Source organism: Neltuma alba, unplaced genomic scaffold (genome assembly GCF_004799145.2).
Source record: "Neltuma alba isolate B1F8T4 unplaced genomic scaffold, ASM479914v2 tig00012629_pilon, whole genome shotgun sequence".
Classification (NCBI taxonomy): Eukaryota; Viridiplantae; Streptophyta; class Magnoliopsida; order Fabales; family Fabaceae; genus Neltuma; species Neltuma alba.
Genome location: NW_021637069.1, coordinates 213,666 through 326,314, shown reverse-complemented (window position 1 = coordinate 326,314; position 112,649 = coordinate 213,666). Strand labels below are relative to the sequence as shown.

Here is a 112,649-nt window from a genome sequence, read left to right as displayed (position 1 = left end):
ATTAATAATTGTTTAGCCCAATTAAAAAAATCTCTTTTAAGAAAGATTAGCTCCGCTCCGCTCCTACGTATCATTATCTCATTTGCTGGGCATGGCAACCAATGAAAATATGTTGTTATAAAAAATTAATTTATTTTTTTGGAAAAAATGTATTAATTTAAACAAATTTATGTAAGAAATTGAAAAATTAATACTACGCAAAACATTAAATAAAAATAATAGCTATAAATAGCAATAACTAAAAGCACAAAGTTTAACACAGATTTTATGATGACTTCAAAGAGAAGTAGTAATGTTTATAGTTTTGAAGAATAATTCTTTTTTGGAATTTTATATATAGATTCACGTTAATTATTAACTGTAATAACTAATAACTACCCCCCTTACCTAATACTCGCTGCATTGAAATATTTAAAGCTATGAAAAACAAATATACACAGTAAGAGAAAAAATATCAAAGTTATTGCTTGGTTTATTTTTTAGTACAATCATAAAAACAATAATTTATCTGGTTTTTTTTTTTTGGAAAAAAGAGGTCAGAAGCATTTTCATTTGACAATATTTAACAAAAATAAACATGCGAATTAGTTGCGAAAGTTAATGATTGAATTGAAGTAACAGAATAAATATTGCGAAAAAAAATTAAAAAAAAATATACATAACATTGAAAAAAAAATTTAGGGGAAAAAATTAACTTGATGTAAAGTTAAAAAGTAAAATCGAAAGGAAGTAATAAAGAGAGCAATGTGAGCTCTTGTCCGTTAAATAAGCATATTGAAGATTCAATTCATAACTCGTGTGAAGCAAACCTAATTAAGATGAATTTACTTTTTGCCTTCGGTACTTGGCAATGGCAAAGGATATTCATATTTCCCGGACGGAATTTAAGAACGTATTTCACACAGGCCAAGAAAAATCTTAAACTTTATTAACTTTCATTTAAAATTTAATAACTTTCCAACTTTATCCCTATTTAATATATATTATATCTCGTGTAAATAAAATCAATACAATAATAAATTATGGGTAAAATTATATATATATACAAAAAAAAATTTCTTAATACCCTATAAATATAACTAAAAATTATCTTCTCTCCCTACCCTGTAAATAGGAGCAGAGGAGTAGTTGCTAAAAGTATAAATTCAAAAACATTGAAGAATTTAAAAAGAAACGAAGTTTTTATTTCTTCTAAGGGGAAGAAAAAGTGCGTCATGTGGATCCTGCCCGACAACCATCCTCATTAATTATTGTCATCGGCATAATCTGTTGCCCTTAGCCACACAAAGGAAAATAACGTTAGAACAAGTGGAGTTGATCTGAGACTTCATTGGTGCGTTCATAAATACCCCTCTGACTCCTAAGTCGGACCATAAATGCATGTAAGGTTGTTCCTGTCTAAGATAAATTAATAAGGGTTAATACAAATTTTGTTTCTTTAATTTTATTTTTATTTTGGTTTTGGTCTCTCAAGTTTCAAACTATATATTTTGGTCTGTCAAATTTCTTTTTATTTAAAATATTAATCCTTATAATTCAATAAATACTTGGATCATTTTGCCCCTTTAAGAATCAAAACCTATTGTTTGAAATTTGAAAGAATAAAACCAAAAAGAGAACAAACTTGAGAGACCAAAAATTATATTAATCCAATTAATAATTACTCCTCTAATCTTATTTATAAGCGAGATAAAGAAGATTTTTTCAGACTTTTTGTCATAAGTTGTATTACTAAAATTTTTTTTTACGTGGCTTTTCATTTATTATTATATAAACTATTATTTTCTTAAAGAGTACACATTAAATTGGTGTAAGTTGAAAAATTATTACTCATCTAATCCTGTTGATAAGCTACTTCAAGCATATTTTTATCAAAATCAAGAAAAACATTAAATCTCATTAATTATATCTTAAAATTTAGTAACCTTTTAATTTTACTTGTAATTAATATATACACTTATGGGGGAAAAAGTAATCTCTACAATAATAAAATAAGGATAAAATATTCATGCTAAAAATTTAGCCAAGTGACTTGTAAATACAATAACAAAAATATTCTATTTTTCCCTTATAAATAAGCCCAAATGAGTCAATTTTAGCTGCTTTTAATCATTAACTTAACTTTTAAATTTTGAATAATATTACTAATAAATCACTTGATTCGTTTCTTGTTCAATCATTTGCCTTGTGTCGCGCATTGGAAGATGAATAAAGCAGGGTGAAAGCTTGAAGCGTGCACTGCTCTTGCTCGTCTAAGAAAAAAATTAGTTGGCGAGGGTCATTGGTTCCTTCGTAGAATTTTATTTTATTTTAACGATTGAGTAATAATCCTATGCATTAACAAAATACGTTTGTCTTTTCGCTTTTTAATTGCCACAAAACAGGCTTGTTAACTACTCCTCCGGTCCTAAATATAAAACCCTTATACTAGTGTGTATAAGGGTCTTACATTTAAGACCGGAGGAGTATTTTACAATTATTTCTTAATAAAAGACAATATATGCTCTATTTTGACCGCCGGGATTTATATTATGATGACAATTGCTGATTGCGCTAACGCAAGTCAGTTTTTAACGGTAATTTGCAATCAAATAAGAAATTATTTTAAAAAAGTTGAAATTCCACAAAAGTCCCAGAATTTCAAATCAATTATATATAACACCTCAATGTTTAATTAAAGTTAAACTTCTCAAGCCCACAAGTCGTTCCTTTCGCCATTAAGTAGTTAACAAAAATAGTTATGTCAGGGTAATAAGGATTAAATGGCATCGGTCCCCCCCCCCAAAAAAAAAGCATCTATATGAATTAAAAAATTTAGAGTATAATATACAAAGCCTCTTAAACTTTAAGCCACTTGCGTTGACATTTTAAAATTTAAATATAAATCCTTAAATTTTCATTTTTTGACATAAACTTGTCGTTAATTACTTTCTCTAGTCCTATTTATAAGCTTGTAATAATAATCAAAGGGTATTATTTTCTGATCTAATGTCTATCGAAATCAACTCATTACTTTTATATGATTGAATGATCCCCTCATCTTCTTCATATATTAAAATAGCTATATCAACAAAATATTAGTTGACATAGTAAGCGGTCTCACATTCGTAAAACGGAGAACGTAAGTTTGAATACCGGAAAGCATATTCGTTGAGAGAGTTTTAACTTTAACGCTCTCAACCCGATAAAGATTAATTTCAAACTTAAACTGGCTTAAGGATACTATGAATTATTATTATTATTTTTTAAAAAAAAGGCTATCATTGGTGTTTGGAAAGTCAATGTCTTCCCCTGTAATTTCAAGCATCGCATGGATGATTTATCATTAATTAATGTTTATATATGCGGGAATATTGGCTAATATACCTGCATGATTTATTGCGTGTAAGTGTATATGCACGACGTGCGTATAATGAACCAAGCATGCTTGCAGAGACATTTATTGACATTATTTTATTTTATTTAATTTGTTTACTGTCGCAGACACGAATGATTATTAGGTCAAAGCAATTATTTCTCGAGTTATACTAGGAAAATGTTTAATTATCTACAGTTAATTGTATATATGATATAAAAGTAATCATACACGGCTTAATTATAAAGTACAGATTGCCTAATTAACTTGCTCTACATTTAGGCAACACGAGAATACATAATAACGATGTCTTGTGTATTTTTTAATTAAAAGGGCCAAAGATTGATGGCGAAATATGAAACCACGAATCCAACCCGTAAACAGACACAGATTTTGGTCGGTATTTTTATAAATTTAAAATCTTTCTAAAGCACTGCTAACGAATGAGAAATTCAGAAATTGACTTTATTAATTATATTTATGCTAAAAAATAATATAATATTTAACATTACCTGATGGCCCAAATTTAAATACCATCATGTCCAGGTAGGCAACAGCGCTCATAACATTAAACTTTTCATTTACAAAGTTTACATCCTTAACTTTATGTAAAGATATTGAATATTTTTGTTGTTGAATAATATATGTTTTAAAAAATTACAAAAAATTTAAAATACACACAAATACACAGCACTGAATAGCAACAATGATTTAAAAATAAAAACAAGGACAAATTTTTAGGCACAAAGTGCAATTTCTTTAAGTTTAAGTTTTCGATGGATAAGATCATAAGAAGCAATTATATAGTTAAAAGTATATGCATTTATTAGGAAGCATATTGAAAGATTCGTTAAGTTATTACCAGTATTACGGAAAACCAATTAAATATACTTGCCTAATCACAGGTGGGAGAAAAATAAACAGATAACGGAATTTAAATATAAAATTAAATCCAAAGTTAGGTGAAACGGAATTGCAAGGGCAAAAATATTATTTACATGACTGAAAACAAGCATTTCATTGGCCCGCAGAAAGTATAATATTTAATTATTATTGTTTAAGTTCCAACAATCTGATTCGATGGATATATGCTCCTTTATGTGATGAATATAGAAACGAAATAATTAATTTCTAAATATTTAAAAAAAGATTAAATTGGTTCTTTATAATAAATGTATAATGACCTTTTTAAAAATACCTCTTTATCATTATCCCGTTATTGGAAATTCTTAGTAGTAGATTGGGATAAAATTAAAAATTTAAAAAAAAATAAATTGAGATATTATATTTAAGATTAAAATAAACATCTTAGTCAGTTCTTATAATTAGGATTTAAGAGAATTTTTTTTATTATTCATCCAACCAAAAAAACTCATGTACTCATTATATTCACCAAAAATCAAACTAGCAATCTCTTATTTAAACTAGTAAGATTTAAGAAAATGTTTAAGAGGATAATATAATTCAAAGTAAAATAAAGTGAGGCACAAAGAAATTGAGGTAGTGGAAGCAAAAGCCCAGCGTGTGTCAGCAGGCAATTTGCCTTAATAAAACTGTCAAGTAGAACTTTGAAAACGACCATCAATCTTGTCGTATTAAATAAATAAATCTATTTTTTTTGAGTAGGATGGTATCGCTGCCTCAGGGTATCCCAGCACAACCGGCCAGACTAATCCCAGGTGCACTCGTAGGTATCGAGCCCATGACATGATAGGGAAGGCGCCTTGCGTTCTCGTTTGCAACCAGTCGGACCCGACCCTTGCAGGCATAAATAAATCTATTATTATGGGCAGACAGTGCGTGCGGATAAGGCTACGCACTACTCAACGGAGAGGATTTTGCACAATCTCCCATCACTGTCAGTACAGAAAGAAGAGGGATCATTGGAATATTCATGATTTAATCAAAAATAAAATAGCAATCAGATGTCTCCCGGAAATAATTTTAGCTTGAAATATTAGCTAATATTCTTCCGGTCCTTAATATAAAACCTAATTATTGAGTTGATTTTAATCTTAAATATAGAACTTATTTATCATATTTATCAATTTTCTTTAAATTATTCTTATAGACACTCCCTCAACCACAATAAAAGAGGGAGATGAGGTGTTAAGAAAGATGACTATGGTGTTTTAGGAAAAATGTGTCACATTTCTTATAATTAACTAACTTGCCTAACTTTCTTAATCTAATCAAATTAGTTAAATGAGTCTTATATTAAGGACCGGAGGAGTAATTTATAACTTATTATTAATATTTTGACCTTTATTTATTTATGCTAATAATAATTAATATGAATTTCAGTTATATTGATGATTCCATGGCTAAATGCAGACTGGATAACTCGATATTGAGTCTGGCAAAAAGAAAAACTTGATATTGAAAAATATCGCTTTGGTAACTTTATATACGTAGATGGTACAGGAGCTGTACAGAGACTTAACAGTTATAAATTGATGCTACAAGTAGTGGCAATGAATGGAAAAGAGAGAGAGGCTAAATAAGCACATTAAAAATATCAAGATGATGATATATCGGTACATATATACTATTCTTATGAGTTAGTGTAAGGCTTACTAGAGTGCTGGTAAAAAAAAAAAAAAGGCTTACTTGAGTAAATGAACTAAATAAATTATTTAATTCTTATGAATATGACATAATCTCTTTAAAATAGTCACAAGTAATATTAGATGATAGCAGTATCTCACTTTATAAATTAGATAAATTAAATAAATTATTTAATTTTTATAAGCATGGCATAATCTCTTTAAAGTAATAATATTAGATTATAGTAGTATCTCACTTTATAAATTAGATAAATTAATTTAAAAAATAATAAGAACTAGCTTTTTAATTAGTTTCTATAGTTAAAAGCGAAATTGGCCAGAAAAAAAGATTAATACTCTTATTGTCCTTGATGTATCATCTAATAAGGGAGTTAATATTAATCCTATATTTAAGGCATTTTTTATATGTTTATTAATTTTTTAAATTAATTTTATTGATATTCTTCTAATAAAAATAAAGTAGAAAAAGGAGGGAGAAAATTAAGAAAAATGCTTAGGGGTATTTAAAAGAATATATCATATTAATTAATTTAACTAACACCTTTAATTTACTTATATTAGTTAATTAAGTTATACATTAAGCACGAGAGGAATATAAGTAGTAGGAGTTTTTACTCATTTATTAAAAAAGTGATTTAAGCTCAATTATTAATTCTCATTCAAAAAGAAATTTTAATTTAAAAAAATTTCTTCTGTTACAAATGCCATGAAAGAAATGAGCACCAAAAAGAAAACCTTTGGCCAAAAAAAAAAATCAATCATTCTCCTTCATGATTAAAATAATGCAGGGAGATAGAAAAAGAGGGAATAGGTTTTGGTACCAGTGGATGTCTCCAAAAAATCTGTCTCATTGTAATAGTAGTAAAAGGGTAAATTTACATTCAAGCCCATAAATAAATAAAGAAATTGAACATCCTTATACTACATTACTATTTACCACATAAAAGTTGAGGTGAGAATTCAAAAAAATAATTGAATAATAATTATGAATATATGTTTTTTTTGCCGAGAGAATCAAATGGGAGTCCTCCTAATAATTGAAATGATGGTGGGCTCTGTACCACTCCACGTGGTCACGTTTTTAATCTCGAGTTTTAACTTTCCAACCCCTTGATTCAAGGGACCAAATTGAAATGTTGTTTTCTGCCTCACCTCTCCTTTTTTTGGTCTGCCGCCACATCGACACATCTCTCCGGTTTACTTTTTAAATTCAAACTTGTGTTTGGCTTGTCAGAAAGAATTATAAGACCTATATTTTGTTTTTAAAAAAAAACTAAAGTATTGCTGTGGAAGTTAAATCATTTAATTTCATTCACATACATATTGCCAATAAATACCCTGTTTAAATTTAAAAAAAATCCTGTTTAAATGAATAGTGGAGTCCCGTCTTCCTCTTCAGCTCCTTCTCCTTCTATTGAAAAATTGATTGAGAATATTTCCTTAGAAATTTTATTGATCAGAGAGATTTAAATTTAAGGGGGTGTAATTTTTTTTAATGGAATGGAACTCTTCTTTAGTATATGTGATATATCTTCAAGTAATGGCAAATAAATTCTATTTGCATGCTATAAAGCTTAAGAAAAGTGGCACCAGATATTTTAAGCAAGTGTTCGTTTTTGGAAAGAAAAAATAGAAAGCAAAGGAAAGGAGGAAGCAATGATGCCGAGATTAGCGAGGGATATGGGAACAGGAGGAAGGGCGGGGGCTGTGATTGGGGAAGAGATGGAAGCTAGCTCTCGGTAGTTAGGGTAGTGTGTGTGTGTGTGATTCTGATTAATTGAACGAAATCATAAAAATGCCAGAGAGGGACCACACAGAGAGGGAGAGAGGGGGTGACGTCAGCAATCGCTATCATGAACCAAAGGGATTAAAAGTTGCGTTACGTGACAAAAAGAGTGTCTTCTGTTAGTCAAAGCCCTGATTTTGGACCCAACACCTTGCAGATTCCTACCTCTCATCTCACCAACACGCGGCTTCCAAACGCAATCACCATGCTGGTAATCTGTCTGCCTCCAACCCTATTATATATGTAGTGTCCATCTAGTCTTATTTCTCTGATCAAAAAAAAAAAAATCTAGTCTTATTTCTAAAACATTTTTAATATATTTTATACAGGTTTAAAAAAATCTTAAATCATATTAATTTTTATTAAAATATAATAATTTTTTAATTTTATCTTTATTTAATATATATATGTTTTTAAAAAATAATTATTTATATTATAATAAAATGAAGGATAAAATAATATATTCATGCTAGAACTTTAATGAAATGATTTGTAAATAAGATAAAAAAAAAAACATTCACTCACTACTTTATTTATAAGATCAGAGGAGTAGTGATCTGATATGTGGGAGGGAAATTAGCTAACAGAAATTAGTTAGTAATCACGTGAACAGAATCAGTTAGTAATCACGTGCCGCGTAGGCTCACGCTTAGCTGTCAGTTAACAGATGTGAGGAGGGTTGTTTATTAATACCCACTCGTGTACACTTGCAGAAGTGAATAAGACAGTACTTGAATTCTCTCTCTCTTTTCTTCTCTCGCTCCTTTCCTCTGTACCAATTCTGGTATCAGAGCCTCTCTCTCTCCAGCCATGGCACCGCCGGAGACACGATCGTCCGAACGGATTGGGGAACTAGAGCAACGTTTGGAGGTCACAACGGCCCTGTTGGGAGCCCATTCATCTGATATCGGCGAACTGAAACAAGTGGTGGGTCGAATTGATGCGAACCTCCAAGAGTTAACCAATGCAATCTCTAGCTTATTACATCACGGTCAGAGCGAACAGGCTGGTGGATCAACCAGTAACTTCCAGCGGAACCGTAATGTTCAGTTCGGCACATTCAACAACACGACACACTCTTACTCGGCACCTACAAGGCATACGCGAGTCGAATTTCCTCGTTTCGATGGTGAAGATTTTCGAGGTTGGGCCTACCGCTGCCACCAATTTTTCTCTGTCGATGAAACACCAGTGGAACAGCGAATTCGCCTCTTGAGTATCAACCTTGAGGGCAAGGCATTGAAATGGCACCTTAATTTCATGAGGAAGCGCAGCGAGGAGGAGATCTCATGGGATCAATATTTTAAAGAGATGCAAGCTCGTTTTTCTGAGATCAAGCACATCAATCCGATGGTGCAAATCAAGCAACTGCAACAGCTATCGTCCACTGTTGACGAATACATTGAAACCTTCGATGATTTATTGACTGAAACTGATATTCCCGAAGAAGTCGCGATGGATTGCTTCCTCGGTGGGTTACGACCGGACATTCAATCGTCCGTAGATGCCTTTAAGCCAACGAGCCTAGCAAGAATGATGAAGATGGCGCGCATACAGGAGCGTTCCTTACGAGCTCTCTATGAGAATGTACCTCAACCGTATTATCGTTCTTCGCCTTCATCGACTTATTCATCCACTGCTTCTCAGGGCCGAAACTCTGCGTCTCACGGTTCGAAGGCCGCAGGATCTACTGCCCAGAGTATAGTGGGCTCTTCATCAGTGCAAAACAACAAGCGTCCTACTCTGTCCCTCTCAAAAAAAGAGATGGAAGACAAACGTCGAAAGGGACTCTGCTACTGGTGCAACGATAAATACAGCAGTTCTCATAAATGCAAGGAGTCTCGGGTAATGATGCTTATTGTTCAGAATACTGATGATGATGATTTTGTTGATGCAGTAGAGACGCTGGATTCGCTCGACCTTTCACCCACACCTCAGGCCACGATTAATGCACTGGAAGGGGTGACGGGTTACTCGACGTTAAAAATTAGGGGAGGCATTAAGAAGCAGAGACTGTTGATCTTGATTGATACGGGAAGCACTCACAATGTGGTGCATTCATCACTGGCGAAGCGACTACGATTACCCGTTCAGCATGGTGACGGCCTCAGGGTGGGAGTTGCTGGCGGCGGGACCATGGTTATTGACCGATACTGCAAAAACCTTCAATGGATTATGGCGGGATCAACATTCTCTGATGACTTCTTGGTGATGGATATAGGGGCATTCGATGTAATTCTTGGAGCACAGTGGCTTCGTAAGCTGGGCCGCATAATACTGGACATGGACCAACAGTTTATGGCCTTCTCTCTTCAGGGTCAATATCACGAATTACACGGAATTGGGTCATCTCAAGTGGGGTTGTCTGAGGTAACTATTGCCGATAATGATATTCGCAAGGCCCAACATGTATTTCTTCTCTGGGTTTCCCTGTCTGAACCTTGTGCCTTCAGTTTGAACGCCGGGCCTCTTCCTGCTGATCAGCAGCAGTGTTTATCACAGTTGCTAGACTCCTTTGCAGATGTGTTCGCTGAACCCCAAGCCTTACCACCATCACGCCCCTTTGACCACCAGATACATCTCAAACAGTCGCGTCCTATTAGTTGTCGTCCTTATCGATACGGCCCTGTACAAAAGGATGAGATTGAGCGACAAGTACAGCAAATGTTGCGCACTGGAGTTATTCGCCAGAGCCATAGCCCGTTTGCTGCTCCGGTAGTACTGGTTCACAAAAAGGACGGCACGTGGCGTTTTTGCGTTGATTACCGGCGCTTGAATGAAGAGACTGTCAAGGACAAATTTCCAATCCCTCTCATTGAAGATTTGTTGAATGAACTGCAAGGGGCCTCTTATTTTTCAAAGCTGGATTTACGCGCAGGATACCATCAAATTCGAATGCACCCAAACGATGTTCATAAGACAGCCTTCCGTACCCACGAAGGTTTATACGAGTTCTTAGTTATGCCCTTCGGCCTCAGTAACGCCCCGGCAACGTTCCAAGGCCTAATGAATTCGGTCTTTAAGGACTATCTACGTAGGTTCATCCTCGTTTTTTTCGACGATATATTGGTATACAGCAAATCATGGGATGACCATATGCAACATCTGACTCAAACTCTCTCTGTTTTGCGTCACCATCAACTGTATGCAAACGCCAGTAAGTGTGTCTTTGGAACTAATCAAGTGCATTATCTGGGCCATATTATTTCAGCAAGGGGGGTTGAAGCTGACCCCAAGAAAATTGACGCCATTTCCTCTTGGCCGGTTCCGACAACGCTAAAGGCCTTACGAGCATTCCTCGGGTTGGCAGGGTATTATCGACGGTTTGTACGGCATTTTGGCACCATTTGCCAGCCCCTGACAGCATTATTACACAAGGACACCAGACTTGAATGGACTTCCGAGGCTGACCATGCCTTCTCAGTACTTAAACAAGCTCTTACCTCGGCCCCGGTTTTGGCATTGCCTAATTTCAATGACAAATTTATCGTGGAGGCTGACGCATCCGGTTTTGGTATGGGCGCCGTCTTAGTTCAAAATGGACATCCCCTAGCCTTTGTGAGCAAGACCCTCAGCAGTAGGAAGCGCACACTGTCGGCATACGAACGTGAACTAATGGCTATTATCTTCGCCGTCAAGCAGTGGAGATCCTACCTAGTTGGCCGTACATTTACCATACGTACCGATCATCTTCCCTTGAAGCACCTCTTGGAGCAGAAAACAGTTTCCCCTGATCAACTCAAATGGCTTAATAAGCTGTGGGGGCTTTCATATGAAATCGAATATCGAAAGGGTAAGGAAAACGTTGCAGCCGATGCTCTTTCCCGACAATATGAGGCATCTGTGTCGGCCATTACTGCCCCCCTCACGGATCTCTATGGTAGAGTTTACCAATCGTGGACCACGGACTCTGCCCTCCAAACCATTATTCTCGAATTGGAGCGTGACCCTACTCTACATCGCTACTATTCGTGGTCCAACAACGTGCTCAAACATAAGGGCCGTCTCGTGGTAGGAGCCGATCGCCGTCTCAGGGACGAGCTCCTGTCTTATTTTCATGGTGATTCTGTGGGAGGTCACTCAGGAGTTACCCCTACGTATCGACGGCTTGCCTCTGTTTTCTATTGGCGTGGCTTAGAGAAGGACGTCCGCGAGTTCGTACGAAATTGTGACACCTGCCAGCGTTTTAAGTATGAAACCATTGCTACTCCGGGTCTTCTTCAACCGTTGCCTATTCCGGAGCATATCTGGACAGAGCTATCGATGGACTTTATAGGTGGGTTACCTAAGTCATACGGCAAAACTACCATTCTTGTTGTGGTAGATCGTTTGAGCAAGGCTGCCCATTTTATCGCCTTGAAGCACCCATTTACTGCCGTTGATGTTGCTCAACTCTTCATGGACAATGTCGTCAAGCTTCACGGATTCCCGAAATCCATCGTGAGTGATCGGGACCCTATTTTTTGTGGCAAGTTTTGGCAGGAGCTGTTTAGGCTCTATGGCGTCAAATTGCAGTACTCTTCTGCTTACCATCCACAATCCGATGGACAAACCGAAGTCCTGAACAGATGCCTTGAATGCTACCTTCGGTGTATGACAGGGGATTTTCCCAAGCAGTGGGCCCGTTGGTTGTCTCTAGCAGAGCTCTGGTATAACACCAACTATCACTCGGCCATTGGTATGACCCCATTTCAAGCTGTTTACGGTGTTGAACCTCCACTTCATTTGCCTTATTTGCCTGGGGACTCCAACAACGACATGGTTGACCGGGTTTGCTTATCCCGTGAACTTACGATTCAACTGCTCAAAGCGAATTTGATGAAGGCCCAGCATCGTATGGTTCACCAGGCTAATAAGCACAGGACCGAACGCACCTTCGAAGTCGGGGACATGGTCTTACTCAAGCTTCACCCTTTTCGGAAAAATCTAATCAATAATTCTTCCTTGCACAAGCTCGCCGCACGATACTTTGGTCCCTTCGAGGTGCTGAAACGTGTAGGGCAGGTTGCTTATGAGTTGAAGTTACCAGAGGGCTCTCGGATACACCCTGTTTTCCATGTCTCACTGCTCAAACGCTCACCTCGCGCTGGTGCCCCTGTTTCCTCGACTCTGCCATTAGTCGATGATGATGGTCAGTTTCGTGTCGAACCCACTGCGATTTTGAACAGGCGGATCGTTAAGCGAGGAAACCTCCCCATTACACAAGTTCTGATTCAATGGCGTCACTCCCGACCCGAGGACGCAACCTAGGAGGACCTTTCCTTTATTCAGTCTCAATTTCCTTCTTTTCCGACAACAGTACCACCTTCTCGCACTATCCTTGCGGACAAGGATGTTTTTTAATGGGGGGGCATATTGATATGTGGGAGGGAAATTAGCTAACAGAAATTAGTTAGTAATCACGTGAACAGAATCAGTTAGTAATCACGTGCCGCGTAGGCTCACGCTTAGCTGTCAGTTAACAGATGTGAGGAGGGTTGTTTATTAATACCCACTCGTGTACACTTGCAGAAGTGAATAAGACAGTACTTGAAGGATATATATGTTTTTAAAAAATAATTATTTATATTATAATAAAAGAGAGAGAGAATTTATATTATATGTTTTTCTTAATTTTATCTTTATTTAATATATATATATGTTTTTAAAAAATAATTATTTATATTATAATAAAATGAAGGATAAAATAATATATTCATGCTAGAACTTTAATGAAATGATTTGTAAATAAGATAAAAAAAAAAACATTCACTCACTACTTTATTTATAAGATCAGAGGAGTAGTGATCAGTTAAAAAAATTACTTAATTATCACAACTCACAAAACAAAAGCGCACGGGTTGCCGATGCTGCGCAAACAGTGAATTTTTCATTGAAAAAGTTGTCAATACAATCAATTGAGAAAAAGACAAGGTGAATCACGTTTAAGCGCCTGGATTGACGATCATAAGCATTTTTACGCAAGTAAAAACAAATTTTTTGTGTGTATATATATATTTGCCATATATTTTATAAATTATAATTAAAAAGTTATTTATAAACTATTCTAAACTGATCCTAAATCACTTACAAAAACATTTCATGTAGGTTTAAACAAAGCTCTTTTTATATATTTATGTCGTATTTTATAAATTATAATTAAAAAACTATATATATATATATATATATATAAAACTCATTCCAAACGGTTTTCTGTCACTTCATTGTTGCTCTGATAATAAAAATAAGATGAAATATAGAGGCACGAGCCAAGATATTCGTAACATACCCATAAATAGAGGATGACCTGAAAAATGTGTATTTTATCTTCTTTTTTCTTTTTCATGCCAAGAGTGTATAGTATTTTATCTCGTTGGTAAAAAAATATTAAAACTCAGATAGTAAAGCGAAGTTTGGCCAAAAGAAATGGAAAAAAGGAAGCAAATCTTCTCACGCAATTTGCATCATCCGCTTCACTTTTTGCGTTGCGAATTAGATATTTCTTTCCCCGCATATGGTGCTGAGAAGATAATAATTACTATTACTTCAAATCTTAAAAAAAAATAAAATGAACTGGTCCATGCTTTACCAGAGTTCATCCTCATCCACACGAATTATGGGCATCTTCGTGGAGATCATTTTTCCGAAGCCTCATATGATATAATATGGTGAAAGATTAAACAAATAAAAGAAAATTACAAGGGAAAAAAAAATCATGTACACTAACTTGTCGAGCTTGAAAGTTATGTGATTCTTTCATCACATATTTATTTATGTGATTTTTTTTCAGCTCTGTTGCACTCACCGTGATGATTTGGAAGGTTGCAAAGACTTTGTAGTTGTCTGGGATATCAGTAAAAATCCTTTATAAGCACGTTTCACGTAAATCGATATAAAACTCTTTTTACATATTTATTTTATCTTCCGTAAATCATTATTAAAAAACTATTTATAAACTATTTCAAACAGACTTTTTAAAATGTTACTTCTTTTTGTTCGGGCTTTTACACAAAGAAAGGCTCATAGAAATATTGGTGAGAAGAGGTGAACATAGTGTTAATGATTGTCAAGAAAGGCAGAGGTCGAGGAAACTGTAGAAAATACATTCAATAAAATTATTCTTTATTAAACAATACTCATCTTATTCAATTTATACAATACTTTTAATATATTTTATTAAAATTAAGAAAAATCTCAAATGTTATTACCTCTGTCTTAAAATTTTAATAATTTTCTGGCTTTACCCTGTTATGTGTCTTCCAAGAAATAATAAATTAGAGGTAAAATTGTACATTTATATTTCATAATATAAGTCACTTTAATGAATTCATCAAGATAAAAAAAAATGATAGTTAACTTATTCAATCTTTTAAATTGAAATTTTTTCCATTTTACCTATATTAAATGAGGTTAAGAAGGAGATAGAAAAATACAATAGGTTATATTTAATCATTAAATACAAGGATAAAATTAACGAATAAGTATTAATTACTCTTCAAATCATTTATATTTTAAACAACTCGTTTTTCTAGAAGCAACTTATATTGTAAATAGGAAGAACTATAGTAAATTTAATGATACAGCTTACTCGTCTGATCTTTTGTATAAGTCATTTTTAATATATTTCACACATAAAATTTTTGAAAACATTATTAATTCTATCTTAAAATTTAATAACTTTTTAACTTTATCCCTATTCAATATATATTATATTATACTAAGAGCAACGTTAACAAAATAATAAAATAAAATAAAATTGTATAATCATAAAAATAATATTTTGTGATGTATGTAACCTATAAGCTGGGGAAAAAAAATATTTCTTCTCCCTGAATAGTGCCAGAGGAGCATACTAAGGACAACAAAAAACTCTTTCTGGCTTTCTGCCTCATATATTAGAGGAGTGTCTTCAAAAAATAATTTTTAATAGGGAACAGTATCTTATGTAGTCATTGGATCTAACCGTATTTAATGAGATCACATTTGTATTTATTAGTGTTCAGGACTTTGGGTTTTGGAAAAATAACAGTAAAAGAAGCTTGAATATGTATATTTCCAATTCAAGAACCTAAGAGTTGCATACAACAAAGAAGAAAACAAACTTAGATTGGAATTTTGAAATTTAAGTGAAATAACAAAAATATTTTTTTATTTTTTTATTTTAAAAACTCCAACCCCTTGTTGGAGGCCATTGCCAGTGTGAGGGCTGCTAATGATAGGTTTTTATCTTTTGGTCTGGCAGCAACTTTTTGTTTCCATAAGAAATTATTTTATAAAAGTGGCAAATCCCACCACCCCATACTCATTTGGACCAACCAAGAAATAGGTGACCATTTTTTTAGGAAGGTCGCTGTGGAGTGCGATGCCATGCAATTAGTGGAAGCTATAAACGATTGGAAGACGGTCGACGGGGACTTCTTGCTATTTGCTCAAATCCGCGGTATGCCGTTGAAGGAGTGGCAAGTGAAGATCACCCATATCTACCGAGAAGGGAACAAATGTGCAGATCGTTTAGCCTCATTGAGTCTGGAATTACCTGAATGGTGGAGAAACTGGCCCTCCCCACCCAGTATTTTGGAGAATATTCTTAGAGAGGAAGCCAATGTAGATAGGACTTCCGGATGCTGATTTGTCCTTTTGTTTTCGTTTGTTTTTTTTTTCTTGTAGTCTTGTCTGTTTAGTTTCAGGCTAAGCCCCTTTTTTCACCCAAAAAAAAAAGGGTGACCATTGGGACACCAATGACATCTCAACATTACAAGGCAAAAAAAATATAAGTTATATTTTTTACTCTTACTCCAACTCGTGACAACCATTTATATGGAAATAACAAGTTTTGATTGAAAAATAGCAAGTTTTAATTTATTATTTCCAGGTAAATTGTTGTTATTTTTAATGAATTCAAATATTATTTCATATTATGTATCAAGAAAAAACGCTTTGTCAATCTCGAGTTAAGACTTGTAATTAGTTAATCAAGACTTATCATTTTCAGATAAATTATTATCACAAGCTGGAGCCAAAGTAAAGATGTTAACTTATATATATATTTATATATGTTTTCCCTTCTAATGTTAAGATGTCATTGGTGGCCTAATGGTCACTTCTCTTTTGGTTGGTCAAATGATCATAGGGTAGTGGATCCCCCCACCACTTTCTTAAGATAATTTCCGATGGCAAAAAAAAAAAAGTTGCTATCAGGAAAAAAAAAAACCTGCTAGCAGCCAGTATGTCGGCAGCCGGTGTGGCGTCGAAAGATGGCCGACGTAGGTGTTCGGAAAGGGGTTTAAGTTTTTAAAATAAAAAAAAAATAAAAAGACATTTTTGTCATTTCATTTAAATTTTAAAATTCTAATTTAGGTTTATTTCTCTTTCTGTCGTTTGTAACTTTTAAATTTCTGAATTGGGAATATACTGATATTCAGGCTTTTTAGCTTTTGTCGCCCAACATGGAAATGTATCTTTAAAAAGAGTTGGGCTTGCTGGATTAAATCCTAGCCAGCTAGGACTACCACCACTGTAACCATCATGGAGGACAGCAAACTAGACACTATGAGTCTATAACTCCAATCAACATGACAATGTCTTGTGCTGTAGTTCTGTTGAGTCTTTATGTGTTTTATGCTTTTGCTTAGTCATCAAATGTGTATACTATATTTGTCTAAATGATTCACTTCTGAATTTATGTGAACTCGTAGTACGAAAATAATAATCATTATCTTAGACCCTAAATATAAAATTTACTTTATAATATAAATTACGCTGCAAACTAAATTTTATATGTAGGATAAAAATAATGCCGTGAGAAGTGTTAAGTTTATCACAAACTTTGTCATTAAAGTGTACGTTTCTCCATTAGTTTGCCTTCATAGTCAATAAGATTCTTTTTTTTTTCTCCCCAATTTTGCAGAAAAATTTAAATATATCTAATTCATCCATTTTTTAGTAGTAAATTATCTTATTACTTGGCACTTTTAGTTAACGCAATAAAATGACTAAAATGACTCTTTATTATTTGACGCTCTTGCTTGTTTAGGCATCAATTAATTGTAATCCTATTACATTATAAAAATAAATCTTATATTTAGAATAAAAAATTATACTATAAAATAGGTATTATATTTAAGATCGGAGGAGTAATATATTTGATGGTATAATAAAATCATCAAGTAAGTCTCAATAGAGTAACATCTCAGGCTAACATTATAACCTTATTATTGGTTTTTTTAAGTGTTTGATTTAACCATTGGATAAATGATCCCTTATTTAAAGGCTACAAATCACATACACTTTTTGTAATAGTAAAATATGCAAATAATTATTCAAACGATCCCTTATTTAACGGTTGTTAATCGTCAAATAAAAACAAAAATAATTGTCAAATATACTCTGCCTTTTTTATAATAGGAAAATATGCATTAAAATAATAATAGCAAGAGATTCTTGAGACTTAAAAGACGACAAATAATCATTCTTTCCCATTCACATACAAGGGTTGCAAAAAAAAAAAAAGAAGAAGAAGATTAAAAAGCTCCTTCGGTAAATGGAGGTTAATAACAATGTGCTTCGCCCCGTTCTCATTAAGGCACCTCTAATCACATAAGGAGAGGTGTTTATTAAATTATTAAATTTAATGAAATAAATTTTTAAATCTAATCCATTTTTGAACCTATGAGTTGCATTCCAAATTCCAATGAATTATAATAGAAAATTGCATCAAATTTTAAAAATATAATGAACACACTACTTGTGACTTATAATTCATTCTTTTTTAAAAAGTTAGCTTATAATAAAGAAGGAGGAACTTGTTGAGCCCCATGAGACGCAGCCGCAAGGGCAGGGGATGACAGAGGAGGGACACAAGATATAGATGACTCTTTTGGTTCATATGAACTATGAAGTGCTTCACTTGGTGTAATCACATTCATCCCGCATATTATTAGACTTTAATATAGTCAAAGTGACTTCATCACAAGACAAAATTATTATAATTTATTTAAAATCACAAGACAAAATTATTACTACCTCCTGTTCTAATTATAAGGTTTCATTTATAGTTTAAAAACAAGATCTTATAATTAAAATCAAAGGTAGTAAAATTTATTTAAGACTTTGCCTTAAAACTATTTTTGCTCTTTGCTAGACCACTCCCGGCTCTATAAAATCAAGCCAAATCCACTTCCACCCACATGTCAAAGCACTTTGTTAGGCTAAATGATGGGTATGTCAAAGCACTTTGTTAGGCAAAATGATGGGTCGGGCCTTTTATATACACTTCTAATTAATGTCTTCTTCTTTTTTTCGGGTGATATTTTATTTAATGTCTCCTGATAGTTTTGAGAATGTCTCGAGTCAAAAAGTCAATTCGTAAGTTTAATAACATTAGTCTCAACTTGTCAAATAGATTTTTGTATATCTTTTTTATAACTAGATTTTAGATAAGATGAATGATATTTTGATAATATCGAATTCTTATAATTTTTTAACAAAGAAATAAAAAATGCATAATTTTAGAGTGTCTTTCTTTAAAAAATTGTTAAAAAAAAATTCAAAATCACAATCACAATGTTATTCATTTTATATCGAAATTATTGACAGGAAAAACATGTGAAAAGTTGGAGCATCACAGAGAATATTAAAATTAAACGGGCAAAACAGATCTCGCAAAAATTCAGACAAGAACGTCGGTTAGGCTGGCCATTGTGTACACACTTAAAACAGAATATCCATCGAAATTTGAATTATTCTGGCATTTGATTGGAAGCCGACAAGAAACGATTTTTTTAGGCTTACGAACTGAAACTTTATTCATAATAATATTTAAAAAAAAGGAAAAAGGAAAAGCTAGAGATAAGAGTTGAAAGGAAACAATGATGGCGGCGAAGGGCGAGTAATTATGGAAGGCTTCCCCATCCGGGGGGGGGGGACGCAAGGAAGGAGGCATCATGAGAGAGAGGGGACCCCACACAAGGTTGACCGTTTCTCTTTCTTTTGCTTTAACTCGAAACAAAGCGGTCCCCATTCGCCTGTCCTTTCCACTTCCTCCCTGTCAAATATCAACGTTTCATTTAGGGGGTGTTTGTTTCTGGTCCCAAAATAAAAAAAATTAAGAAGTGTTTGGAAATCCTCCTCTCATGCTATTTATAAGATAAAGAAAGAAAAATTTTTTAGTCCTATTTACAAGTTATTTTATTAAATTTTTTGAATGAATGTATTTAAAAGATATATATATTAAATATGAGTAAAATTAGAAATTTATTATATTTTAATTGAGAGTTGATGTAGTTTAAGATTTTTTTTATTGTGTGAAACACGTTAAAATTGCTTTTTAAATAGGACCAAATGAATATTAAGAAACATTTTTTAGAAGTATTTTCATGTAAATCGAGACAAAATTCTTCTTATATACTTATTATAAATATCGTTAAATTATTTTTAAAATTATGATTTGATTTTCATCCAACTATTTCTTTAATAGCATTAGGTTAATATTAGGCGTCTTTGGAATACATAGGAGCACTTAAAAAATAATAGTTTCACATAAATCGAAATAAAACCTCACTCATGCACCCATTTTAAATATCGTAAAATTATTTCTAAAAGGCTAAACTAGATAGTCCTATTATCTTTAACTCCTAAAATTTATTCTCATTCTAGTTTTGACTCTAGGAATTTAAAATTAGTGATTCTGATCTCATTTTAGATTTACTTCCTGAAATTTAAGATCAATAATTTTGGTATCCAAAAGTTGACTTGATTTTGGTTTTGGTTCTTGTTTTAGGGAAAAAACATTGTTCTAAGGACAAAAATTTTTTAGACCAATCAAAATAAAGTCAAATTTTAGGGACCAAAATCAAAATGAGGTTAAATTTTAAGACTAAAAATAATATTAACCCTTTTAATATTAATAAAATGTAATCTGGCTGGTCTTTAATGTAAAAATAAACAATACTTTATAAAAAATAGTTAAATTAATTATTTATTAAACTGTGTGTTATATTTTTTTAATAATTTGCATTGGAACTATATGAAAAACTGGAGATCCTCTTAACACGTGCAATCAACACAGATAATTTATAAAAATTGTAAATTTGGAAAGCGAGATAAACTAACGTCGTATTAAGATTAACATAAATCCACTAGTTATATTTTAAACTCTTTACGATAAATGAGGCTTACATCTGGCTTGGCCCAAAAACATCCATTAACGTGACCGAATGTAATTTTCGGCATGCCAAAAGTGTTCTTTTGCAGACTACATAAAATAATACTACCTCCGGTCCTAATTATAATAGTTAGTTAATTAATTTAAAAAAATTAAAAAAAGAAGTTAAGTTAGTTATTTATAATAAATAGGTGTTGTTTTTCCTAAAATATCCTTACTAATCAAGTATGTTGGCTAAAACTATAATTATTAGAAGGATTATCTTGGAAAAAATTAAGTAACTATGAGAGACAAAATAGACTGAGGTCTTATATCTAGGACTAACATAAAATTCAAACGGGATTTTATATTAAGGATCGAAGGTAGTAGTTCACTTGTAATATATATAATGCAAAATATCCCACGTTATTTGAATTCATTTTAAATTTCATACAATGTATAGAAAAATATGGCTGGGGAATTTGACATGATTGTGAAAATTATAATTTAATAATATGGTAACTTGATTTATCCTTTATCCTTCTTACTTAGTTCGAAAAATATTAATTTTTAAAGGAGTGGCTTGGCTAATAAAAAGGAGAAAATGAGAAAATATGACAAGAATTGACTACAGTTTTGGTTGCTTTCTGTGACAAACTTGAGATACTGGCCACAAGCAAACAAGAAATTTGAATAAGCCTCAAATTTGGAACGACTTCCAAATTTTGTAAATAACTAATTTTTTTATAAAAATTATTCGGGAAAAAACTTTAAAAGAAAAAGAGTTTCCCACAAAACTCACCCCTGACCCTGAGTATGAAAATATAATCATAATAATAATTTATAATTCAATCATTAATAATTAATATAAGTATTAGTAATAAATAAAAACCACAATACTACAAATAAGGACACCTATGACCTGCCAATAGGAACCATTAAATGTGGAGTCATGAACGGCATGTGATTGTCTCATGTAGTGGCCACGTTCGTTGCATGAAAGCTACCACACCGCCCACGGCCATTGGGCAAAATGCCTCTTATTTTTATGTTCAAAGGGTTAGACGTAACTCCCTATAACTCTTCTTTCCTCTGCTTTTTTTTTTTTCAAAAAAAAATTGTCATTAAAATCTTAATAAAAGTATTATCATGATTGGAATATACATTTAGTTATTAAAAACTTGATTGCTTTATGTGTGCTTATAATATTTTTATTCTTTTTGAAAAATACATATTTAATTTCAACCAATTGTTCTCTGTAAGTTATCCTCGTTCTTTTTTCACCCTAATCCTTATGAGTTAATTTGAATTATGTGGGTAGAAGTCTCATAGAGTATGGTAAAGTAAAATATATAAATGAAAATAACTTATAAACTTGTTATCTTTAAAGTATTAAGTTAAGATGTGATGTCAAATCCACTTATTTACTTTCTCTTGTTATCATTGAAGCTAACTAGATTTCCTCTTTTTTCAAGATATTTCCTAAGGCCAACAAGTAATTTTTATTTTACTAAGTATAAGTATTTTCCTATAAAAGACAAGTTTGCATGAGATATTGTTGAGTATTAAATGTGAGTATTTCTTATGATACAATAAGGACTCGAACCCTAGTTTCTTGTGACTTGCGTGAAAATGATGGGAGGGGGGGAATTGAAAGCTTATAGGCGTGCGCCCACTTGGAATGTAAAAAGGGACCTACTTGGGAAGTGGGCTATTAGGGTGGCCTATTTTGGAGGAATTTGTTGAGATTTTTAATTTGGATGAAAAATAACATTTCGTTTAATAGAATTGAGGGGAACAAAAAGCTATATCAATGTAAATAACATACTATGCAAACAATTGACGTCAATATAATTAATTTTCTATGAGATCAATTAATAGACGGGATTTACTAAAAAAATAAACAAGTTTGTTTTTGGATTGCTTTCTCTAATTAAATATTGATATATGCAGGGCTGAGTAAACGGCTAATCGGTTCGGTTAGTGTCAATAACTGAAATAACTGAATAACCAAAATGATCACAATGCAAACCGAACCGAACCGAAATAACTGAAATATATTCAGTTCGGTTATTGGGCCTTTTTTTTAGGTACTATTCTAGCCCTGTACGCACAATAAGTCTAAATAATGGGAAATAATGATTTTTTGGACCTTTTTTATACAAAGAATTTGGATATTTGAAAGGTGTAATAAAAGTTTTAAATTCTAAAATCAAATATATCTTATTTTACAACTTGAATACCATATTTTACTTGGCTGCACGTGGAGAAGGTCGAAGGAAGAGGGATCAGAGGAAGAAGAAGGCCGAAGGGAGAGGGATCCGAGGTCGCGATTGTAATGCTCCTACTATATGAAGACTAGTGGCAATCTGTGATGATCAATCAATGAAGGGAGTTTGAAGTCTTAAGTTCAGACTCTAAACCTTGCGACGGTGACGACAATAGCTAAGCTAAGGGGTGTAGATCAGAACTTTCAAGGGATCAAGGATGAAGGGAGTTGTTGAGAACTTCATATTTAAGCTGCGTAGTCGCCCTACGCTGACCTGTGACTGTGAGACTTAGAGTGTGGAGACTGGAGAGGAGATGGGAGTCTATGAGAGTATGGGAGAGAGGGAGCGAGTGAGTATTGACTGAGTGTGAAGGTCAACCCGTGAAGGTGTGAACTGAGGTGGAGTCGAACTCTGGGCTGGTGGACTGGATCACTGGACAGATGGAGTCAAAAGAAAATAAAAAGAGTAGGTGGGCCATGGGGACTGGGGCTACTGGGAGAGAAATATTTTTTTTTTTAAAGTTTATTCAAATTTGGTTATTTCGGTATTAATCGAATTACTCCTCTGGTCCTTAATATAAGACCCATTTAACTAATTTGATTAGATTACGGAAGTTAGGTAAATTAGTTAATTATAAGAAAAGTGACACATTTTTCTCAAATTACCATAATCATCTTTCTTAATACCCCATCTCCCTCTTCTACTTGATTATGGGCGAGAGAGTATCTATAGGGGTAATTTAGAGAAAATTGATAAATATGAGAATTGGGTCTTATATTTAGGACCAAAATCAACTCAAGAATTGGATCCTATATTAAGGACCGGAGGAGTATTTTTTAGGACACCGTACCAAACACTGATAACCGAAATAACCAAATTGAGTTCGGTTTGGTTTGGTTTTCGGTTCCGGTTCGGTTTTGCTCACTCCTAGATATATGTAGGGAGTTAATTGGTAGTGTGTGATAGTTTTATACTTGTCTTTTATTTATTTGCCTCTATGTATTTTTGGAGAGCCATATACAGTTTATGGCTTTAAGCGATGGACCTTATATTCAATGCTGGCCCAAAAAAAAATTCAATCTGAGGCAAACCATAATGATGGTCCATGATCCACTCGCCAGTTTTGGGCCTCTCTCATCTGTGAACCCAAAATGAGGGCTTGGATGTTGGGCTTGAAAATTAATTACATAATTAATTACATAATATTATTTAGTTCAAAATTTTTTATGATTTTTCTAAAGTTTTAAAATTTAATTCACTCGTTAAATTTGACTTCTTCATATTAAATTATTTTAATTTTTTTAATGTGAATTCATTTTTTTAATCATATTTCATTATTTATTAAAAATCATACTTATTTTAGTCATTTTACAACCAAACTTACTTTTACTCAATCATAATCCAAACAATCTTTTATCAATCTCACTTTTATAAACTAACTTCTCTAAACTTTAATCTAGACACATTCAACTTATGCAACTTAATTTTTATCCAACTTCACTTGTTTAAAAATAAAATTGACAATAAGCTACTTATCCAATCGCTAATCCAAACAGACTCAGTACTAATAATTCTGTTTTTTTTTCAAATAGGGATTAGAAAGCTATTAATTCTTATGCAAAGTAACCAAATTTCATTCTTCATAAATATTAATATTATATAAAATAACATTTTTAAATATTTATTAAATTAATGAAATATTAAAATTTATTAATATTGCGTCTCTTTCAATATATTAAAAAAAAAGAGAATATGTTCAAACTAGTGAAAGAATATTTTGAGGGCAAACAGACTAAAATATTATTTCAAAAATGAAAATATATTATGACCATATTTTATTATTTTGTAAATTTCATTTTATGATCATTAATTCATTATGAAAGAAAATAATATTTCCCAAACAAAAATGGCTATAGTTAATGAAATGCCTGCTTGGTAAGGCGTTTTAGCATGCAAAAAGTAACTTATAAGTGTTATAAGTTAGGTTACAAATTTGGGGGTTATTTATAGTAGTTTTTGGTTAATCCGACTTAAAGATCAAAAGTTACTTTTTAAACTATGATTGGAAAAGTACTTAAAACTTATTTATGACTTAGGCAAAACCGTTTTTAAAATTAACATACATTTTTACCTTTATGTTTATGCTATTCTTATGCTTCCCTCTATATATTTAATTATTTATTTTGAATATTCTCTTAAGCAAAAATAATTTTTAATAGTTTTTATAATATTTTTAATTTTTAATATTATTTTTCATGTTGTATTTACATAAATTATGCAGAATATATTATCCAGTTAATTATGTAATATTATTTGGTTCAAAAAATTTCACATCACTATAATTTCTAATTTAAATATATTTTATTCATTAAATATAACTTCTTCCTATTATAATAATTTCAAATTATTATATTTTATAAATTCATATTTTTAATCATTTTTATTACTTAATAAAATTCATACTTATTTTAGTCATTCTACAAATTAAACTTACTTATTCAATCATAATTTAAATAATTTTTCTACTTTATAAATTAATTTTTATAAAAGTCAATCCAAACATAAATCACATTATCTAATATAATTTTTATTTAATCTCACTTTTCTAAATATCAGGTTGAAAATAAGTTTTTTTTTTTAACTGTGAATCCAAAAAACCCTAACTGCAGCCAAATACATGCCCTGATCAAATCATTTGGTAAAGGAGTCCTAACAAATGGGGGGATTTCATCCAAAGTATACATGAATTCAGACGCCATTTAGCACTCTACTCGGCTGAAAAAGTAAAGTACCCCGACTATCATTTAGATTCGCGCGTGCGCGCGTCTATATAACGAAAGATCAATTCCCCATATATTTTTTTATTGAAGAGAAGGGGTGAACACCAAAAAGAGTGGGATAAAGGGGAGAAAGATGGCAATAGGAGGGTGAAAAAATTGGTTAAAAGTACTTCTTTAAAAACTGTACCCTTATGTCCTAAATGTAAAGCTAATTTTTACACTATAAAATAAATCTTATGTCTAAAATGAAAGAAGTATTAGCTAAAAAGACCTAAATTCTAACAAATACAACTTATATTGAAGAGGCAAAACTCTTTAATTATGTGTAATATATCTTCAATTGTAAAAAGTTTTACAAAATAATTAAAGATAAGTTGAACAAAGTTAAATAAATATTACACCTTCAATTGTAAAAACTTCTCAAGTAGGAAAAGCAGGAAAATAAATTAAAATATTACCCTTGAATTTCTTCAAAACAGAGGGTCTTTCTAATAATGTGTAAAATAATCTTTTTAATGAACCTCTTTCCATTGCATCCATTCTCTGCTATCAACTTTTGTTCTTCTTCTTCAGCATCTTCCCTCCAATGTAGTGGGTAGCTTCTTAAGAACACTCTTCTATTCTTGTAGTCCTCCTCCCTGAAACTCCTTGCTCTCACAGCTTCTTCTTCCTCCATGACTTTTGGGCCTCTTCCAATTTCCCCACACACCTGATTATGATGACATTTATACTGGTGTTAGCTATCATTTTCATTTTATTCGATTCATTTCTCTGTCTTATCAACGTAACTTCTCTTCGTAGAATATGCCAGTCTTCTCAATCCACAACATCGGTGGAAACAAAAAAGCCCTTCTTTTCAAACACAAAACAAAGGGAACCGTACAAAATATGTTGGTGGGGATTTTGGCCCACCAGATCCTTTCATGGTGAAATAGTGCTCATTCTACATGACGCGACTGTAATTGTAGGTTTCTTGCATGTAGTTTCTTCCTTGGCCCTTGGCCCTTGCCCCAAAGCACAGCGTTTTGATGATCTTGCACACGGCTGAGTCACCACCTAACCCCTTTTAAGGATAAGCCTTTTTCCCCCTCCTAATTCAAATTCCACTGAATCTTGCACACAGATTCATGGAGATTTTTCGCGATTGGTCTTTCCAAATTCAACTCTTGAAAGGTTTTACGATTTCTACTTGAGCTTTTAGTACATTAGATTTATTAGAATTCTACTATTTTAAAAATACAAATACAAATAGACTTGCGAACTGTTGAAAAAAAAATCATCTTCAATCAGATATACCATTGTCACTGCTATTCTATAGAAAATCTCAATCGTTCAGCCTCAGCAATAGAAATGCGTCTTCCTTAAACCTTCGGACTTAAAAAGCCAGAGGCCAGCTTCATTCTGCGGCCGGAAATCCCATACTTGAAAGCCCTGCAATTTGGTTAAAGCTTCAAATTCAATTGAGCATACTCTCACTTGTAAAAAGTAAAAACTACAGAGTCCACCTTCAGCTAAGACACTCAAAAAGAAGATGAAGGAGGAGCAACGTCTGCAAAATTGGCATGATGAACGCTGACGAGTATTAGGCTTTTCAGCGAGGCAAATGCGTCACACCCATCAAAGATCAATTACCAAAATAGATCACAGATTAAAAATGGCATCAAAATCTTCATTATAAAAAATTGAGTTCACACGGGTCGTATTAATGGTATCTTCCCTGCCAAGGGTTGTCCCTAACTTGGATGCGAATGTATACAGTCAACAAAGCCGGCTCCAAAGATCATCTCCGCTTCCACCAATCTGGTATCTTTAACCTCCGGCTTCTATGAACAGAGAGTTGGACTTTGGGAAGTTTGTGCTTCACCTGTCTCCACAACATATTCACAGCATCTTCCCTTTTGGGCGGATACTGGAATTCATAATGATGGGATACGTTTTTCAACTTCCTCCACATTTCTACCCATTTTTCCTTTGGAAATTTACGAAGCTTATCAATCATGTAGCCTGGCTCTAATGCCTCTTCGAAAGAGAAAAACAACGAGAATTGAGTGTAGTCAATCTCATCCTCAAATGGGAGCTCAATTTGATCACTCACAATGACAGGAACACAGTGGCTCACAATGGCATCAAATAGACGACAAGATGAAGGTGTATCTCCAGCTGGGTTCAGACAGAACTTTGAAGAACGCATCCCCTTAGATGACTGTTGTAATAGAGGCAGAGCATAAAGGAGCACTATGGTCAATGATCTTCATATGATAAAGAACAATTAGAAAGAGAACAAGATGCAAAAGGGGAAAAAATAGATATTGTAATCTATCTGGTCAGATTACCAAGAAAGTTTTGAGATCTACATCCTCAAAATGGAGTTTTTTTTTTGGCTGAAAAATGAAAATGTAGCATGCACTACTGGGATAACATGACTGTTTTTAGCGCTAGTGGAAAAATGTAAATCTATATGTCTAGACTTGCTACTCTTTCATCAATCGGAGATTTGCTCAGGACTGTTTTTAGCGCTAGAGGAAAAATTTAAATCTATATGTCTAGACTTGCTACTCTTTCATTAATCGGAGATTTGCTCAGTAGTAAGTTTTGTGTTCTGCATGATTACCTTTGGAAACATTACATGTTTGTCAAAAGAAAATTATATCTCAACAATGAAGTAGTCTCAGTGAGCATTTTGGAGATATTATGCAGAGAGAAACAATGTGATTGATAGGAGCCTATTGAGTAATCCAGAATATCTGGTTTTTTTCCACTGTTCCTCTTCCTTGAGTGACAAAGATGAGAAGGTAGCATCTTGGTAAATTTTTAACTATATGAAATGGTTGGCTTACCCACACCATTCCCCACTGAAGATGAGGAAAAAAGATAAAAAAACAATGACAAAAGAATCGTTTCAGAGATATACCAATTACAAAGAGTAATGCACCTCATGCATCCAAATTTCTCAACCCCCCCCCCCCAAAAAAAAAAAAGAAAAAAAAGAAACTCTCCACAGACAATCGGATCAGTTGCCCAAAACATTGATTTCACAATACTTAAGAGATCTAATGTCTAAAGAGTTCTTTAACTTTTTCTTCTATATACTTTTACTTTTTGGGGGGAGGGGAGTTGTTGTTGAGACAAGCGAGTGTGAAGAGTGTTGTTCAGTAACAATGCTGCATAACTAAACTGCTTACCGCTTTAATGTTTTCACCAGTAGCAACACTTCTCTCGTAATGAACATCATCATAGCCAGATAATATCTTTGCTAGCTTAACGCGCACAATGCCTTCCTGCAGTATCAGAGAGCCCACAAAATCAGTTTTTCAAGGAATTTCAAGAGAGATTGTTATTCTATCAATGAGGTTTTAGGCCAGACATACATCCTTCCTGAATAACCTCCCACGGAAGAAAAGCAGTGTTGTACGAGACTCATATGGATCTGGAGATTCATCGTCCTCAAATGAATCCACCACATGCACGTATGGGGAAACCACATCTTTCCTCAAATTAGACACATTTTTGGGGTAGCGGCCAAAATCTACAACAACCTGAATAGATTCATTCACATGATCACGCAGGAACCTGAATGCATTGGGGTGTGTCATTGGAATAACATGGTCTCGACCTCCAGACCTTTTCCAGTACTTGGATTGCCACAAATAGTCAATTAAATCAATCTGACACCAGAAACAAGCCCTTATTAACTTCAACCGCAGAATTATTCATAAAGAAAAATGCACATTGGGCTCAGGAGGTCGGGAGAGAGGGGACCGAGAAGTCATATATAATCTGGATCATTATTCCTAATAATGTGGATTCCCATCGATAGAACATTCAAGGATCTATAGATCAGAATCACATACTCAGATCACTTGACAAATAGAAGATGAAGTATTTATCAAACGAATTGCCAGTACCCTGTGTTTCAAAGTATAAACTCAGGCATAATCACTTGAGAGTTAATAGCCGAAAATCTCTTAGCATTTGACTAGCTGAGAAATAATTAACAACTTGATAAAAGTGATTAGCTAGCCTATCAGAACAATTGGAAGAATCTCGATCACCCACATACAATTACAAAACAAAAATTATCCACGGCACTGAATGCACACTTCGCGGACACAACATATTCAATGAGTTAGTAAGCAAGCATTATATACCAAAAACATATTATTGTGAACTAACTGAAAGAAATAACAAGACTTCCAGAAACAAGGAAAGCAACATGTCGCCGAAGTTGGAACGAAGTAGTACCTGTAATTGGTGATCAATCTCAGTAGCCGGATCCGTCATATTATGGCCATGCGTATTGAAACTCAATGAGGAGAAAAAAGGCACGAAGAACACATCTGCCATTTCCGGATCCGAAACCCTTACCGCCTCTCTATAGTCTCCTCCTCCTTCATAAAGAAGCGAGCCCATCATCCAGTACTCAACGCTGTGTTGCCTTTTCAACCCAGAATTCCTGGGCCATGGCGGCCAATCCCGGGCGGTAACCGGAGCTTCCTCCGTGCTCCGGCGATTGAGCATGCCAACATTGAATCGACGGGGAAGATCATACATGTAAACCCGGAGAGGCGGTTCAGGTGCACATGGACCGGGTGAAACAACCGGCAACTTCGACAGAGGGTTGAAGTAAGATCGAATGTCCAAAGTCCCTATGAAAATTGAGTAAGAGAATAGGAGTAGAAACACAAAAACGAAAGAAAGAACCGCTCGTGCATACATCTTGATGGTTCCTCCTCGATGATCCTTGTGCTATCTACTCCACCTCATGCTTTAACAACCAATCACTTCCTTCGCTTCGCAATTGAGGCTTCCAGTGCCGATCACCGAATAGCTCTGCACATTTCTCGGTGACTTCTTCGAGTACCAAACAAGAAACGAAGAAGAAAGATGCTTATCTTTCTTTGAAAGTCTAGTTCGCTCTGTCATTTTCGGTATTCAATCAAAGAACATGAGAGAGATCGACCACCTCATGTCCTCTATTTTACTATTTTTTGTAACAAAAATAAATAATTACCTCTCTTGGTGTTTTAGGTTTAACAAGAGATAAAATAAATTAGTACTCGTATCATTTTCAAACCCTTCTACGTAATAAAATAAATTATTCAACTTCGTTGTCTATAAAATATTATGGAGTATGCATGAACCAACAATTTAAAATCTATTGCTTAACACTACTTTAACGTAAATTCTAAGAAGAGTCATGAAAATAATTTAACTACATATTTATATATTGATTAATTTTGTTGAATTGTAAATAATTAATTTATATACTTGTATTATAAAAAAGAAAATTTGTTATTTTAAAAACAAATATATATTTTAAATTTTTACAATTATATAAATAACTAATTAATATGATATTTTGATTACATTGGTGAAAAATTAGCTTAATTAGAATATATACAGTCCGTTGGTTGATAGGGGGGAAAACAAGCAGTTCTAACAATAAAATTATCTGCTATACCTTAACCCTATAATTATATGAATATGATAAATACTGTACAAACATGCATTGGTTGTAATAAAAGGAGTTATCATCCTTTAAAAATGAGGTCCTGGGTCATGGTAAAAATGATAAATATCGTTTCTTTTTCCATTCTCTGTTGTAACTTTTTTAATTATTTTATTAGATGCAAAAATATAAAAGAGTATAGTATCAATCAATACTCAATATAATATATGAGTCAAATATCACATAACACAGGAGTATATCCTTTTTTTTTAATGTTTCTACGTATTTTCAAAAAAAATTAAATGAATTTCAAAACATATTTAAATTACACGTTTTGAGTCATCACATTTCTCCGCAATTCACTTGATTATCCAATCTAAAATCTTTACATCCCTAAGCAAGCAGTTCTTATGTCACAAATATTCTCATTTATAAACAAGATGGCTAGGATGACAGCCCCCATTTTTCAATTAAAGAGATAGGCACTTGCAATTTGATACTCCTCCGATCCTTAGTATAAGACCCATTTAACTAATTTGATTAGATTAAGAAAGTTAGGTAAGTTAGTTAATTATAAAAAATGTGACACATTTTTCCTAAAATACCATAATCATCTTTCTTAATACCCCCTATTCCTCTTCTGCTTAATTATGGTTGAGGGAGTATCCATAGAGGTAATTTAGAGAAAATTGACAAACATGAGAAATGGGTCTTATATTTAGAACCAAAACTAACTCAACAATTAAGTCCTATATTAAGGATCGAAAGAGTATTACAAACGAAATTAAGCCTGTGATTTCTCACTCACAGAAAAGCACAAATGTCACCAAGTTACAAAAACTTTGGCAAGATGTCAGCCTTGACTACATTAATGATATGAACACCCTAATAACAAACTAATAACAATCTAACTCCCTCATGTGGTTGCATTTTATATCGTATCAACTACTCCCCCAGACACATAATTGTCCCCTAGTATTTGAGTACTTCAAAATTTTACTGTTACAAAATGAAAAAATTTCAAATAATAATAAGGTCGTCCTCATTGTGGTTGTTGTTGTCATTATTACCATCTCTTGTTTTTAACATTAGAATTAGTTGGGTTAGATTTATCCTTAAATATAAGATTTTAATACCCTTTGTCTCCCAAATTTATAATTTTTTAAAAATATTTACATTGATTGTGTGTTAAGGGTAATTTCGGCAAGCAACACATTTAATTTTTTTCCATATTCATTTCTCAAACTGCTGAACTTTAGTTTGGGCCTTCCTCAATATTTCGGCCTACATGGACGGAATATACTGGAGCCAGGAAACGGGACCATTTTATATCTCATGGGCCCATGATTGCCGTTGGGTTGAAGGGGGCAAAGACATTTTAGTTTAGTTGTGTCCAAAACTCAAGTTATTTTCAATTCGTGCGAAAATTTTTTGTTACAAGAACGAAAAAGATGTTTGCTCTTGAAAAAATGAAATAAACGAGTTGCGTAAGAATTAAGCATCGTTTTAAAAAATAATACTCCTCTAATTTTTAATATAAGACCTATTTAACTAATTTGATTAAATTAAAAAAATTAGGTAAATTAACTGATTATAAAAAATATGACATGTTTTTCTTAAAACACCATAATCATCTTTCTTAATATCCTCCCCTCCTCACTTACTTGATTATAGTTGAAGGAGTATCCATAGGGGTAATTTAGGAAAAATTGATAAATATAAGAAATAAGACTTACATTTAGAAACAAAATTAACTTAAAAATTAAATTCTATATTAAGGACCGGATGAGTAATTATTTTTTAATGAAATTAAAAACTGTTTTATGATTAAGGTTTTCTTGAACAGTTTCTCAGAAAGCACAGTTTATAAAATTATTAAAATAACATTTTCATGCGTGAGTTATACAAATTTTTATTTTACGCTTAATCAAATCATTAATTAAATTTAAGATTAATTATAAAAGGGAAGGGCCGGTCCTTGAAGATAATTGACGGACTTGTAAATAATAATTTTGATGGAGAATATACTCCTTCATATGGGAGAAGTTTCTAGTTCCTTTTTTTAAGGCAAGAGCCCCATGTCACTCCTCAGGGCTCTCACGCAAACAAGAGCACCAGAAGGCTGATTCGAATGTTAGTTCAGCTAATTGAACGATAGCAGGATCCACACCTACCTCACGCGCTTCACTATCCGCTGACGTAATCTTTCTATGATATTTATGCATAATATTAAATTATATCTCAATTTATATATCAGCAAAATTAAGTTGGGACAAAATAATAAATATGAGATATAAAGTATTTCTCTAATGCTTAATATATGATCTAATTGTTGAGTTGATATTTGTTCTAAATGTAAGACCTATTTCTTATCTTTATCAAATTTTTTAAATTATTCCTATTGATACTTACACGACTACCATGATTAAATGGGAGAGAAAAAGCGATGTTAATAGAGATGATTATAATATTTTACAAAAAATCATATTTATTGTAATTAACTAACTTATTTAACTTTTTTAATCTGATTAAATTAATTAAATGAGTCTTATATTAAGGAATAAATTGAGATTTTATATTAATCACTGAATTCAACATCTTAGTCTCTTATATTACATTAGAGAGAATAGTAATTTTTATGAAAGTATTTATAAACTATTTAGTCATGAGATCTTCGCATTCACTATTTGATTAGAATCCCAAGACATGAATTATGTTATTATCACTAAACAGATTTTATAGGCAACGGCGCCAATAAACTTACTCCACAGTCACCAAGCAACTACTTTTTTTTTTTTTGGTCAAAGACCAAGCAACTAGTTTAATTGGTAGGAGATTACACAAGTTTAATTAAATGCCTCGATTTTGATACATGAATAAAAAAGCAACCTTGTCAAATACATAAAGTTTTATCACTATTTACCGTCCTATCAGACTTGGTCTAAATTAATCACAATCTTGTTTAAGTCCTCCAATTACAGTCATGGAGCATGCTAAGGATAAGTCTAGTCCAAAAAACAAAAACAAAACATAAATAAATGTATTACTTTTATAATCCTTAATACTATTTCCGGTTATAATTATAAGAACTAGTTGACTAATTCGAGGAGATTAAAGAAATAAGTTAAGTTAGTTATTTGTAATAAATAAGTATTGTCTTTCTTAAAATATCGTTGCTAATCATGTTTATTGGCTAAAACTATCATTATTAGAGGGACTACTTTGAAAAAAAATATAAATATAAGAGACAAAGTGGATTAAAATCTTATAATTAGGACCAAAATAAAAATCAAATGAGGTCTTATATGAAGAACCAAAGGTAGCATAAAAATTAATAGAGAGTAGATACTTAAAGAGGTGTTTAGATGAAAACCAAACTATGATTTTAAAAATGTTTTTACGGTATACAAAATAAATATGTAAAAAAAAATATTTTGATTTACAAAAAAATGTTTTTAAAAAATATTTTTTTATGTTACCAAACACCCCCTAAATTTTACAAGGGTTTTATGGGTGTTTAATGCACGTGTTTTTTAATGGGCTGTATTTTTCCTTTCCTATCTTGGTGGCTTGCTTTGCCAAGTTGTCCCAGGTCAAATTGGCCCACAGAGGTTCAATAAAAATTGAACTCTTTTAAGTTTGGGGTCAATCGATGAACTCGACCAGTCACATTGTATTTGTGAAAAGCCTGACTTTTGCATTTTCAAGAAGCCGAGTTTCGTGTAAGATTTGAAGAATGAAAGCTGCGAGTATAACCCACCGGTCGGCGTTCACTGTTGAGCACGTGCCTTGATATTTCGATGGAAATTCAACCATATATATATATAAAACCATGTGGCTTCTAGCGTGTTCAATTTCTCTTGTATCGGTGGGACGGGATAAAAAAATTGAGGACAGGTCAAGAACAAGACCAGGGAAAAAAGTGAGGAGTTCTTAAAAATATTACTTATTATTAGAAGATTATTTACTATTTTTTGCCCTAAATCTCAACTCCTATGCCTTTCATGGTGCCTCCTAATTTTTTCACCATGTTTTTCTTTTTGCATCTTGATTCTTTTACAGTGTTTTTACGATGTTTCTCAATTGGACTTTATACATAATCATTTTTAGATTTTTTTTTTCCAACTGAATTGGGCTATTTAGTACCATCTATGTGGACTTCCATTTATAGCCCAACAAAAAAAAAAAAATAGTACCGGTACAGCGGTACTTAATATAAAAATTAGTTTAACTTTCAATTTAGTTTTAAATATAAAATCCTAATCCATTTTGTCTCTCATACTTATCTATTTTTTTTTAAAATAGTTTTTATAGTAGTTACACATATTAAATATTTCATCAAATAATAGTTTTAGCTAGTACACTTAATTAGCAAGAGTATTTTAAAAAAGATAACACATGTTTATTACACATAAATGATTTAACTAATGTTTTTAAATTAATTAATTGATTATTATATCAAATAGTGAAAATAATATACTCTTTTAATTTTAAATATAAGACTCTTATACATGTTACTATAATGTTCGTATATTTAGAACAGGAGAAATAACGTATAAAAGGACTCAAAATGCATTGACCCAAATCTCTAGTAGTTTTTTCTTTTTTAAAAAGGACAGAATGTCCCATCTCAAGACGCTCTCAGAACTGGACTGGACAGGGGATGAAAATCTCGTCCCATCTCTGCCAATTCTCACCAAACCTCACTGGCCTCTCTTGAAATCGAAACCATGCCGCATGTAACGGATCCATTGCGTATTCGCCGCGCAAATAGCTAGGCATCCCATTTATGTTTGTTGTTCATTCATCAACAACCGTTCAAAGCACACCAACCAAATGCCCCTCACCTCACATTTCCTTTCTCCGGGAAAAAAGAAAAGCTAAAATATTTTATTAAACCCAATATTTTTTTAAATAAAAAACAACAATATTATAAAGTAAAAGATAAGATGTTGAAAATATAAATTTAACAGGAGAGTCCTTCCAAGAGAACCCCTGAAAAAAATGAGAAATGTCATAAGAAAAAAAAATAGAAAAGAAACATCGCCAGAATTTTTCAAATAGAAGTAATGTCATTTCGGCTGTTAATATAAAAGCTAGACTAATTTGAATAGATTAAAACAATTAGTTAAGTTAGTTATTTGTAATAAATATATGTTTTCTTCTCTAAAATATCACTGCTAATCAAGTGTCATTAACAAAATATTTAATATGTGTAACTATTACAAGAACTTTTTAAAAAAAAGATAAATATGAGAGACAAAGTAGATTGATGTCTTACATTTAGAATCAAATTAAAATTCAAATAAACTCTTATATTAAAAACGGAAAGTAGTATTTGAGTGTATTGTTGGATTAAAATACTTGGACTCCTTCACTTAAGAGTTAAGATACTCCTTCAGTAGCTGGTTTATTTTTCTCACAGACTAATAAATAAAAATTTAGCCATTAAATGTTTTCTAAAATGATAAAGACGTCCTGTTTTGCTCCTGAAAATAATAGAGTTGCCTTTAATATAATATTAGAATTTTATTATCTCACATCTTTACCCTCTGTATTTAATATTTAATATGGGTGAAAGTAAAAAAAAATTATAATAATTATCCTAACAGTGACTTATATTTTGAATCATTTTTTTTTTTTCTATAACCAACTTCTTATATTATGTACGGAGGTAAAAGTAAAAGATGTCATGAGGTAAAGATTGAGACTTCTTTGACCTGATTGACTCTAGCAATCATAGTATCGCCTTGCTGACACAGATTCTAGCGGATTCCCCTATTTGGTTTAAACTTGTTTAGCCTGGTTACATCTCAACTGCGCAGGAACGAGATTGATCATAATTGAATGACCATTCATGCGAGGCCTGTGCTGTATCCTTGTTTGCCAATCCACCAAACTAAGGAAAAAATCATTAATTAAGCCATCTTTTTTTTTTTTTTCTTTGGCCAAAATAAAGCCATCTGATATCCACACAATTACATAGACAATGCTGACCAATTAAAAATCAACCAATAATTTAATCAGACCTATCAAACACTTGTCAAAATCAAACTAGGTGGTCAAAAGGGCCGGAGATACGAATATAATTATTTGAATATCTCTAATTAGTTTTAATTTCCGCACTAATCAAGCATGCGTGCAAGCAACCAGAATCAAATTGGTGGGCGTCAAATCTTCTAGTAGCTTGTTTAACTTTTATTTTAATTCTAAATATAAGACATCAATTCACTTTATCTCTCATATTTATCTATTTTTTAAGATAGTCATTGTAATAATAATAGTTCTAACCAATACATTTGATTAACAAAAATATTATAGAAAAACAACATGTATTTATTACAAATAACTAATTTAACTAACTTTTTTAATCTACTTAAATTAGTTTGACTTTTATATTAACCACGAGAGGTGGTAGTATTAAAATAGATAACAATTAACACAAACGCACGTTACAATGATCTGAATATTACTCCTTTCGTTCCTTATTATAAGAGACAAATAACCAAATTACGTTGATAAAAAAACAGTTAAAATTAGTTGAAGACAATTAATATGTAAAAAGTATAATGTTTTTTCCAACAATGCCCCCATTAATAAGGAGAGAGAATATGAGAAAGAACAATTAAATTATTAAAAGAAAGAGAAGTGGGGGAAAGAGAGAATATGAGTTGGAGACAAAATAAATAGGGATAAAATAGGAAATCAATACAAAAAACAGAGACAACTTTTAAGTGTCTCTTATATATGGAAACATGTCATAAGCATCAAATATCTCTTATAGTAAAGAACGGAGGGAGTATTATATATATAATTTGTTTATAAAAAAATATATTTGTGGGGGAAAAAAGCTCACAGAAACTAATGTCTCTCTCTCTGTCTATTGGGGTAAATAGAGTGGAGAAGTGAGATGTCCTGAAAAGAAGTGCATCTTAGACCTTGCTTGGTTTACTAAAAGACCTGACTTCCTTATCAATTAAGCAACTTAAATAGAATTTATATAAATTCTGCTTCATTAGCGTCTCCGTCATTCCAATCAATATATATATTGAAAAACAACTATAGTTTCTCATAAAATACAAAGTCAATCCAATGACTTAGTTCAACCAAGCGAGTTTTAAGATACTATTGTATTGTTTCTGCGAATAAAAAAAATGGGAATATGTAAAGTTAAGAATCAATCTTAAATCTAATAAAATATTTGTCAAGTGGTCTCTTCTTTTCATATTTGATTGGATAAAAAATGATAGAAGCATAAATCAAAGAAGCATAAAGAACAATTAAAAACTCTTTTAGAATAACTTATATGTAACTTTTATAAAAAATATATATATTTATGAGTAATTATATTTTGACCTATATAAAATGCGTTAAATATTTTTTATCGCGATTCTTAGGGAGTGTTTGGATTATTATTATAAAAGTACTTCTCAAAAAGCATTTTTTTTCCTAATCGAGATAAATTTTTTCACATATTTATTTTATATATTGTAAAATTATTTTTAAAACTATAATTTGATTTTCATCTAAATACTTCTAAATAACACATAAAACATGAAGTTATATCAATTATTAAAAAAACTAAAGAAAAAGGAGAAATCAGTGGGGTGTGGGGTCCACTTCTTGATTCCTCTTGTAGCGTGAGCGCAAATCCATGCAAACTGCAAAGACTTTCGAAGTCATCCCATTGATGTGACATTAAAATGCGACGATCCTTATTTATCGCCAATAAAACCCACAAAGCATGAGGGATGCATGTTCAAGGGTTTCACGGTTTGGAAACACTAACCCTCCTTTATTTGAGAGAAATGCAGGGAAGATGACTAAAATTTTAATCAGTCTAATCTGAAAAAAATAGACAGACATGATTGTAAAATTTGTGATTTTCTGTATTGTTTCATGATTATTTAGCTTTAACCTTAAAATTGTTAGCAAAAATAATAATGCTGAGATCTTAAATATTAATAGAACATTATCATAAGACAATCATAATTATTATAAAAAGTCATTATTTAAGATTAATAATCTTTGGGGTTAAAAAACCAAATCTGAAGTATTGTATAAAATTAAACTATCAAATATATACTTTTGCCGATTTTTTTATTTTAAATTACTCACATATTAAAATACTCCTCCGATCCTAATTATAAGACCCAATTGACTTATTTGAGGAGATTAAGGAAGTAAGTTAAGTTGGTTATTTATAATAAATAAGTGTTGTCATTCCTAAAATATCCTTGCTAATTAAGTATATTGGCTAAAACTATCATTATTAGAAGGATTATCTTGGAAAAAATGCATAAATATAAGAGATAAAATGAATTGGGGTCTTATAATTAGGACCAAATAAAAAGTCAAATGGGATCTTATAATAAGGACCGGAGGAGTAATTTAAATCATGCGTCTAGAAAATTTGCTGGAATCAGATTCCCTTGGATTCCAAATACACGTCATGCCAAACAAGCATGAGTACGGAATCAAAATTTCCAATTCCATTTTTTCACCTGACAATTCTTTGAATACCAAACGAGGCCCTAGTAGGTGAGCAATCACCGTTAAAATGACGGATCCCGTCACAGTCGAGATGGCTCATTCCAGAGCGTTCAGCGGAAGAATTTTCCTTTTTTTTTTTTTTTTTTTTCCAGACTCTTGTTGTATGTTAAACTATTAGTTAGTTTATGACTGTTTTATTTGGTTGTCAGGTTGTGTGTTAGGTTTTGAGTCTTTTTCTCGTCTAATGACTTCGGCTATTGACACGTGTACCTCTCATTTTTTTAGGTATTAATAAAATGGACTTGTTTTTTGCCCAAAAAAAGAACTTCATTGTAAGAGATTTGATTTTTTTTAATTACTAAATTGTCTTTTTTTTAGTATATGCTGTTAATTGAAAGAGTAGTCGTTAATCACTTAAAGTGTAATGATTAATAACTATCAAGACAGGTATTAACAATAAATTTTCTTAGCGCATCACAAAAATATAATGTATAAGATGTCAATATCTGTCGTGATAATTGTTAATTATTACACGTTAAGTTGTCATCGACTGTATTTTTAGTTGTTAATGCATATTTTTTTTCAAAAAATAAAAATAATTTGATAATTAAATAAATAAAATATCTTATAATGAGGTTTTTTGAGACTTAAAAATAACTTGATAATTTTAAGAGATTTTTTTATATTTAATTATCTCATGCGGATCTTATTGTAATTTTTCCGGATTTCAAACTTAGAGATTTGTCTTTATCCATCTGTTTCCAGATCCAGGGAAGTCTCCACATCGACCCTTGCACTGACATGGCTATTTTGTTGCATTTACCATGCGAAGCGCCTCACCCATGCCCTTAGCAGCACGTGCTGGTCGGCCAGCCAATGGCCTGCGATGGTGGAATCTGGAAGTGTACACGTAGCTGCCCCCACGGGGGTCCTTTTTTTTTTTTTAAAAAAAAGAGGTGTACAAACTTCTTTTTTTTTTAAATATAAAAACTATATATAACTAATCTAAAAATACTTAAAAAATTAATTTAGTTAGTTATTTATCATAAATATATATTAATTTAATTAAATTGTTTCATTTAATCATGTATATTAGAATATCTTTTATCGAAATTTCTTATAATTAATATGAATATTTTGAGAAAAATAAGAGATAAAGTGAGAATCAAATGCAATTCATAAACTAACTTTTATATTAAGAACTAGATATAATATTATTTATGATGCATTGAACAAATTTTCTTGATATACCTATCACTCTTGTGTTATTCTTCAATCACATTTAAGAGGTATTTGGCAACTTTCAAAAGTATTTTTTTTACAAACGAGACAAACTCCTCTATATATTTATCTCGTAAACCGTAAAAACACTTTTGAAACCATGAATTAGTTTTTATCCAAACACCATAGTCTTCTTTTGCACGTAACTAGGTGGTGGAGAATTCAAATTTCTTTTTTTCTAAGAACGACAACGCCATAAAAATATATTAAAAAATGATATTATTCGTAAATTATAAAATGATATGTTATTTATTTCGGATTCCACATAAATGTACATTTTTATAGTATATTGAGAATAGCGATGGGGTCTTGACCAAAAAAATGGAAAGGAACGGAATAAAATAAGGGTGGTGAAGAACAAAATATTCTGAGTAAACTAGTCTAGTGATGAAGAACAAAATATTGAATAAACTAAAATGAGAATGATCATGCGTAGATTTTTGTAAGAGGAGAGCAATGATTCTCAAATTTTCATTACAGGATAGACCTATCATTTCGGCATTTATAGATTATGGTCAACCAAACAAGATTAAATTGGAAAACAATGTTAAAAAATATACTTTTATTTAAATTATGGTTACGGAAGTTTTGAGAAATTATCAGGTGAAAAAAAAAAGTTACGAGGAATTGAAGCAAACAAGACCCGAACCTTGTCACGGGAATTAATATTTGTCTAGAATATTTGGATAAAAATTAAACTATAATTTTAAAAATAATTTTATAATATACAAAATAAATATATAAACAGATTTATTTTAATTTGTAAAAAAATACTTTTTGCTCACTTCTCATGATGTCCAAGCGCCCTTGATACGGAGTTGTGCGGACGGTGACAGCGAAAATGTGTGACAGAACAAGATCAGCAATAGCCGTAACAAGTGACGGGGAAGAAAAACGACACCAGTAACATGTAAATATGCAACCACACCTTGTTTTTGCTCTGCCAACGTAAAAATCCATTATTAGTTATACATAAATATATGTATATTTGTATATATTACTCCTCTGGTCTTATTTACAGGACAGAGAGAAAAATTTTTTAGTATATTTATAGAGTACCGAGAAAAAATTTATATGAACATATAATTTTACTTTTCGTTTATTATTGTGTTGACTTTGTTTAGATAAGATATAACATATATTAAATAGGGGTAAAGTTAAAAAGTTGTTAGGTTTCAAGTGAGAGTTAATGAAGTTTAATGTTTTTCTTGATCTGTGTAAAACATGTTAGAAATAACTTATAAATATGACCAAATGAATACATAAGGGCTAAATAACTAATTTGAAGAGATTAATAAAATTAGTAAGTTAGTTAATTATAATAAATATGTCTTTTAGTTAATTATAATAAATACTCATCTGATTCTTAATATAAGACCCATTTAACTAGTTTGATTAAATTAAAAAAAGTTAAGTAAGTTAGTTAATTATAAGAAATATGACACATTTTTTTTTAAAACACCATGATCATCTTTTTTAATGCCTTCCTCTCCCTCTTCTACTTGATTATAGGTGAAGGAGTATTCATAAGGATAATTTAGAGAAAATTGATAAATATGATAAATGAGTCTTATATTTATGACCAAAATTAACTTAACAACTGGGTCATATATTAAGGACCGAATTATGATAATAACTCCTAAAATCGATAAGAATATTTTAGAGAAAATATTATAAGTTTGAAAAACAAAGTGAATTGGAATCTTATATTTATGATGAAATTCAATCTCCAGCTAGTTCTTATATTAAGAATTAGAGTAGTACTAAATTGGTTTAAGACTGTGAACCTCCATAATTATTAATAAGTTGATCATACTTTAATAAAATTACGCTTGATTAAAAACTCATAAGTTAATACATGCATTCATTTATTGGTTTTTCTGAATCAATAAGTCATTTGATTGGAGAGATGTGGGAAGGGTAAAGTAAAATTTCCAAGTGGGAATTTCATAGGTGGCGCGATTTTAACTGCGGTCTTCCATCTAGTTAAAATATAAACCAAATTAAAACCTAGTTTATTACTGTATTTGTATTCATTATGAGATTGTTAATCAGGGGATAAGAAAGGAATATTTTCTCAGATTTGAAATTTGCTAGTTTGCCAGAATATGGAATAAGCAAAGTTTTTTAAAATATGAGAAACTCCCCCTTTATGATGTATCATCCACTCAACCTCATAATTATGGATGCCTTCATCAGTTATTGGGAGAATTACCAAGAAGTTTTAAGAAAAAAAATTTAATTACAAAATAGTCTTAATAATAAGTGATTAGCCTAAATCAATTATTATTTTCTATTTTAAAACTTGTCATTACCTACTTTTTACTTGTCAATAAACTGTAGAGTGATTAAATATCTTCCTTAAAACCTGATTATAATTGTCTCAGTTAATTTTTAAAACAACCATTGTTACAAAAATTATCATTTAAGATTGATAATTTCAGAAATCAAATGACTAGAAGTATAGTTTTTAAAATTAAAAGACAAAATTAAACTTTATAAAATTAAAGGATCAAATATATACTTTTACTATTTCCAATATTTGCTGTGTTTTTTCAAACTTACCCTTACAAACTACAAAATAAGTTTTAATTAAAAGAACAAATTTGTCTTTAACAGTGAGAAATATGGTAAATATTTTCAAAAATCATAAAAATTGAAATAAATAATCCATTATTAATTTTGTAGAGAAGTAAACCCTTTTAAAAGTTGAATAAAAATTAAGCCAAGGTTTCAAACTACTGGACTATCATCCAATAATGAATTTTTAACTTCTTTTGGTCGTAGTTTGGGCGAAGCTGCCTTGGCATTTGGCGCCCAAAATGTAATAGGATAAAAAGGTAGATTCCAATATTGAAGGCAGGGTAAATGCATTTGAAAATTTGCTTTTTGAGGGAGGCCAGGGACCATAGCAAAATGCGAAATTAATAGCCAAGTCTCACTGTGACGTGGAGAGATCAACTTAACATGAACTTGAAAAATTAGCCCAAATTCTACAAGAAGTTAGACATCCTAACAAAAGTAAAAATTCTTTATTACTTTTTACTTACCAATTTTTATAATTATTTATCAATTCTTGAATCAGCATAAATTTTTAGATATTATGTTAGATTATATTGATATTCGAAAAGTATATTTGCAGTGCATAGATTTTTTTTAATAAAAGCTGAAAAGATAAATATCAAACTCATAAAGTCATACAGTACATACACTGAAGTCGTAATTACGGATTTTTTTTTTTCCATTTGATAAACTTTTTTTTTGCCATCTTCTCCATTTGTAATAATTAAGCATAAAAATTGACAAAAATTAAGATATTTAAAAAAAATGCTAAACATGTATGGTGCAACATCAATAACATTAACATTAATAAGTTACAAAAAAAATCTAAAATGTTACATTTTCTTTGCCCATTCTAGATTTTAAAATGCTAGCAATTCATTGAAATATTTCTTTTTTAATTCAACGTGCAACGAAACGTAAGATCAAGACGTACATTAATATAACATTCCAAATGGGGAAAGGAGAATATAAATTAAATTCACCATCTGGGAAATATTCTAAATGTGGAAAAGAGAATTAATGAGGAGATAAATTAAATTCACCATAGGGGACACACATTAAGGGCCTGTTTGGGTATCCCCAAACCGTGGTTTCAGAAGCACTTTTCCGCAAAACGAGATAATCTCCTCCACATATTTACTTCGTAATCCGTAAAAGCACTTCTGAAACCATGGTTTGGATTCTATCCAAACACACCCTAAGGTGACTTTTACAAAATGAATGATTTAGGCATGTGTGTCACAAAGAAAGCCCTAATTTAACATTGTCTTATATCGATTAAAATTCATTTTTCGGACTCCAAAATCCAAATGGAAATTGCTTCGTTCCCTCCTTGCTAATAAGCTGCTTTGTCTGTATTCGGAGTTCATGAAGTTGCCTGTCTTGTTGTAGCTCCTTTTGAGTAGTACAATTTCAGCTTCTTCACAGGATTCCTTCACGAAACCGGCGATTTCTGTTTTATTTTATTATTTGGCGAACTTCAATCTGTGTGCGGTGGTATATGGACAGACATAGAAGACGCGCTTCCCATCTCTTTTGTATCATTCTGCATATTGGGTTCACCCACTGAGAATTCGAGTTTGGAATGGCTTTCGGGTTGGACTCCCATGATGTCTCCGCCTTCAAATTCTTGTTGGTCATGGCGGTATTGTACGGTCTCTTGTCGATGCTTGCTTATTCTGTCACTCATATGAAGTTTATTAAGCCACTTGAATTGGACGCGCCTGTCGATCGCTTTTCGGAAGCCAGAGCCATCGAACATGTACGAGTCTTGTCGAAAGAGATCGATGGTCGTCAAGTAAGCCAACAGTTCTATATCTCCTTTCTTTTGTGCTGAATGCTGAGAGTGTGGGCGAAGAAGTCTTCTTTTCTTGGGCACATGGGAATCAAGATACAGGGGATTTGAACGACTTTATTTCTTTGAATTTCTGCTGTTTACTTCGTTAAGATAAGTAGGGTATAAAGGAAAACTTAGCGCTGGTCTTGATCGTTTGTCATGAATCATTTTCGAGGAGGTCAAACTTGAAACGAAGTAGCATGTGGGATATAGAATATTTTTTTACATCTCTGTTGGCATCAATATAAAGTCACAGTGACCGACTTCTCGGGCAGATTAAATCTGGCTTGTTCCTAATGTCCGTGCTATTTGAGTGTTGACTGTTTGATGCATTAATTGTAGGAAGGACGTCCTGGATTGAGGAAAGCTGCTGAATATATCAAGGGTCAGTTGGAAGTAATAAAGGAGCGAGCTAGTTCCAGTGTCAGGTTGTGAACTGGTGACGCTACGCTACTTTGATGTTGAAGTTTTCTTTTAAACTTTATCTTGCCATCTGTTTCTCTTTCTCTTTTGCCTTTTCCCATGTGTTGCTCGGCAGACTTCAATCTTCAATTTGAAGACAATATATGTTCTTTTCCCCCCATCTTTCACAATTGAATGTTCACTGTTGTTTCCATAATCTTTCACTTGCAGAATTGAGATTGAGGAAACCACTGTAAATGGCTCCTTTACTATGATTTTTTTGCGGCACGGCATAGCTCTGGGTTACAGGAACCATACAAATATTATTATGAGGTATCCTGGCATTTGATTTGTTATTTATATAGGACCTTGAATTCTATGCATTTGGTAAGCAGGACTTTACCTCTATTACACGTGCTATAACCAATGTTGTTTTGTTCCAATTATTTCCTCAATCCTTTTGGAATATTTATTTGTGAATGATAACTTTCCTCACATAAAGAACTTTGTTATTTAATCCTTGAAGTAGATCGCGGTGTGTATGTGGGAAAGTCGTGTATGTGGGAAAGTCAAAACCTTTTCTTACCCCAAGAGACTATATATATGGTATGAAGAAGAATGTAGATAGGTGTTGGAAGAAGAAGAAAAAAGATAGAAAGATTTAGATAGGCAGGTAGATAGGTAGAGGACAGAAAGGTGGGGAGAGAGAGAGAGGCCATAGAAGGAAGAATGAAACTTCAATATAGCATTAACATTAACAATCCTCATTAAGCCAACAATCCCTCCTCCCTTTTATAGCAACAGGCTAATAGCTACTTCATAACTAACCAACAATAATTAACTTTCATTCCGTACAACAATGATCACATCAATATATTTGACAAATTGTTTGTTACCTTTTACGTTGTGCTATTTGGTTTTTCTGTATTGTATATGGACCTAATAATACAGTATTTGTGTTACATGGGTTTCTGTTTCAATTTGCAACAGGATATCATCTAAAGATTCGAAAGACACTGATCCATCAGTTTTAGTGAATGGGCATTTTGATAGTCCGCTTGGTTCCCCAGGCGCTGGAGATTGTGGTTCATGTGTTGGTAGGTATTGACTACATTAGAATCTTAATTGAATAGAAGGGCTGTATCCGCACATCCTTACTCAACCACACTAAGTGTTTTGTATTTATTTATTCTCATTCAGCATCAATGCTGGAATTGGCAAGACTAATTGTGGACTCTGGTTGGGCTCCAACCCGCCCTGTTATTTTCCTCTTTAATGGTGCTGAGGAACTCTTCATGTTGGTAAGACATTATACAAATATAAGTTCCATATTGAAATTACAATTCATTGTCATTATTTTTATCATTTCGAGTTTCTTCTTGCTTCTTAGTTCTCAATTATATTGTTATCTTGTGTTCAATGGATGCAGAAGCATGACATTTAAAAGTTAAATGCTTATAACTTCATCAAATGACTAAGCACGGCCATAAAATAGTGATGATATTATGGCTAGTTGAAAAGTGATATTTATAATTTGCTTGGTCTTGTATTGATTGAAAAGTATGACATGTTGAGGAGGGGATAGAATCTTTTGCTGTTTATAACATAAGACTTGGTTTGGAACACTGCATAAGCTTAGCTAGAAGTTGTCGATCTCTTACAACATCACAAAGCTTTATTTTCATCATATGCGCATCAAAATTTTCATATTTAGATTGTCTAGTAATCAGTATCGTCTCATATGGATAACTTTTACATATCCCTTTTCTTCATCTCCCTTTCTCTGCTCTTCAAAACACACAAAGGCTCTCATGAGTCCTGACATGGGAAGACATGTCTCTGAGGGTAAATTTTACTGGTCTCTACCATATTGGAGCTAATCAAGTATCATTTTAATGTTGATTTTAAAGGGTGCACATGGGTTCATGAAGACACATAAGTGGCACGATACAATTGGAGCTGTTATAAATGTGGAGGCATCTGGGACTGGAGGACCTGGTAAGATGTATTCCAAATTTCCATTCCAGTATTATGCAATTTTTTTAAATCAGATTTGTAAAAACCATTCCTCAACAATTTCCCAAGTCTTTAAGTTTATCAGCTCTTTACATGTTACCGTTCGTGGCGTTTGAATTATTGATCTGTAAACCTTTTTTGGGTCCTTCACTGACGCCTGACACTCGGCATTACAAACATGAGAGGGTATATTTGGACTAATTCTCTTTTTTAGAGGGAAATATTTGTCTACGTATTTTCTATACATTCACAGTGTGGTATTTAAGAATCTTAAGTGAATAATGTTAAAATTTGAATGGGGATTTTCTATATCAACATGCAGATTTAGTTTGCCAATCTGGACCTAGTTCTTGGCCGTCTAATGTCTATGCTGAAGCAGCAATATACCCTATGGCTAATAGTGCAGCGCAGGTTTTCCCTAGCTCCCTCTACCTCACTCTATATGTTTCTGATTCCAACATTTGTGCTGTCAAGTCATGCATTTGTGTGTTAGTTCCCCCCCCCCCCAATTTATGTTTCCTTTTAAACAATTCAAACATGAATTATTTTTATCAATATGCAGGATGTTTTTCCTGTTATTCCTGGAGATACAGATTACCGGATATTTTCCCAAGACTATGGGAATATTCCTGGGCTTGACATCATCTTTCTTCTTGGTGGTTATTATTACCATACCTCATACGATACAATAGAGAGATTACTGTACGCATCTTATCCACTCTTTTGATTTAGATATTCGAATGACATTTTGTATTAAGTTGCTTCCACCTCATACTTGGTGGTTTCCTATGTCTCCAGACCTGGAAGCATCCAAGCGCGTGGTGACAATTTGTTCAGCATTATCAAAGCTTTTGTTAAGTCCTCTAAGCTAAGAAATATCTATCAACCAAATTCTAGTGAAGTTACTGCAAGCACATATGAAGATGAGCGGGCAGTTTTCTTTGACTATCTTTCGTGGTTCATGGTACACATTATTTGCTCATCAAATAATATACCTGGCAATATAATCGTCAGTGATGTCTCATTTTGCTCTTCTGTTCCTTTGTGTTTTAATCGTGGACCTTCAGATATTCTATTCCAGAAAAGTAGCTTTGATTCTTCACAGTGTTCCTGTCTTCATCTTCCTTATCTTGCCTTTCTTCCTGACACGTAGTCGGTCACGCCCATGGTCAGCAACGTCTTGTGATTTTATTAAAGGTAAATGTTCACTGCTGATTCATATATAGTGTTGGGTACTTCTTGTTTCTGTTTATATGTAAGTGTTCTTATGTGTCTCCTTATATCTACTGGTGCTTTTGAATCTGTACTCTAGGATTATTGAGGCAATTACGTGTTGATCATTTTGCATAACATTTTCAATTTGATGATTTTGCAGGATTTCTAATTCATACTGTAGGGATTATATTGGGGATTGTTGTTCCCATCATATTTTCTTTAATTAAAGTTCAGTTCTCTTCTCAGACAATGAATTGGTAGGTTCGTTTCTGGTTAGTGGGTCCTCATTCAATGCAATTCAATTTGGAAGATTCAGATTTAGAGTTATTAATCTGTAGTTTTTTTAAAATGATAAATTTATTTTTTTAAAAGTGATAGTTGCTTTAAATTTTACATCTATAAAAATACAAGTTATTTTAAATATAAATAATAAAATAAGATTAAATCTGGATAGTCTAAATACAATTTGAAGCATGGAATGTGATTCCCTTGTTGAACACCTTCATGTTTCCGAACTTCTTTTGTTTTGGACTTTTGGTTGATAAGTAACAGTTTTCATAAACATTTCCCCCTTTTGGTGATAAACTACCTCCCAACCTCGCTTTCAAAATTTTGTGCTACGTTTTTGTGATAGTGGAGGCTGCAATGTTAACCTTTGACTTCACTATTTAAATTTTGCTGAAGGATCAAAATAATATGATGAAGTAACTGGAAACTCCACCATATTAATGATTGATCTACTCTTAGTTTTTGGCAATAACTTTTTAGAATCTGTCGTTGTAGAGTACTTTATGATGATGAATAGCTTTCAAGGACATTGTGACTCAAATAGGATTAAACACTGGTTTTCATCCATGCTTTTTTAACAAACTGGTAAAATGCAGGTTTGCACGTCCGTACTTGGCTTTCATGATGTATATACCCGGCTCACTTATTGGTCTTTTAATTCCCAAAATAGTTTGGAGACACTTTCCCCTAACTCAAGGAAATTTAGTTGCCAAGGCGGCAAAAGAGGTAAATGGTGTATTGAATTTTTTCAACCAAATTTTGAAGGATGACGTGTCTATTGTGTTAAGAATTGTTTTTTTTTTAAATTTTTATTTGTAAATAAACCTGTTGAGTGTAGACTATGTTTTACTCATACCTTTTTATCGGTGATTTTTTTTTTTTTGGGTGGGTGTGCATGTGTGCTACAGGCACTTTGTCTTATGACAGTGACATTCATTTCCCCCCAATATTGATGCATATCAATGCTTCAGGCAAATTAATGCAGTTTGAATATGTGGGCAGATGCCCCTTAGGCTAAGCAATTTTACCTTGTCTGTATCTTTTTGTGTGGGTTCTTCTACAAACTTTTTTCTGAGTTGTTGAGCTCAATTCAGTTATTTCCTTAGTGTCAGGGGGAAAAAAATCAAGTTCAACTATCTACCTTATTCCTTGGTGTGCAAACTTGTCTATTTGAGCTTGAAATTTCTTCTGAACATTTTTGCTAATGAAATATATTGTTGGAAAAATAGGCATACAACTTGTGAATTAATTGAGAGCTGTATTTGTTCTATTGTTTTTGGTTGATGATTTCAGTTTGTCTTGGTGATGTGAGTTGCAGGCATTATCTGACGAAGGATGGTTCTGGGGAGCATTTGGATTTTATGCTATATTAACTGTGGTACGTAAAATTGGCATCAATTCAAACATTTTGGTCTTATAACTGGATAACATTTTCTCTTCATTTTCTTTTGTATGGCTTAACAAGTTTCTTAAAAACAGGCTTACCTTGGAGCTGGATTGAGTGGAGGTTTCTTAACTTTTGTGACATCAACTTTCATGCTTCCTGCATGGATATCGTTCTGCTTATCAGTGAAATCTTATGGACGCCAATCTCTCAGGTTACTTGTGAATTTTTCTGCTATTTGTAACTAGTCTCTTTTGCAACTTTTGTACAACTAAATTCTCATATCTTGCTTCACCTTTTGTCATGGAGGTTTGCTTTAATTCCATTCCAGTAACAAAAGTTTGACTGGCTTCTTCCCACCCTGGATTTCTTTGTTGTTTATCTAATCATTTTTTATATGTTTATCTCTTCTTACAGCAGCTACTTGTACTTTCTGATCAATTTTCATTTTCCATTTTTTCCAGGTCAACAATGTTTTACATGATACCTCTGGTTCCATGCCTTGCATATTCTGTTTATTTTGGCGGCTTTTTCTCTGAGTTTGTAATTGAAAAGATGGGAATGATGGGTGCTCTTCCTCTGCCCTGGGGTAATTCCTGAAATTATATGTCATCCTGAGATACTAACATGCAACATGAGCATGTTCACATGTCAAATTTTAGATATACACACAAAACAAAACAAAACAAAACAAAAAGGCTTTTATCTAGTGATGCTAAAAACTTAACCAAATTTATCTATATTATGGGTATTGAGAACAAGACATTAAATAATATTATTCATGTTCCACCAAAGACAATGAGGCATGAATTGTTATCATCTCCTCATCCTATGCATGTTTGACAAGTCAGCAGCATGTCATGGCAGTCTGGTATCTGACAACATATTCTTTACTTTATAGTATCCAAGTCTTCTGTCCAATATTCCCAAGGTGTTATGTAAGTTGGGCTTCGGGCTATTTTTAAAAATATTTCTTAATCATAGGAATCCAGTTGTTTGTATTTCTTAATGTTGACATATAATACATATTGTATGTGCTTATATATTCTCCTACGGGTGCATGCATAAAGATGTGTCAGTATTTATGTATTGAACCAAATGAATGTATGTTGGTGTGTTGTCTTACTTGAGGTGGTTTTTCTTTGAACCCGTGAGCAAGACATTATCCAGATCTTTTAGAGAACTAAAATTTCTGCTTTCATAAGAAAAAATGCTTGCTCTTGATCTTTTCTATACTTTTTATTGCAGGGAAATACGTGCCTGACCTTGTTGTAGCTGCACTAATTGGAATCGTAACTGGTTCGTGCTTGGGCCCTCTAATGCCTATTTGTGGCCATTGGCTGGCCAGAAAATCAATCTTGCAATTTTTGCTGCATCTTAGCGTGGTTGCCTTGGCATTGTCATCTCAATTCTTTCCTTACAGCGTTTCTGCACCTAAGAGGGTTGTTTTCCAACATACTTTTCATACTGCAGGTATATGCAGCTGGCAAATCTCTCATTTTTTTCCTTCTGTCTTTTAAAATATTCCAATTGTGTAGAGCACAATAACGCTGTGTGATTTATGTAGCAAAACCTACCTTGTTAGACAAGGCTTGTTGTTGTTTAAAGCATTCTAACCTTCTTTTTTTTTTTTTCCCCTTTTGTGGTGTGGCAGGCTCAAGTGAGATTGCGGAAGCCACTTATGATTTTTCTGTGGTGGATTCCAATTCTTTACTTTTCCTTTTCAGACATGCGCCTGAAGTAGCGAGGGAGTTGGAAGTTCCTTCTGAGTTTTCATTTCAATCTGCCATGATGTCTAAACGCCAAAATTGGATGGCAAGTTTCTTCGTCATTGTTTTTTTTTTTTTAAATTTTTAATTATGCATATTTGATTACTGGGTTTTTTAAATTCCCTTGAGAACATAGGGAGAGTGAAAGAAGACTATTAACCTGGTGTAATTAGTTCCGACCGCCTATATAAAATGTTGTTCTAGGGCAAGCCAGAAATTTCCTCTTTTTTTTTTGGGGGGGGGGGGGATAAAATCTGGAGGCAGTTCAACTTTCTGGAATTGCATGTCATTTTACTGAAGAGCGTATTAAGATTCTTAAAGGAAGATTTTCTTTTACTCATTCAATCCTTAATGTAAGACCTAATTAACTAATTTGATTAGATTAATGATGTCAGTTAAATTAGTTAATATGATATATATATATTTTTAAAACACTTTAAACATTCCTCAATTCCCTCCCTTCCTTCCTCCCTCTCTCCTCGACTTGATTATTGTTGGAGAAACATTAATAGGGTTAATTTGGGAAAAAACTGCTAAACATGTGAAATAAATCCTATATATAGGAATATCATCAACTTCCTAATTAGATCTTACATTAAGGACTGGAGGAGTATCATTATTTTAACAAATACTTGATTGTTTACGTTAGTAACAGAACTCTGAAGGGGCTCCCTTCAGCGGACTGTTGATTAGTCAGTATTTGTCATCATTCCTTCACCTGACTTTTAGAATTATGTTTTTATCATATATTAAAACCACCGTTATTTTATTCTTTTCTTTTTGATAGTGATATTTTCCTCGGGCTAGTGTGTTAATGGTGTGGCAATTTTGTTGCAGGTGATCTTTCCTGTTTCTTTTCTCTTTTCAAATAGCCTGAAGTTCCCTGCTAAAGGGGATGATATATTGGAGAAGTATGAATTTTTCCCCAAGTTGTCTGTTCAGAAGTCTTATTCTAACTCTACAAAGGGACTGAAGAGAGTTTACTTGGAGCTTTCTTTAGGGTGAGTGGAGTATGTTAATTACTTCTGTGAAGTTAAAACCGCAGACGCACAATTTTTTTAGTGTTCTGTGTGCTTTCCTGTTGTTTTCTTTCTTAGTGCGTTTACTTAAAAATCATTCTGGTAAAAAAAAGTAATGAAAATCATTATGATGATTTCTCAATCGCATGAGAACATACATGTTGTGGTTGTTAATATAGAATAAAATCAATAGCTTAGAAGTACTAATTATATCAAGGGTATACTGTTGGTTGGATTATTGGTCTCCTTTTTATTTCTTTGTTGGGTGATCCTCCTGAGCTAGTGCTTGTTACCTGGGATATACTTTCTTGTTCTTATTGGGAAATAAGCTGTGATCGTCTTCTGGGTTTGGAATCCATTTCTGGATTGGTTTCGGGAACAAAAAGAAGAAAAAAAATTGAAGTTGAAAGATTAATGCATGATCATCTTCTTCAGCAATCACAGGATAAGGGTACGTGTTTGGATGAGACAAAATGGAGGGGAACGAAAAGAAAGGGAAAGCTTTATTGAAATCTTCCTCTTGTCTGGGAGGTAATTAGGGAGGGGAGGATAATAGACGATTTTCAGATTATACCTCCAAACCTAAATACATCCAAAGCTGCCTTCTTTTATGTGTTATAAAGTCCTCTGATACAGATTTTGGTCGAGAAAGTTCTCTCAGACAAGGGAAAGGAAATTTATTTTTTAACTGTTCCTTCACTGCACTCCCCTTTTTCTTGGTGGAGATGGTTTTTTTCTGAAACCAGTGAATGTCTTGCTAGCCATGTTCTCGCTGCACTTCTATTATCCTAATCTAACAGCTGGCTGTTCATTGTACCTTTTGAATCGAAATGGTTCCAAGGAAAAAGTTTCATGGATAGACCCCTGAGGTCTTTCCATACCTACCATACCTACATTAGCCTAGGATTTATGCATCTGACTGGATCTATCTTCCTTCCAGCTCCTTAGAAGAGGTCTGGGTTGCTGTTCTCAATATAACTGGTCCTTTATCCAGTTGGTCATTTGCTGACAATGTTCTTCCAGGTATGAAAAATTGTTACTTCCTCCACTTTGGTTTTGATTTGATATTGTCTTTTCATTGTATAACATATAGTCTACAAAAATTCACAGTAACCGAAACAGCTGATAGCGGTCCACCTTCATATATATTGCGACTTAGCGGAGCCAGCGACGAGGATTGGAACTTCTGGTTAGAGGTAGGATTTGATGCTGCTTCTTAATTTTAAGTAGTAGAGTTTGATGCTTCAATAAGTCCCTTGGATGGCATTTGATACTTGATCATGCTGATTTCCATTTGACAAGCCTCAGGATAAAACTCACATTGCTTAACTTGTATCTTGGTAATATCAGGCTAATAACTCTCAAGCATTAAGAGTGGACCTTGCCGTATTAGACCAAAAACTGGCTGAACCAGCAAAGAAATTGAAGGGTCTTTTCCCAGAGTGGGTTGATGTTCTTGCCTATTCCAGTTTTTTGTCAAGTTATATATTTTAATTCTTTAATATTTAGGCAAGCCCTATATCATTATGTGTACTATTGGCATCAGAGCTGTTTGGAGATCAGATTTGTATACGGTGATGAATCATAATCTTGTAAAGGGTACGAATTGTGAAATTCACCCGTTTGCCCTTACTCTGTTCCAACTTACGTTCCCCCCCCCCCCCCGCCATTTTGTGGAAAGGTGTCGCTCTTAAGGGTTAGATGCATTTAATTATGTGAGATTTAACATGTAAACAATATAGGTTTACATAAGCTACGTTTCTAGACATGTTTTATTGAATTTCAATGAGAAGTTACTTTATTTTCGTAACTATTTATTTCATAAATCTAAAAATATTCAAATGGAAAGGGAATGTTGGATTTAAATTTGAATAAAATGTTTAAAATAAAATTTATCTGTTTTCTTCCTTCTTTTTTCCCTCCTTGCATTCTCTTCAATCTAAATGTACGTCTTAAGGCATCTTGATTGATTATTGAGGTCATTGAAAAAACTAGGGAAAAACAGTTTTAGCTGGATGCAAATACTTTGTGCAGAGCAGAAGCTGCGCGAGCGCACGCATACAGACCCCAACACTGCAAGAGTTGGCGAAAGGGAGTGGTTTTGATGGGCCAAATAATGGAAGCATGTTTCAGCAAATTTTGCTTCTGATCTGCGTGGATGGAAAGAAAAGTTGGGAGAGAAGAAAATGGGAGGAGAGAAAATAGAGAAGGAAAAACTAGAGGAAAAACGTTATCATTCCTCTTGCTTAGATATATGAGAAAAAATACAGAGAGAAGAAAATTAATAAATATCTAAATGATTAAAATATTCTTATCAAATATATCATATTTAAAATTAAATTAAATTAAATATTGTGATAGAAAGATTATACTAACATTGGCATCATCAAATAATTAAAATCAAGTTATTTGGTTGATATACATTTTCAGATTATTATATTTTAAGGCCAAATTATTTAATAAAAATATTGTTTTAAGATAAAAAAAATAAAAAATGAATAAATTTTTAAATATAATAAAAGAAAATAAATATGAAAAGTAAGAGATAGTAGGTGTAGTTATGAAAATCTTGTTTTCCTTTCCAAATCTCTCTATATATGGAGAGAAAATTTGAAAAGAAAATGAGGCATAGGACTCATCTTATTTTCTCCCCCACTTCCTTCCTCCCACATTTTCTCTCCTACCCAAGCAAGAAAAAAGTTGTTTCCCCTCGTGTTTTCTTCTCTTGTTTTCTTTCCTCCCTAATTTTCCCTCAATCCAAGCAGGGGGTTCATTTCTTTATACTCCGGCAATTGTCTTTTTGAAAATGTGTAAACTGTAAAGGAGGATGCAAAGCTCTTTTAAAATATGCTTACAGGTTTACCTCGTTGGAAAAAATAGAAAAATTACTATAAGATCTCAAGCAAAGGAGATAATTACCAAAAAGTCACTTAAACTTATCATTATAAAATTGTTCTATTGTCACTAGGATCTTTTAATAATGTTTTTTCTTTGGGACTTCATAGCTATTCTCCCTTTAAAAATTTTGAGAAAAGTAATTTTTTTTAAAAGAATCTGATCGATTCAATCAAAAACTTTTCCCTTTTTCCGGTTTTAACCAGATTCTGTTGTAAAACTACAAGAAATAAGGAGAATGAAGAGTAGAAAAGAAAGCAAGAGGTAGAGAAGACAATGGCCTTTTCTCATTCACTTTGGTTCAAGGTACAAATGCCTCATGTATGCCCTCTATTTATAGGCCTCCAAGCATTGAAGTCCTATACTAAGGTTACAAAGGAATAAAGAACATCATAATAGCATTAACAATAAGAAACTCCTCCCAAAAACATTCATTAGGGAGGTTATGTAGTTTATGACACTTGAAGGTGAGGAATCCTATGAGAATTCTAAGGGTTAGGGGTTATGGACATCCACTCATGCAATATTCATAACACTCCCCCTTGGATGTCCATAATGAGTATTGTGCCTCATTAAAACCTTACTAGGAAAAACCCATTGGGACAAAAACCCAGTGAAGGAAAAAGAGTACACAATATTTACTCCCCCTAATGATAACATCATTTTAAGTCTTTAAGCCTGCGCATTCCAATACCATACACTAACTTCTCTAATGTTCTAGTCGGCAGTGTCTTGGTAAACAAATCAGCAAGGTTGTCACATGAGCGAATTTGTTGAACATCTATATCACCACTTTTCAAAAGATCATGAGTGAAAAAGAACTTTGGAGAAATATGTTTTGTTCTGTCTCCTTTGATATATCCTCCATTTAATTGAGCTATGCATGCTGTATTGTCTTCATATAATACTGTTGGAATCTTCTGTTCAAGGGAAAAACCACACATTTTTTGAATATGTTGAGTCACTGACCTCAGCCAAACGCATTCTCGACTTGCCTCATGAATTGCAATTATTTCCGCATGATTTGATGAGGTAGCTGATAAAGTTTGTTTTGTTGAACGCCATGAGATCGCTGTACCTCCACAAATAAATAAATATCCTGTTTGAGACTTGCCTTTATGTGGATCTGATAGAAATCCTGCATCTGCATAGCCAATTAATTGTGATTCTGATTCATTAGAGTAAAATAATCCCATATCAATTGTCCCTCGAAGATATCGAAATATATGCTTAATTCCATTCCAATGCCTTCTTGTTGGGAAAGAACTAAATCTTGCCAATAAACTAACAGCAAATGCAATATCAGGTCGTGTTGAATTAGCAAGATACATTAATGCACCTATGGCACTGAGATATGGTACTTCAGGACCAAGAAGTTCTTCCTCATCTTCTTGAGGACGAAAAGGATCTTTATCCTTATCCAGTGATCTTACAACCATAGGAGTAGATAACGGATGTGCCTTATCCATGTAAAATCGCTTTAATACTTTTTCAATATAAGTTGATTGATGGAGGAAAATTCCATTTGCCAAGTGCTCAATTTGCAAGCCAAGGCAAAACTTTGTTCTTCCAAGATCTTTCATTTCAAATTCTTTCTTTAAACAATCAACTGCTTTTTGAAGCTCTTCAGGAGTTCCAATTATATTTAAATCATCCACATAGACAGCAATTATAACAAACTCTGATCCATTTCTTTTTATAAAAACACATGGGCAAATTGGATCATTTTTATAACCTTCTCTCAACAAATATTCACTAAGTCGGTTATACCACATTCTTCCAGATTGTTTTAATCCATATAAGGATTTATGCAAACGAATTGCATAATTTTCTCGAGAATTCTTACATGCCTCTGGCAATTTAAATCCTTCAGGGATTTTCATATAAATCTCAGTATCTAAAGAACCATATAAATATGCCGTAACAACATCCATTAAACGCATTTCAAGTTTTCTATGGACTGCCAAACTAATTATATATCTTAAAGTGATTGCATCCACCACAGGAGAATATGTCTCTTCATAATCAATACCAGGTCTTTGTGAAAATCCTTGTGCTACAAGCCGTGCTTTATATCTAACAATCTCATTTTTCTCATTTCGTTTGCGCACGAAGACCCATCTGTATCCAACTGGTTTCACACCATTTGGTATATGGACTACAGGTCCAAAAACTTCACGCTTTGAAAGTGAATTTAACTCTGCTTGAATTGCATCTTTCCATTTTGGCCAATCATCTCTATGTCTACATTCTTCAACTGATGTAGGTTCAAGATCCTCATGTTGATTAATTATTTCAACAGCAACATTATATGAAAAAATATTGTCAACAACTGTGTTCTCTCGGTTCCATCTTTTTCCTGTAGTAACATAACTTATTGAGATCTCTTCATTATTTTCAGGTACCTGAGCCTCCTCTGAGGTCTTTTGATTAGTTATGTTTCGGTCCTCTCCTATAGGACTTGCCTCCTTAATTTGACTATCATGACCATCATGATTATTTGCTCCTTTTTTCTTTCTAGGAGTTTTATCTTTGGAACCGATTGGTCTACCCCGCTTCAGGCGTGGTTTGGTTTCACTTGCGCTTTCTAGTTGTCCTGCTGGGACATCAATTCTAATTGGAGCATTTTCAGCTGGAATGTGAGATTTAGTAATTCTCTTAGGATCAGTGAATGCATTTGGCAGTTGATTTGCAATATTTTGCAAATGAATTATTCTTTGAACTTCAAGTTCACATTGTTGTGTACGAGGATCTAGATGAGATAATGATAATGCTTTCCATATGATTTCTTTATCCAGCTGCTTATTATCTCCCCCTAATATTGGAAAAATTGTCTCATCAAAATGACAATCGTCAAAACGTGCTGTAAACAAATCTCCTGTTAATGGTTCTAAATACTTAATTATAGAAGGAGATTCATAGCCAACATATATCCCTAACCTTCTTTGAGGTCCCATCTTTGTGCGTTGTGGTGGAGCAATAGGGACAAATACCGCACATCCAAAAATTCTAAGATGGGAAATATTTGGCTCTCGACCAAAAGTCAATTGTAACGGGGAGAATTCATGATAACTTGTTGGCCTGATGCGTATAATTGCTGCTGCATGCAGAATTGCATGTCCCCAAGCTGAAATAGGAAGTTTTGTTCTCAAAAGCATTGGTCTAGCAATCAATTGGAGGCGTTTAATAAATGACTCTGCTAGGCCATTTTGAGTGTGGACATAAGCAACAGATTTTTCTACTGTTATTCCAGTTGCCATGCAATAATCATTAAAAACTTGAGATGAAAACTCACTAGCGTTATCAAGACGAATTGTCTTAATTGCATGGTCTGGAAATTGTGCTCTTAATCGAATTATTTGAGCAAGTAATCTAGCAAATGCTAAATTACGTGTTGATAACAAACACACATGGGACCATCTTGTAGATGCATCTATTAAAACCATAAAATATTTGAATGGTCCACATGGTGGATGGATAGGTCCACATATATCTCCTTGGATACGCTCTAGAAATGCAGGAGATTCAACTCCTATTTTTGTCAATGAAGGCCTTACAATTAATTTGCCTTGAGAACAAGCAGCACATGAAAATTCTTTAAATTGAAGAATCTTCTGGCTCTTCAATGGGTGTCCATGTGAATTTTCAATAATTCTTCGCATCATAGTTGATCCGGGATGGCCTAACCGATCATGCCAAACAATAAACGTATCTTTATCAGTAAACTTCTGGTTTACCGTAGCATTTGTTTCAATTGTACTAATATTTGTATAGTACAAACCAGAAGATAATGTCGGTAATTCTTCCATGACATATTTTTCTCCATTTCTTACCATTGTAACATGCAAATATTCAATGTTCTTCTCATTTATAGTCTCAATATGATATCCATTTTGGCGAATATCTTTAAAACTTAATAAATTTCTTTGAGACTTCGAGGAATATAAAGCATCATTAATAACAAATTTTGTTCCTCTGGGTAATATTATAATTGCTCTTCCGGAGCCTTCAATTAGTTTTGTATTACCCGCTATAGTATTGACGCTTGCACTATTTATCGTAAGATGAGAAAAATATTTTCTATCTTTGAGTATGGTGTGTGTTGTAGCACTATCTATCAGGCATATATCTTCATTCTTGTGCCCAACAAAAGGAAGAGAAACATCCATATTCTTCACCAAAAAAAAAACATTCATTAATATAAATTCGAAGTACATCATGATTAATAATACTCTTAAAAAAAAGAGAAATAAATAAACATAAACTAAATTAAAAAGCATAAATAAAGCAAACTAAAATTATCCAAATTCTTCTAATCATGATTCTCAAAGAAATCAGCCACATCCAAATGTGCCATAGCATCAAGGCCATTAACATCATCTAGCTCATTGATATTATCATTTTTGTATGCAAAATTTGCCTCCACATCATCACTTTGAAAAGTCAAATTTGCTTCCACATTATTTGAACTTCTTTTTATAGAAGCCTGATAAAGTTTTGCTAGATGCTCAGGCGTACGACAGGTACGTGACCAATGTCCTTTCATGCCACACCGGTAACATTGATTTTCAACAACTCTTGAAGGGCCATTCTTATCTTTTTTCTGCCCATCCCCAAGTTTCTTCTTTTGGTGGGTATTTGGGTTATAATTGTTGCTTCCCCCACCATAATGACGGTAATTTGTGCGTCCCCTACCACGACCACGGTCTCGGCCACGACCACGACCGCGTCCACGTGTATGATGATTATTGCGTACAGTCACATTCGCTTCAGGGAATGGAGCTGATCCAGTGGGACGGATCTCATGATTTTTCATTAATAGCTCGTTATTTTGTTCAGCCACAAGAAGACATGAGATCAATTCAGAATATTTCTTAAAACCCTTTTCACGATATTGCTGCTGCAGGAGCACATTTGAAGCATGAAAAGTTGAAAATGTTTTTTCTAATAAGTCCTCATCTGTTATTTTCTCACCACATAATTTCAATTGAGAACTTATCTTGAAAACTGCTGAATTATATTCAGTCACAGATTTAAAATCTTGGAGCCTCAAATGCATCCATTCATAACGAGCTTTAGGCAAAATTACCGTTTTTTGATGATCATACCTTTCTTTTAAATTATTCCACAATTCTAACGGGTCTTTTACCGTCAGGTATTCAGCTTTCAACCCTTCATGCAAATGGTGGCGTAGGAAAATCATAGCCTTAGCCTTGTCTTGGCTAGTTGCTTCATTTCCAGGTAAAATAGTACTTCCTAGACCTTTGGCATCTAGGTGGATTTCAGCATCTAAGACCCAAGACAAATAGTTTTTTCCAGTGATATCAAGAGCCGTAAACTCGAGTTTGGTAAGATTGGCCATGGATCAAACTAAAATGATAATAACAAAAATTAGAATTATAATAAAATTGATGCACACTGAAACACAATAAATAAAATATTAGGATTCAAAAGTCACCCATAAATAAATTATTCTTTAAAATTATAAACAAAATAAATGAATAAATAAACAATGACAAATAAACATATATGAGGAAAAAAAAAAAAACAACACAAATAATTAGTTACAATAATAATATAGAGACAATGTATATATAAATATATAGGGGGAAGGGGGTAATGTAAATGCGGTAATATAAATAAATATATAAATATTACAATAGACTAACTAATATATAATAAAAATTAAACTAAAAATAAAAATAAAAATAATGCTACAGTGAGATAAACGAAATAAATATAAATTGATAAATAATGAATAAACAACATATAAATTATTAGGCCTTATTATAAATAAATTATATAAACAACATAAATAAATACGAACAAATAGAATGATAGGAAAAATATATATATATAAACAGTGTAAATTATATATATATATGAGAGTTAGTGCAATATAGATAAAACAACAGTAAATTATATATATATATATATATGTATATAAGGGTTAGTACAATATAGATAAAACAACATGGGACACTGTAAATTATATGTATATGAGAGTTAGTACAACACAGATAAAATAATAAAATACCATAGATACCAAATGGAGATGATACATAAATTACATCAATTATTTGAAACAAACATAATATTTTACAATGTGACAACAAAAATAAAATGACTTAAAATAAAACAGAATGTTAACATAAAATAAATATATATATATAACATAATGAAAAAAAAAATTAAAATGTAAAGAAAAGAACAATAGAGTAACATTATATAATATAAAACATGATAATTAAGAAAGGAGATAATATAAAGTTAATATGTAGTCAATACATAGATATATATTGTGATGATTGAGTAAGGAGATAATTAGACGATGAGAAGAGTGCATCATCTTACGAAGGGTTTATACCTCAAATTTTCAGAGCAAGGTCGTGCTGATAACGTGTTGTAAAACTACAAGAAATAAGGAGAATGAAGAGTAGAAAAGAAAGCAAGAGGTAGAGAAGACAATGGCCTTTTCTCATTCACTTTGGTTCAAGGTACAAATGCCTCATGTATGCCCTCTATTTATAGGCCTCCAAGCATTGAAGTCCTATACTAAGGTTACAAAGGAATAAAGAACATCATAATAGCATTAACAATAAGAAACTCCTCCCAAAAACATTCATTAGGGAGGTTATGTAGTTTATGACACTTGAAGGTGAGGAATCCTATGAGAATTCTAAGGGTTAGGGGTTATGGACATCCACTCATGCAATATTCATAACAGATTCACTGATTTTTAATTGGCTAACCTCATTCTCTGAATTGGTCCAATGATCAGTTAAAAGGTGTAACCAACCATTAAAGCAGCAAAATCAAAACTAAAAGAAACAAAAATGTTGGATTAACTTATTTTAAGTGATTTTATATTTTACAAATACACACACACACACGAGTGGATTTGTCTCATAAAACACCAAAAAGCTTTACTTACTGATGCCCTCCTAGATCACCGGGGATAACCTCCATGTTCACCAGCGAATCGGCATATCCCCTCCTGGCCATGGCTTTCGTATGAGAAAAATAGAATGAAAGGAAGGCGAGAAAATTTTTTAATGAACTCTATTTAAAAATTTAAAAAAATAGGGTTAAAAGCTTTTAATTAATTTTTATTACTCTTTTATCGTACAACTTTTTTTATTAAAATTTTGAAACTTTACTTCTCCAATTTTTTAAATTAAGCTTATTAAAAAATTTTCTCCTTTCCATTTCCCCCATATATTGAGCAAATAATTCCTTATACTTATTAATTTCGTGAATACTTGCAAAAAAATTTTGGGATAAGTTATGCAAATTAAAAATATCATCCAAAGAAAATTTAATATCTCTGCGTGTTTGTTGCCGCCCGTAGGCTCATGAGAAAAGATTTAAAAATGCCATCCGAAACATTTTATATGTTTGGGCTTCATATTATGGGCCCGGTGGACTAGAGGGCCTTCGTGTGGTATTGTTCATGTTGTGGCTCGAAGCGAACTAGGGTTTCCCATAGTCCTTTCATATAAGAATAACAAATCGCGGTGCAGCTTCGTTCTACACACCGAAGGCCATCGGCGAGGCTAGAGAGAAGCTCCCATAACAGACGCCATGGTGAAGATGCTTTTCTTCTATCTCGTTCATTATCTGTTCGTTCTTCATTCCCTCGTTGTGGTTTATTGATATTTCTTTTCTGTTTGTTTTTAATGTATTTTTTAGGTGAAGTACTCAAGGGAGCCGGACAATCCTACCAAGTGTAAGTGCCCTTTTGCTTTCTTAAGCTCATAATATCTGATAATCTTCTATCTTTTAGTTTTAAGCTGTTCGGGCGGGCTTTAATGGAGCTATATGACGATGTATTGTCTGCTTAAGTTCCGCTGTTAGCGATCATTTTCCTATACCATTAGAGCTGCATTCTTTTGGTGGGGATTTGGAATATTATGATTTTGAGATGTAGGTTTTTGATTGAATCATTTAATCTGATATGCAATTTTGCTCCTTTTTGCAGCCTGCAAGGCTAGAGGCTCCGACCTCAGAGTCCATTTCAAGGTACTAATCTCTAATTGGTCATTGTCTTATTAACGTTATTTTGAACGAATGTGTATAATTACTGTGCCATTTGTATGCAGGGTTAGTTCTTTTTTGTCATCATTGATCCATTCCAGCTTTCTATTTCCAAATATTGTATTTTTATGAATTACAAGGAGAATGTCTGTCTATTTCTTAACCTTGCACCTTTCCAGTTACAGCATTTTTTTAACATAAATTTTCTGTGAATGAATGTTGCAATGTGTATTATGTTATATTAATTACTGGGCTTTTTCAGATATAGTGCTTGAATTATAATACAACGAAATAATGGAGCTTTTGGAAACAGAATTTCCATTCCTAAGTAAATAGGAAAACCTGATAAAAAAGCAGGGGTCTGGTTTCCGTCATGAGCAGGTCTCTCGTAGATTTCAGGAACATCATCACCATTGTTATTGGGTGAACCTATGTCTTGTTTGTGGCTGAAGGTTCAGTAAATGATGGAACATCTGCTTTACTTGCACACATCTATGAATCATACTTAACTTTGGTGTGCATACACATAGTTAATAAAGGTGCTGGAACAGACCTTTTTCAACCTTACTTTCATCACGCATGCAGCAGTTTTTTGTTCTTCCCAAAAAACTTATTTGAATGAATGTGGCAGCGCGCATTATTGTCTGAATTGAGTGATTTTCCACCAAACAGTTATACTTTTAAGTTCAACTCAATGTGATAAATGAGCTTTAGTCCATTTGCTAGAAGCCTATTGCTAGGGAATTAGGTAAACCTGATAAAAAAAAGCAGGGGTCTGGTCTCCTTTATGAGCAGGTCTCTCGTAGATTTCAGGAACATCACCGTTGTTATTGGGTGAACCAATGTCTTGTTTGTGGCTTAAGGTTCAGTAAATGATGGAACATCTGCTTTACGCCCACCCTTCTATGAATCGTATTTAACTTTGGTATCCATACACGTAGTTAGGCCTTTTTCAACTTGCATTCTTCATGCATCCAGCAATTTTTTATCCAGAACTTTTCTCTAAATGATTGTTACAGTGTGTATTACGTTGTCTGAATTACTGAGTGAGTTTTTACCAAACAGTTATGGTTAAGTGCAATTCAATGAAATAATGGAGCTTAATGCATTTGCTGGAAGCCTATTATTAAGGAGATAGGTAAACCTGATTAAAAAAGCAGGGGTCTGATTTCCTTTATGAGCAGGTCCCTCGTAGATTTCAGGGACATCATCACCATTGTTATTGGGTGAACCTGTGTCTTGTTCGTGGCTGAAGGTTCAGTAAATGATGGAACATTGCTTTACTTGCATACACCCGCAAGTCATATCTAAATTTAGTAACTATAAAGATCCCAAAATACCTTTTTTTTTTTTTTTTTAACCAGGAGAAATGTCTTTTGTGAATGAATGGCATGATGCGTATAATTTCATATTAATAAATTATTAGGATTATTTTGTTAGCACGAGACAGTACCAGCCTTGATAAAGGTGTACTGTTTGGAAGCTAGGGAATAGGGAAACCTGATGAAAAAAGCAGGGATTTGTCATATTTTATGAGCAGGTCTCTCGTAAACTTCAGGACATCATTTCCATTGTTATTGGGTGAACCTCTGTATCTTGTTTATGACTGAAGGTTCAGTAAATGATGGAACATGTATGATAGTTGCATATATTTATTTATGAAAATATGCTTGTAAACTTGTGGTCCTTTTATATTTGCTTACTGTGACTTTTGAATTTTCTAATGGTTTATTGGCTTTTTGATGTCTACAGAATACTCGAGAGACTGCCTTTGCCATCAGGAAGTTACCCTTGGCAAAGGCTAAGAGGTACTTGGAGGATGTTCTAGCACACAAACAAGCCATTCCATTCCGAAGGTTTTGTGGTGGAGTTGGTAGGACAGCTCAGGCTAAGAATAGACATTCTAATGGGCAAGGGCGTTGGCCTGTTAAATCAGCTAAATTCATTCTGGACTTGCTTAAGAATGCTGAGAGTAATGCTGAAGTACGTCATATGATTATCTGGTTGCTTCCTATTGGTGTTAAATGTTTACCACATTTTTAACTTCTTACTGCTTTCTTCCAGGTGAAAGGTTTGGATGTCGATGCCCTCTATATTTCACATATCCAGGTTAATCAAGCACAGAAGCAGAGACGCCGCACCTACCGAGCTCATGGAAGGATCAACCGTATGTCAGAAATCTTGAGATCTTAGTGTCAACATTACTGTGTGCTTTTATTGATTTTGAATATCTTTTTGGCAGCTTATATGTCATCTCCCTGCCATATTGAGCTTATTTTATCTGAGAAGGAAGAACCTGTGAGGAAGGAGGTATTGATTGTTAATATGGTTATTGTCTTGTTTTCCCCTTCACATCACCTGTCTAACATGGATGCATTGTTGGTCTTGCAGCCCGAGACCCAGTTGGCCACAAGCAAGAAAGCCTAAGCCCTTCGAAGCGGCTCTTCATCTTAAATTGCCTGTGTAACATCTGATCGAAGACCCAATATTTTTAGAGTTTATTGAGAATTTTGTTGCTCTTTAGTTATCACATTGGTATGAGTTCTTCCTAGCTTTGATCAAGTATGTTTTCTTTTATACGATGTTTAATCAAATTTGGTTTTCTTTCTCGGATAACTTTATCGTCCATGTGTTTGGCTGGTTTCAACTTTCACCTCAAATTCGAGTTCTTGTTAGCCACATCTAGCAAGTATAAAAGATTTAGCTCGCTGCGATATGTCCAAATCAACGTGTCTTGAAAAGTTAACCAAATCTAATATTTCAATCACTATCATGGACTGAGCATCACCCAAGTTCAAAACACAGCCTGGGCAAATCTCTTTGGCATGCGGCTGCTCTATCTTGTTGGGATCAGGCTCCGCCTGTACCGTATTCGAATTGGCCTGACAGAAATGAAAATTCCAAATGCTCCAACAATCCTCCTCCTCCTCCTTCCACATTCTACCACACCATCGAGGATCCGTTTGCAACTAGCATACTAAAATTTTATAAATGTATCAGGTAGGAGTAGATGTTGCTATATTTGTTGGTTTGTGAAATAAGGTGCGTTCACTTTCATCTGCTTCTCACACTCCTCCACTGCCTGCCATTCTATCACACCATGGAATTAGAGCACACAAGGGAACACGCATAATTAGGATTTGCCAAATGCTGATACGAACAATTGCTGCGACATATACATCCATATATATATATATATATATTTAAATAAATAAATCACAAGTTGAGTTAGGTTTTCATAGTTTAGAAGATCTTGTATAATGTCGGAGATAGAAATTCTAGAGGCCCAGAACCTGCCATTGTCAATGTTGAAATTCCTCTGTTCTTGAGTTGACACTGCCTTTTTTCGTCCCTTGTATCAGGTGCGACGCCTCGTTTCTTTCGTGCTAACATGAAGGCAGCCAATTTTGGATAGCATTTTTCCGCCCGAAGCGTCCGGATAGCATTTTTCCAACACTCTGCCTTTACGAGAGCTATAGCGTTCGCTTGAGAAGTCCCACATCGAGGAAATCCAGCTTTGAGGAAGGCGAGGCTGTGGTATATAAAGAAACCGAAGAGACACGTTTATAGCATCTTTGCGCTTGGGGCAATGACGCAGCTAGTGAGGTTCTAACCGAGGCGCGTCTATTGCTGGTTGAAAACTATTTCCAAACCCCTCTTAGGCCTGGGTTTGGCCCAGGCCTTTGAGAATTTCTGGAAGGGCTCCCTCCGGGTAAAGCCCTGCAATGCTAGTTTTTTGATCTTTTTGCTTCTGTATTTTGTTGGGTTCGAGTTCCTGTTCAATACCCCTGTGTTGTGTGTATTGGTACGAGATCGAGTGCTCCGTCTCCATTTTGACTGATTGGTATTCAGGGAAGTAAATATTACTTGAATTGTTTGGGGATTCTCGTGCGTCATTGAGATGCATGCCTTTGTTCAGCTTGGCAATTCATAAATGGAGTAGATACTTCGTGAGACATAAATTTTCTGTTTGTGCTGGGAGATATGTTAACCCTTTGAAAAGTATTCGGCTTACATTTTGATACTGGAAAGGGTAGAACCTAGCAGAGAGCTGATGCAGATAATGCTGTCGGCATTTTCAGTGATTACATTGGCAAGTACTTATCGCCATCTTCTTATTAAATGGTTGGATCCAAGTGAGGTTGAAAAGCATCCGAAGTCCCAGCAAGGTTTGAAGGTAAATTCAAAGAGGTAATTCCACCAAGACTCTTGTTGGCGCTGTGTGGTGATGTTCCATTGAGCTTAATCCAGTGCTTTGACGCTGTCTGGGATTTCTGTATTATTTTCCTCCCCTGCCACCCCTAATCTATATCCAAAGAATCCCGATTTTTCTTTGCTTTAGATATCTGATATTTCTAGTAGCCTGTTTTTATATGTTCTTTTGCGGTTCCAACTTTACCTTTTATTGCTATCCTTTGTATATTGCACACTACTCTCGAATTTGATCATTTCCATCATCCGGAAGTGGATCCTCTCCTCCGCTAAACCCTCATGGAACAGAGAAAGAAATATGTACCTTAGTATTGTATATAATATCTGCACCTCTTTTTATTTTATGGCGCTATCTCGTGCCTCTGAAGTGTCTACGCTAAATTTATACGCTATAGACTGCTAGACGAAGAGGATGTCCTATCCCATGAAGTGTTGATTTTTGCTTGACACGCAATTTCTTCGCGCATTCGAAAGCCTTGGCAAGAAAGATGTCGAGCTCGAGGCGGGTACACAGTCTCCCTGGTTGAAACGCGAGGAAAAGCTTCTGCACTTAGAAGCAAGGATAGCACAGTACTTCTACCAGACTTCTTTTTAAGGAAATCAACTTCCATTAGAATAAAAGGATCACAGTGCAACTACACATGATTACAATACATCTCTGTGGTAAAGAACCAAATGTGGAAAGCAGTACTCATGCCACACATGAATAAGAAAGGTGGCAAAGTGAAAAGGAGTTTGCAAATGGTTTTGTTAATGTCATTTTTACAGCTTGATCAAGCAAAAAGAACTATTTACAATGCCTATTGCGATGTGTTTCATGTTCTACGGGTCTTCATTCTTCAGAGCCTCAAAACAGGATCACTCTCTTCATCAAGCAAATTGTCGTCGTCATCTAGCTCTTCTTCCAACTCGTCTAAAAGTGATTGGTTAATCCTCTTCCGAGACTGCCTCCTATGCTTCTTGGGTCTAGTCGTGGTTCTGCTTTCTGGACACCCATGTCTCCCACCTTGTACCTGCAAAAGAAATCACGGGCCAAATAGAAGTTACTTACTACGCATCACCCGGAAAAGAAAATCATACCAAATTATAATCTCTGTTGGTATAGAGGTACTTCCAAAAAGGATTTTGGAATGAGGCCATTCACCACATCCCCAAGAAAAATATGAATCCAGGAATTTTACCATACCTTATATCTCCTTCTCTTTTTGTTCCAATGTCCTTAGCTGGAACTCTTCTCTGATTCTAATTTCATCAACAAGTTGAAAATAGTATTGGTATCTTTCCCAGTCCCCTTTCACGATGCATCCAGGTTCACCAAGATGCAAGCAATTGTTGAATGAACATTTTGCAGGCTCATTGGCACTAAGCATTTTCCGAATCTGAAAGAAAAAGAAAGAAGATGCTGTCAGCTTAGACAGGGAAACGAAGCCAACACTGAGGTGCGTCAAATATTAAATAAACACAACACAGACTTCCGGAAAAGTTTGGGCAAGTGATTGCTTTGTCACTTTCAATAAGCTAGGCTGGTTAAATCCAGGAGTATCGGCGATAAAACCCCCTCCAGATAACGGAAGCAGAGAAACATTGCGAGTTGTATGCCTTCCTCTGCCACTTCTTGTTGAAACCTCCCAACACGCTGACTTTCAAACAACTTGCTGCCTAAAATCTGAAAACAGTACACATACACAAGTAATACAAGTAACAAACTCCAACAAAAGGTAGAAAATACTAACAAAAACAAGATCTAAAGAGACAAAACATACAGGTTCAAACCAATTATCCTCGTCTGTACCATTCGAAACAGGATTGTTCTTGCTTCTAAGAGCATTGATCAAACTAGACTTCCCAACACCGCTTGGACCCACAATTACGGTTGTTAGATCCCTTAACTTGAATGCAAGAAGATCAATCCCATGTCCGGATTCGACACTGCAAAATAGTGGTTCATAACCCCAGCTGCGTAGCCTAGACTTCCATGAACCCAGAGTCTACATATTTATTAAAAAACATGTTATCGAGAAACTTGAAAAACTGAAGACGAGTCAAAGCCATTAAGAAGTGAATCATAGCTGGGCTGCAATTTAATAAACCAATGGATAAAGGATGGCTAAAGCACTAATTCCATAACAGTTCAAGAAACTCACTTCCAAATTCCAATCCACTACCATTTAGTAATTAGGCAGTAGGAACAAACTTCCGCCATGCTTTTTAACAAAAATTGGCGGTTGAGCTAAAGTGAAATGTTAGAGATATGTATCACCTAGCCTACCTTTTTTATTTTCATCTCGGTCACCTAATCTTCCTCAGACTTGTGATTACTGGACATTAAAAAAAACCTAGATAATGCGGAAAAATTTATTTCACTTCAGCCTTCAACACTAAAAGAATTCTGATTGAAATGATCGTCCAAATGGTAAGAAAAACATAGATTCGAATTTTCTAGAAAGACTAATCACGAAGATGAAGTTAAGGATAACATCTAACAAATGCGTACTTAACCTCTTTATCCACAAGCTCAGTCTTGTTCAGTGCTAGCGTGACAGGTAACCCAGTTGACTCAGCTTCCACCAGAAAGCGAGTGAGTGAAAACGGCTCAAGCTTAGGTTGTTCAAGCGAGAAAAACACCAGCAAATGGTCCACATTAGCAACCGGAGGATCAAGTATCTCAGAATTTCTCTCGAACACATTTTCAATCATGCCCCTTCGGTCCACCCAGTCAATAGAACCTACCAGCACCTTATCACCAACCCACCCTTCTCTTATCTTCTTCAACAAATTCCTCACAAAACATAGCAGCTCAATTCGAGCAGATGAAGAAGATTGTTCAAGACCCTCATCGGAAGCTTCCGATGAGGGGAGAGATGGGACGATGACGCGCATAATGTTGGCATGAGAAGCGGCCACTAGACCGATGGCCTGGGATTCAGAGAGAGGGGGATGGTCATCTCGGGAGAGAACAGGAGCTAGAGAGGAATAGTCCTTGAACCTTTCTTTAGCTTTGAGAAGATTCTTGTTAGGTGCCTGTCTTTCCTGCAGCTCTTGGAGACATTGTTAGGGTTTCGCTGCCTGGCAGCAATCGAGAAGCGGCGGATAATGTTGCTAAAGACTGGAAGCGGGGCGGCGGCGGCGGCGCCACCGCGCGGTGGCGCAGTATGAGGGAAGATCCAAACGACATGAGGAAAAAAGAACTAGTTTGGGAACTTTAAAAGCCTATTTCCTACTACAGAAACAGAATCAAGAACTCAATCTACGATCGATCTTTAAAGGCGATGTATGAAGTTGTAGAGTGGGTAGTAACATCCAGTTGCTTCTTCTGAAATCCACTTTTGTTTTCAGCTCTCTCCCACCGAAATACCAAATCCGGAAGGCGATCAGCCAGCCCATGCGACGGTTCGTTTAAGCCTTTAGGGGTCCCTCAAACTAACGACACTTTGTTGGCCACACTAAACGACGTCTTAACTGCAACAGTTGTCCACGACCCTGACTGCGGCAATGGCAAAACGACGGATTTGGGCCTTAAACGACCTAACATAAAATTGGGCTGTGGGGAAGGGGGCTAGAGCCGCTCAATCCGCCAAGCTGCTACAAGGTGACAGGTTAGATTAAAAAAAAATAAAGAACCATTTTGATGTGGTTTTTTTTCAACTCGCAACCCTCCAACTTATGGGTCAACCCGCCAGCCCTTTTTTTTTCACTATTTTTATTTTTATTTAATAAAAATTTTTTTGTCATTTTCATTTAATTTACATGAAAATTTGTATTTTGTTAGAGATTTTGATTCTAAATTTGATTTCTCATTTTTTTATCATTTTTATACTAATAAAATAATTATTAAAATAAATTATATATTTATATTTCAACTTTTGAGATAATTTAATCATATAATTATTTAAAAATATAAGAATAAGAAGAATTTGGTCTATAAAAATTTATAATTTAATTTAAAAAAATTTATAAAAAAGGACAGAGGTTGGCGGGGCGAGTTGGGCAAATGGGAGCCAGTCAGGAAGCGGTCTTTTTTAGGATCAACCCGCATGGTCTCGAGCCTATGGCAGGCTAGCTGCACCTCGTTGGGGATAGAGGAAGTGGTCTGTTTTTTCTTTTCTTTTTTTTTTTTTTACCATCAGAAAGTGGTCTATTACAAACGCCTAAATTTGATATGCGGACTGAGATGAATTAGTATTTTTCATTTATAATAAAATTGTACTTATTTTAATTCTTTTTATGAATTGGTATCGTTTTGTGTGTCTCTTGGATTGTTTATGACTTTATGATGTGCTCGTAATCATTATATTTGTTACAAGTATGACATCAGTGTTAGTGTTTGGGGAAATGTAATGTGCGAGGGAGAAATTTGCACACAAAGCAGTTCTTTTTCACAAGGGCATGAGGATTGAGGACTAGTCGATTGATTATAATTTCCCAAGAATACACAACAGTCATCGCTTTCGCTTATCCCTCTCAAAAAACTGGGCTACTAAATGGGCCAAGTGCTTTTAAGTGGGCCATGGAAAGACAAATGAGGCCCAGTGCGCGGACTGAGTCTCCTGAAAAGAGAATTTGTAATACTAAAAAGAATTGGGTCTGACAGAAAAAATTAGTCACTCACGATACAGTAAATTAAGGTTGAATTTTTGTTAGGAGAGGTATTCACATTTAGTACCGAAATTACCTTAATGAGAATGTCTTTAATAAAAGGATACATATACTTTGAAAAAAATAATTGCATTTGTTTTAAAAAAAAAACAAATAGTGGTATTTGCAAATTGCAATTGTAATTTTATTGTAATAAATGCCTCAAACTAAACTGATTCAATTCGCAGGAGTCTTATAGTCCATCATCAAATGGCCCAAGCCAATCCTCCAGATAACGAGTTGCTTTGCTCCATCCTAAATACTGTAAATTAAGATCATGATAAAAAATAAAAAAAGACAACAAGGACAGCATTTATTTTCTTATTTTCTTACATTTTTTATACAATTATTTAATACTTTTTTGGTCCTTAATATAAAACCTATTTAACTAATTTGATCAGATTAACAAAGTTATATAAGTTAGTTAATTATAAGAAAAGTGACACATTTTTCCTAAAACAACCATAATCATCTTTCTTAATCATCTACTACTCCCCCTCCTTCTTCTACTTGATTATAGTTGAAGAAGTATCTAAAAGAATTATTTAGAAAAAATTAATAAATATAAAAAGATTTTATATTTAGGATCAAAACCAACTCAATAATTGAATTCTATATTAAAAATCGGAAGAATATTAAATATTATTATCTCAAATTTGATTATGTTAAAAGATGGAACGGCCGTGGACTCCGCCGTTAATCTTCAATCAGCAAAATTAAGGAACAAAGGAGCATTGAATGTACGTTCTGAAGCTAGAGTATCATGATAAGACTTTGTCGGCCACCGAATCTACTCTTTCGTACTATTCTCTGTTCTTAATATAAAAATTTAGGGAAAATTCCAGAAAAGGTCCCTCGAATATATGAAATCCAAATTGGTTCCTAGAATTTCCAAAATGACAGAAAGGGTCAGTGACCCATCTGTCATTTGTGAATTAAGATCAATTAACAATTTTACCCCTGACTAAGTGAGTAGTTATTTATTCTCTATACAAATCTAGTAACGCTTACACTGTTCTATAGTGATTACAAGATAGTTGATTAAATATTTACAAGATTTAGTTGTACTTAATAATAAGGGTGCCTGACTATGAAAAAGTGAATGTTAGTTATTCTCTACACGAATCTAGGTAATACTTACATTGTTCTAGTGATTACAATTATTTTTAGTTAATAACAAGACACCTAAATATGAAAAAACGAGTAGTTTTCGCTACATGAATCTAGGTAATGCTTAAAACCCTTATAGTGATTTCTTAAATCATTGTAGTGAATGAATATAATGAGGGCAAAAAATTGTCAATTCTCTTGATTTGCAAAATGACAGATTGGGTTACTGACCCTTTCTGTCATTTTGGAAATTCCAGGACCCAATCTGGGATTTCATATATTCGAGGGACCTTTCTGGAATTTTCCCAAAAATTTATCTTATTTTTATTTTGATTTTAAATAGTCATTATAATAATAGTAATTTAACAGAAAAATAATATCTATTTATTACAAATAACTAATTAAATAATTTTTTTAATCTCCTCAAATTAGTTACTAGCTCTTATATTAAAGATTGGAGATAGTATTTTATATATTACTTCCAGTACTTAATATAAAGAGCTAGTTTGACTTTCAATTTAGTCATAAATATAAGATCTCATTTATTTTATCTTTTATATTTATCGATTTTTCACAGTAGTTCTTATAGTAGTTGCACATATTAAAAATTCAATTAAATAGTAATTCAAACTAATACATATAATTAACAATAGTATTTTAGAGAAGACAACATATATTTTTTATAAATAACTAACTTAAGGACCGGAATAGTAATAAAATATAGAATTTAAAAAATTAATTATTTATAAAAAAAATATGTTGGTTTTCACGAAATACTCTTTAATACTAATTTGTATTTCAGATTATGGGAATTTTTTAATATATGAATTAATCATGATAATTTTAAATAAATTATAAACTTATGAGATAAAATAATTTTTTAAGAAATAAAATATTGAAATCTTACGTATGATATCAGAATAAATTCCTCAATTTGATCTTTATATTAAAATAGCAAATGCGTATGTGTATAGTACACCACTGGTTTTAGCTTCAGCGTGAATGCTGCTCGGAGCAGTCAGAAAATTGCTTAATCTGGTTTGACAGGATATCTCCCTTTTTTTTTTTTTGGGGGGGGGTGATGAATTAATTATTATACTCTTTTAATCTTTAATATAATTTATTTAACTAATTTGATTAGATTGAGAAAGCTAGGTAAATTAGTTAATTATAAGAAATATGACATGTTTTTCCCAATACACTATAATTACTTTCTTTAATATCCTCTTTCTCTTTTCTACTTGATTATAGTTGGTGAAGTATTTATAAGGATAATTTAAAAAAAAATGATAAACTATAAGAAACAGGTTTATATTTAATATTTAAGATAAAAATAATTTAATAATTAGGTGGGTATTAAATTATTATATGGTACCAGTGTCCCGGGTCTAATGTCTTCGAGAGTGGGCATCATTAGAAATGGGAAATTCTGTGCGTTTATTGCCATCCTCACCAAACGATGATCATCTTTAAGAATGTAATGTTTGGCATGCAATAGGATGTGGGCACGTGGCTCTGAACCCATCTTTGACCGTGCGGCACGCGCCTTTTCGGTCTTCCATCTTCTTCTTTAATTGTTTATCGCCTTGCAGGGAAATTTGGGGTGGGTGATATGCGATGATGTGATATAGAATAAATAAATAAATATTGGATATGGCATCAGATATATTTATGCTACGTTTGGTATGTTGGAATTGGGCCTAAAGAATTGGAAGTGGAAGTGGAATCCAAATTTAAACCTGTTTGGTGTGTGTGAAGTGGGTTCCTGGTGGAAGTGGGTTCCATCAAATTTGATGGAACTCTCTTCTCCTTGGCTATCTCCATGGAACTGAGATGAGTTCTCAGAACTGAAATTTTATGACCATTTTATCCTCTATTGTTTTATTAATTGACAACTTACCCATCATAATATAACCGCACCTTTCTTATCCTCCCATGACCGACGGCCACCTTTTCACCCATCCTCCCCTCCGATGTCTTCCTCCGGCATCTACTTCCAGCGGTCATGGCCTTCCCCTCCAGCATCCCCTTTAATCTCTTTTTTTTTTTTTTTGCATTCCTCCATGGCTTCTCCTCCACCAGATCTCACTTCTTGTCACTGATCTCGTATACTCCCTCGTTGCTATAGCGGAAGCACGAGCTCAGGTCATTTCCCTTCGATCTCGTCTTCTCCCTTCGGTCTCGTGCTCATGTCGTCTTCTCCCTTCAGTTTGTTGTCAATGTCCTTCACTTCTCTTCTCGTCCAGTAATGTGAACCCAGATTTGATGCCTCATCTCCACTACAGATCTGTTGTGGCAGCTTGTCAATTTGTGACTATAATGAACTTGGTCCCTCTCCGTATACTCCTACTCCTTCTCCACTAGTTTGGCCGAAGCTCATCACAGACAAAGGTCATAATTTCTGAGCAATTGCTCTGTGTTGTTTGATGCTGCGATGCTTTGAATATAGGATTAGTTTTTGTAGTCTTGACAAATCTGGGTTTGATTGAGAAGAACTGAGATTGATTTTCTGATGAATGAGTTTGTTTCAATTGATTGGTCATTAGTTTGACTTTGCTGGTCAGTAGAAAATTTTCCGACAATGCTCCTTTGGACGCTGGTCGTGGATGAAGGAGAGGTGAAAGATATTTTTGGAGGGTATCTTGGTATTTTCTTATTACAAAGATATATTAATTAAAATTATATCTCAATTCCATCATCCTACCAAACATGTTTTAGAACTCACTTCCACCTCCACTTCCACTTCTATTTCTACTTCCATTTCCACTTCCACTTCCATCAAAAACTCTTCCATCATACCAAACGAGGCATTAACATTACATTGACAAAAAATGTATAGTTCACATTACGGCGGCACAAGGGATATGAAAACAAGGGAGGAGAAAAAAATTTAACAAGCCGTATTTAAAATATTAAATTTTTTTTATTTTTTTAATTTTTTTAATTTTTTTAAATCAAACTCTTTAAAAAATCTTTTTTGTCTTTCCCTTTTCAATTCTCTCGTACCAAACATTGCCTTCGTTTTCAGTTTGATCAGTTTTGTAAGAAGTTCATTGAATACGTAAATGTTGTATTAGATTTGAAGGATTTGAAGGATGTTTGAGTGGAAAACAAAATTATGATTTAAAAATATTTTTATAGTATAATGAAATAAAATATATGGATAAGTTTCTCTCGTTTTATAAAAAATAATTTTAAAAAACATTCTTAATTGTTGCCAAGCACCTTTTTAGACAGGAACTAACATCTGTTCATTATTTTTCTCAATTTTTTTTCATAGAAGTATGGTTGTGTTTTTGAACGATGACAAATAAGACACAGTCATTTTTTTTTTCCGCCTTGTGAAACCAAACCTCAAATATCTATCAACCAAAATCAAAATGAATTTCATTTTTCAGTTGTGGTTTAGTGTTTTGCTCAGCCCTCTATGGGCCCGTCATTTCTAATATTACTTTCAGTTTTTAATATAAAAATTAGTTTAATTTTTAATTTGATTCTAAAATAAAGATTTCAATTTACTTTATCAAAATATTTATTTTTTTTCAAATAATCCTTAAAATAGTTGCATATGTTAAGAAGTTATTATCAATTTGTAATTCAAACACACATGACTAAGAACATTTAAAAAAATAATATTTATTTACTACAAATAACTAATTTAACTAATTTTTTAATCTTTCTAAATTAGCTAAGTAGCATATAATCTTGTGTTGTTTAGGGTCATCTTTCAATTGCTTTGGTGTGACCTGCTTTAGGGTGTTCGGCTTCGGGTGACTAGGCGCCTACCTTCTCTAGATTCTATTATAGCGCAACATGTTGAGAAGTTTAAGCATGATTTTCTTAAGTTTTTTCTGCCTCTCTTTTCTTAAAAATAAAAATAAAAATTAGGTTGTTAGTTTATGTTTCCCTGAAGCGGACTCTTCTCATTGTTGGCCACACAAACATGTCAAAAACCTTATTTGGGCGAAACGAGTCTGAGCTATCCAAACCACCTGTCTAATAGTGACATGAATTTTTTAAGTTATATTTTTTTGGCCAACAAATCGTGAGAATATTTATTGTTAATTCTAGTTTACTTTGAGCATGTAACTTGTAAACTATGCTTCCTTTTAATGTCATTTTGTCTTAAAAGAAACGATGCGGTAATTTCTGGTTGTTTGCCGGTCAAGTGCAAGAGTTGCGTGTTGTCCTAATCTTATCCCATGGATGAAGCGCTACCCGTCATCCGTCTGCTTTCTACAAACCACTGGCCTTTTTGCTCCCATGCCTTGAGCTATCCTATCACACACACTATTTATGGACTTTAATTACCCATCCCGTCCCACCTCAAAAATTAAAACAAAACTCAACAATTTTCAAATCTAAAAATTAGAATAAATTAATATTTCTTGCACGATAATAAAGATAAAATCAAACTCAACGATATAAAAAAACTAGCGAAGAGAAAGAGAGTTACCTGAAAACTTGAAGTACTACTTCTGGTCCTTAATATAGAACCCCGTTTGACTTTTAGTTTGATCATAAATATAAAACCCTAATTCACTTTGTCTCTAATACTCTCCTCCGGTCCTTATTATAAGACCCCATTTGACTTTTTATTTGGTCCTAATTATAAGACCCCAATCCATTTGTTCTCTTATTATTTATGCATTTTTTTCCAAGATAATCCTTCTAAAATGATAGTTTAGCTAATATACTTAATTAGCAAGGATATTTTAGGAATGACAGCATTTATTTATTATAAATAACCAAACTTAACTCACTCCAACTCTCTACTAACTCATTCCTTAATCCCTCAAATAAGTCAATGGATCTTATAATTAGGACCGAGGAGTATTTATGTATTTTTTTTAGGATAATCTTTCTAACAATGATAGTTCTAGTCAATATACTCCCCACCTCGGTCCTTATATAAGACCCTGTTTAAACTTTTATTTTGGTCATAAATATAAGATCCCAATCTACTTTGTCTCTTATATTTATATATTTTTTCCAAGTACCCTTCTAAATAAGAGTTCTAGTGAATACACTTGATTAGCAAGAATATTTTAGGAAAGATACCATCTATTTAGGACAAATAACTAATTCAATTTACTTCCTTAATCTCCTCAAATTAGTCAACTGATTCTTATAATTAGGAGCGGAGGTAGTACTTGATTAGTAATGATATTTTAGGAAACACAATATCTATTTATGACAAATAATTAACTTAACTTCTTTTCTTAATCTTCTCAAATTAGTTAATTATCTCTTATAATTAGGACTGGAGGTAATGATATACATAAGCTGCTGTAGCGGACTTCAAAATGTTAGACAATAAATTAATTTGATTAAAAAGACGGTTTATAACGTGCATCAATCCGTTTCTGGTATTAACAAAATGTATTAGGGATCTTATTATAATTAAGGTTCTTGGACGTAATTGCCATCCTTCCTTGTTAAGCCGCAGCAGTGCATCCCCAACATCAGCCGTCCATTAAGTCACGCCCCTCAAGGCGCGTGGGCCCCATGCTGGAACTGGACGAGGACTGCTATATGTTGCCCATTTTGTGAATGCGCTGTCCACGTCGCCCCCTGCGACTTGGACTTGGAACCCCAACCCATTCACCCAACACCCACCCCCACGTCCCTCATCACCTCAACAACCCACCCCAAAGAGAATTATTTATGTTTTTATTTTTTCTTGAATCATATAAGTGTTTAATTTATTTTTAAAAATAATGTAAACCTCTCCAGATTTATATTAAAAATTGCGCTCTTTCTTTCGAAAAAACACTTACAAACTTTCATTTAAAATATATCTTTTTAAGATTTTATTATGACTATACAATTTTTTAGAAATGTAAGCATAATGTCTTTTAAAGATCCAGTGACTATTTTCGTGATTTTAAAAATTAAAGACTTGCTTTTGAAGGAGATTTATACAACTTCTAGAAACTGGAAAACCGACAATACTGTAAATTTTGTGGGAGATATGTATAATATATATTTTTTTATTTGAAAATGTTATATAACTTTTTTTAAAAGAAAAATTCATATAATTTCAATGAAATTAATCTGTTTTATTATGCCAGATATTTCAACGAATTAATCAGAGACCAAAATAATTTAGTTCCCAAATTTGTCAGAAGTTGGCTGATTCACCCACAAATGCCAATGACACGAGTGACGGAAATTAAACTTGGGACGACCAAGAGATAGACACGGAGGTTTATGGTTGTATTGTTCTGAAACTACTAAAGAATCCAGCCATGGCTCAGGTTTTTTCAAAATCTGCAGCAAAATGGGAAGAAGACTCTTTTGGGGAATCTTCAGTCACTGGTTCTCATTAAATGGCGGGTCTTATTTTTGCATTACAGCCAAAATCTCAAAAAGATTCCTTACTTCTGGCACTCATATACAGCATATATGGGAAGATAAATTAAATAATTATTTATTATATTATATTATAATGTAGGAAAAATGTCATGACCTCTTATTTGATTCTTTGTGGTGTGGGATTGAGTAGAGCCTGCCACCGAAATATGGAATTTTTGGTTTTGTTTAATCAAAGTCAATTATGTCAGTTTAAATCCACTCGATGAGTTTCAATCACAGTTGAGGTCACCTAAGGCACTCGTTGTTCTTAAATATTCCTTCTGGTTTTAGGCTTTTAGTTATAAGATCATTTTAATCCAATTATAGGTTAAGAAATATGCGGTTAAAATTTGTAAGCGCTGTTGATTTTGTCCAAAATTATCATAACATTTCAAATCACCCCAAATGAACTTTTAATACCCCAGAGTCATTAGTATTTTTTAAGTGTCCGTTGGTATCAGCTTAACAAATACTCCCTCCGTTCCTATTATAAGACTTTGATGTTTATTGGCATGTTCCCATATATAAGAGACACTTAAAGTTGTCTCTACTTTTTTGTGTTGACTCCTATTTTACCCCTATTTATTTTGTCTCTAACTCATACTCTCCCTCCCCCACTTCTCTTTCTTTTAATAATTTAATTGTTCTCTTTCATACTCTCTCTCCTTATTAATGGGGGCATTATTGGAAAAAATTATACTTTTTACACATTAATTGTCCTCACTAATCTTAACTATTTTTTGATCAACGTAATTTAGTTATTTGTCTCTTATAATAAGGAACGGAGGGAGTATTTTTTAAGCTATATAAGGTAAATATATGAGAGAACTCGTTGTTTTTTGTTTTGTAAGGTACGAAGATAAATAAAGAAAAAGGTAGGTATAAAACTATAATTATGAAGAGCGCATTTTTTTGAAAATATTAATAATTACTTCATAGATTTTATAAAAGTTTCTTGTATTAAAAAAACACAAAAAGTTTGAACAAATATTACATAGGACTTAAGACAAGAACATTATATAGAAACAGGTCTCCCAGATTTCACTTAATTTTATACTAATATGTTCCGAGAATGTAGTGTTTTATAAGTTAAATTTTTATATTTATAACTTGAGTTACTCTAACGTGAAATTTTTTTTTTTTAGACCAAGTTAATAATTTAACTTCTTATTCTTGATTTCGACGAGTTAGTTAAAAATATCTTATAAGAAATACAAGACAGAGTACGTTACTTAGAGGTCAAATTTAACAATGTATATTTATAGATAGGGTTGGAGGGGGCAATGTATATGAAACGTAAAACAATCGTCCATAAAAAAGGAAAGAAAAAAAAAAACCAATGAGTCATATCCTCACACATTGGGCTGAGGTGTAATGAGGATAAGGATTTCATGCGTTGCTGTTTTTTGGAAATTGACCATTACTACTATTAATTATGAAAGGTAAAAGTGTACATTAATCCTCTAATTTTATACAATGTTATAGTTTGATCTCCTAATTATCTAAAGTATTTTTTCAGTCCTTTAATTCTAATATCGTCATGCTCTAATAATATTTTTAAAAAAAAAATTAAGTTTTAATCCATCAGTATTAGAAAAAATGATTTCCCAATATTTAAAATTGTGAGGTCATTGTCTTTTTTTTTTGTTTGTTTGCTAAAGCATAACTATTTGTTATTGAAAGCAATTTTATTCGAAATACTGTTGAGTACTAAATATGAATACTCTTCTAATAGAAATTCGAATTTTGATATGTTATGTTATAAGGGACTAACTCCTTTGTTAGACATAACCTTAAGGGTATGATAAATATTAGTATCAAGGGTTAGAGGAATGAAAATAAATTTATAAAATTAGGGGTAAAAAAATTAAAGGGACTAAAAGAGTATTTTTGGCATGAGAATGTTCAGGTAATTGGCAGTTGTCAATTTACGGGTGATAGATCACAGACCAGTCATACATTGCCGGCCTTTTTAGTCTCGCCTTACCATTTCTTCTGTTTAAAAAAGGTCCTGAGGTGAATGAAGATTCCGTTGTAGTTAAATTTTCAACGAGTGTCACGGGTCCTCTAATCATGAAAAGTTTTAACCTTATGTATTATTTACTGGCATTTTCGCTAATTTTTTTTCAAAAAGGTTGATTTGGCTTGGCCAAGCAACATAATTGCTGGCAAAAAGCTGAATTTGCAAGACGATAGATAGATACAGAAGGTGGATGCCCACCAACAGCACAGCTAAACACAACTACCCTGTTCGTCCCTCCGACCAGATTGACCGGACGCACAAATTAAATTCAGAATGTTGATGAATATAAAAAAATGATTAATTTATAATATCATCACCTGACACGGGGATTTTTTTATTAAAAAAAGCAAACTTTTTAAAATATATTCCCATTTACGCGCAATGATATTTTTTGCTTATCACGTTTTGACGTGGTTAGGCTCTGTCATTTTTATCCTCTCCCTACTGATTCGGGTCCTATTCCTATAAATTCCCCTATTTGCCTCTTACACTGATATTCCATCCATCTTGCTCGTTCGCTATATTATCGCACTCAAGAATTAGCTCCTGATTCAGCTGATTCTTTTTCTTGTAAGTTTGTTTTCTTTTCCTGTCTTTCATTTCTTTCTTTTTGTCCCTGGTTTGCTGATTAACATTCTGGTTCTGTTACTATCCTTCAGATCTGCAGGCATTTTTTCATAGCTTGTGATGGGTTTCCTAATCATTGCCCGAATCAGATTTACTCTAGTTTTGTTATTTTCTCTGCTCTGTTTTGATTCATTACTACGTTAGTTCTTCTGTTTTTGCTTCTTAGATCCTATTGGCCGCAGCCACTTGAGATGTGTTAATTGTTGGGGTGGTGGCCTTCTAGGATTTGCCTCTCTGTAAAGAACGTTAAAGGGTTCCATTTTCGATGTGTTTTCTCAGACGGGATTTGAAGAACGTACTTCCAATTCAAATCTATATGATCCATGTTTAATTGCACGTCTATTAGGCTCTTTGATGCATATTAAGGCCGTAATGTTCTATTCTTTTGAAACTGGTGGATGTGTTATTCTGTTCTGCCTTTGGAGTGACGTGTGTTTCCTAATTATTATTTGATTATTTGATTTGATTCTCTTGCTAGACTTGTTTATTTACCAAGCCATCCAAATTATTACAGCATTTTATTAATTCCAGATCTGGTAGTTACCTGAGCTTCTGTGTTCATTCGCAGAGGAGTGTATGCCTCATATTCATGTAATGGTGATTTAGGGCTTCATATAGCAAACGAGATCGTTTATTTTCCATTCAAATCGCAAAAGCCCCCCCCCCCCCTTTTTTTAAATTCATTCCATGTTTTGTTGTTCCTTTTAATGGGTGTGATATGCTTTGATCCATCTGGGCATTTGATTTCAGAGAGAGAAAAATCTAACCATAAAAAAGAAAAGGGACAAATACCTCTTTTTGCAGTTTTGACTTTTTTTTCCTCCAAAAGAAATACAGGAGTTAGGTGTTTGTTAAATGAAAATTTCCTTCCTACATCTGTTGATTTTATTTGTCACTTATTTAAAAAATCACCTTTCATTCGAAGTCAATGAAACAGAGTGTAGGTTTTACTTTACTTTCCACTTTTTGTGTGCCATTTTTTTACGGGAATGATTATATATATTTTTCTAACCTTGCAGACTAGACTTGTTTGCCATTAAGATTCCTCTTTCACTTTGCATATTTTCACTTATTTTCCCTGAAATTTTATCTATTCTTAAGTTGATTCCCTCTAGTTGATCCTTTCAGCCCATACGGACTTGAGAAAAATGGAAGTCACAGGTGGCTGAGTCCTGCTAAGTTCTATGGCCTACTTTGGTATGACTTTGTATTGACTATTGATGACTCGATGTCTTCATAATTTTGATGAATCGAACATTGATTAATTTGAAATGTATTAACACTTCTTTTTTTTTGGCCTGTAATCAATAGATATCTGGGCAATGTGTGAGGGAAGATACAACTTCAGCGGCTTAAGATCAAATTGGCAAAAAACAATTGGAAAGAACTACCGTGGGAGCAGAATCTTTGTTATGGAATTTGAGTCAGATTGGACAAAACACAGAAAATCATCAGCTTATACTGCTCAAGTGATTCGTTCTGCGACATCTTTTATGCCTTGGTCTTGTAGAATCCCTATTGGTGAAGGATATCACGAATTTATTTAGCTGTAGGAATTTCAATAAGTATCTTGCCATAATATCTGGTTGATTGGTCAAAATCGAAAGTGCTCTGAATTCTCTTAATATATGATATTTATTATTGATAATGCCTAGTTTTGGTACTGGAAAGAAGAGATTTACAGAGTCAAATATGTGTTTCACCAAATTAATCAATCAGGATACACCAAATCTTTCAAAGAGCAATAACTGTTTGACTTCTGAGGTTCTTGATGAAGAAGACAGTTCCATTCTACCTGGGCTACCTGATGATGTGGCAAAGCATTGCCTTGCACTTGTGCCTCGTGCTAACTTCCCGGCCATGGGCGGTGTCTGTAAGAAATGGAGATCATTTATTCAGAGCAAAGAATTTATCACTGTGAGAAAGTTGGCTGGCGTGCTTGAGGAATGGCTTTATATCTTAACTATGGATAAAGAAGGAGGAGCAAGCCATTGGGAAGTTCTTGACTGTCTTGGTCAGAAACACCGTTCTCTTCCACAGATGCCCGGTCCAGGAAAGGCCGGGTTTGGAGTAGCAGTTCTTAATGGAAAGCTTCTTGTTATGGCTGGCTATTCGTTGGTTGATGGGACTGGTTCTGCCTCAGCAGAAGTTTATCAGTATGATTCTTTCCTCAACAGGTATGTTCTGCTGCTGCAGTAAAGAACTAACTTGAATAAAATCTGTTTGGAGAACTCTTCGATGGAGAATTCAGTTGATTCTTTGTTAGTTTTCAATTTGGCAGCAATTGGGTTATCATTGTTCCTAAGCGATAGGATCTCTTGACTGTTTTGTATTTTCCATATTCTGTGGATCTAAGCTTCATGCAACTTGCACACATATAACTGAATGTTTTGATGTTTCCTGTAAATTCCTGCTGGGCCCTGTATCAGTATGTCTTTTTGTTGGAACGCCACATATAATCAATTACATGGGAGAACATTTTGCTCATAAACATCATTCTGATTTTACCATTTGAAGATTATATATCTATTACTTGGAAGAAAAGAATTTTTTGCACTGTACAATAACATAGTTTGCAATGACGATTGCAGTTGGGGCAGATTGCCAGACATGAATGTGGCTAGATATGACTTTGCTTGTGCTGAAGTCAATGGCTTGGTTTATGCTGTTGGAGGCTATGGGGCGGACGGAGAGAGTCTCTCCAGTGCTGAAGTGTATGATCCAGATGCTTCAAAGTGGACACTGATTGAGAGCCTTCGTCGCCCAAGATGGGGTTGCTTTGCTTGTGGATTTGGAGGGAAGCTTTATGTGATGGGTGGAAGGTCAAGCTTCACAATTGGGAACTCCAAGTTTGTTGATGTTTATAACCCTGAGAAGCACAGCTGGTGTGAGATGAAGAATGGTTGCGTGATGGTCACGGCACATGCTGTACTGGGGAGGAAGCTGTTCTGTATGGAGTGGAAGAACCAAAGGAAGTTAGCAATATTCAATCCAGAGGATAATTCATGGAAGATGGTACCGGTGCCATTGACCGGGAGCTCAAGTATTGGTTTTCGATTCGGCATACTGGATGAGAAGCTGTTGCTGTTCTCACTAGAGGCTGATCCTGGATATAGAACTCTGTTATATGATCCATCTGCAGCCCCAGGATCAGAATGGCAGACTTCTAAGATAAGGCCATCTGGTTTGTGCTTGAGCTGTGTAACCATCAGGGCATGAAATTGAAGACATATTGATGACGATGGAGTTGGAGGGTAGAGTTCTGCTTTCTTCATTTTACTGATATGAAGGAAGGAAGGAAGTGGAGGAGGTTTCTTGGTTTTAATTTCAGTGCTTATGCTCTTGACTGCTATTGATTCGTGTATCAATTTTTCAGTTATCATTAGACTGTCTGAGCTGTACTTTTTGTAGATTATGGTTGGATATTTGCCTTGTTCCTGATATTCCCAGATTAAGCTTTATTTTCTAAATGATGGTGCGATGCTCAATTTACTAATTCTAATTTCCCATGATTTAGTTATACAATTAGATTAGATCTATTTTTCTGGGCAGGACACAAGGCGTGATATGAGCTGAATTGTTTATTGTAAATTGTGGTGTCAAGCTTTGTGCAGAATTTGTTTTGTTGGGGGCATCTCCTCTCAGTTGAACTAATTTGTTTGGCCACATCAAGTCAAATATAAGATCTATAATAAATTGAATTACAAGTTATGAACATCATAATAATTGTTGTAGTAGTAGCAGTAGCAGTAGTAATAATAATAATAATAATAATAATAATAATAATAATAAAATCCAAATCTTCATGCCATTACAAAGAGAGAGAAAATCATGCGTAGTTTTACAAAATTACATTGGACCCGTCAACTTGTCATGCTTACCATTTTTAGGAGTATTGCCAATTATAAGATTAAAAAAATTGCTACTTTGCTAATTCAAAATTAATGTGACTATCAGTTTCGTATTCTATACATCTTTATATTCTTTCTCACAAGTATGTGCTTAAGCTCTTCAATGTTTATAGCGTTCAAAAAATAACCTAATTTATAATAAAAATATTAAAATTAATAATATAAATATTATTTAGAATAATAAATTGATAAAAAAAAAAGAGCACCCCTCCTATCTTTAACGAAAGAACTATTTAAATAATTTAAGTAAATTAAAAAAATTAAATAAATCACTTAATTTAAAGAAATATAATATTATATTATGTATCAATTTAAAAAAATCTTATATTTAATACTAAGATTAACTGAAATTACACAAAAGTAAAGTATGCTAAAAAAAAAAAAGGGAAAAAACCCTTCATTTGCAAAGGCAAGGCAAATCCCGTTCCTTCATAGCGCAGCAGTATAGGCGTCTTTGTCGATTCCTGGTTGACGCTGGTTTTAAATCGAAGCACGTCGTCATTTGGCAACAGAGAGTCAGACGGAGCAGTGAGCATTCCTTCGAGCATTTGTAGTGCGAGATTTTGCCCTCTTAATGACGCCTTGTGCTTAGATCGAATAGAAATCCTGTTGTTCTCTATCTTTTCTTCACTCTTGTCTCATCAGTCCTCATAATGTTTGGCGCTCAGAGTTCTTCTTCGCTCTTCGGCACCCCTTCTTCAACCCCGGCATTCGGTACCCCTTCTTCAACCCCGGCGTTCGGCGCTCCTTCTTCTACCCCAGCATTTGGTACCCCATCTTCCACACCAGCGTTCGGTACTCCATCTTCAGCGCCGGCATTCGGCGCGGCTACGTCGACGCCCCCTTTTGGCGCGCCATCATCAACGCCGGCTTTTGGAACCCCGTCATCTACGCCAGCGTTTGGTACTCCGTCTACGCCTTCTTTTGCCACTGGCTTCGGCACTTCACTTTTCTCGACGCCGTTTTCTTCTCAGCAACAGCAACCGCAACAGACCCCGCTGTTTCAGCAACCTGCTTCTGCTGGTTTTGGATTTCAATCTTCTTTTGCCACACCACAATCCGCTCCTGTTCAGAATGCACAATTGACTACTCAGATGGCTAATGTAGCTCCCGTTCCTTTTTCTCTCGCCGATCGCGATATTCAAGTATGTTAACCCGCCTTCATAAACCCTATCGTGGCTCTATTCCGTTCCCGTCTTTACATATTACATTGTACTCTTATGGATTATTATTATTACTTCGTCATTTTTAGGCTATCGTTGATGCTTATAAGGAGGATACTGGAAATTCTAAGTACGCCTTCAAGGTATTCCACTCTCTGTTTTTCTTTTTTGCAATTACAGAATAATTTCTACTATTGCAAGCTTTATTCTGCTGTTTATTGGCAGTGTTCATGGGTGTTGATAATGAAATTTTATTCCGTATATATAAATGTCCAATTTGAGCATTTATGCGTAATGTTTGTCTCAAATTTCTGTGTTCTGCAGCATTTATTATTCAGTGTAACAGAACCGCAGTATAGGGTGAAGCCTGCTGGTGTATCAGACGTAAGTTCCTTCCCTCAATTTGTATACAAATCATCACTGTAGTTGTGAACTATGGAAGTATAAAACTCTTTTTTGTTTGTTCCACCGCTGGCTAATTCTGGGGAATAGTTTGTATCGCCAGATCATGTGGGCAGAGGCAATGGGGAAGCTTGAGGGTATGGAAAGTGCTGATCGAGAACGCCTATGGCCTCAACTTGTTCAGGGTTTCAAGGATCTTTCACAACGACTCAAGGTAAATTTAATTAGTTCAAAACTTCATGTAATTGTCCTTTTTATTTTTCTAATAGCAGCGTCTTGGCCTTGGTAGTTTAACTTTAACCAATATACCGATTATCAGAAGAGAAAAGGAAAAAAACAATGGAGAAGTACTAGTAACTTGAATATTTGATTATTTGAATAAAATGGTTGTTCAGATGGGGTTTTGTTGTTTAGCAATCATATATTTCAGTATTGTACAATATAAAAGTGTTAGAATTGATGCTGAACATTTGATTTATTTGTGTCGTAAGATTGTTTAGATGACTCTGCTGAGCATATGCACCATAATTAATAAGTTAGGGTTGAAAAGACTGCTGGCTTCCTTAATGATGTTTTAAATCAGGGTTACTGAGGCTCCGTTGGAAAATAACTTCTCCGATTGTAAGAATTTATATTCATGGTTACTACTGACCCACAACCTGCATTGGAAGTGGGTTATTGTCTTTTTTCTATATTGGCTTGTAACTTTTCACAAGGCAGATATTGAAAGCACTCACAACAAGGGTTTGGTGCTTTGAATGTCATATTGATCTGTATCGTCTAGCCATCACTCAATACTTCATCAACTTGCTAATCTATAACTTCTTATTCTTGAAACCTGATAACATATACATGTTGGCTAGGAAAAAGAGTAGTCTATCTCAGGATAAAGAGCAAGACATTGGAGACTTTGAGATTTTGAACAAATATTGTTCCAAACTTCCTGCCCCTTCGGACCTTTGCATAGTATATCTCCTGTTTTAAGTGGTTTAAATTATTTTTTGTGAGGAGAAAAGGACGAAAAATCATAGGGGAGTGTTTAATCTAACAATTAAGATAGCTTCAATGTTAGAGGGGATTAATTTACGCTCATGAGGGGCTCTCAGTTATGAGAGCTGAGCAATCTAAGAATATGTGTCTGAAGATCCTTTATGATTGAGAGCAAGGGGAGGGTGTGTGCGAGGGAGAGGGAGAGCCCGAGATGGAAGAGAATAGATTTTATATATAAGAGATACATGCTAAGGGATGAAATCATGCGTGTTTAGGCTTTACTAGTTGCCACAGTTTTTAATAGCCGCATGATAAAAGTAAAAATTGTTGGATTGTTTACCTGGAACGGAGGAAAAAGGCCCCTAACAGCTGTTGAAGGAATAGATGCTGTTCTTGCTTGAGTTGAATCAGCCAAGACTTCCCCTTGAGGTAATCCTACGGATTACAGACTTATCCAACAGACGAGAATGCTGGTCCTGAATCCGGTTCAGGATCGGGGGAAACCACTGACTTTGCTACTACTTCCACTGGGTCCGGTTCAAGATCATTTTCTATCTTACTATTTTCAGTCCCAGTCCCATTAGTCCCTGACTCTGTAAAGCCTGAACCTGGTCTGAACGAACTGTTCGACGACTGTGACCTGGTGACTCAATTGGCCACTATTTCTGATACATAAGAGGAGTAGTTGGTTTCTTTTTTAGGGCGCGTCTTAAAAAGTTGGGAGCTGAAGAATCTCACACAGTTTCCTTTTATTTTTACCCTTATTTAGTATGTATGAGAATAATAAGTTCTGTTTTTCCATGATTGATGCGGAAGCACTCTGCTTTTTCGTATATAATGTATGCTTTTTGATTTTTCAAACTCTCCTTTGAGCTCGTGTTCAATTATTTCATGCTGAATTTACCTTGGGCAGATCCAAGATGAGGTCATTGTTTCAGATGCAGAGAGATTACGCATAACCCAAAGTAATGTTAAAATGGTACTCCTCTTCCCTGTACAATGTTAAAGTGGTGCTGAATTTGTTTTCATCATGCGTTAGTGATTTGTCTTAATAACTTTCAAATGTTTTATGCAGCTCCAAAGACATTTTCAAGCCGACACCCTTCCTTGGATTCAAAGAATGCAGCAGAAAGAACAAATTCTTCAACGGCGTCTTTTAAGAGTACGTGCAACTATTCTATATTTGAGAAAGAAACTTGCTGTTGATTTTGGAATGAAAGAACTCATTTTTTAAAAGGAAAATGTGCATTGTGACTTGTACATTTATGAAAATAAGAATTAGCTGACGAGAAGTTGAAATTAGAAAAGGAAAATAAAAGTCTCTTGTTTCTTTTGGCTGGTGACCGCCTCTTTAATTCTATGCCCTTGGTGACATCCTCTATAGCTGGTCGGGATTCTGATAGTTCAATGATAAATTGTAACACCAGGCTGAGGTTGGGGCATTGGAATTTGTTATTCATTGCCACTCTATTAATCTAGCGTCTTCTAATATATTGTGATTGAAGGTAATGAGAATAGTGGAAGCATTGGAAGGAAAAGGCTGTCGTATACCCTTAACAAAAGGGGAAGCTGAACTCGCAGAGAAATTAGCGACTATAACTAGACAGGTAGAACTTTTAGTCCTATGCATCTTCTACCTCCCGGTTGAGGCGGAACTAACACTGAAACAATTGTTGCAGTTGAAAGGATCTGGAGCAGAACTATCTAGAAGGGTGCAGAACCTGCTAACTGTATCCCGTGTCCAGGCAAATAGTGGGGGATATGGTGGCTTGCTGTATCTTCCAGGGTCAACTAAAATTCATGAACAGAGTCTCACTGATCTGCAGGAGGTGAGATGGGATCAACTTGGAAGGCTTAATGTTTTATACTAATATAAAAAAGTAAAGCACAAGTTACTGTTATTTTCCTGTTCTTGAAGTACGTACAAACCATTATAAGGTTTAGATACTTTTTTACTGTATAATGACCGTGCTGCTGCCAATTTTTCAAACTTTCTTTCCCCCGGCAAAATCCTGTCATGCTGCTAAGGATGGGACATTCCTTTTTTCCCTACAAACCAAAAGAAAAGGGCTCAAGATGAGTGACTGCATTGACCTCTGATGTTCCAATGCCAAGGACCAACCCTTCTGAATCGAACCTACCATTTCCTTCCCTTTTCCTCCGAAGTCAACTATTACGAAACAAACCCTAAATAAAGTTGATAATTGATATTCAAAAAACATAGTAATCGTGTGTAATGGTTCTTGTTTCTCTGTGAGGCAGGTCTTGCAACAGCAGACGGAGGCAGTCGCAAAACTGGGAAATGTACTGAAGCGAGATATAAGGGACTTGGAGATTATGATGGCTGGGGACACGGGAGCAACGGATAATGGGAAATCCATGTAACATTCAAAAGAAACCTTGAGGCTTTCATATTAGTCTTTCCTAATGATGGTTGGATTTGCCTTGTATTTCTTGAATTGGAATCATGACAGCTGATAATAGTGAGCCCAAGAATGATACAATAGGAGTTGGAAGACATGCAAAATTCGGTTAGGCTTCCATTGCTATTAACCAACAGGCATGTGTTGCGACATTGCTGATTAGTCACCATGTTACGACTTTTTTACGACTCGAGTCATTATAATCTTCTCCAACTGCTTCCTGTAATCACTCGCAATTTGCAGAACAAATTTTTCCCCGGTAAAAGAACTTGGAGAGAGTTTTGAGCTTGTTCAAAGCTTTCAAAAATTCAGTAGGAAATTATTCCTTGGCCACTCTAATTACATTTTTTTTTTAAAACTAGATATAATATATTCGTTACCCTACATTTTATTTGAATATTATTTATTGAAGTCATTCATCCTTTTACCCTTGAAATGTTTTTTTTAATGAAAAATTATTTACTTAAGCTTGTCGTAACACCATTTTAATTTAAAATGAATTGAATTTAATATACACACATTAAATATTATATGATTTCAACTGAACTCGATTTGTGTTTAATAATTTTTATGTGGAGCGGGTTAGTTGAACTTTCCCAATTCATTAGCGAGCGTCCCTAATTTATTGGGAGTTCCCTGCGTTGCTCAAATGCAGATGATTATCCGTATGACCATATCCAAAACTGGTTTTTGGTAAACACTTAATTGTTTTTTTTGTGTGTTTATTCTGATTTGATCGTTATACATAGATATTCTCGGATGAGGAAAAGTTGTCCTTCTGATGGGGATATAACTGTACTGACAATAACACTCATTCGAGTCCTACACTTGGCCATATGCCTCCGCCATGATTAGCACCACAAGCGATGTCCACCCAGTGAACGCTCGTGTCCCTTTTCCCTTACCCTCTTTCTGATCGTACTGTTCCCACAAAAATCCAGTCTGCTTATAGTTGCGCACTATGTTTCTGCATAAAGGGCAAATGCATTTTAACCAGTCTTTAAAAGTACATTAGAACAGTAACAAACGAAATCAAATTATACCTTACTAAATTGCGTCTCAGCTCTTCGTAGATGGTTCTGGCTCTGTCCTGATATGGTCCATTCTCTGCAAAATTCAACCCGGAAATTAATTTAAGAGAGCTAAGAGCACGATAGTATAATTCTAATATACCTTTGGAATAATGGTGGAGGGCTGAGAGAATTCTGTAATTCATGTTTATCCAGATAGGACCTCTCCAATATGGTCCGTCGTGCTCTGTGTTGTACTTCATGTACAAGGAGCTGCGTTTAAGATATCATATTTAGTTGACCCAGAATAAATCAAATATCTGGTCACTGATCAGTAAGGCTTCTGGAATTAAAATCATAAAACACATTAATTATAGACCTTGTTTTGGCCAGAGAGCGGAGTCCATAGTCGGTCCATAAGACACTTCGGTTCGAAATGTAGTCAAGTTGTTTTTCCAAAATCCATGATGTCTGAATATAACAGTACCATACAAAAATTAATTCGAAGCTAATAAATGGGTGACAAAATATCATGATCTCAACCTGTGCATCACTTACAGGTGGTATGACCCTCCCCATGAATGGGAACAAACTAACATAACCAAAATGAGGAACAAATCTCAACTTTGGTCTCTCTAAGACATCCCGGACAAGCTGGCGAGTTACATGGTTGTGTCCTACCTCAAGTTCTTTCCATTTCAACCGAACCTAACATAGTTCCAGGCGCAAAGAAAGTCTCATTACTTGAATTGAGGAATAATGAATTGCTAAGACTTTGCTACAGTAGCCTGTAATAATAATTAATAAGCAGTGTACCTTTTCTGTATGATTTCCAAAATCAAAGTAAGCACCGTATGCATCATCAAAATGCATCTGTAATAACAGGAAACACAAATTAGACACGGATTATAGTTTAAAAGAACTGGCTTTTCAATCTCACGATGCAGATATTACGGTAAAAGCCACAAACATGGTTTGCTTTCTCTTTTCTAATCTCCCAAAACCACAAAAATTGTTTCATCCATTCACGATAACCGCAAGAGTCCTCCATGAAGCTACCATATGTAGGAAGTGTTGTCGAAATATTCCTTTGCAGAGCAATCATAATATCCTACCCATCTACGGCTCTGCCAAGAATGCACTCTATCTTTCTATTCTCCATGTCTATTGTCTTCCTTTTAAAAAGAAAATTATAGGAAGGCTTGGAAGGCCAAAATTCCAAATTAGGAAATTACACACTTTCTGTATCCAGAAAGTAAACGTTATATTGCCATACCCTGTCTTTTTAACATGTACTCTGATTCTTAGAAATTTTTTTATTACCATACATGTCCTGAGCAGTTTCAAGTACCTCCATTTTATCAGTCTTCACAAATTTTGGCCCTACGATTTTAACATTATTTTGTTGTTATATTTCTGAACCAGTAACCGATCCATAGCAACTGAAACTAATGATGGAATATCAAGGTGAAGGTAGTTCCCAACAAAGGATACGGCGAAAGAATATACCTGGTTCAGTAACTCAAAATCTGATAGCACTTTAGCAGTAGTAGCATAATCCTGCATGATTTCATTCAATGTGTCATTGAGATAAGGTGACTACCTCTCTGCTTCTAGTACTTCCCCTACTTATGATCTACTAATTAATAAGGCATGTGTTACTTCGTTGATACCTTGCCAGGATTGGTTTCCTTGTCCAACAACTCTTCAATAGAATGCATACACTCAGCTGCAAGTAACATCCAAAATCTAAGATCCAAATGACGTTCATCTCCACTTGGGTGTGAAGCACGTGGATAATCATCCAATCCAGAGGACAGTGTCTGAAGACGCAAGAACCAGTGTCATAAAGCAATAAATGTATTCATTAAAGAAAAGTCGAGCTTGTCTAAATAGACCAACATAGACAGCAGGGTTAAGTGACCCCATTTTGGATGAAGATATGAAGTGCACTTCAAGAACAACGTAAATTGCAAGAGAGAAGGCAGGTTTTAAAATCAAAACTCATCCAGCTCATGTGCTTCAGACTTTCCAAATTCCAACAACAAATCTAATCTGTTCTTCCCTTTTACATAGCCCTTGTTTTAAGCACAACTATTGATGTTTTGATCAAGTTGATACAGGGATCTACTGTAATAGCCCAGAATCAAAATTTTAAGCATATATAAAATAAATAATAAATGAATAAAATGAGCATGTACCTGGGGATTTAATTCACGAATTGTCCTATTGTCTCGTCCATGCCAATAGTAGCTGCTCATCTGATTCCCTGCGTCAAGTAGATAATATAACCCAAAAGTTGGTCAACGAGAAAAGATGGTTCGAGTGCTTAAGGCAGACCACACATACAGTATATACCTGACTGAGTTGTATTGAACCATTGGAACCATGCTTCTAGCCGAACAAATGCATGTTCCAGAAAAAGAGAGATCTCAGTTTTATCAGTCCCAGTAAACTTGTTGTTCTTCAAGCCATGAACTAAATCTGAAGAAAGCAAAAATTTTACCATTTAGTTCAGCATAAGGTGGAGGGGACCACACGGCCGCAGAAGGAAGAAAAAGGAATATACAAAATAGTGCCATGCACCCAATACAAGAGGGAGTCCTATTATTTACTGTGTTTTGTAGAATTTTCATGTCCCACGTGAACATACAAACGCATTATATAACTGCAAAAATCACAAGTAACAAGAATAGTGCGAAATCCTAATAACCACTTTCCAGGGAATGCGCCAAAACGTCTAGTTGTAACCAACACCGCCAGAAAAATACTAGGAATCTTTCTGATCTATACTTCAGCCCTTTGTTACGTAGGATTAGTAAGAATTAGCCAGTAGTTGTTATTTATGCTAGGTGATTCGCGTCCTATAAGCCAATAAATGAGGAATGAGATGTGATTGATCTGAAAAGTATTGTGTTTTCCATTTTCTCTGTCACAACCCTTGAAAGTGATGTTTATGCATATCATTGTACTAGTAAGGTACCACTTATCACACCTCATTCCAAAACTTCATTGTTCCAGAAAACAGAAGGAAGAAGTAGAAGAATCTCCAAATCTTAAGCTTTGATTGATAAACTCCTATTCAAGCATGATTCCCATGCTAAATAAAAAATGGAAAGGGGGTTGTGATTCTCATGCAAACATGGATAGCTTGACATGGAAGAGCATATGTAACCAGGAGGTTTCTTTTCATCATCTCTCAATGAAAAGGAAAACTTCTCATTGGCAGTCTGATGTTAGACTATGGCTTCTGCGATATTGCTCATGTCAACAAAATATGACCTTCTAGTGCCGGAAGTTATGATTCTCATGTCTCAGGAATGAGGAAAAAGGAATAATAAATGTAAAAAGTTACCACTTATTGCTAAAAACAGAGTTGGAGGGTTTCCATTTGTTGGATGCTGGGGAACAAACTCCTCTGGGACCTTACTGCAAGTGCAGAACAAAAAATGTCACAAGGACAATCTGAAAGAACGGCAATTATTTGAAGAAAAATGTTCTGTGCCACACCTCAATGCTTCAGAACCCAGAATTTGTTCGCGCGGTATCCATCCATCAGCATTCATAAGATCTAACCAGTGTCCAATAATATCCAAGGATATACGAATATCCCAACGCCTGGCCATTGTTTTGCAAGTACAAATAAAGTATATTCCCAGACCACATATGATCCACAAATTACATCAGCTATAAGTCTAATGCGGTCAAGAAAATACAGAGCTTATTTCTGGAGGCAGATTTCAATTCAAGAATAACAAAAAGATACAAAGGAGAGAGCTAACTTTGAAAACTTACCAGATTAGAAGTTGATGAAAACCTTCATCCCATAAAAATCCTCTTGGAAAGAAAGGTCGGCTAGGAACTGCTGTATAAAGCTCAGCAGGCCAATAATATAAATAATTATCATTATTTTTAGACTGCAAGAGAAAAACATTTACTGTATGTCAATACTTATATTGCTGATAGCTTGTTAACTTTACAAAGACCAGCCATATGATGGTGTATGTGTGGAAAACAAAGGACCTCATAACAATTAAGTAAAGAATAGGAAAGCCACAGTCTCACACTCGTAGAACGAAAGTCTATAACTATAAGCGGAATGCAAAGAACTGCAAATGATACAGATCTAGGAACTAAAGAGGAATTAATTAAACTATAGACCAATGTGTAATAGGAAATGGGTCCTCTACGGACAAGCAGTAATGACTTTACAGATAGAGAGTGGCTCAAGAGGATTAGGTAGTTTATGGGGTCCGTATTTTACAATTACACGCTTCTCCTTTCTCTTTATCTCTTTCAAATGTACAAGACATAGTCATTTTTTGTGAAGTCAGAGAATCCAAACTCTGTTTAAGAGCACCTTATATAACAAAACTTCTACAAAGAACCATAGAATGACCAGCTATTTTGAGAAACATTACAAAACACAGTTCAATATTAGGTAAGAGGTGCTAATATGCTTCTTCTGACGTCACTTTTTTGTTCTTGTCTTCTCAAGTCAAGTGCCAGCATAAATAATCAACTTGAGGCGTAAAGCAACAACTGAAAGCATACTGAGAAGCAGAAAGTCAAAATACATTACATGGGTATAAATATAACGTCTGCATTTTTAGAAATTACATGTTTAATTGTATGCAATTAAAGGATGACATACTCTACATAAAGACTAAAACTAGACAGAAGTGGCTTACATCAAGTATTTCTGAGACAGCAATTTTTGACCGGCCATAGAAGTAGCCTACACCACCTAGTAAGTTTCCAATAGCAGCCTTACCAACAGATATGGAATCTGAATCCACCTAGAATTTCGTTATCAAGATAAAGAATTACTTCCATTGAGCACCATTTGAAGTCAACTGAATGGTATAGGAGATCAACACATTTAAAGGCCAGATGCATTGTCAGAAAGAAAACATTTTTGAATAAGTCAAGTAAAATAAAATATATAACCAAAAAAAAAACAATAAACTTTACCTTGTCAGCCAATCCAAAATTTTTTTCAAACTTATCATCAAATTCTTGTTTCTTCTCCTTCAGTCGGTTAGTAAGTGAGGTGCCTGCCATTGAACAGAAGAGCAAATGAACATTTAAAACACCATTTGATTTAGCAAGACATTCTGCAAACTCATTAACTGGTAGCCAAGCTCATTGCAGAACTATACACCAACTAAACTGGGAAGTAGCCCATGAGGCAGAACAGAAGCCACGAGCAATAAGTTTGAAAGCGAAGTAAACATGCCTTCCCAACTAAAGCCTGAATTTTAGCAATCACAAACTAGCAACAGAAATGTAGAAGACTTGATGATATCTTTACCCAGGAAAAGCAGTTTTGTTATGCACCAGCTAACTCTTACAAATTACAATGAAGTCAAAACTGATTTAGTTCTTCTTTATCATGGAAAAGCACAAATAAGGACATGTCATATTTCAAAAAAAAAAAAAAAAAAGAGGACTGAATTTAACCAAACCTGTAAGATTGCTGACACGTTCTTCTACTCTTGGTCTTTCTGATCCAGTTCCAGAGACAAGAACAATATCTGTGTTTAGAGGAAATCTACCACTAATCTGCAACAAGAAAATGGTAAGTGCATGACACAACAAAACCATATGGAAAACGAAGCTTCCAAGAGCAGTTGGAGAGATCTCTTGTCTTATGTAAATGATTTAAATCAAATGCTAGGATAAGAAAAATGGAGTATCTATCCGATCTATTACCTGAAAAACTAAGACGTTTGGAGAATTGTCTGATGAGTCAGATAGCTGCAGTCGGGCATGCTTCATCATCTAGTAAGATATGCAAGTAAGTAGAGATATTGGAAGTTTGGAACAAGGCCCACAAAGACAACTTCACAATAGCAAATTCTTGCATTGCCTGTAAGATTATGTCATCAAATATTTGAATAAAGTAAAAACCTAACATACCTGAGCTGCAAGATTTTGTTGCACAAGATCAGACAAATTGTGAAAGTGAGGCGTATTAAATCCAGCATAATGCACTTCCAAGCCATCCTGAAAGAGCAAAACCACAACAAACAGAACTAAAGATTACCACCAAACATGATAATTATTGTGAACCAAAGGAGTAACAATTACTATATTAGGATGGTAAATGAAGCTGAATTTATGGGTCACTAAAAGGTCCAAGAAAAAAGGAGTATCTAAAATTTTCATCTAGGTAGTTTTATCTATCAAAAGAAGGGTATAATACAGGTTGGCTAAAAGTTGTGGGGATCCATTTCTTTATGATTTTACAATATTGTTAAACTGTTTCAAGGAAAGAAACAGGAAGAATGGTTGCTTCTTTCTTTTTCCCTTCTTTTTTTTTTTCAAGCGTGACTTAACTATAGGCAATCAATCATAAACTCCACAAATGGTCCACTGATAGTACAAAAAGCACAATCTTGAATATTTTACCATGAGATGTTTTTCTCAACATTACCATTGATTTTAAATGTAGCTGCCAATCTCCTATGTCTGTTCGAGAGCCAGATGCGATTATGGAATCCTCATGATTGTTCAAATAATCTCCACTCACACTTAGAACATGACCACCCTCATCAGCCAAGTAGAAAAAGAGTTGGGCATTTCCACCAAATTCTTCATCCCATTCAGATCTGTGAAAGGACCACAATAAATCACTCTATGGATAGAACAAAAAGGGATTACTTTGGGATACTAAGGCTCTATCATTATAGAGTTACATGCAAACATAGAATGCAAAACTGAATTCAGAATGCTGAACCTGAACTCAATATTGACGTACTTGTTATCCATCGAAACTCAATTAAATCACATCATAAGCCAATTAGAAGCTCATGGAAACTTATTTCTAATAGATCCATTAATGAAACTTTCTATGATAAAAAATCCTAACAAAATTTAATAATATCACTTACTTCTCAATTTGCATTTCAATTCGAACAGCCCAATCCCCTCCATAACCACTGCCAACCATCTTTGATTTCAAGAAACTAATATCCAAATTCATGCCATGGTCAACTAGCAACTGATGCCCAAAATCACGCCCATTATGACTTTTCCAACCATAAGTGCTTAGCCCATCATCATTGTTGCATACATGTCGCATGTGATATCTGCCATCCTTTATGCTAATCCACATTAATCCAGAAATCAAAGATTTAGGAGTCCTGCAATCACAAAATAATGATTTCTGAGAATGTTGCAAAGACATAAAATTTTGCTGTCATTATCACGCAAAATCAAAGCAAGCTAAGCCACCCTGGTTTTCAGACCACACTTCATATCACACTGCCAAGGCTTGAGCTTATAACACATTAACACACAAATATGACAATGGAATTTTTATGAGCTGTCAACATTTGAGTTTCGTTTACAGAACAAAAGGAGTTTGGAGCAGAGCAAGATATTACCTCGCACGAATTCCGAGATATACATGGGGCCGATAAGTTCCCCAATATAAACTCTCCTTGTGCTGACCGTGGAACTGTGATACGCCGAAACTATTCAATTCCCAAAACAAACAACAAAAGCCGAAATTTCCAAAATATTATTAGATAAAGGAATGCATCCTTAACCTGAGGGAGGTCCATCATCTTTGGCGCAGGAAATGGTGTGATAACCCTAGGTATATGAACTTCTGCGTGACGATTTAGGATGTGATGGATCATAAACAAGATAGTGAAGAATGCTAATAAGCAAACACCAAGCAAGACTTTAAAAGACGCGTTGAATATTGGGAGATAGCTTCGATCTTTGGTTCTATTATTACGAAGCTTGAAACTGGGTTTCGCTGGACGAACAGACTCATCATCGTTGTGATCAGTGAAGGATCTGATTCTGCTGCGAGCGCTTCTCCTTCCACCTCCAGCCATTTTTCTGGTTCGTTTTGAAGCTCTTCAGAAACTTCAGGTGGAGGCAGTGACTGAATTAAGGAGGTTTAGCATCAGGAGCTTCTGGTTTTTTTGTCATGGTGCAGTGTGTACAGTGGAGTCGTTGGACCTGGAGTATCTGGCGGAGGAGGAGAAGCCGGTGACAGACCACAGCGTTGGAACTTAAAATTCCAAAACGGCCTTCCCTCGCAGGTCCGAACTGCGAAGTAGAATAACGGCTTTTATTTTTTTTTTTAACAACGGAAAATGAAATTGGGATAAAGCCCACTATTTTGAGGCTCACTGGGCCTGTGACGATTGGATATTGTCACCGGACATAATTTCCAGTCATATAATATTGGGCCCAAAAGAAGGACCAGAGGCCTGTTATTCTGGCAAAGAAAGAAGAAAATAATTAGCAGAAGGAACTAATCATTCATAACATAACGAATCAAGATTTAAATCCCTACTAATATCTGACAGTACTTTGAATAGGATTTCCTCTAATAAAAAGATACTGATGCTTTAATTAAAAAAAAAGGAAAAATGACAATTAAAGACTCATGTTTTATAAATATTAACCGTTATTAACTCTAAAATTTACTATCATTAAAAAATTATAAAATTAAACTATTATTGTTACATTTTAAAATTATAATTCATGCGTCTAAAATTTTTATTATGATTTACAGGTATTATAAGGGTCTTCTTTTTACAACTATCTAATACTACCTCCGGTCCTAATTATAAGAGCCAGTTGACTAATTTCAGGAAATCAAGAAAAGAAGTTAAGTTAGTTATTTGTAATAAATAGGTGTTGTCTTTCCTAAAATATCCTTACTAATCAAGTATGTTGGTTAAAACTATAATTATTAGAAGGACTATCTTGGAAAAACTAAGTAAATATGATAGACAAAATAGACTGGGGTTTTATATTTAGGACCAACATAAAAGTCAAATGGGGTCTTATATTAAAGACCGAAGGTAATAGTTGATTCTCATTATTATTCAAATTTGAGTATTATTGGGTTTAGTTATGCAGGATACAAATCTTTCTATATGGTCTTTCATTTCAGTTGAAACCACAAGTCATCAACCCGGTCTGAATGCTCCTAAATATAGCAACCTGATAATTAATTCGTAAAAATTAAAAAATTGTGAGTGCTCCTTAAAATACTCCTTTTAATTATGCTTGGATAAAGTAAGAGTTAACCATTTGCAATGAAAAATACTCCGTTATGAATGTCCTTTTTATATGTGCAATTTATAAGAAGATTTTAAGAAAAATTATAAATTTGAAAGATAAAGTTTACTTATATTTAGATTAAAACAAACCACTTTCCTCGCTTTTATATTTAGGAGTAGAGGAAATATTAGTTTCTTTTCACTTAATCCCACAATTATCCGTGATTTTGTGTAAAAGCATAAGTTAATTCAATAAAAGAATCAGATCAAATAATAAGATTAAAAGGAGTATGATGTTATTTTAATAAAGAGTCGGAATTGAGAAAGGAAGGGAAAAGATGATGCTAGTGGCGGCCAAAGATGTTAGTTGCTATGAAAACAAGTTATCCAGGTGTTGCCTAAATTAGAAGCATTGAGTGCATATTGATACATATAATTAAAAAGTGTCAAAGTGATGGCTTTTCTTTCTCATTATATTTTCATATTCTGTGTTCCTTCATTCACACTCCTGTAGGCACTGTATGCCTGTATTTTTTTTCTCTCTCTCTCTCTCTCTCATTTAATTTCCTTTTGGCTGAATCAAACTCTCTCACACACACATCCCTCTGTTGAGTTAACACGCAATTAGGTGAGCAAGGTGGTACGTTTTATTCAATGTTTCCCCTCTAATTTATTCTATTATCTTTGCACCTAGTTAATCTAATGAGTAATTACTACCAAAAAACTTAAATATTTACAGATCGGAGGCATTAGACCAAAGTTAACGTGGGAATGAAGTCGCACAAAAGTGAAAAAGACGAGAACAAAAGGGTGATGCAGAACACGTATCACATCTATGACTATGGAAGTCTACCAGTTTTAGGTCTGAAAGACAAAGACACTGCTCATGTTCTTAAAAAGCTCAGAGCAATAATAAAAGAAAGCCTGGAAGAATCATGGAAAGCTTCCCATTCCCAATATGCTTGTATTTGAAGCAAAAACTCATACCCAACATGCTCCTACCATCTTCCATCCACACTTGAACATTGGAGCCTTCAGTCATATCCCTCTGCGTCTTCCATCTTTCACAACAACAACGTACTGACACACTAGTGATCATATAATCAGAAGAGTACAATCTAATATGGGTTCGGTTCAGACTCCATTAATCGGCTCAAGAAGCTCCACGTTGCTGGAAAAATCATGCGGATTCTTACTGCAGGAACTGCAGGTATAGTTAATTATTTACTGATTAAAATGCAGCAAGTTTCAGGTTCAAATAACTTTGTGTTGAAATGATTGCAGATGATATGGGATGAGGTAGGAGAAGATGAGTTTGAGAGAGAGAAAATGTTGTTGGAGCTGGAACAAGAATGTGTGGATGCTTATAGGAGAAAAGTTGACAGAGCAAATATAGGAAGAGCTCGTCTTCATCAGCAGGTTGCTGAGTCTGAAGCTGAATTCACTCACCTTCTTTTGTCTCTTGGTGAACCATCTCTTCCTGGAGTACGGGTATGATTATTCGTTGGTGATACTTATTACTTGTTAGTTAGTCCTTGGAAACTAAGGCAGAAAATAACCTTAATGATATGTTTTTCCTTTTCTTTTCTTACTGATATATGGAGTCTATCTAAATGAGACTAAATTTTGTTCATGAGTAATTATGAGAGGGTGCTTTCCTTGGAACTTTATTCATATTTAATGATCAAATGACGTCATATGATTCATATGCTTGATCCCACTTAGTAGAATAAGGCTGTTGTTGTATGGAAAACATGACCTGGTTAATCATATATATACGGCAGCCAGAGAAAAGGGCAGGAACACTGAAAGAACAGCTAGATTCAATAACACCAGCATTGAAAGAGATGAGACTGAGGAAAGAAGAGAGGTTGGGCAAATTCCGAAATGTGCAGTCCCAAATTCAGAAACTCTCTGCTGAAATTGCTGGCCAATCCGACATTACTACAACCTCAAACATCATAGTTAATGAAAATGATCTCTCTCTCAAAAAACTTGATGAGTTCAACAGTGAGCTGCAACGCCTCCACAATGAGAAGGTACTATTACAAAATCCAATATAATCTCTTGAACTTGAAGTATTGTGGCTTAATCCCAGAGTTTTCTAGCTAAATGAAGAGAAAGATAGATATATAATCACAAGCCTCATTTCTAGTATGAGGGTCATCTTATAAAAGTAGGACCCACCACTATCATGTATCTATCTCTCTCCTTGCTTTAAATAAAGTCACTTTAGAAAATTATAACAACGGGCCTCATTTCTGACACGTGAGCCCCACACAAGTAGAGTTTATTATCATGTGTCTATCTCTCTCCTTGTTTTAAATAAATACATGTATGCTATCTCTATATGAATTAGAACAAATTAAGTAGGATTGTTATACTTTAATGTTTGTTATATAAACTTAGCATTGTTCAAATTTCTTAATATTGTGTGGGGTTACTTGTTCTTTGGAAGAACGAGAGGCTGCAACAAGTGGAGAAATACGTAGACATAATCCACAGCTTGTCGATAATACTGGGAAAGGATTACTCAGCCATCATCACAGAAGTTGATCCAAGCTTGAACGATCTGTGTGGAGTAACAAAGAATATCAGTGACACTATTCTCACTAAACTCAATCACACTGTTGAATCCCTCGTGGAAGAAAAACACAAGCGACTCGACCAGGTGAAAAAGTGTTCATCTCGTCGTTTCTTTTCATACGAGGAATGTCATAGTCATACATTAAAAATATGTTTAGAGGTGGATGTGACTGATATATCCGTCTCTGAAACCGCTTGTTGATAAATTTTACAGCTTCATCATTTAGGTAAAGAACTGATAAAGCTATGGAATCTTATGGACACACCAAAAGAAGATCAGAAACCTTTCTCTCATGTGATCAATTTGTTGTCGTTCTCACCAGCAGAAGTATCAGATCCAGGAAGTCTCACCATAGAAATAATTCAACAGGTTAGTACATAGACTACGTATCTGATACATATGTCTATCAGGATCTTTCAGAAACATTTCAGGGTCTTACTAATTAAGATTTTTCCAAGGCTGAAGCTGAAGTAAGGAGACTGGATCAACTTAAAGCCAGCAAGATGAAAGAGCTATTTCAGAAGAAACAGGAGGAACTCGAGCTCATATGCAGTAAAACCCACATGGAGATTCCTTCAAAGTCAGATATAAACAATATTGTTGGACTCATTAACTCAGGTGAGAAAGTGGGATATATATATTTATATACATCTAGGTTATATATGAATGGCTTTGAAAGTGTTGAAGCAACGTGGAAATTGAACTGATTGATCACTTGAACGTGTAAAATTTAAAGGGGAGATCGACCATTCGGATCTGCTCATGAGCATGGACGAACAGATAGCAAGAGCAAAAGAAGAAGCTTGTAGCAGGAAGGCAATAATGGAGAAAGTAGAAAAGTGGATATTGGCACGCGATGAAGAACGCTGGCTTGAAGAATACAGCATGGTTAGAAAATCCCAGGCACACACACGCACAAACATCTTCACTGTCAAATTGATACTCTATTTTTCATATCACCTTGTCATTTCAGATTTGTGAAGTATGAACTTTTGAGTCCAAATTGATATTCTGAATTAAGAAACTTGTGTATGTGGTGTCAGGATGAGAAACGATACACAGTAAGTAGAGGAAACCATAAGAACTTGAGACGTGCAGAACGAGCTAGATCACTGGTCAAGAAAATACCAGGTATTAAAAACAACGAGACCTAATCAACTCCCCAAAAAAAAAATGTTGCTAACTTGATTTTATTTTTTTCAGCTTTGGTGGACATGCTTGTGGATATGACTAGGAGTTGGGAAGAAGAAAGAAATAAAGTTTTCTTGTATGATCAAGTAAGATATAATGAGCCCATTTTCAATATTTGAAACTCCCAATTAATTATTATTTATTCTTCACGTAAATTGATAAACTATGTACTTGGAAAGAGTAAACTAAAGAGTTAAAGTAATTGTAAGGTTGCAATAATACATCCTAATTAAATAAAGCCACTACGTTTAGAGCTAGACTAATAGTACCTTCAAAGGCATTTTTTTCCATAAAACTGAAATGACACGGAATTAATTAAGAGTAGCGACCTAGCGGGTGACAAATCTGTTTACTTGGATAAGATTTCTTAAATTAAAAGTTCTGCATCATTATTGTCGCAAATTATGCCTTCAATTCAAAGTTCTACATTGCTTTATAAGGTTATGAATTATACATTCACTTTTGTCGTGGATTAGGCTTTTAGTTACAGTTATAGACTTAGATGTAGATCGCACGAGATCTAAAAAGGTGTTTGGGAATGTCCAAAAGTGCTTCTAAGAAGTACTTTTTCGTAAAACAAGGTAAACTCTTCTACATATTTACTTCATAAACCGTAAAAGTACTTTTGAAATTATGGTTTGGTTTCTATCCAAACATCCCCTAAATTCACTTCAAGCATTAGGAAGAAAAGTACTTCTCTGATTTTAAATATAAGATTTATTTTGTACTATAAATTACATTATAAAATGGGTTTTATATTTAGAATTAGATGGAGTATCTATAATATAAAAAAAGTACTCTTTGTAGTAATCACCAAAAAATCCTACGACAAATAAACACTATATAATGACATATTCCTTTATTAGACGTGATTTTTCTTTTTCTCTCTCGTCATGCATTCGTATGTATCTATGAGAAATTCTCTCCGGACTATACATATAAATTATGAACAATATAATTAACCCCACGGCCACACATTGATTTATACAGACACGTGTGTGTATACACACATGTATATCATTTTTAGCATGGTGAGTACAAAATGATGACAAGTTAATAACGATATGAAAAATGAAATCTTTTGGCAGGTACCTTTGATGGCGATGTTCGAAGAGTATAACGCAGTTAGGCAAGAAAGGGAGGAAGAGAAAAGAAGGCAGAGGGTAAGTATTTCAAATATAATACTACCTCCAATCCTTAATATAAGACCATGTTTAACTTTTATTTTGGTCCTAAATATAAGACCAAAATCCACTTTGTCTCTCATATTTATGTATTTTTTTCCAAGATAGTCCTTTTAATAATTATAGTTCTAGCCAATATAATTGATTAGTAAGGATATTTTAGAAAAGACCACCTATTTATTACAAATAACTAACTTAACTTATTTCCTTAATCTCCTCAAATTAGTCAACTGGGTCTTATAATTAGGACCGGAGGTAGTATATATATACTATCTCCAGTCCTTAATATAAGAGTTAGTTTGATTTTCAATTATAAGATCTCAATCTATCTTGTCTCTTTTATTTATCCATTTTTTTAAAAGTAATCATTGTGGTAGTTGCACATGTTAAAAATTTCATCAAATAGTAATTCTAGCTAATATACATGATTAGCAAGGTATTTTAAAGAAGACAACACCTATTTATTACAAATAACTAACTTAACAAATTTTTTTAATCTACTCAAATTAGTCAACTAGTTCTTATATTAAGAATCGGAGAAGGTAGTATATTGAAAAAACATCAAATATGCATATAATATACAGTATAATATAAATATACACGTATCTTCATTTTAGTGGATAAATATTACTGTCTAACTTGGGATTTTTCTGTGATAGGAAAAGAAGAAGGTTCCGGCGAGTCCAAGAGCAAGAGTAGAGCAAGAGAATAATAATTATGGGATGATGAGGCCAGGCACTAGCAGTGGTAGGCGTTCTTCAATGAATAGCATAAACATGGGGAAGCAAAATATGTCGTTTATTAAGGATGTTGGAAGGAACAAAATACACAACAGTACAAAGGTTTTTCATCAACCTCCTACCTTCGCTTCTCATATCAGAGACGAGTCTTCTTCTGTCATCTCCTCCTATTCTGGTCCATTCTCTCCTTAATTATTCACAATATACACCTAGATTTTTCTTCTCTTTTTTTTTTTTTGCCTTTTTTGGCTGGCAGTGATATATATATATATGTACATATATATGTGCACAGGATTGTTTGCCAGGATTGCTTCTTGTATTGTATCTAACTGCAAAAACAGAAAGAGAGTTTAATCTTGTTATTAACGAACCATATTGGCTTGGAGTAATTGTATTATATTGTGCAAAGATGTGATTCAAACTTTCTTCTTCATCACATCCAAAGGGTCATAGATCATATGAACTCTTATGTCTGAGACAAAATTATTTTCGCGGTCTTCTAGTTTCATTTGCAAGCTACTTCATTTAACATATTTCATTCGAATTAAAAAAACTTTAAATTCATTAACTCGATCTTACGTTTTAGTAACTTCTAAAACTTTATTCTTATTTAACTGTATGGTACTTTTTAAGAAAGTGACAATCCATAAAATAAATAGAGAGTAAAGTTACATAACTTGACCAAAAAAATACATTCTCTTCCTACCTTATCAGAAGAGCATTTACTTTATATAGTACCAAATTATTTAAAATAAGCTAAAATCAAACATCCCTTAAAAGGCACGTCAAGTTTCCATGAGCTGAATGACATTGTTAATGTTGGACACGTGGAGTGCTATATATATTGGCGGGAATGAATAAGTTAAATATTAAAAAGTAAGAGCCACCAAAAAAATGGTTGTAGGAGGGCAAAATATTAAAGAATGTGAGGTTTTAATACTAAAAATATATAACCGGGAGAGACAAGCATGAACAGAATAATTTTCTATTGCGAGAGAAACAAATTGGAGATGATAATTTTTTTGGGTAAATCAGTTTGCTCTTTTAATTCAATTCAATTATTAGTGAGGAAAAGGAGGGAATGACAAGGAAACACAACCAATCCCACCATTTTTTTCCCTCTCGGTTCTCAAATAATGGGTTGATCATGTAAAACCAATGATTAAGATTATCGAACCCCCCATCCTCTCCAACTTCCATCACCTGTTCGACGTGAACAAAGGTGCGCAAAATGTTGGCTATGAAATACCAAAATTGCAGTTTGATGTTGAATTTATCATATGCATCACTACCGATTCTTGATCTTAAGCAGTCTCACGGATTTCCTGCGACGTATCAAGGCAGAAAGAGAGGAGGAGGAGGAGAAGAAGAAGAAGAAGATGCAAATTTGAAGAAAAGCTTCATATTTCTCCCTTCCAGCGTTTCGCAATGGAATTTTCTGAAAACGACTTTGATCGCGCACTGTTATCGGAGTGTAACTCGAAGAATGCCGAAGAGAACCTTCATGAGGCCGAGGTTCTTTTTTTTTTTTTTTAAAGTGCCATTCTGCTGCTATCTGATCGTCGGACATACAAATTTTGTGCTAGAAATGTTTTGCAAAATTCTTTTCATTAATTTATGATATTGTATCGAAGCTTTTAATTTCTTGCATTTCTTTGGACAGTGTGGTGTTGATTTTTGGTTGTTTAATTTATTTTAGTGATAATGTGGAAATATTGCTGCTTGCCGTTCACGTAATCACGTTTTGGCCTTGTGTTACTAATCTATGCAAATTATTCAGTCACAGATTTCTTTATCAACCCAATCCTTAGACATGTACCAATCCCATTTCAATTCCAGAGAATAAGACGTAGGTCTTCCATGCCAAATAAGAAATATCACTTCAGTCTCTACATATTAATCTTCAGTATAATTACATCCTGACTTAAAACTTTACCACTTTATTTAGGCTTCATTAAATAATCACGGCATAGTCTTTAATGTTTATATATGCGTAGTAGCACATGTTTTTTTTTTTTTGGTAACGCACATGTTGAATTTTGTTCCAATAGTAAATAATAAGTGAGGAAGGGACAATTGTAATGAAAATTTTTACCTCTTCTATTACCAAAATCCTGGCCTTACTTTCACTATTTTGAAACACGCGTTCATGCAGATTCTGACCAGGTGGGGAGGAGCTTTGCTTGAGTTGTCGCAGTGCCAAAATCCCTGTGGATCCAAGAGGATGATTATTGGTATATTATGAGTCTCACTGAGCAAAATTTACGCCTACCATCTTGAAGTTAGTTCTCCTTTATCAGCATGAGTTGCTCTTTCTAGTTCTTATGGATTTTGACGGAACCAACTGTACAGATGCCATTTCACATCTGGAGGAAGCTTTACTAATCAGTCCTACGAAGCATGACACTCTTTGGTACCTGGCAAATGCTCAAAAATCTCTTGCATTTCTAACTCCTGATCTCGATGAGGCAAAGAATTATTTTGACAAGGCATATGAGTGTTTTAAAAAAGCCGTACAGGAGGTAAATTCTATTTTTGAGTTATAGTATATTTTAGTTCTAAATCTGGCAGTTTTTAAGTGGTGGAATCTGTTTTTGTAGGATCCTCAGAATGAGCTTTATAAGAAGTCCTTGGAAATTATTGTTAAGGTATAATGAAAATTGCTATGTCAATCACATGAATATTTTTTTCTGTCGGATTCATGTTCAAAATTTGCTTCTTTGTGCTCAAATCGACTGCAACTTGCTTGCATATTACTCTATTTTTGATCTAGCCTGAGAAATGCTAGTCTTCTTCTTCTTCTTGTTTTTTTTCCCCCCATGTTTGCTAAGAAAGACTTCTTGCTGTGTATTTCTTCTGCAGTTTACTTCAGGGTCCTATTTATAAGTCACTTCCAACAAAAACCTTAAATTTCATTAACTCTCATTCAAAATTCAACAACTTTTCAACTTTATCCCTATTTAATATACATTATATCTCATGTAAACAAAGTTAATAATATAATAAATTAAGGATAAAATTGTACATTGATACAAAAAAAATTTCTCTCATCGCCCTATAAATAAGATAAAAAAATGTCTTATCTTTCTGCCCTATAAATAAGACCAGAGAAGTAGTAATTTAAACTATTAATGTTAAAACTTCTGCAGTTTACTTCAGGGTTTTCTGTCAGGTTTTATTGATTGATCTATAGTCTATCACTTAATATTTTTGATCTTTTATGAACCAATAACAAAAAGGAGAAAATGCAGGGTATCTGCCCCTTAATGTTGAAACCCGCCATGCTAAATATCTTTTGGCGGACTAGAGGGTTAAGGTTTAATGATTTAATAGATATTGAAGCAATCGACCAAAGGCTGTTTTGAACTTGGTGTGGGTCATAATGCAACATATTGTATCTGGCAATGTCACTCATCTAGTTGTTACTGGATTGGTTAGTTACATAGAAGTCGTTTTGCAGTTCCATGGTTTTTAAACTCACCATACTTGTTAGGCCCCAGAATTGCACGTCAAGATCCACAAAGAAGGGTTTGATCAGGAGCAGAGTGGCCAATCATCAAGCACTCCTAACGGAAAGGTCAGACCTGCGAGAATCTAATTTCATTGAACTGAACTGTGGTCATGCTTATAAATACCCCAACCTGCAATATTAACTTCTGGAGCTGGTTTTGTTAACACATAATCTGTTCTGTAGTTTTCCCTTCGTCAGAGGCATTATGCCTCCTAAACTTGATAGGTAAAATTTATTATGTATTTCTAATCTGTATTATTGATTAACGTGGTTTCACCAAGATTGTATTTTGGTACCACCACCACAGATAAACCCTAATGGTATTTCGATGTGGAAATTGGAAAGCTTGAGTTTTGACAACATCCTCTTTGGATTTGGCGGAAGCTGTGTCTCTCTGAGCTCTAGTGTAGTTTTGCATCGGTCTGCTTGTGTTTATAGAATGATAAAGTAATGCGAGTCTAAATGTGGATTTAACGAGCTTTTGGGCCACATTGCTTCTGTATTTGTTGGCCGTGTATTACATAGAAGTGTCTGTTAAAGCACTACCATTGGCTGGGGCTGACATATTATTCCTGTGGATTGGTTATTTGGCTATCTGCATAGAGATGTTAGTTAGCTTTGAGAGATACTCAGCAGTTCATTGTTTCATATAGTCATGTAAACTGAGGGAGTGTGGCACAAGTTAACCGGCTTGTTAAAATTGAGGAACATTTTTAAGTCAAGTTTTAGACAAAAGGAGTTTCAAGAAAGGGAGAAAGGAGAGAAAATCGGTTTTGATCTGTTTGGTAGGCGATAATAGTTCTTCCAATCAAAAGCTCACTTCTATCAAATATGGAAAGGATCCTTCCATTAAGACAGCTCAAAAGTCTCATTTTCGTTGGAAACCGTGATATCAAAGGATGACTCTTCTATCATATGAGACTAGTTTTATGTATTTTTTGTGTCGTTTATTTTTTTTCAATTTCTTCTGTTCAAATATTTTCATTTTTTCCTCTATCCCAAACATTCAACTT

The 112,649-nt window shown here is 34.0% G+C and overlaps 10 protein-coding genes and 5 non-coding genes across 18 annotated transcripts in view; 11 read left to right on the top strand and 4 right to left on the bottom strand.

Moving 5' to 3' along the window:
• Positions 1 to 27,173: 27,173 nt before the first annotated feature.
• LOC114729349 (probable arabinosyltransferase ARAD1) lies at positions 27,174 to 30,770 on the bottom strand. 3 transcript variants are annotated; one of them, XM_028916346.1, is made up of 5 exons: positions 30,593 to 30,767; positions 30,121 to 30,524; positions 29,247 to 29,543; positions 29,061 to 29,156; positions 27,316 to 28,081 (listed from the first exon to the last, which is right to left on the bottom strand). In XM_028916346.1, the coding sequence occupies exons 2-5, from the start codon at positions 30,427 to 30,429 to the stop codon at positions 27,659 to 27,661; spliced, it is 1,125 nt and encodes a 374-aa protein (XP_028772179.1). In that variant the 5' UTR covers positions 30,430 to 30,524; positions 30,593 to 30,767; the 3' UTR covers positions 27,316 to 27,658. The 3 variants fall into 3 exon arrangements, with proteins under 3 accessions (XP_028772180.1, XP_028772179.1, XP_028772177.1); XM_028916347.1 differs by lacking the exon at positions 27,316 to 28,081 and adding an exon at positions 27,174 to 27,309 and having other exon boundaries at positions 30,121 to 30,770; XM_028916344.1 differs by having other exon boundaries at positions 30,121 to 30,767.
• Positions 30,771 to 45,025: 14,255 nt separating this feature from the next.
• On the top strand, positions 45,026 to 55,244 carry LOC114729350 (endoplasmic reticulum metallopeptidase 1). The gene is made up of 21 exons (XM_028916348.1): positions 45,026 to 45,461; positions 45,843 to 45,928; positions 46,134 to 46,235; positions 46,893 to 46,999; positions 47,103 to 47,203; positions 47,813 to 47,900; positions 48,241 to 48,329; positions 48,481 to 48,620; positions 48,717 to 48,882; positions 48,986 to 49,115; positions 49,294 to 49,390; positions 50,018 to 50,147; positions 50,740 to 50,799; positions 50,901 to 51,019; positions 51,270 to 51,394; positions 52,054 to 52,278; positions 52,460 to 52,620; positions 53,412 to 53,575; positions 54,534 to 54,616; positions 54,704 to 54,789; positions 54,944 to 55,244. The coding sequence occupies exons 1-21, from the start codon at positions 45,249 to 45,251 to the stop codon at positions 55,085 to 55,087; spliced, it is 2,616 nt and encodes an 871-aa protein (XP_028772181.1). The 5' UTR covers positions 45,026 to 45,248; the 3' UTR covers positions 55,088 to 55,244.
• Positions 55,245 to 60,800: 5,556 nt separating this feature from the next.
• On the bottom strand, positions 60,801 to 61,304 carry LOC114729357 (uncharacterized). Its single transcript, XM_028916353.1, has one exon. The coding sequence runs from the start codon at positions 61,302 to 61,304 to the stop codon at positions 60,801 to 60,803; it is 504 nt and encodes a 167-aa protein (XP_028772186.1).
• A 2,700-nt stretch (positions 61,305 to 64,004) lies between these two features.
• On the top strand, positions 64,005 to 67,185 carry LOC114729334 (60S ribosomal protein L17-2). The gene is made up of 7 exons (XM_028916324.1): positions 64,005 to 64,075; positions 64,181 to 64,217; positions 64,470 to 64,510; positions 66,278 to 66,508; positions 66,590 to 66,692; positions 66,768 to 66,835; positions 66,917 to 67,185. Exons 1-7 carry the CDS (start codon positions 64,073 to 64,075, stop codon positions 66,950 to 66,952), a joined length of 519 nt encoding a protein of 172 aa, XP_028772157.1. The 5' UTR covers positions 64,005 to 64,072; the 3' UTR covers positions 66,953 to 67,185.
• On the top strand, positions 64,873 to 65,000 carry LOC114729386 (small nucleolar RNA snoR74). The gene has a single exon (XR_003738741.1). It is a non-coding gene; the product is annotated as a small nucleolar RNA snoR74 (small nucleolar RNA).
• Positions 65,287 to 65,411, top strand: LOC114729382 (small nucleolar RNA snoR74). Its single transcript, XR_003738737.1, has one exon. It is a non-coding gene; the product is annotated as a small nucleolar RNA snoR74 (small nucleolar RNA).
• LOC114729385 (small nucleolar RNA snoR74) lies at positions 65,676 to 65,803 on the top strand. The gene has a single exon (XR_003738740.1). It is a non-coding gene; the product is annotated as a small nucleolar RNA snoR74 (small nucleolar RNA).
• LOC114729384 (small nucleolar RNA snoR74) lies at positions 66,032 to 66,160 on the top strand. The gene has a single exon (XR_003738739.1). It is a non-coding gene; the product is annotated as a small nucleolar RNA snoR74 (small nucleolar RNA).
• Positions 67,186 to 68,096: 911 nt separating the features above from the next.
• Positions 68,097 to 68,245, top strand: LOC114729381 (U4 spliceosomal RNA). Its single transcript, XR_003738736.1, has one exon. It is a non-coding gene; the product is annotated as a U4 spliceosomal RNA (small nuclear RNA).
• A 1,199-nt stretch (positions 68,246 to 69,444) lies between these two features.
• On the bottom strand, positions 69,445 to 71,480 carry LOC114729342 (small ribosomal subunit biogenesis GTPase RsgA 1, mitochondrial-like). Its single transcript, XM_028916334.1, is given in 9 exon segments — positions 69,445 to 69,585; positions 69,588 to 69,704; positions 69,707 to 69,750; positions 69,924 to 69,951; positions 69,954 to 70,116; positions 70,210 to 70,367; positions 70,370 to 70,403; positions 70,501 to 70,725; positions 71,237 to 71,480. Coding segments are annotated over 9 exon segments (993 nt in total). The 5' UTR covers positions 71,435 to 71,480; the 3' UTR covers positions 69,445 to 69,559.
• Positions 71,481 to 83,363: 11,883 nt separating this feature from the next.
• LOC114729365 (F-box/kelch-repeat protein At1g67480) lies at positions 83,364 to 87,105 on the top strand. The gene is made up of 4 exons (XM_028916359.1): positions 83,364 to 83,432; positions 84,618 to 84,686; positions 84,801 to 85,666; positions 86,081 to 87,105. Exons 3-4 carry the CDS (start codon positions 85,137 to 85,139, stop codon positions 86,706 to 86,708), a joined length of 1,158 nt encoding a protein of 385 aa, XP_028772192.1. The 5' UTR covers positions 83,364 to 83,432; positions 84,618 to 84,686; positions 84,801 to 85,136; the 3' UTR covers positions 86,709 to 87,105.
• A 762-nt stretch (positions 87,106 to 87,867) lies between these two features.
• LOC114729336 (nuclear pore complex protein NUP54) lies at positions 87,868 to 92,762 on the top strand. The gene is made up of 10 exons (XM_028916328.1): positions 87,868 to 88,545; positions 88,653 to 88,706; positions 88,888 to 88,947; positions 89,069 to 89,179; positions 90,869 to 90,934; positions 91,031 to 91,117; positions 91,461 to 91,562; positions 91,635 to 91,784; positions 92,218 to 92,336; positions 92,430 to 92,762. The coding sequence occupies exons 1-10, from the start codon at positions 88,054 to 88,056 to the stop codon at positions 92,431 to 92,433; spliced, it is 1,245 nt and encodes a 414-aa protein (XP_028772161.1). The 5' UTR covers positions 87,868 to 88,053; the 3' UTR covers positions 92,434 to 92,762.
• A 310-nt stretch (positions 92,763 to 93,072) lies between these two features.
• On the bottom strand, positions 93,073 to 101,401 carry LOC114729367 (mannosyl-oligosaccharide glucosidase GCS1). The gene is made up of 22 exons (XM_028916361.1): positions 100,945 to 101,401; positions 100,780 to 100,853; positions 100,285 to 100,536; positions 99,828 to 100,002; positions 99,311 to 99,397; positions 99,104 to 99,172; positions 98,857 to 98,953; positions 98,363 to 98,445; positions 98,080 to 98,187; positions 97,184 to 97,305; positions 96,899 to 97,006; positions 96,744 to 96,817; positions 95,747 to 95,872; positions 95,590 to 95,657; positions 95,062 to 95,211; positions 94,898 to 94,948; positions 94,205 to 94,261; positions 93,947 to 94,096; positions 93,768 to 93,859; positions 93,552 to 93,661; positions 93,422 to 93,485; positions 93,073 to 93,345 (listed from the first exon to the last, which is right to left on the bottom strand). The coding sequence occupies exons 1-22, from the start codon at positions 101,239 to 101,241 to the stop codon at positions 93,201 to 93,203; spliced, it is 2,559 nt and encodes an 852-aa protein (XP_028772194.1). The 5' UTR covers positions 101,242 to 101,401; the 3' UTR covers positions 93,073 to 93,200.
• A 1,954-nt stretch (positions 101,402 to 103,355) lies between these two features.
• On the top strand, positions 103,356 to 108,522 carry LOC114729372 (65-kDa microtubule-associated protein 8). Of its 2 annotated transcripts, XM_028916372.1 has the most exons (11): positions 103,357 to 103,633; positions 103,708 to 103,914; positions 104,208 to 104,462; positions 104,882 to 105,094; positions 105,224 to 105,379; positions 105,469 to 105,628; positions 105,747 to 105,898; positions 106,054 to 106,141; positions 106,214 to 106,287; positions 107,290 to 107,364; positions 108,045 to 108,522. In XM_028916372.1, exons 1-11 carry the CDS (start codon positions 103,547 to 103,549, stop codon positions 108,315 to 108,317), a joined length of 1,740 nt encoding a protein of 579 aa, XP_028772205.1. In that variant the 5' UTR covers positions 103,357 to 103,546; the 3' UTR covers positions 108,318 to 108,522. The 2 variants fall into 2 exon arrangements, with proteins under 2 accessions (XP_028772206.1, XP_028772205.1); XM_028916373.1 differs by lacking the exons at positions 106,214 to 106,287; positions 107,290 to 107,364; positions 108,045 to 108,522 and having other exon boundaries at positions 103,356 to 103,633; positions 105,984 to 106,068.
• Positions 108,523 to 109,553: 1,031 nt separating this feature from the next.
• LOC114729356 (mitochondrial import receptor subunit TOM20-like) overlaps positions 109,554 to 112,649 on the top strand; it is a 3,535-nt gene continuing 439 nt past the window's right edge. Inside the window, exons 1-5 of the mRNA XM_028916352.1 lie at positions 109,554 to 109,640; positions 110,281 to 110,359; positions 110,478 to 110,647; positions 110,726 to 110,773; positions 111,619 to 111,702. Of these exons, the coding sequence (XP_028772185.1) occupies positions 109,554 to 109,640; positions 110,281 to 110,359; positions 110,478 to 110,647; positions 110,726 to 110,773; positions 111,619 to 111,702 (468 nt within the window). The remainder of the gene's footprint in view (positions 109,641 to 110,280; positions 110,360 to 110,477; positions 110,648 to 110,725; positions 110,774 to 111,618; positions 111,703 to 112,649) is intronic.

Bases quoted from the DNA above. Each gene is read 5' to 3' on its own strand.
- LOC114729357 (XM_028916353.1), bottom strand. From the start codon at position 61,304: ATGAAAAATCATGAGATCCGTCCCACTGGATCAGCTCCATTCCCTGAA.
- LOC114729367 (XM_028916361.1), bottom strand. From the start codon at position 101,241: ATGGCTGGAGGTGGAAGGAGAAGCGCTCGCAGCAGAATCAGATCCTTC. The intron at 95,873-96,743 runs GTAACTTTTTAC...TGCTTTCTTCAG, and splicing joins TCTGTTTTTAGCAATAAGTG to ATTTAGTTCATGGCTTGAAG. The intron at 95,212-95,589 runs GTACATGCTCAT...TTGCGTCTTCAG, and splicing joins TTCGTGAATTAAATCCCCAG to ACACTGTCCTCTGGATTGGA.
- LOC114729365 (XM_028916359.1), top strand. From the start codon at position 85,137: ATGCCTAGTTTTGGTACTGGAAAGAAGAGATTTACAGAGTCAAATATG. The intron at 85,667-86,080 runs GTATGTTCTGCT...TGACGATTGCAG, and splicing joins TATGATTCTTTCCTCAACAG to TTGGGGCAGATTGCCAGACA.
- LOC114729336 (XM_028916328.1), top strand. From the start codon at position 88,054: ATGTTTGGCGCTCAGAGTTCTTCTTCGCTCTTCGGCACCCCTTCTTCA. The intron at 89,180-90,868 runs GTAAATTTAATT...TACCTTGGGCAG, and splicing joins ATCTTTCACAACGACTCAAG to ATCCAAGATGAGGTCATTGT. The intron at 91,563-91,634 runs GTAGAACTTTTA...CAATTGTTGCAG, and splicing joins TAGCGACTATAACTAGACAG to TTGAAAGGATCTGGAGCAGA.
- LOC114729350 (XM_028916348.1), top strand. From the start codon at position 45,249: ATGGCTTTCGGGTTGGACTCCCATGATGTCTCCGCCTTCAAATTCTTG. The intron at 49,391-50,017 runs GTAGGTTCGTTT...GGTAAAATGCAG, and splicing joins TCTTCTCAGACAATGAATTG to GTTTGCACGTCCGTACTTGG. The intron at 50,800-50,900 runs GTACGTAAAATT...TCTTAAAAACAG, and splicing joins TTTATGCTATATTAACTGTG to GCTTACCTTGGAGCTGGATT.
- LOC114729372 (XM_028916372.1), top strand. From the start codon at position 103,547: ATGGGTTCGGTTCAGACTCCATTAATCGGCTCAAGAAGCTCCACGTTG. The intron at 105,095-105,223 runs GTGAAAAAGTGT...TAAATTTTACAG, and splicing joins AACACAAGCGACTCGACCAG to CTTCATCATTTAGGTAAAGA. The intron at 105,899-106,053 runs GTTAGAAAATCC...ATGTGGTGTCAG, and splicing joins GGCTTGAAGAATACAGCATG to GATGAGAAACGATACACAGT.
- LOC114729349 (XM_028916344.1), bottom strand. From the start codon at position 30,594: ATGTATGCACGAGCGGTTCTTTCTTTCGTTTTTGTGTTTCTACTCCTA. The intron at 29,544-30,120 runs GTACTACTTCGT...TTCTGGTGTCAG, and splicing joins AGATTGATCACCAATTACAG to ATTGATTTAATTGACTATTT. The intron at 29,157-29,246 runs GTATGTCTGGCC...CTGATACTGCAG, and splicing joins GGAGGTTATTCAGGAAGGAT to GAAGGCATTGTGCGCGTTAA.
- LOC114729334 (XM_028916324.1), top strand. The intron at 66,693-66,767 runs GTATGTCAGAAA...TCTTTTTGGCAG, and splicing joins AGCTCATGGAAGGATCAACC to CTTATATGTCATCTCCCTGC. The intron at 66,836-66,916 runs GTATTGATTGTT...TTGGTCTTGCAG, and splicing joins AAGAACCTGTGAGGAAGGAG to CCCGAGACCCAGTTGGCCAC.